A 144,179-nucleotide genomic window follows, 5' to 3' on the forward strand; every position below is an offset into this window, starting at 1 on the left:
CCCTGAGCCCAAATCTTCTTCTGCACAGCTTTCAAAGCCAGTGTCCTCTTTGTAAGGCTCTGCTCCTCCTGCCAGGGTGATTCATCACCTGTTACTCCTCTGCACCACCTGGCCTATGCTAATTCCATTTCTCATTTGCCATTATCTCTCTCCAGCGCCTCATTTCCCATCCTGCCCTTTGCAAAAGCCTTCCCTTAGCCTACACACGATGTAACTTTCTCAAATCCCCTCCCACAAAACATGGACCAACCCTCTTTACTCATAAAACAAAACCTTATTGGAGTATTCTTATTTTGGTCTGTATTTTGTATTTTTGTACTGGATAAGTATGTAAAGAAAAGCACCAATAAAAGGTTATGTAGAAAATAGTAAAGACTGGATGTAGCTGTAAAATGTATGAAAAAGTACTAATGCCTTTTAGCGCTGATACTGTGTAAAATATAGAATAACATGAATTTTCCACTTGGATGGAGCTGCAAGTTCCTGAGAGCTGTAGATACACTGACTCTGCAGGTACTGCTCCAGGGCTCCAGTGGAGTACTGGCAGTGTCCAGCACTGGACAAGGAACAGCTGTTACACCAGCAGTGTCGTGTGCTGGGTGATGGAGATCCCTCAAACAGCTCCAAGTGTGCTGCTGCAGGCACTAGAAGACTCCTAGCCACGGTATCTTGGACTTACTGCATGAGTTACATTTTCCTCAAGGGCTCTCTCCAGGCAAAGACACAGCAGGCACTTGCCTCTGGCAGCAGATTTTTGGGAACAGCAACATAGTTGTGGTTCTGTTGCCCGCTTTGTCTGTGCCAGAGCCCTGGAAAGGGAGAGCTGTTCCAGTATTGCAGGGTGGAGTCAGACATGTGGGGCAGCATTGCCAAGATGAAGCTGATTATTCAAGCAGCAGCAGTCACCATCTCACTCTCTCTGTGGGTGCCTGAACTACAAGCCCAAACCCTGCCAGGATGCCTAGCTCCACACCTTTTACTCCCCTTCCCAGGATAGGGCTGGACCAGCCCCAACTCCTTACCCTTGGGTTTGACTCTGATATTTCTTGTGCTGTCTGGAAGCTTGGAGGGTATCCTGCTTCTTATTCACAGGCAGTTTGGGTATCTCAGTATCAAATTAAGGTCCCAACAGTTGGGACACATCTGTATCAGGTTTACAAATAAGCACTTGAACCATCAGGGAGTCTTCCTTCACACATCTTTTCCAGCACAAACAGGATGAAACATTTGCTTTTATAAACATGTTTTGTGCTACTCGCATCAATTTCCTGAATGTTTATGGTTTAAGATGCTAATTCTCAGAAGAAAAACAGGTGGAAAAAGCAGCTGCAATCTTGTGCAATGTGTTGGTGAATGCAGCACTGCAGAGACTGTGCTGGGCAGCTGGGTGGTCTGTACTGTCACAGAAAAGGAATTGCAATTGCTCATCTCACTGCTCTTCGCTTCAGATTCTGCAAGTGAAGCTATAAATCCAGAGAGGCAGAAGAAGGATGTAGGCAGGCAAGTTTGGAGGTGTATGCCTAAAGGGAGAGAAGGAATAAAGGGAATCACCAGTGGAGTAGATGGAATAACAACAACCACCTGAGAAAACTGAAAAACAATAGTTCAGAAATATTGGGAGACACAGAGGTGAGCAGGCTGAGTGGCTTCAGGTACTGCCACCAGGATGGGGATTCTCTCCCTTTTGGGTCAGATGACTAGTGAGATCTGCAATTTGTCATTTAGTTTCATTGCACTTTTCATCCAGCGTTGGAAGAGGTGTCAGGAAGTGAATGAGCATACTGTGGCATGAACAAATGAATTTATTCTCTGTACCTTTCAATTACCAGATGAAAAAGACTCTGCAAAATATTTGGACTGGCCAGGTTACTACAGTTTTTGTAAGTGGAAAGGATAATTTCCTATCCAGTACCATAACAAGATTTTTGTTAGTGTGTGTATGTAAGTACCAGCTAAAAGAATGAAATCATATTTGTTATTAAAGATTTTGGGGGCAATTTCTGCTCTGAGCTAAACCCCCATAAATTCTAAGGAATTCCAGGGAAATTTGTCTTCATCTTATTATACTAAATCTCCATAGGGTCCCTTGATTTTTTTCCTTTTTCTGTGATCCACATACAATGACTTGACTTTAATTCTCCAAAGCTTTTAGCACACTGAGATCCAGCTACCTGTCTTGTTATTGGTGCTGAGTTTGTTCTCTGCTGCAGAGAATAAGACTTGAGATGCTCAGAACAATATGATTCTTGAGATGTCTTTTTATTCCAAGATATGTGGATTGATGCCAGACTAGCTGAGATTAGTTGGAAGAAGATGATCTTCCAGTTGACAGTCTGCTACTTTGTCCTCAAAACTGTGAGGAGGAAGAGGACAGAGACAATCTACTTGCACTTCTTGTTCCTTTAGCACAGCAGCATTGATGACTTAGTAAACCATAGTAGGCGAAGTCTGCAAGGATTCTTTCCACCCTTTTCAGCCATCACTGGCTGAAACCTGTGATAAATCACCTCCCTGATGTTTGCTTGACCTGGATGAAATATTTATGTGCCTCTGGCTCAGCTGGCATTGATTCAAGAACTGCTGTAATCCCCTGCCTTCACTTCACCTTCTGAACTTCACACCTAGTGTTGAGAAGAATCAGATGAACTCTCAGCCATTTTATCTAAGCCCATTCTTTATCTTTCTAATGTTAGCAGTTTTCTTGTTGCTGAGGACTTGCATGGATGAAAATAAAGAGTATGGAAGAGAAACAATATGTAAAGATTCATTGGTAGTAAGAATAAGCCACTGTTCTTTGGCTTCACATATATACAGAGGTCCCAGGATTTCCCTGAACTTTGGCATCAGAGCCAACAGCTATGGTTGAGCTAGAGCAAATCTTCTGGAAAAAGAGATTTTGAAATCATTAGTGATGGAAAATCCATTACAAGTCTTGCTAAGTTGTTCCGTGGTCAGGCTTGTCCTCGGCTTACAAGGTAGCATAAGCACAGGCTGTAAAAAAAAATGGCTTTCTCTGTTCTGAATTTTTCCAACTTCAGCTACTAGCAGTTTCATCTTGTGTCTTTCTTTACACATGGGACTAAAAGTTCATTATTTCTGCATATTCTTTTACAGCCTGTGCTTATGCTCTACCTTTTCCTTCATACACTTGGCAATGGCCCTTAAATATCAGGTGATTAAATAATCTTAAGAGTTGCTGGACTCCCCTTTGATTCCAAATTTTCAACATTTTTTGAATGGTGGACATCAAGAACCCAGGCTTCTCCAGCTCTACTAGAAATCAGGGGACATACACAGAGAACAGTTGACCTTGGAAGTCTCTATTTCAACTTATGGAGATCACACCAATATTTAATAATTTTGTCTCTTGCTGAGATGAAGCCCAAGATTTATTTAGGTTCTAGGTTAGACTCCCCATCCTCTCACACCTTGACCTGCAAACATTCTTGACTCCAGCATGCCACCTTACAGACAGGAACAGAGTGTGCAGAAACATGCTGTTTTCTTGAGCCAGGCTTACAAGCAAGTACTGGAATAACTTCCCCATTGCTGAGGGAGAAATTCTGCCTCTGAAGAGCAGATTAGGCAAAAAATCTGTCAGAACAGCTGGTTCTTTCATGGAAATGGGGAGGGATAGAATGACTTTGAGGTCCTCACCTGCACTACCGACAGTCTAATTACATATTCTCTTCAATTTTTTTGTCCTCCTTTTTCAACAATGCCATAATTTGTGTCATTGGCAAAGTTCTCAGTAACAACTTCATAGATTCTTCTGTGTCATTATTAAAAAGATAGTTAAATCCTGTTAGGTCGAGAAATTATCTCTTTGTGCCCTCATTAAAAATCCATCAAGCTGATAAAATTTTCCCCATTTATGGTGATGTTTTCAGACCTAGGAACTAGTCAGTTTTTAATCAATTTAAAATAATACAAATTCAATACAGCTTACATTAATTTCTTAATTAAAATGTCAGGTAGCGTGAAGCTGAATACCTCTGAAAAGTCTGTAATATCAAGCTCATTTCCTTTACCAGTTAATCTTTTAATTCAGTTTTAATTTCATCAGATGCATTTATTGAGTGGTGGTACATATGCCATCCTCCTGTCGTCCTCCCTTAATCCTTTAGCAACCATGACCTGTTTTAACTGTTTCATAGTTTTACCTGGAACTGTTTTTAAATCTGAGAGATCTCTAATCACCCCACATATTCCATATATCTCAAAATGCTAACATAATATTAGCTGTCTTCTGCTTTACTGTTCCTAACCTTTCCAAATCTGTTGAAGTAGCATGTGTTGGCCATAGAGCTCATTAGTGCTCACATTTAAAATCCTTGAGAACAAGGTGTTAGATGCTGAATTTTTAAGACCAGGGAACCCAGTAAGCATAACTTTTTACAAGAAGCTATTGAGCTGATGATTTCAAAATGTCTTAAGTCAGGGTTTGCTTTTTAACATCATCTTCAGTTATTGTTAAAATAGAAAATGTTATTACCTTGCAGTATAAGTAATTTAACTCCATTTTTCCCAGATAGTTTTGGAAATCTCTAATTTTATTCTCAGTTCTATAATTTTTACCTAGTACTGAACAAATAATTGTTTGAATTACTTTAATTTATCTGGAATACTTAACCCCTTTCTTACTGCTACTTTTGCCATCCATGGATTTATCCTCCTTTTTTCTCCATAATGATTTTTTTTCTAAAATCTCTATTTCTTTTTTGTCTTATATGTTTTATAGAACATATTTGCATTCATACTCATTTGGGGTCTGTCTGTTCTCTGTTAACCAGAATAGCCTCCATTCTCAGTTGGATTGTGGCTTTGAAAGTATCTCCTAGAATGTTTTAAGCAGTTCCTAATTATTATTTCCTTTCTATTTATTTTCTTTCTTTTCAGCTGATTTAGCTTCAAAATGCTTTCAGCTTCATAAGACTGAATTTCTGGTTTTGGTTTGTGGTTTTGTGTGTGTGTTTTGTTTTTTTTTAATTTATTTCCAAGAACACGTAGAGCTGTCCGAACTATCTCCTGATCACACACCACAAGTGCAATTGCAATACCTTGCAATTAAGCAATCTTTGTAAAGCAATCTCTCTATTTCAGTGATAGGCTTCTGTACCAGTCAAGACTTTGTCCAACACATATTATTTCCATGTTAGATACTAAATTTTTGAGGCCAGTGAAGCCATCCTTGATGAACAGAACTTTTCAGAAGAAACTATTGACCTGACAGGGTATCATTCCTGACCTTTTCTGGAAGCAGATTTAAAATGAGTCCATAGAGATAATTTTTTTCTCTTGGCCACATTGTCAATGAAGAAGAGGTATGAAGAAGATTGTGGAAATATTGAGTGGGGTCATCTTGATGTGTTAATTTCAGTTCTGATGTGCCTCCTTCTGTTTGAAACTCAGCTTGAACAATTCCGTCACTCTTTACAAGTGCCTGAAAGGAGGCTGTAGCAAGGTGGGGGTTGGCCTCTTCTCCCAGGCAAAACTAATGATAGAGTGGTGCTCCCCAGGAACAGGCTCCCCAGGCAATGGTGGAGTCAGTATCCCTGGAAGTGTTCAAAACCCAAGAAAGTGTGGCACACTGTCATATGACCTAGTGAACGTGGCGCTGTTCAGATGGAGGTTGAATTTGGTGGTCTTGGAGGTCTTTTCCAATCTAACTGGAAACTTTGTCTTATCTAGTGTAGCAGTTATCCCTAAAATGTCCTTGTGTGTTCTGTTTACTTAGAAGGTATGGTTGCTTGGATTTTCACGTGCTTATATGGTTTCTTCATATTCTTGCTCTAGGAAGGGAAAAGAATGCTCACAACAACAACAAGCCAGTAATTCCCCCCTCCTCCACCCTTTTTCTTTTTTATGGAGTTAAAAGCTCATTAACAAATTTTTCAAAACAGAGACTGCAAAGATGTGTTTCACTTATGGAGAAAGCCCATCTTGGAAGGTCATTTGAAACTCTTATCACTAAATGGTGTCCTCAGCCTTTCTTCTCCAGATGAAAACGTGTAAAGATGTTAAAAATTAATGTTGACTGTAAACATCTCCTTAATAATATTTTATTTTAAAACACTCCCACAGTTTAAAGAAAGACAGTATATGTGCCTGCCAGGGGAGAAAAAAGGACATCTTTATAAACTAGACTATTTAAAACTCAAAATATAAAAAGGAAAAAACCCTCAGTGATACATGACTATAACATTGTACTGATAAACATATCTTATTTGTTCAGTGTTGGCATTAAAGCAGGATGCAGCAATTAGAAGGGAAAATGCCATCTGTTCTAGAAAACTCAAAGTATTTTAATTAAAAACTTGATTTATATGGATCAGATTATCTGTATTTTATTATCTGGCAGAAAAAGAACCTCACAAATTTACAGTTGCTTCCAGCAATAGGGGTCATGCAGTGCATCATTTTACCCTGTGTCTTCTTTGAAACAAGTTGGGTACTGACTGAATATTTTGCTTAGGAGTTCCAAGAAGGAGACCACTGCACTCTAATCCACTCCTTGCAAACATGTTGTTGTCTTGGAGATCATGAAGTTATTGCCACTCCATAGGACAAGTAGGAACAGTCTGTTTGGAGATCTGTGCTTTTCACAGGGAGATGCATTTGGTAATTTATGCCCTGATTTAAAAGTTGACTGCAGTTCATAGGAACTAACATTAAGTTATAGATCAAGTAGTTATTAAATAAGGATTGCAAGACTAAGCATGTGATAAATTCACTCCCCTGGGAAACACCTGGCACCAAATACCAGACCTCATATTTAATCAAGTTATCAGAGAAGCTGAGATACATAAAGATCTGTTTTACTCAGCATCTGTTCAGGGACTATTAGACATCTGAAATGTACAAGTCCTGAAGAATGTTTTTATAGCTACAAATATTTTTAACTGACTCAATGCCTAGGATTAAATACTTTGAGATAGTTCATTAGTCTTACATTTTCTAGTCTTACCATAAAAAAACTCCCAAGCAAACCAAATGAGAAATAAGGAGAGAAGAAACTATTTCTTATGGAGGAAAGCAAATCAACATTTTAAGATTTGCCACTAAAGCATACCTGTAGGTATATCACTGTATGAACTTCAGACAGGAAAATCATAAATCAGCTTAAATCATAAAGCAGACATTTATTTTCTAGAGTCTTACCACATTTGAATTACAGAGATGATGTACAGTACACAAGGCATATGCTGTTGCCATTTCATGATGTCTCTTCATCCTTTTCCATGCTCAAGACTTTTTTTCCAGAAAAATTTCATCATTCCTTTCACAGAAACATCTGTCCAACTGTAAAACTAACCCCTTTTTTGTTGTTGTTTTGTGGCTTCCATCACAAGACTTGAAGGCACCATATTTTACAATGTAACACATTTAGATTCAGTGAAACTCTATGTTGCTGCACACTAATATAATAATGAGAAATGTAATTAAAGTCACTGCTATAATAACATCTTATCGGAATGCACAATGAAGATAAACTTGCTTATTCTAGAGACAGAGGGCTTATTGCATAGGAAGCAGTTTGTTCTGATGGGTTCTTTGATCCACAACCGGTATTTCTGTTAACTGGAGGGGTGAGGAAGGGCTCAGAATATATTGCCACATTTTCTTTTGGCTGCCAAAAGGGAGGATAATTAAAATAAAGGGGGCTTCAGGATCAAAGAAATGGAAAAAGTTACGCTAGTCAATAAGCTGAGGGAAAAAGTTTTTTTAAAAAGATCTTCATTAGTAAATATTTAGAAGGCACAGATGCTGAATAAACACCTCATTTAGCTATAGAGTTCAGCAGAACAATTACTGTATGAAAAAAATCAAAAGATTCAAAAGAAAAATAAAACTGGGTTGGTGGCTAGTATGTAAACTGTGTGTAGAAATACCACAACTATGCACGAGGTATCAGGTTTTCTTCATAAAGGGCGAGAAATTACTCTGACTCATCTCTCCATATTTTGTACACAAATGAGACTGGATGGCAACTAAAAGCCTCAGAGAAGGCTCAGAAGTCAATCCCTGGGAACTGGGTGAGATAGTTTCAGCAAACTGGCCCTTGGCACTCTGTATCTCAAAATGGGGTGCCCAACTAGCTGCAGTCTCCTCCAAAAGAGGCACTAACAAGCACAAGGAAAAGAGAGAAGAAAAGGAGTAATGTCTTTATTCTGCACAAGGCTTGCGAAAGCTGGGGCACAACATTAATTGTTTGTTCCAAATACTTAAACACTCAGTGCAAGGGTCCATGTTTGCAGAGTCCAAGTGGAAATGACTCAGCATGCTAAAAAGAAAAAGAGCAGGCTGTCCTGTTGTAATTCACATAATTAAAATATTCTGCCTAAATGCATTACATCTCCCCACACACATCAAAGGCTTGTGTTTCCTCAAATTCTCCATTTACATTTAGGGAAGCAGAGTTCTTAAGCTCTTATGAGAGAGAAAATATTATGTGGTCTGGGCATCTCTGCCTTACTGTGCATAACAAATCATAATACTGTGTAAAATACCAGGTCCCAGGCAAAGATGCCTGATTTTCAATACATACTGCAGCAGCACCACTGCTCTGTTACCCTGTGCTGTATGAAGGGCTGTGTGTCTAATTCAGTTGGTACATTAGTCTGTACTGACATGAGCCTGCCTGTGAGCCCACCAGCAGCCCAGCAGTGCTGGAAAACTAGGTTGCAGATCTTAAGGAGTCAGCAGGAATTGGTATCCTAGCTGGCATATTTTAAAAGGTTGTTTTGGTTGCTTTTTGAAGGTTCTGTGGGGAAGTCCTGGGAAGCAGAGGTCTGCCTAGAAGAATGGCACTTGCGATGTGAATGGGCAAGGGCCTGCTGTGCCACTGTTGGCATTTGGACAGGGCTGCTCTTTTCCTCTGTGGCTTTAGACAGCACTGAGGAAGGCTTCATCACCATATTTGCTCTCTGGCCTGACAGCCTCCAGGTGATGGAAAATGCAGGTGGAGAGGCAGCAGTTTAGGGAAATAAGGACTCAGCAATTCCCATGATGGAAAGAGCTGCAGCTGTGGGCTTTGGGCCAGTAAAAAAAGTGACAGTCATGGCAGGGGTGTCCTGAAAAGCAAGGAGGAGTCAGCAGTAATGTGGACTGCTGTGGACTGCTTGCACTGGGACAGACTGGACTGTGGGTGCAGCCTTGTGGGGCTTTGCTGGTAAGAAACATTGACAGGGAAAATGAGGGGCAGGCACTTAGTGCTTATTGTACCCTCTTGTATCATGCCCTGGAGACAAACTATGTAAGTTGAATGATGAAAAGTTTTAGAAGAAAAGGTGGTTGCTATTTTCCTTTTATAGCCCAGCTGGGCCTACAGCTGGCATGGTTTTAGGTCAAGGATGATAATGTGAAGAGAGTAAGGGTAGGGGCCAGGGCGTGGTGGTGTTGCCCTCTGGTCTCTGTATGTGAGGTCAGATCTTTTCCTTGGCTTAGGGGGCTGTGTTCTGGCTGACTATGTGATGGATGGTATTAGGACTCCTCTGGTGGGGGTAGCCCCCCCAAAAGCTGGAGCCTGTCACCTGGCCCACATTCCTCTTGGCTGAAGCAACATCTCCCTACACATTTCTTTAATGTAATTTGGTATTTCCAGTGGATTGGTGCTGTTTAGTGGGCTATTGTACTGTGTATCATTTGAAGACAAGTCTTAGGACTAACTACTATAAACAACTACCACATAATTCAGGAGATGAAGAAATGAGCATGTTTTAGAAAAATCTTCTTGTTTGGTATTTTCCCATGATACTCCCAATCTAGTTTTCTCTAGCAGCAGTAACCAACTATTCTGTGGCATTTAGTTTTATGCTACAAAACATCAGTTTCTCAATGAATTTTCCCTCTTAGTGAAGAGCTGAGGCACAGATCTCATTTCCATAACCTGGGTGTATAATCCCTTTTATTTTTTAGAGCTTTGAGGAATTAGAACAGTTCTCCTTACCTGCCTCAGCCCCTCAGCTGAAAGCTGTTGGGCATAAGAGGTGGGCTTGGTACTTGTTGGAGAGGGAGAACCAGACCATCATCTGAAGAAGGTAGGAAGTAGGGGCTGTGTCACCACAGCAATATAATGTCTACAACAAAATGGAGCAGACAGGTTTTGTATCCTACTTAGCTTAAAGGAATTTAATCTGTGATACCTCCTTTCTGAAACAGCTATGGAAAGGTCCAGCATGAGGCCATTGAAATCCTTTGGGCCACTGTTCAGCAAAGAGTGCAGGACTCCTGAGGACACAGACAAAGTGGAGAGGTACACACCCTCCCTTTTAACAGAAAAATGTGTTTGAGAATGGGAAGTCTTGGTTCTTGTCCATGTGCTGGAAACTGCTTCACAACACTTGCCCAAGAAGCAATTGAATAAAAAATGCCTCTGCAGCACTGGAAACAAGACAGAGGACTTCTTTCCCAAGGGGATATTTAAACTTTTCATTGGAAAAGATTTAAACTTGTCATTCAACATATTTTGTCAGCAATGATTTTATTACTCAGTGGCTATTAATCATGGGCCTTACTGTGGCATTCATATTTCAAGTCATTAGCCTTTTATTTTCTGGCAAAAATGTAGTAGATCTGTAAGAGTGACTGTTCCCTGCTGTTGAGAAAGCCATGGCATCATAAAACTTGAGAAGCCTTGCACTAATGTAATCAATCTACTAAGTGACAGCTATATTTGAAATACAGTGTACATGTACAATGCCTCACAATGGAAAGCAAAATACTGGTAGCACTGCCATGTTGTGACTCCACACCAGCAATTTGGGGAGTTTTCTTGTGTGAAACTACTTCCATGCTGCAAACCCTTGTTTTTCTTGAAGGTCTGTTACCTCAGGCTTGGTGGTGCTATCAAACACCAAATGGTGTGTTGGCCATAGAGCATTTTGATGTCAGGTTTGCATCCTAGCAAAATAACAACCACATCTTTTTTTGGTTGTTTTAATTACATTACCTTTTAGATATTAAAGATAATGTTTGCCACTAACTTGACATCCAGTGAATCTTTCCTGTAAGTTTTTTTACTGTGTTAAGCAAAGACCTGTGAAACCTCAATCAATTTATTTTGAAGTTCTTTACGGTGGTACTAACTACAAAGATAACAGCCATCTTAGGAGCATTGCATACTTTATCTGTCCTCTTCTCTGAGAATCAAGAATTAATCTCTACAGGACACAGTCCCATTTAGTTTGGGATTCAACCCTGAGTGAATGTAAATGCAGATTAAATTGGGGGAAAAACATTGTCGAGTCTGCAGCAGCAACATGGAAAAAACAAACCTTTTGTAGAGCTAGGAATTTCCTAAGAAACTTTTAAGGTCCTTGTAAATTATTATCTAGGCACAGCTGAGAACATCAGTCTACATTCCTGCTGAATTTTCCTAACTCTTAAATATCTGACTGAGTGCAGCAGTGCCTTTATGAATGACCATTCTGCAATTTTTTTTCCCTAAACATCAAACATCTTGCTTGATGGAAATAAAAGCTCTTGTACATTGCTTGAACTTGTGCAGTGATATTATCCATTAGATTTGCACTTAGTAGCAAAGACAGTATTCTCCCTAAAGTAATCACAGTGCATAATAAAGCTTCTTTAAAGTGGGGAGTGTAATTGCCTGCACTCCTACAGAACTATAAGCCTAATGCTTGCATTGATAGAGAACATCTCAGGAGAGGAGCTAAAACCCCAAGATTTTTCATGCAACCTGCAGGCAGGATAATTGGAATCCCAGGTAGTTGACAAAATGACTTCATATTCCCTGTGAATGCTTGCTGTTCACAGTGAGTAGCTTCTCTTCCGACATTAAAATCTTTTGTCTTACCATTGAAAAATTCAGTAGAGGTTTTTTGAGGGTAATTAAATTATCATGCCCATCTTCTAGATTAGGGGTAGACTGATTTACTGTATAATCTTGAGTAAATAAGGAGAAGCCAGGAATAGAAAGAATGCTTCATTATTTTACAACCCAGAGAAATCATTACATGTGAAATTAGATTCTTGTAACCATGCAGGTCTGTTCAAGGCACTCCTGAAATTCCTTTGTGATGGGCAAGGGTGCACACAGCAAGATCACTCTTCCCTCACTACTTTCTCCAAAACCTTTCAATATTGGAGGCAGAGCATTCATGGTTTCAGGGAATGGAGTGGGCCTTACACTGAATTTTCCTACCTTCAGTCTTCTCAATGTAAGATAAAACCCCATTCTCTTGCCTCTGAATGGCTGTTCAGGGGTACCTGAGCAGTGACCCTGCTTTATCATGATCCTCTTCTACTTTGTGGAAAGGGGAATGTCCAGTATATGAAGTTAGCTTTACCCTGGTTCTCATGAACCTTAGGAAGACACTGGCAAATATGTGAAAGACAAACATGACACATGTAGACAAGATGGTGAGTAACATCTCCACTCTGCAGTATTTCTGTATGATCTGACAAATCACAGCATTCCTTATTCTTTGTTTAATACTTAAAGATGAATGGCTCTATTAAGTTGTCTAGCTCTATTTATTCATTTTGGTAAACAGACTTTTCCAGTAATTAATTTGTTTGATAAGTGAACTGAAAAAGTCCAGATTTATTCTGCCATGGGATTACTATATGCAGATATGAGTGTGGGTGCAAGAATTTTAGAGGTGTCATGGCAATTGAGGCAATACATGAAAACATGAGTAATGCATGCCGAAGTTGCTTAAATCTAATATATTCTTGTGTAATCAACCATTCTCTTTTTCTAGCTTTCTAGCAAATACTCAAATGAAATTGCTTGCTGTCTCCTTTATGAGAATAATTTTTGTGTTTGTCCTTTCTCTAGTCCCCTTGCAGTACTCCTGCAGAAAATGGGCTATTTTTCATTCCGTTCCTGTTTTTATGAAGCATTTTATTGAGAAAATAAATTGTCAAGAATAGTTAAATTAAACATAACATCAGAAAACATTTTTGTGAGATCAGATTTTACTCTTTGATTGAAAACCAGTAAAGGTTGTCCTAATCTCATCTGTGTTTCATCTTTCATTATCACAAAACCTTCTACCAGGGCAGAACCTAGCCAGACTTGTAAAACAACCAAAGGGAGAGCTGACACAGTTGATTACCACTTCCAAAATGTATGACTTGGCTTAAAAACTGGAAGATGGCCATGGATATGGTTTTGGTTTTTTGGCAGCAAGATATGGAAGTTATCAGCAGTTCTGTTGTTGAGACCTTAAATGGCAGACCAAGTCAGCCAAAAGAGTTACAAATTCCTTGTGGTTTTGACCTTTTTTCTAGTTTGACAACAGATGACTCAGAATATGCAGTGGGTCGTTTATGACAGCCTATGCTGTGCAACTAAGGCTGTAGCGCGGCTAAAGGGTGAAGCCTGTCCTTGACACAATTAGCTAAACCTTTCTCTACTCTACAAAGATAGGAAGATAAAGATTAGTGCCACATGTGGAAGGCTGCTTTCCAGAGATGAGGCAAAGTAAATTTGCCAAAACTGTTTGCAGAACTCCAAGATTTTTCATCATCCTGTAGGTTCAAGTACCTCTTCTGATCTCCAGTCCAAAAGCTGACACTCAATATTTCTCTTTGTTTTGCAATGGGATCTTTATACAGCTCCAGAATAACCCCAGATGAAACACCAAAACATGGCAAAAACCAGACGGAACTGCCAGAATTCATGTCACCTCATTCTTCAAGAATATTGCATAGAATGTGCCAGCAACAAAGGCTTGGATTCAGTCTAGATATTGAAGTTCGTTCTGCTAAAACAATGGACTGATGAAAATACAATGGAGGAAAGTGACCTTGACAGCAGAGCATGAAGAACCAAGGAAAGCAGAGCCTGACTGGTGTGAAGGGATGTACCTGAGGGGGAAGTTAAGGTCATGTAGGTAAGAAGGATCACCTGTGGCTAAGCCATTTTGGAAGGATGTTTGTTTCATTTACAGCTGTTTCTTGAGCACCAAAGAGTGTTCTGGTACTTGGAAGACTAAGCCCAGCAAGCAGGCCTGGAAAGGTTTTATTTGTTTCTTTTTTACACCAGAGAAATATCTAATTATACAGCCAGGGCAGTTGAACAGATCCATGAACGGAAAGTTAAGTAGATTAAAAAACACTGAGGGAAATGGAGGCTAGTTAGCCCTCTCTTTTCTGATGGATCTCTTAAATGAAATCATATTCTAGCACACCCCTCTCAGCTATGATCTCACAACTATTACTAATGCTTGCTCATATGGAAATATAATTTCTTTCCTAGTAAGAAACAAAGGTTTGCTGGTAGCTTCTCCCTTGAGCCTCAATGACCCCTTGGGCTTGTGTGCTCAAGCCTCCCTTATGTGCTGTTGGATAAAGCAATAGGTATGACTTGGTATCATCCCATTCTTAACCTCTGAATCTCTATCCCAAAGAGGTAGATAACTTATGGTCCAGCTGGCAGGGTGCAGCCTCCAGCAGTGCTGGAATACTACTTTAATTCATGCCCCTTGAGCTATTACAGACATGCCACTGCATCCCTAAGAAACACACACAGATCATAAATAAGGTTAGATGTTATTTTAAGTAATAAACACTAAGATACAGAGATTTCATTGCAGCCTTCTGTCTTTGTCTGTCTCTTCGTTTTGACTATTTTTAGCTTGCAGTCAGCATTATGACTGTGAACTCAAGGAACACTTGGACAATAGGTACATAAATAATTATGGATAGGTCTCCAGAGCCTTAAACATTAGCAAAGAATTCAAGTTAAATACTGGCTGGTACTATTCTGTGGCTTGGAAATACAAACTGTACTTATACACATTGCTATAATTTTATTTCCCATGACCTGGACATTGGTGGTGGTGGGAGGGTCTGCACAGAAGCTTCAAGAATTTCAAATTGATGTATTACTGAACACAATTCTGCAGAACAACTGGTGCCATCTTCTATGTTTATCTGCTTATACTTCTCAGCAGTGAACTCTGAGCTGTCACAGAAAACATATTGCATATCCACAGACATGCCTAAGAGTAAAAAGAAAGATTTTTACTGTTTTCCAATTGATATTTAAAACGTGAGTTCAAAAAAATAGCTTGTAAGGATAAAAGCTAAGTGTGTATCAAAGGATATTGCATGGCTATTGCTTTGGGTTGTGATAAAAAACAGTAACAGTAAAGAAAACTCATGTTAAATACTGAACATTTTCTAGTAATTTTTTTTTTAATGTGTTTTTCAAAGAGGACTTTAAATTGCTGCCTTTTGAAAAAATCACTTGTTAGTAAAGTGGTGCAGAAAACTAAGGTTTTTATGCAGATATGTAATTTTTTTTTTTAAATTGAAATTTATATTTATAAAAGCGCTGCCTATGCAGACATCGATGTTGGTAAGAATGTTGCAGAATTACCATGTAGATTTTCTCTATTTGTTTTATTTTCTTTTCACAGTCTGTGAGAATACTTTGGATCTTTGGAGAGCTTTGGGTCAGGACAGTGAGTAATGTAGAAGACTTTCACCTCCTGCAGGTCACCCCTGCAAATGCAAGGCTAGGAAGAAATAGTAAAATTAGGACTCCACTGGAATACAAATAAATCTATCCCTGAAACTCTACAAAGAGAATCATGAGGACAAGTTAGGCAGAGCACTGGTCTGAATGACAGCCTTGGTGATCAGGGAGGTTCTTTGTTTATGTCTGAGGCACTTAGTTCTCTACACAGAGAAGGCCAGCATCAAGTGTGAATCAATCAACTCTTCTCCTACTAGGAATGACTGAAACATTTAACTCAAACTTCCCATTTCAAGTTGTACCACTTAGTAAAACCAAGTGGTGTCTCTGGAACACGTCAAGAGGCAGAGTCAAATCTTTCTTGATGGAACAGAGTAATTCAAGGTCTCATTTTGAGAGGGCAACAAGACCTCAGGTCTTGTATAGGTTTAAAAAAGGAGGAATTTTAATTTACTTTTCCTGCCCTTGAACAGTGAACTAGCCTCCAGGTGACAAGTCAGTCTACAAACTTGTGGTAAGTTCACAGCCACAAAAGGGGGCAGCTCTCCTTTTGCTGCTGCACCCTCTGCCTGATAGACCATGCAGGGAGTCATTTTAGATTACTGAAATGGTAGAAAACTATCTCAGAAGAAAGGAAAAAAAAAGCAGACATGTAGAAGATGGCATCCTGCCATTCTAGTGAGCTGAACTGGCTCCAGGGAGACCCTAAGCAGCCCCAGAACAGGTGTAGAGAGAGCAGGAATACTCCTCTTTATGCCTCTGTGCCATTAAACCAGTACATCTGCTTCTGAAATGGAACCCAGGAGAATCTTTCCCTGATTCTGGGATCTCTGTGCAACAATTGAGGTGTGCTGGGCCTGAAGGAACACGCAGGAGAGCAGAGCAAAACTCTAAATGCAAGTGTGAGTCTCAACCATGCTTTTTTAGAGCATGTGTGTGGTGACTCCTGGTACTGCCTGTGTGTCTTGTATTTCCTAATCTGCAAATAACTGCCTGGGAGATGAGTATGCTACCCAGAAGACTTCTGACTGCTACATGAGTGACAGAAGGCCAAGCCAACCATCTTTCTCAGCTAAAGTAAATCTTCCATTTCACTCTAGCTTTCAACCTCAGCCCTGCACCTTTTCTTTCTTCCCATTCTCCTTCCATCCCAGTTGGCTCATTCTTTTATTCCAGTTCAGCTCTTATCCCCACTGCAAGGGAATGCATCAGGCTGCACCTATAGAAGCAACCATTATAGGTCCCTTCCAACTCAAAATATTCTCTGATTCTGTGAATCCACACTGTAGCAGGTGTCCTGAGGAGCTGGTATTTTATTCTAGTAATGACAATGAGGAGTGGTGATTGATTCCGCAGAGGTGACAGACACGTATCTGGACAAGGTAAGAGAACAAAGCCTGTGAAGTCAAACTGAATATATTTTTTGAGAATTTATTCCAGCACTTTATAGAAAACTGAGGTAACCCTAACAAAGGCAAAACTCAAGTCAGTATTACAGAAAGAATAAGAAAAATCATCAGTGAATTTATATGTGAAAGTACAACCATACTATTCATTTTTTAAAATTCTTCAAATTTGTACAAGTTTCAGGAAGACAGATTGGCTTAGATTGTTGGCAATTCACAGCTACTTTGAAAGCACAAATGAAACTGTTTCTGTACTGTAATGCAGCGTGACATTAGTATGAAAGAGTCAAGACCCTCCCTCTGCCTCTGATCTCATTTGAAGCATGACAACATCAGACTGGCATTACTAATGCACAGGTCCCCAGTGTACACTGGGTCTCACTTCTGCATGCTCTGAGCTTTCCATACCCTTTTCACTACAGATCTGTAGATGTCAAGGACTCCTAGCCTTGAGCATGCACTACTATGTATGTATGAGCAAAACACATTTATAAAAGACATTTTTAAATTAAATGTGCTTTCTCTTGGACCTTCTACAGTCTGGAAAAGATCTGCAGTTGGATCTCAGGAAAACTATTTCAGCTTCAGACAAAAACATTTGGAATGTCAAAGGACTAATGGAAGTCCTGAGAACAACTTTATGAACATTACTGCTAGAACTCAGTAAAATCCATTAATGTTTCCCATAACATTGAATCTAAACATGCATCAGCATGAACCATGAATGATAATTCCAAGTTGCAATATGTCCTAACATTTCCAGATAAAATAGAAACAAATGGATGTGGTCATTCACAACAGAACATTGCACAATGTCGAACAGAGTGCCTCTTTTTATAAGGAGATTCCAGATGGATGATGAGACAAAAGCAGATATATTATTTGAATGAATTTATAAGCAATGTTAAAGCTGCTATTTAATAAAATAAAAACCTGATTACTACGTAAGAAAATCTTTTTGGAAATGCTTTCTTTTCTCAAAATGTAGAAATTCTCCACTGACAATCTTATAAAACACATACATGCTGCAAAAATGAAACATACAGAGGAGCAATGAAGAATTACCTCAGCTTTCACCACCACTTCACTTGATTGAAACTGTTCTTGTGTTCCATTAAGCATAATAATATATTTGGAAAATGTAAATAACCTAATTACATTTTTTTGCTTCAAGCTTCCAGGCACCAGTCATATATCGCAGTCGTATAAAAAGAAGATCCCTGCCCATCTGCAGCCAGCTCCAAAAGGGAACTAACTTAGAACCTGTGATTAATGAAGAAGAAAATCAGAATGACATTGTTAGGAAAAAAATGAGCACTGGCAAGACTCACATTTAAGCAGTCACAAACCCCTGCATTCTAAGCATACTCAGCCCCACAACCTAGATCTTAACATTAATAAAAAATATGTATTTTGAAAGGAATTGCTTTATAGTATTACATTATGCCATAGGTGAGACACTCTAGTTTGCAAGCAGCACAGTAATTCCATGTATGTGACAAGATGTGCACTGCTCCCCATGACAAGGCTTTGTTCAAGTAAATAGGAACCTGAGCACCAATAGCTAAGCAAGTAATTTATCTAGCAACTTTGGAGAAGAGGATCACCAGCTTGTCTTACAACAATAATATGAAGGTACCTATCTTGAGGCAAGGCAAGGAACCCACACTACAAAACCAAGCCTTCCACCATTTCTGTTAATATTTGTGTTGGGTTCAATGTACACATGGAACTGCACTGAAAGGAAACATTCCTAGTGAAGTTGGCTCAGGACATTCTCTACTTGCACCATTCATCATGACTACAGTTCATTATAATTTCTGTTGTCCAGGGGTTGTGCTGAAGAGATTTAAAAAAAGATAAAAACCTGAAAAGGGCAAAAAAATAGAGGAACCACATTTGATGGGGGGGAAGTGAGCCAAAGCAAGTAGAACCTCTTAAGCTGGCTCTGCACTGAAGAAATATGCATAGAGCTATACTTCCCAGTAACTTAGTGGCAGAGACCTCCCTACAGGTCTGAAACAATATCACATCTTAAGAAGACATGGTACTCTAGAGGAAGCCTTAGTAGCTGAGAATTTTGGAAAGCAAGATACAGTGAAATGGAATTTAATCAGTAAGCGATGATGGTCAGACTCCCTGCACAGTGTTTTAAAATTGCACTGATTTATTGACACATTACAGCAAGAAGACATGCCAAAACAGTGTTTTGTCCTAGAATTGTAATTTCTTACTTTTGTTTCCAGTGGGACTGCAGTTTCTCTGCCATGTTACCCCTTCACATACACTTTCTGTACCAAGCCATAGCAATAGGCTGGCAAGGACACGAAATTCAGTATGGAAAGAAGACTGTGTGCTATCACAATGAGGTAAATTGGGCAATAACCTTGGATCTATTATTCTGGATTGACACGTCAGGAATCTTGTAAGAACATGAGCTATCTCCCCACCTTCTATTTCAGTCCAGTTGACAGCCACTTCTGCTATAGGTATTTTCAAGCGCTGGGCTATATAAAGAAGTTCCACATCAAATGCCCTGAAGAAGAACAGGAAATACCAAATATAATCACACATACTCCCAGATGAAAGACAGTGGAAATGTTAATTAAATGACTGTTCAGTTATGCAGTTGATACCAATGCTCCATGGGTCAGATACACATGGATGGGAAATTAATTTTCTTGACTAAACATCTCACAACATAGCCAAAATACAGACAACAATAACAATACTTCACTGTGTTCTGTATTTGAAGGTATAGATCAATCTGTGTTCAGCCCACTTCTTGCTTTTCCTTCTGTCACAATCAAAATTTAAACATTTTTGAAGACCATAAGACCAAGCAGTCAAATGCACAGTGTCACTCCACATCTCTAGTAGTTTCATCAAAGAGGACATCTACTTGCTGTGGCTTTATGCTGATCGGATGGGTGCTCCTTTTATTTTCTCAGTCAAGGAACTCAAGGCAGCAGCATAGAAGTGAGAAATTATTTATGTTACCATGCACAACCAAATTCAAACAACAGTTTAGTGACCACTTAATGCACAATACAAAAACCCTCTTGAGAGAGACGTGGGTTTTTTGGCTCAATTTTTTGCAGGTTGTACGGCAAAATTAATGGGGGCAGTGATCCTGCTGTGTCAGGTGCTCCTTCCTATTCACTTTGTCCAGAATGCACCTTAATCGTCTCAGTTGTCTGCACAGAGAATTGTCTGTGTTTCATTCCTGTAAATGCAGTCTCAAGTAGGCCTTCTGGCTCTGAAACACCAGATTTTGACAAGCAACAAGTAGTTTGGCAGCTTTTAATGCCTGTTTAGAAATCAGCATATGAAACTGCCAGTAGCTACTACTGACAGGGTAGAACACAAATCACAATTAAGAAGATTCTGATAATTTGCCTTGAAGTCTCGTTGCTGAATCAAAGACAGTTTTCTTTCAAAGTGAAAGAAAATATTTTGCCACTGGAGGAAATGTATGCAATAAAAAACCCCCAAAATTATTCATTCGTGCTTAAAGAGTTGCTTGAATTCACGTCTTTGGTAATTCCATTTAACACTAGAGAAAAGATGGAAAGGGACAAAGTGATCAAGAGCAGGCAGAAGACACACTTTAGCAGGTTGTTTGCCAAGTTCAGATGTTACTTCCTTCTACTCCAAGCCACCTTCTCCTTTTAAGAGGTGCATTTCTGTAAAACTATTAATAAATGCAACAACAGCAGCAGTCCACTCTGAAATGTGCACGTAGGTCTGACACACACAGGTAGGTTCCCCCTGAAGTGCAGACCACAGCAGGCTGCCTTGCTGGTGGAATCACAGGCACAGACCTGGACTCATGCTCCCTGTGTACAGGACAGGAGAGCCACTGATTCCACATGGGACAGCACTAAATCAAGCAAAGGCAGCACAGACAGATGTCATCTACAGAGGCTACAGCTATTCTGTACAGGGAATTTAGAGCTCCTCTGCAAATCTGATTTTGATTAGGACACAGGCCTTCTTACTGTCACCAAAAAAGTTAGAAGAATAAATTATTTTTTTACCTCAGTGAACTAAATCTGCTCCAAGCCGCCCTGTCATTTCACTGCTGTCTTTACATGAGGGTTGAATATTATTTTATTAATCACTCCATGGTCTCTTCTACTGAAGAGGTAGTATTTAATTTTTTGCTGACATTTTACATTTGTAAGCCAAAAACCCAATGTATTCACCTTCGAATGTTTATGAATCATGTGTATTAAGACTAAATCTAATTTTGTAATACTTACTTAAATGACTAAAAATCTTAAGAGACGCAGAATAATTGTCTGATGAATTAGACTGCATGAGCTGCTCTAAAAGTATTACATGAACTATTAGCCTAGTGAACTAATAGTTATTTGCAGTTATTCCTGTGGACAACTGATTACTGGAATGTCAGCACATACATCACAGAACAACAACATTAAATAGTTCTGTGAACTACAGGGCTCAAAGTAAGAGATTAAAAGCACAGGAATTAATCAAGTTGAACACTAATATTGTTACATGTTGTTGCCATTTGGGTCACAGTGAACATATCCTGAAATTAAAAAAAACACAACCTATTCAAAGCTGAAAAAAGAATGACTTCAGTAGAATACCACTGGGTTGTCGTTTTTCATCCCTTTTCCCCGCCACCTTTCAGTATGCCAGAATGGTTAGTCAGGGAATACAGAGTGCAGCATGCTCAATACACTGACAGCAGTACAGGCACACTGCAGACCACCAGATCCACATGATACAGGAGAACCATACAGAAGCTTCCACAGCCAGGATTAAACTTGGGTGTGTTAAATAGAGCCTACACTAGAGGAGATCAAAGCCACACCCGTGGATGAGCTGTAAGTACAATTCATGGGCCATTTGTGAGCAGTTAACCCGTGACAGAACCGCTCCCAGAAACAGCAAGATATTATTCACACCATGTACTTCATTCTGCTGCCTCTTGGGAGAGGGACACACAGATTCCAATCTAAGTATACAGAGTTAGATAGCCAAAAATCTGTGGTGTGAACGATTTCCCCATCTATTTCTAATAGTAGCTCCATGACTTGCTAATTACCAGAAACATGTATTGTAAAGAAAAAATTCTCTATGTGGTTGTGTTTTGGTTAATTGTGTTACAATTTAAGACAATAATGCTGGCTAAAATTCATCTGAAAACCAAGCTGGTAGGTGTTTAATTGAATTCAATCTTTTTAAACTGAATCCTTAAGACGCTAGAGCTTATAAAATATCTATCCTTAAAAATTATTCTGTATTTTAAAATTGCACTAGGACTCTTTCTGGTCCAGTTTTATGTGTTTCAAAAACCAAAATCAGACCTTCAGCTATAGTGTTCTAACTGGAATTTATGAGTTTTGTACATCCAAGATATGTTTTTTCCAAGAAACTCTTAAAGGCAAAGAAAACAACAAATGGTCAAAGAGGTCTAACCATGAAACAAGATGCCAAATGGGCTAGACTGCCAGAACTGCCCTAGCTGAACTTGGGCTTTTGAAAGTCCACACCTCCGCCAAGAGCAGGACTTTTTAAAAGACAAAACATACAGAGGTAAAACAGCAAAAATATTTTTGCGTTGACTAGACACTCAGAAACAATTCTACTTGTCATGCACAAAAACAGGAAAAAACCAATTAATTCCACTGCTTGTGTTGGTCTACAATGGCACAAAAGCGGGAAAAAAAATCACTGCAGCAATATGAATGCTTATTTTTCTGTAACTTTTATATAGCAACTCATATTTAGAGATTAGTGACAAACTGGAGAACCATTTTTTTTACCAGTTTCTTTCCCAGTTTTAAATGTGAAACAAGTGCACAAGGCACAAGTTCAGTGCACAAGGCAATTTTATAGACAAAAGTAATAGCAACAATTTGATCTCTTCATTGATCTGCTGACTTGTACAATGCCATCATAAATTGCCACTTCACAAAAATACGTCCATCAAACCAGGATTAGAACTACATTTTGAATTTCCCCTCCTTTTATCATAAAGGTAGGACTGCAATTGCTTTGTCTAGTTCTCCTAAGGATAGACATTTTCTGGCTGGAAGAAAATGTATCTTTTTTTTTGTTGTCAGAAGAAATCAATGATCAAATTTAGGATAGGAAAACTCAGCCAGCGAGACCATTTAATTTTCCAGTATTTCTCCTGTGCATTAAAATTTAACATGAACAGTTACATCCTTTAGGACAAGACCATAAATGCAGAACTAGATCTTCTTTTATAGCCTGAAGTGACTAATTTCAACTGTCTCTGTTATGTTTTTATAATATCTCTTTTAATTTTCTTTTAAGTTTTAAATTAAAAAATCTGCTCCATCCATTTCTGAAAAACAGATTAGCTCTGTAATCAAATTCAGAATCTAAAACAGAAAGCATATGCTCTCTGTTCAAAAGGTTGCTTTCATTTCAAACTAATGTCAAAACTTTGCTATTTAGAAAGTAAATTTCAAGAATGCTTCGTTTATATTCATATATACACAGCCAAAGGATAGTTAAACAAAAAAGACAATGAGAACACTCCCCAAAAAAAGGCAGTTTAGGATGTAACTATCGAATGTATAAACAGTTTGTAGTATCTATTAATTTTCAAATGCCTTCTAAAATTTAGGGTTAGATTAAAAAATATTCTAGGAAATATCTTGGTCTCTCTTTAAGAAGCGTTACATGATCCTTATTGCCATAATAATAAAACTGCATTTTTCCTTGTATGCTTCAGTTTCAAGATTTCTTAAATGTAAGCATCTATAAATCATATTCAGTGCAGCAAGAAGAAAAATTCTGGTCTGTTTTCTAGTATTTTAAATATTAAAGAGGTGATATTCACATCAATGTGCACTGGAATGGAAAAAGCATGGGAAAAGTATTAAGAAGTGAGGGTCTAAGCAGGTGGGAATTATTAGATAGCTGATTTTATAGTACTTTTGTATTAACTTGATGACTGAACATGTTATGCATCAATTTTACTCTAAGTGTTTTTTATAAGCATTTCACCTAGCACTGTAGTCCCCCCACAAATCCAAGCCTGACTAAGCTTGAGCAGACAGCACAGACGATTTGGTTTGTGCAGAAGCCTGGTGTTCATTCCCTTCAGCAGCTCACCACACGTTCCAGCACAGCAGCTGGGGAGCCCTTGGCAGGCTCAAGGACCAGGGTGCTTAACTCAGATGGCTTTTATCCTTTTAAATCCAGCATCCTCCTCCATTATTCCCTGAACATCTGAGCACTGACCACACAGAACTGAACACCCCTTCAAGTACCTAACAGACCTGCACCCCACTTGTGAGATTTTAAGAGTCAATGAGAATCAAATGTCCAATTCCTTGGATGTCAAGTAGCCCCAGTGAAGTGACGTAGAAGCAGAAATAAATCCAGATTTCAGAGCCTGTTATCCAGTACCAAGAGAGTGGTTCCTCGCTACCCCTTGCTGACGGTTTCTGTAGGAACAAGTTGCTTTGTGAGCCAACTGGAGCCACATTGTTCCAGGTCAGCAGAAGTACAATTCCAACTACTATTTCTTATTCTTCTGTCTCCATATTCATGATATGTACAGAACCTCTATGGCACAATGTCTAATCAGTTTGTATTTTCCTTTTTACACGTTATGCAATAGAAAGACATCAGATTTGCTAAAAAAGAAGTTTCCAGCATTGAGCTATTTCAGATTCTTACACAATTACATACAAAGAAATCTAATGCTATGGGATGAATGTTTGATGTCCCTATATAATTTCCATAGCAATTATCCTAACTGTTTGTACAACATTGACATTTCACTTAGGACTATCATTTCCCTGAATATATGCACTCTCCCCACATACTTATACCTCCCCACCTCCCAGTTTATTTCCAGATCTTTTAATATTAACTGGGAAAGGAACAATACTTGATTTGTGCACTGACATGCTATCTTCCAGTTACAGAGGCTAAATGACTAGCTGTGGAGCAGAAAAGTAACTTTTGAGACCTTTGAGGTTTTTTTCTTCAACAGTGGCAATAATCTGAGTTTCACTCCTCTAAGAGGGTTTAATTTTCCACACACCTTGCCAAAGCTTTTGATCTTGAAATCTCTACTGTTCTGTCAGATTTGGTTTAAATCAGCCAATAAATATAAAAAAGAAGGCAGGTAAACAGAAAGAGTGTTGATTGAGAGATGAGCATGAAACCAGAAAATACATTGCCAGTTTGTACAGAAGTAAACCAAATTTTAAAATATCCAAAAAAATCTATAGCTGTTTTAGGCAATTTCTGACTTATAATTATCTGAAGAGCTTATTTCTTGGAAGAACTTGAGTTGCTCTTTTCTTGACACACAAAACAAGCATTCTTCATCACTAACTAGCACATTTCAGATAAATAATAAAACATACAAGGGATTAGTTTATGGATTACTGTAGATAAAAGAGCAAGAATAGAAGGCTCATCTTCTAGTGGCACACACAAGGCTCAATGAACTAAGACATGAAGATCTGCCTGTATGTTCCACACCAACGACCTAATTACTATAAAATGTTAGCAATATTCCTTTTTCATTGCTTCCATTCCTGGAAAACAGAGTACAGCACATTTTTTTTTACTCTTTCATTCTTTTGGTGCTAGATAATTGAAGTGGCAGAAGAAAGCTTGTTTTTACCTAGAAAACACTTCATATAACCAATAAATACTATTACAAAAAAATCCTTAATTTTAAAAATGAATAAAATTTAAGATTGAATTTTTACAGCTGAAACTGATTATCCTCATTTATTTCTTTCAGTTTTCTTCTTGAAATGTTTAATTTATAAAATGAAGTTAAATAAGACAATTTTGAGATGTGCACTTCTGGGCCTGGCATATGAGTTTAACCATTTATTACTAGTACTTAGAAAAATCCTGTATGTGAAATTTACAGAGCTTTATAGATCAAGACTGGGTTTGGAGGTAGCAGCACAAATCCTACTTCTGGCTCAGGCACAGTCTCCTTTAGTGCACTAGGCAACCCACTCAGGTGGGAAAATGATTTTCTGACTGTTGACTGCTCAGTTCAGTGCAACAATAGCTCTCTGTTCCACACGAGATCTGTGTGCCCAAACACCACCTTTGCAACTGCAGTCTGGAGGGGCAGTACAGCTGTCAGAGCTCAGCCCGAAACTATACACATTGGAATTGGCTAGGACTGTAGGATTGCACACAATCCTGTTTGTGTTCAGCAACACTGTTCAGCAGTTCTGCTCCCTGTCAAGCAAACAGAAGCCCATGAGAGATTTTCTTGAATGAAGAAAATAGTTTGAAGAAGTTTGATTACACCTAATTAAACTATCCTTCTTAGCAAGGCTTGTGGCATAGAAAATCTACAGAAATTATGGTATTTATGTGAAAATAGTGCTTCAGTCCCATAATAGCTGTCATGGCTGTATAACTCACATATGGGAACTGTTGTAGCTAAATTATAACTAAAGAAGCTCTAAAGTAATTAAAAAAACACACATAATTTTCAGTTTTCTGAAATTAAAGATATCTGTAAATGTTCCTCACATAAAATACTTTAGCAAGAAAATAGTAAAGAATAAGCATTTGCTTTCACTTTACAGTCCTGAGCAATTACAAACACCTTATCAGATATTGATTTTACATAAAATGCTTTGGATAGGCATTACTGAATTCTAATGTATAAAAAATAACACTGATAGGAGATTTGAATATGATTAATAACTCTTAACTTTCCTAATCATAATAACAGCTACTGTCTATTTCTTACTCTGCTTGCATGGCTTATATCTGTAAAAGGAGAGAGGACTCTCAGAAATTGGGAGTGAATTACAGCACCATGAAAAACTGTTTGAAATTTCTTCTGGAGAAAGAAGAGTTATTGGGATTTTCAGTTGTTTGAGGCCTTTTTGCCTCTTCTTCCCCTCTCCTCTTTCCTAACAAATTACCATTTCCTATGACAAGGCAAAACCAAAGTTTTTTATCCTACCTAGGGTTACAAACATCTTCTGAGAAAAGAGAAATTAAATAAAGAATAAAATTAAATAGCCAACTAGTTTGCTACAACGTATCTTAAAAAGAACATAGAATTTCTAGCAATTACCAGGATACTTTAACATAACACGAAATGAAAGCTGCCATGCAGGCAATACTATAATTGGCTGAGATGCATTACACAGACATCACATGCTTCATTGTAGCTGCAACACTAAAATTACTTTTTCAAACCCATGTTCAATTATAAAAAAACACCACCAAAAAAAAGGAACAATTTACCAGCGTTCTATGTGAAGATTTGAGAAAGTCTGCAAGGCAGCTTGTCTGGTAAGAAGTTTAAATCCGCACTGTGTGTCCCGGATCTCTTTGACACAGAGAAACCACACCAGGAAGTGGAACCCATACATGAGGAGAGTTCGAAAGTAAGAGCGCTGTGGACAAAAGGCAAGAAGTTATCTGGCTTTATTTGAGTGATGAGTGAATTGCATGAAGAGAGCTGTCTTACAGGACAGTAATCCTGTTTCATGACAGCTTTCAAAGTTTGTAAACTGGTTGTATTTTGCATTGGAATGAAAACAGAACTTAAAAATTGTTACAGTACAAACAAAATATTGGCTGAAAGAGAAATATTTTGATCTAGGGAAAGACTTGCCAGTCATGTGTATAGTCTAGGATAGGAGAAATCCAAATTCCTTTTTCTCCTCTCCCCAGTTCAGAGCAGTTTTTCACTCTGGATTATGCCTTATTAAGTAAAGCAGGAACCTGCACCTGAATTTCAAATAATTAGTGGAACAGCCATAGTATCTTCTGAATGATTCTTTGGAAGTATATAATGGACTGAGTGAAAACCAGGTCTAAAGTAAAGGCTGCTGTGCAAAATATTTTCTATTTCCAGCAATGTTACAGTCATCTCTTTTGTTCTTTTGCTTTCACAGATATATTTTATATTCCTGATATTTGTACCCAGCCTATTCATTGGTTACACTTGTGCTCCTGACATAATAATCATACAGATAAGTTTGGCCATGAACTCCAGAGGCTGGAGTCTGGATTTGCAGAGGTCCCTCTTAGTCTTTTATTCAAGACAGTTCCTAAACAACTAGAACTGTGATCTAAAAATTGCTTCTGAACTCACTGCTGTTCTCAAGCGAAATTTAAGTGATTGTATCTATGACTGCAAGCCATATACCATGTAAAATCATTAGGAGTCAATGATTCAAGTGTAAAGTGTCACTGGGTGATAAGAGATGCCTCCAAAGCCAACAATTTAGAATCTCACTTGAAAAATAGAGAAGATGCTTGGCTTGTTATGTAATAGCCTTTGGCTTAAGAAAAACCAAATTCATAGCTTGTGTCTTATGAAAAGTGCTCCTGCCCCAGGTTAATGGTGGATCTGGTGTGGCTTCTTTGGCACTTTGGGCTCTGTGACCAAGAACACCAGGCTCCCACCAGGGCCAGAAGGGAAGTGCTAGGAGGCTGCATGACTGTCAGACAGTGAAACTGTGCATTTACTTCACAAAGAGGAGGTCTTGGGTTATACTTATCACTCCTAAGACTATTTATGCAAGTCATAGTATATATTCATTAAAGGACATTAACAATTCTGGAGGCAGACCAGAATTCTTGATGTATTGACACTGAACACAAGGGTGAAATTCTGGTTTTAATAAATTCAACACAGCTGCTTATCACAGCTTCATTCTACTGTTTTAGATGCCAATAAGTCCAGAGAGAAATTCCAACATCTAAAAGCCTGCTCTGCAACTTTTTTATACCTATTGCACTATACAATAGGTATAAAAGACTATAGTCTTGTCCCACTATAGTAAAGGTAGTCTTTCTATTGCAGTCTAGGGACAACTGGGTGATGAAATGAAATGGACTACACATTTCAAGCAAATCAGTACTACCTAACCAGTTTGTTATTCCTCTATTAAAATTCAGAAATATGGGAAGAAGCAGGAAGCAAAGGATGGACATGTCCTAACAATTATACTTCTGTATTAAAAGACGGAAGTCCTGTTCCAATTCCTCTCCCTAATGTAGCAAGACCTTAAAGAAAAATGAATACACTGAGAAAAGTCTGTCCATATCCAGTACTTGACCATACAATGAAACACTTTTTCTGGGTTCCACTTTATCAGCTACATAATCTCCCCACAGCAGTTCCTAGTTTCTGAAAATGATGAAGGTTATTTTCTTGTTGAGTTGTTTTTTTGGTTTTGGTTTCTTTTTCTTTTTGAGGATGAGGATGCTTTGAGGATCCATTGAGGATGCAAATATACGCACAGCAATATTTACAAGAACTCAGGAAGAGTGAACCACTCCAATACTATCTGATAAACCAGAAGAAAAAGTACAGATCTACAAGAGGCTGAACATTGCCAGTGTAACTTCTTTTGAACTTCTGTAACTATTTCAGTAGTCGTGTATATATTTTAGAATAATTTCAAGTACTAAACATCAGTATAAACAAAGCTTACTCTTGAGAACATTCACCATGAAGAGCATGTCCAATGACGCTAAAAAATGAGCCCAGCAATGTGTCTGTTGCAATACAAGTTCCATGCCTGTGCTTTGTCAATTACTGTCTGCCAAGACATCAGAAAATCAGATGCAAGATAAAGCCATGTGCCTCTGCATCACTGTTTATTACACAAGAATCACACGTAGCACAGTACTGTCTGTGTGTTCAAAACTCAAAAATTTTACTATGAGTAATACAGAAGACTTAAAACCACTTTCCCATGAATAGAGGTACTCTTCAAACAGCTGGCTGCTAATTATCCCTAACTCATTTTCAACAGGTTTCAAAATCTGCAGTCCAAGTTCTGGCACTGGAAGGAAATCAATAATAATGAACTCATCAGCTGCCTTCCCTTCGAGCCCCACTACTGGTTACTGGCTACCAATTCTGTCAGGGTTTAGAAGCTCTGCTTGTGAAATACTCTCAACTATAAAAATTAAATCCATAAATTGGAACACTAACTGAAATAACTTCAAAGTGCTTAAAATCTAGAACACATCCTTTGTATGTGATGGAGGATATCCTGCATGTATGACAAGCTTCTCCTTATTTTTAGCTTCCATTCTTTAAAAAATATTGATTATCTACTTGCAAAACCTGTACAGCAGAAACAAATAATGGAAATATTTGGTTATTAGTACACAGCAGGAAATGGAAACAAACCTTTGCTATTGAGTCCTTCTCCAGATGAGCTCTAGAACCACAGGAAATAGCCATCCCTTCCTGTACAGGAATATAAATTAATGAGTTGTTTCTTAAATAGTTATTATTTGAATTGGTGGAATCTTGTGTTGAGAACCATAAAATTAAAAAAAAACAAACTTCAAAGCAGTACACTTTTCAGCTTCCTGTAGGTGCACTTCTTCTACTGCTAGGTTTTGAGGCTAAATCAGTCTTCTACAATTAAGAGACAATCTAAAGTTTATTACAATTTGCATAAGGTGCATGCAAATTGCCTCCATTTATTCAGGTCTTGTTTAGCTTTAAATTGTTTCCTTTATGCACACGGGCAAATGTTAGCAGCACAGATAAGTATGCAGCATTCCTAGGAACAAAGTGTTACAATGTACATTTTCCTTAAATATTGCATGATGGAAGCAATAACAGAATGAAGCACTTGTTGCACTGATGTATCTTCAAACAAATAAAATGCCACTATGTCAACAAAAAATATAATCTCAAATTAAATCAACATGATCAAAACAAATTCTCACACTACTTCTCACATAAAATCTCTCAAATCTACTCTATTTGAGGTCAGTGCTGGAGAATCAGCAGCTGCTGCAGCCCTGGTAGGGAAGAGCATCAGGGTCACATGCTGCCCGCTGGGTCCTGCACTTGTGGCTCCTGCACTGACAGGCTGTGACCCCTGCCACAGGTACATCCCCCACAGCTCTGTCTGTAAGGCTGCACATCTCTTCTAACACTCTGGGAAACCAGCTACAAGTACCTCACCCATCTGCATTTAAGCAGAAAATAAACCTCAATTCTTTCAAGTCAAGCTCCCAAAAGAGAATGACTGTGCAGGGAGGTGTTCTTGTTCCACAGGTTCTTGAATTTTTGTTTACAATAAAAGTTCTTCCAAATACTGTCATTAAACTAAGGATCCTGAGAAAAGAAAACCTATATAAAATATGGTAGAATTAAGATGCACCCTTAAAGGTATACAGGATGACATCAGATAAAATGAAAAAACAAAACAGCTCACAAAGAGGACTAAGTAGGCATCACATGGTATTTATACAGAACAGAACAACTTCAAACAATTTGCAGGAAGGATAAACAGCAAATAGAACATTCTGTACTGCCTTGGAGTAGGGACAATGGATGCAAAGGAGGTAAGAACTCAGTGAAAGCTCCTTCTGACAGCCCATTCTTGAGGCTTCTAACCTTACACTTAGACCTTCAGACTTACACCTAGATCTTCAAATAGATCTCAAAAAGTTTGAAGAGAGCTATAAAAGTCTATCTTGTGTATTAAAGTATGCATGTGTATTGCAGAAAAAGCATGAGAATTTATACCCACAGGCCATGGCTGGAGATTCTTCAGACCTTCTTCTACTTTTTCAATATCTGCAAATTTTGTAGCTCCATCTGCGTCAGCCATAAGAATTGTTTTCCCCCGAGAACTAAAGACACCCTGCAATGAAAATAGTCAATGCAAAAATCAACGCCTTTGTAATCAAGTATTTGTCATAAGCTAGGTGCACAACACTCCAAAAACCTATGTAGTAACGAGACAGTGATATCTCTCAGATTCCACACGGCAGGTGAGTCTTAATATTCTGCTAGTAACAGTAATTTACCTATTTATATGGTAGTAACATCTAGAGAATTCACACTCTGAGTGACAGACAAGGCATGAACATGAAAGGCTAACAGTCCTTCTCAGGAAAACCTAAATCTAAAAGGCAACAAGTTGCTACAGTCAGCTCTAGAGGGGAGCATGAAGAAGCAGTGATTAGCAGTTGCCACTGCAGAGGATGGCTTTTCTTGGTCACGTGCACTGCGGAAAGGAGGATGCAGTGCGAGTTTTTCCTAACACCGTTTCATGAAAATTCAAGAGCTATTTCTCAAAACTAATTTAAGACTAAGTCTCAAGTCATAGTATCACTGCAAAACACTTATGATGCACAGGTTTCACAGCTTAATTTGCTATATGCTTGGTCAGAAATATTTCATAATTTTTGAAGGGGGCCAGACAGGAAAACAATTAGCAGTGCATGCGACAGAAGTACTGTTGCAACCAAGCATGTGTGCATCTGGAAAAGCCTGTCAAGGAAGTAGCTGTACACACATCCACTCTACATCATGCATTGTAAAAGTATATCACACAGAAAACTGTTCTCTTTCTCTTGGAATAACTTCAAATTTGTATCTCTTACAACAGTTCCATATGTTCCAACATTATGTTGTCTCAATTTCCGACAGTTATTAATTATTCATAAAAAATAAATTGACATACTAAAGACAGAGCTGAAAATACAGATAAAGACACATCACTGACAATCCATAGATGATACCACCCTTTTTCAGAAAAGCAAGGTGTCATACATCGTAGGAATACAATGCTCCTTCTAAATGTGAAACAGCTATTTCATACTTAGAACATGCTCATTTTATGATAATATCTATGTGAAAGCATGAATTGTGCTGTTTTGACTATCGAATGTGGGTGATAGCAGTGGGCTTCAGTAAACAAACTGTGCTGAATGAGTTCTTGTTTATCAGCCATGTTAAAAACCACAGCCATGACCTGGACAGTGAAGTTTGCCAATTTGACTCTATTTTGTCTACAAAAGCTTAACTTTAATCTGTAACAATTTTGGGTTATTTTTTTTTTTTTGTTGGCTTTTATAAATGCAAGTATATTTCTAAGTAGAACTAACATGAATATGAGATTCCAGCAGTTTTTTCCACTTTGAATTATTGTATTATAAAAAAGTCCGTTATTGATCTTTCTGGAAAGACAACACTGCTACCAAGATCTAAAACAGTCTTATTTTGAAAAATATTTTTGCTTTAATTTACAGAATCTGTACTCAGTTTTCTCCTAATCATTTTGTTAATGCATTGAATTCAAAATGTCAATCAGTACAGCTCTATCTTCTGCATACTTGGGCACAGGTAGTTCAAACAGAGAAGGAGATGAAAGTATTAATTACCGTCCTGACTGCTCCCCCTTTCCCTCGATTTTTTTCCAAAGATATCACTCGCACTTTGTCACTTCCATATTTCTTGCAGTACTCCTTTGCAACCTGACAGATACACAAAAAGCCAGCATAAAACAAAACCAGGAACCAAAGGAGAAGTGTACATTTGCTCACCCTTCAAAAGAAAATAAATTAATAGCACAGAGCTATAACCACTTCAGTCAGCACAAATACATTGCCGGTGTTCACTGGAGTCTGTTTGGGGAAATAAAAAACAGTTCACAGTCAAAACAAGAAGACTGAAGAAATGAAGTAATGTCCAATAAGAACAGGATATTTCCCTAAGCAATCTCAACTCTCATCCTCCCACCTCTAAAAAACTCAATCCTAATTTAATTTATATCATACTACTACAGACCTTTTCAATTAACACCAATAGTTCATAAAAGAAATACAATTTTCTATGACAGCCACCTATTTCTCACTTGTCTTGCTGCTATTTGAGGTTTTGAAGAAAAATTCATATTGATCTAAAACCCCATTCACACTGCAAGGATCTGAACATTTTGGTACATGTGGGTGGGGAAGAGAAAGCTTGAGTTTTCTTCTAATTTTTTCTAAAGGTTGTCTTGAGTCCTTTTAAGTCCAGAGGCCTGCAGACATTGTATGTTCAGTTGAGAGAGATGGTAGAAAAAATGCACAGCAGTCAAAAACATATACCAGCAATCCTTAAAGCAATATGCATTTTAGTGTCTACCTCAAACATCTTCCAAGCAGTAGAAAAAAAACCCCACAAGCTGGCTAGCCTTCCTTGTCAGTGACATATATCAAAAGCAGAAGAAAACAGAACTATTTTGAAAATACTACTTACTGGCGCATGGATTTTTAAATTAACAATCACACAAAGGGTGCGGGAAAGAACTGTGTCACCTGTTCTGTCAATCACAGTATGAATTAGATCTTTTAAAAGACTTTTTAGCTTCCTCAAATTCATATTCACATCATCACTATGCACATGTAGAGTACTTCAAGTGAAATTTCTTGAAGTTAGGATTAGAATTCTTAGAACCTCAGCTGCAGGAAAATGGCTGTCACAGTTGCCGATCAAGAAAACTAGAATTTGCAAAACAATAATATGTGTATTCATCTGCAGATGCACCATCCATGATGCAACAACAGAGGCAATTCAGAAATGTGAACTTCAACTGTCAACCAAAATATAGTTATAAACCACTGGTATATTCCACAAATATACAAAAATCCGAACAAAATTCATGCCTCTGATTGCTTGGGAAGACATTACTTTTTCTTACCTTTGCAGTTTGATCTTTACTACCATCATTAACCACTATCACTTCATAAGTGAATGAAGGATCTTGTTTCTTGAAAATAAAAGCAGAAATAATGCATTTTGTTTCAATTTCATGCAATTTGTTAAGTAGGCAGTAGGCCTTTCAAATGTCATTATTCTTTTCTCCCTAGAAGTCATTCATAGGTGCCAACAGATACTAATATGAGGCAGTAAATTTGTTAAGAAGACATAATTACAAGAATTTTGCCATTTTTGATGCAGATACCTTTACACTGGCTTGTCATGCTACCATCTAGAACTGAAAAATCAATTTAGCTGTAGAAGATGGAAGCTTAGAAAAACATCACTTTTAAGAAAGCCCAAACAAAACAAAATCCACAAACTTTCACAACGAGCTTCTTACCCAGAGAACAAATCCTAATGAAGAACAGATGCTTATGAAACTTGCTGGAACAAACCAGGACTTAGCTTAGAAAGTTAAATGCATGGTTAATCCTTAGCTCTGTCTGGGGCAGATTTCATGCATATCAAGATTATTTCATCCTACAGTAGCACATTAAATTTTTACTTAATTTAAAAATACTTTCTGGCACTCGATCTAAAAATAACTGGTAAGATACAGAAGCATTATTTCTAAGTGGCCAAGTGCTACTGTTTTAAGGTACACCAACATAACAAAGTGACTAGATCACTGACTCGTTACGCATAATACACAGAAAAACAATAAATTTTGAATGCAAAAAGAAAATACCTGTCTTTTTTCTAGATAATCCAAAGCTTCATCCATCATAAGTGGTACTAGAGAAAAGGTGGAGGAAGTCAGGTTAGCAGCTTATAACACCAAAAGCACCTGCACAAGCAAGCTGAAAACAGCCACAAAGCAAGGCTCAGCAAATCAACTCTTTCACACAACACTACTTTCAGTGACCAAGCTTAGCAGCTGCAACTCTAAGTGCTGTCCTTTCTGAATGCAGAAAGAACACTGAAGAAAATCACATACATGATAAAAAGACAGGATAAAAATATTTTTTCTGAGGAACCAACTTTTCATTTTGAAGTATGTAATTCTCTACACAACATTAAAGGAAAAAAACATTCTTTATGACTGAGCCTGTAAAACAGCACTGACTTTTATCTATTTAAGCAAGCTGTCAGCTTGTGCACTGCCCCATCACTTTAGAGTTTGATTATGTCTATCACATCTAAATGCCTTCACTCAGTATCAGGTACTCCTATCTATGGCCAAATCAAACACAAACCAGTGAGATCATCACTTTTTCTGCTTGTCTGAAGCTGCTGTTGTCGTTTTAAAGAGTGGGAAGTTCTCAAATAAATGAAAAAAGTATTTTACTACTTCTTGCCTTGCAGCATTTGAAGGGGCAATGAACAGCCATTCTTCTGGGGTTCATTAAAATTAAGAGGATTCTTACAAGTGCCCCATGCTATTTTTAGCAGTAGAAATCAAGTTACACTATGCCTTAATTTTGAAATCCAACGTACTTGGACTGTTTTCTGGAAACTGTGCCCAAAATCTGGCCTGCCAGAATCTACTGCTAGCCCAACTGACCTCTGCATTATTACAGTAACAACTGACAGATTTTCTTCTTTTCCTCAAAACTAGAAAAATCTTACACCGGTTTTCCTCATTGTATGAAGGCACAACGACAGAGAGTTCTCTTGTAGCAGGATCATGTAAGATTGGTGCAGATCCTTTCCTGCACTCAGCATCTTCGTGGGGCATTGTTTTGGCAGTCACATGAGCGATTACACAAATCTGTGATGAAGAAGAAATGAAAAAAGTTGTCAGGCATTCTGTTAGAAGCTTACCTATCTGTTAAATGTGCTACCAGGGGCAACCAAGTATATTTCAGTAACGAGGTGGGTCACTGTTGTGGAATTTCACACAGGACCAAAACCCTCTCATGCTGTTTGGTTACTCCCACTGTGGTCACTGTCAGCATCATTGGCTTGCTGCTGTTTTTAACTGCAAAGCATGCAGGTGCCTCCAAAGACGTGGTCCAAGCTCCTTCCTCCTCCTTGAGCACAAAAGCAGGTGCCACCTCTGATCCCCACCAAGCCACTGAAATCAATGGTAAGGCTCACGACAGGCCAGTCATATGTGCTTGCAAAACTAAGGCTCTGATTGCTTTATGCACGGCTAAAAAAAGCGGTAGAACTAGGGTTCTGGAGCACTTTTACTTGGTGGCATCACACACAGAATCACTTAGGCTGAAAAAGAACTCTGAGATCACCGATGCCCCAACACCACCGTATCAATTAGACCACAGCACTGAGTGCCACGTCCAGTCTTTCCTTAAACACCTCCAGGACTGTGCCTCCGCCACCTGCCTGGGCAGGATGCATACGTGGCACTGCGGACAGGCAGCAGAATTTCGCTTTCCAGGGGGTCGATATTCTTAATCTCGCAGGGCATTTCAGATAGGCAGACACCACAGAGCCACTTCCCAAATGGTTAACGCGAAGGCGTTACCAGGACATTTCCCAACACGTACTCTAAGGCTGAAATGCTCTGTCTTGGTGCCCTTTGCCAGGCACGGCACCCCACGCCTTGCCGAAACACGCTGCCCGCACAACCCCCCGCACAAGCGCAGCCCTGCCGGCTTCTGCCGCCCGGCCCGGGCCGGCCCTGCCGCCTGCGGGACAGCGGATCCCCCGGACAGGGCCGGGACCCCGGGCAGCGCCCCCACCCCGCGCCGGGGGGCGGGCATCGGGCGGCCTCGCCCACCGCCCCCGCCACGGAGCCCCCCGGGCCCGCCATGCGCGGCTCTCACCAGGACGAGGAGGAAGGCGGCGAGGGCCACCAGCGCCAGCGCGGCTGCGGGCAGGGACAGGGGCAGGGACGGGAGCGGCGGCAGCGCCATCGCCCGCGGCAGCCGCGGGGCCCCAGCGCGCCGCGACAGCGACGCGGAAGCGGCCGCGCCGCCCGCCGGGTGCCGCTGGGAGCCGCCGGCGCCCCCCAGCGGTCAGGGCCCGGCAGCGCCGCCACCCCTGTGGCCGCCGCTGCCGCCGGTCCGCCCGCGGAGGCTGCCGGGAGGGCGGGCCGCCAGGGGGCGCCACATCCGGGGCGGAGACGGCACCGCCATGGCGGCGGCGTTCAAGTAAGTGCTGGGCGAGGGGGCCGCCGTCCCGCCGGAGCCGCACCGCGGGTCCCGCCCGCGCCTCCCAGCGCCCCCCGGCGCCCCCCGGCCGCGCGGGGACCCTCGAGGGCTTGATCCGGTCACCCCTCCGGCCGCGCGGGGACCCTTAAGGGCTTTATCCGGTCACTGCCCCGGCCGCACGCCGGGGGCGGGCTCGGCGCGTCTGGGAGGGATGGGGTCCGTGCTGCGGGGCTGTGGAGCCCCCGACGCGTGCGGGAAAGACTGAGCGAGCGGGGTTTGGCCAGCCGGGAAAACGCCCGGCAAAAAGCCGAGCTCAGTGAGGCCCGGAGCTACCTGGTATCAGAATTGCAGAGTATACCGAGGTGGATCCTTAATGATCAGCGAGTCCAGTTCCTGGCCCTGTGCAGGATACCCCCAGGAGTCACCATGCGCCTGAGGGCGTTATCCAGGCACTTCTTGGACTCGGGCAGTTTTGATGCTGTGACCTCTGCCCTGGGGAAATTCCAGTCCCAGCGCCCAATAATCCTCTAGGTGACAAACGTTTTCCTGCTCTCTGACCTACACCTCCCCTTACACAGCTGACCGAATTATAAGAAAGTTAAAATTGTAGGGAATTCAATGACTTCCCATTTATAACTACTTGTTTTAGAACAGGAAAATGGTTTGGGTCGCAGGGGATTTTCCCAGATGATCCAGTTCCAATCCCTGTGCCGTGGGCAGGGACACCTTTTGCTAGACCAGGTTGCTCAGAGCCCCATCCAGCCTGGCCGTGAACACTTCCAGGCATGGGGCATCCACAGCTTCTCTGGGTAGGCTGTCCCAGCATCCTTGATTCTATTGTGTGGCTTAAAAGCTTCAAACAAGGTTTAGCAAGTGCTGTTACATGAACTGTAAGACAACAGACCTTGTGTTGGGTTTCTAATCCAGTGGTACCCGACCAACACATGTGGAGCCAGCAGGAGCCAATTCATGCTGGCCGTTATGTTGGCGATACCTCTGTGTGTTAGTTTGCATTTGGAAAACTTGCCTATTCCATTTATCTTTTTTCCACCCCTGTCCCAGAAGCACTATTTTAACAAAACTGTGACTGCTTTGTTTAAATATTGGCAACAGTTTTTATAAAACTTTTTTTTACCTTAATGATCCCTGCTTAAAATACTAATACACAGGTACTGTTACTAGTGTATGATTAATAATAAGCATCAATTATTTTTCATCTGAAGCACTGCATGAAGCATATTTTGTAGTTGTACATTTTCTCAACGATTCTAAGAAAAACTGAATAATTAAACATTTTTATACAGATTTTTGCATTGGTTTGCAGTCCTTGAGCTAACAGATATTTCACACAGTGTAGTAAAATTTTCCTTTTTGCATTCCTTGAAAGATGAAAGCTAGCAGTTTTTGTTCAGTGTATGCGCAGGCAGGTTCATTGTGAAAACATATTTTTTTTTAGATTAGTTTAAAATTTCCTCATTGTTCTGTAACTGTATTGCAAAACAGTTTTGTCAGGCATCTTGATTCCCAGATTTTTTTTCCTTGTGTCTTGCCTACTCAGGAACTTGCATTTGAATTTCTCTTTCTATTTATTCTAGAACTGTGGAACCATTGGAATATTACAGGAGGTTTTTGGTAAGTGAAACATAAGATGCCGTATAAGTTCCTTGCAGTGAATTTTTTCTTTCTTGCTTCTGCTCTTCTAACTTGTCTCTATGGAAATCTGAAACTATGGAAATAGAAAGTGAAAAAAACCCAACCCAAAAACCTGTCTGAGCAGGTGAAAAACTTTTGTGCTCTTCAGAACATGCTTTTCTTTCCATCTTTCCATGGTGTTGATACTGTTCATCTTGATGGGTGAATGCTTCTGTTGGTCTTGAAAGCAGTTCAGGTTAAATTTGACCAAGATGGCGATGCAGGTTTTTGCCTAGTACAAAATGGTGTCAAACCAGGCTTTTAGATGCTACAAAAATTAGTAATAGAGACTATTGCTGCTAACCATGCACACTGTAACCGCGGGGGAAGAACACGGAACAGCTGAACCTTAAATTAGTTCAGCTGTTACTGAAGTTGTATTGACTTAGAAATGGATCCAGTATTATTGCAAATTTTGGTTCTCATAATTGAACCAAAAGAGTTTGCTTTTGAAAAGCTTGAAACTGCGGTGAGTAATCTAAAATGATGGAATATTGTTTCAGTTTCTAAAATAAGGGTTATGTGTTGTACTGATGGTATTTGAATGCTGCATTTTCTTTTGGTGCAGGGTTTTTCTTTTGTTTTCTTTAGTTCACTCTAATTTTAAGAGCTCCACTAAACAATGCAGGCAGTTAGAAACTCTCATTTTAAGTTTACCAGTGCGTGTTCATTCTTGGATGATGTTCTGAATCTAGTCTCCTGTAGTACCTACCCTTGAGACATCAGTCTATTGTTATAGTGTCTAAATAAATTTCATTTTAAAAAATCAGGAGTTTTCTTTTGTAGGCCTACAACCACAAACTACATATCAGTTGATGAAAAGCCAGCTATAGTCTGACTGAGTTTTCCCTAGCATTTTTGCTAGGGAAAACTCATATTTTTTATGAAACTCTGTAGCAAAAATATTACCGTGCTATTTGATAAAGTATGTTTTCTAATTTGAAGTTTGTAATTTTTCTTTAGAAGGAGAACTGTCGGCCTGATGGAAGAGAGTTAGGTGAATTTCGGACAACCACTGTCAACATAGGCAAGTGCTTATGTGGAATAATAATAATGGGGGAGGTATTATTAATATCAGGTTATAGAGGTGACCTGAATGACTTGCTAATTGGTTTTCTTGGTTCTTGTATTTGGAAACCAGGAAGAGGAAGGATTTTTCTTTACAGTTTCAACAAGCATGAAAGAGAATGTGGGGTACAGTGGTATCCTCAAACATTGTTTTCAGTCCTGTTCCTGGGCTAATGTGCTCAATGTGATTAGTCAGTTCCGCTCCTGCATGTGCAGCACAGTTTAGGTGCCCTCACAAGTTTGCAGATGACACTGAACTGGGAGTGTTATCTGATATGCCAGAGGGTTCTGCTGCCATGCAGAGGGGGCTCAGCAGGCTGGAGAACCTCAACCATTCTGTATGATTGACTGTTTAATACAGAGATTCTGTCCCACTCTGGATTCAAGACTTTGCTTAGGCTGTGTTTAGTACAAAATGATAGAAGGTAAATACTCCATGAAGGTTGGATGTTATTTAGCGCGCTTTAAAGGGAAAATAGATTTTATTGAACAGTACTTTTTCTCTTCAGGTTCAATTACAACTGCAGATGGTTCTGCCCTGGTGAAGTTAGGAAATACCACAGTGATTTGCGGAGTAAAAGCGGTATGGTTGGTTATCTTTATTTATCTGTTCGCTGATTTCGTGCATTTGTGTTTAGAATTGATCGCCCTTGGAGTTACGATAATGTGCCAGTCAGATGCAATTACAGTCTTTCACCTGAGTTACTTCCAGACCTGAAAGTTAATATATAATGTAATTGTGTAATCCTACCTATATAGTCTGAGAACGTGTATTTTTGTGATGCCCATCATGTACAAAACTAAAGTCCTTGTTATTTCTAGATAAAAGCTCTGTAATTGAAAAAAGTTCCTGAACATGGATCAGTAAGTGTACTGGGAATGAGCTGGCTGGACTATTGAATGCCTTGTAGCCTCATCTCTACTGCTGGCCTGCCATGACCTACAAGACAAATGACTGTTCATCCCTGTACTGAGTTCTTCCATAGGAAATTTACAGACAAGGAATGATTAAAAATGACTTTTGTAAATCTCATTGTAATAATGACTGGGAAGAAAACAACTGAAAAATATTTTGTACAAAATTCTTCATTTTTCTCTTTTGTATTTCTCCAGGAACTTGCTGCACCTGCAGTGGATTCTGTTAATAAGGGATATATTGGTAAGTGTTTCAGTATGGATCTGAGGTTTTGTATTACTTCGGCTAAAAGGTTGTGGAAATTGTGTTCTGTAGATTTCTTAAAAGAATTCATTTGGATCAAATTTTATTACAACTCTTCAAATTAATTTCAAAATTGACATCTAGGCATCTAGAATTCCCTTTGTTTTGCTTGTGAGTTTTCTGTATACAGCTACCTTTTTGTTGCAGTTTCCAGACTGGGCATGGAAGGAAACCTGCATCATTGTGTATATTAAGAGGGAGAAGGTACTCTATAAAAGACAGTGGCATGCATGGTTGTGCAAAGGCATGTTAACTTCTGTTTCAAAGTTCCAGTAGGCAAAAAATGTAACTGTTAAAAACTGTGAAATAAAAACTGTTTATTTCTCAGAGAACTGTAAGTCCCAGTGGTACCTCCTCACTCCTGTTTGGAGTTTCTTTGGAAATAAAATAATTTTGTGGAATTGAGAGACAAAGTCCCCTTTTTCTAAGGCATCTCCCAAGTATGTTGTTTTCAGTAAGCTTGACTATGCTTAGGTTTTTTCATGAATGTTTATGCATGTTTTTGCTTCAAGTCTAAAGCCTCAGGTTTTAATAGTTGATGGAAAGCAGACAGCATACCAGCAAAGTCAGGCAGTGGAATGGAAATGCTGCTGTTTCTTGATCTGCTGAAAAGTGCTTAACACTTAAAGAAGTGTTTGTGTGGGTCATGATAGAGAAGGATTATAAACAGACAGTGATAGCTAGGAGTATGTGCTTTTCCATGGAATATATAGTTTCTGAGTACAGAGAGTACAAGTTCTACAAGTTCTTTAATACAAACTCATGCATAACTTTATTTTTGAGGGGAGAATTAGGAAGGCTTGATTGAAAAATTCTTGGTCTTGCCTTTAATTTGAAGTACATAAAATAGTATTAATAGCATTTGTTATTTATTTTTTTATTTTTGATTACCCATTGCCTGTTTTCTTTGGTTTATGACTAATGATTCTTGCCACCTAGTTCCAAATGTGGAGCTGCCCCCCCTCTGTGCAGAGAGGTTTCGCTCTGGACCACCTGGTGAAGAGGCTCAAGCAGCAAGTCAGTTCATCGCAGATGTGATTGAAAAGTAAGAACCATCTTAGTGCTGTTAAAATACAACCAAATCTGTCTCGGTGCCCTTTCATTGCCTTGCTTACTCTCATTTTATTTTAGTTCACAGATGATAGTGAAAGAAGATCTGTGTATTGCCAATGGCAAGGTAAGTTCTGTCTCAGAATGAAGAGTTAGATAGTAACAAGATCACAGGACCTGTACACAAGTACAAATACAGAAGGTATTTGAAGTTATAGGGGGTTTAGTGTTGGTTTTGCTTTTCAGTCTTCATAGCTTAGTTTACTTCCTAAGTGCAAAAATCAAATGATAGAAATAAGTACCTGTATGTAGTGTGGCCAGAATTTTCTTACATATTAGACCACTTACTTAGCTGATGGAGTATCTCACATGTGCAAACCTTTTTTGATAGCTTGCGTGGGTGTTATACTGTGATATCATATGTCTGGACTATGATGGAAACCTTCTGGATGCCAGTGTCTTTGCTTTGTTGGCAGCATTAAAAAATGGTAAGCCTTATTTAGAACAAGAGAGACATTCTGGTAAGTGTTGCTTGGAGAAATGCATTCGTTTTGAACCCTGCTAAGTGGGTAACTAGTTCATGGGACTGTTTGTTTCCTGTCATTTGAATGCAAATACAAGGTGTAAGTGATGGTGGGATGCCATAGATGTGTAACACCTGAAAAATAGGATCTTTTTTGTACACTTATTATTGCTTTCTTAAAGGACTAACTGCTGTTCTGCCATGTGTTCTCTTGTGTCAGATACATGAGTCTTTCAGCAGTGACCATGAATGAATTTAACATCTACATCAGGGTATTACTTTGATAATGTATTTTGCATAGGCAGGAAGAGCTGTTGGAGGCTTTGCTTACAGAAGTACTTTGTCACAACAGAATATTCCTTTCCTAGCTTAATGAATTATAGTTTGTAAAAAAATGTGTGGCCTGACTGTTTGCAGGTGTGTGGCTTATAAATGCATGAAGGAGCAGTTTAAAGGGAAGCTTATGGCAAGGCCTCCCTTTCTAACTGTGAATTGCCAGCCTTGGAATTCCCCTAGCTACTTGGTTCTTGTCCTTGTCACTAGCAATGTATGGTGTCACAGTAAGAGGCAAGAGTTAGCTGAAGGTCAGGTTGCACTGTTTCTACAGATATATACAATTCACGACATGAGACTACATTACTACTTTTTATATGCCCAGTAGACTTGGGGGAAAAAACACTTTTGGTTAAATATTCTACTGTATTAGAATCTAAAGTACTAGAGTCTAAAGTATTTTAATTGTGTGGCATTTTGGAAGTAGAAAATATTTCTGTGTAAGGAGAAAAGGTTCTGTTACCCTCAATACAAAAATCAAACACTTCCTTGAAAAGGTCATTCTAAGCTAAATACTGTCCTTGAATTCAAGAATGATTTTTTTTTGTAGAGAGTATAAATAATGTAGGAAAACCTATTCTGATTGATTCTCAGCGGGTTAAGAGAACAGCTTAAATATTTCAGTAGTTGTTAACATTTCTAGGCCTGTTTCAAATTAGACCATTGTAATTTTTTCATCTCTTCAGTGCAATTGCCGTTGGTTACGATAAACGAAGAAACTGGTTTATCAGAAGTTAATTTAAAACAGAAGAATCCTTTGATTATCAGAAAGCATCCGGTTGCCACATCATTTGCTGTATTTGATGAGTAAGTTCCAAACTGTTTTGTACTTTATGGAAACAACAGTGTTTGTAAAACAAATGAAAGATGGAAGATGCCACCGATGATGTTTGTGCACTTCTGCCAGGGACCAGAGTGGAGCCTCAGGCAATGCTGCTCCACCCGTCTTAAATCCACAGCCTCTCTCATTGAAGGGGCCTCTAGTTCTGTGATGTAAGGAGTTCACAAGACAAAGTGCAGTAAAAATAAGCTTAAAAGTACATGGATGGGTACTGTTTGAGGTTTTTGAAGTATCTTTAAGATGAAAACGTTACTAGTGCAATTAATGTTTCAGAAGCCTGTGTAAGTAACTGATAGAAAAGATGGCAATGTTTGAACAGCTTATTCCAAGGATGTAGTCAACAAAGGAGGGAGGAAGTAACAGTCCAGTTAGAACAATAGAACCCCTGGATAACTGAAAACATAATTACTCAAGGTGAAGTGTAGCCAGCATGCTTAAGTCATTGTTCATGTAGGAAGAGAATCTGATTATGAGAATTCAAAGTAATCACATCTGGTAACTTGACTCCTCATCTGAAATTGTCTACTGGGTCTTCCTTAGTTCAAGAATGTTAAGAATGTGCCCTGCTGCTATTTATAAGAAATGCAGTCATTTCTGGTGACATCCATTTGCAAAGTAGAAAGTGACAGGATAGTGATCACTCTGCTATTCAAGATTTAGGTCTGTTTGGAGATCATGGGGGGTTATGGCACATTAATGTGTATTTACAGAAATTATTAGTAGGGGCCTTTCATCCAAATAACAAATGATGTGGGGAGAGCATTAATGTTAATTGTTGACCAAGTGATTACCAATGCATCAGAGCAGGACATTATTGGTTCTTTAGAATGCCTCTGTTAATTGCTTTAGTACCATTTCTGCTGGGTCTGAAGTTGGATGTACACTAAGTGTTTGAGTAACATACTAGGCAGACAGCTGTCAGTAAGGTATTATTTACACACAAGTCACACATACTTACACATAGACCAAAAAGCTGCCTGGGGAAGAAGGCTTTCCATGAGTGTCTGTTGGGCTTTGTTTCCTTCCCTGAAACCAACTGTTGCATCAAACAAGTTACTGAAGCCTCCTTTTAGCTTCTAAAACTAAGTACTGAAGGGGTGTCTGCCTGTGTTGTGTGGTTTGCGTTGGTTTTATTTTTTTTTTAATTCTGGTTAATAGCTCTTTCAATAAAATGCTTTACATACTCTGGCTTCCAGAGGCAGCTTTCTTCTGCATAAAAAGCCTCCTTGAATAAATGGAATGGAAATGCAAGTGGTAGGTTGCTGGTTAGTGTGGCCATGGCTGAGGAGCACTGCTGCAGGGCTGCTCCTGTGGCAGCAACCTGTACAGCAACAACAGCCATGCACTGAACTGCTCATGTGACAGCATGAAAGCCAAAATAAACTGTCTTAAGCAACCCAATGAATCTGGTTTTGAACTATTCCCAGTCTGAGTGATGTTAACAGTTCACTGACAACAAATTGAGAACCACTTTGGTGAACTTGCCAGTGGAAATCAGTTTTGCTTTAAGGTGTCTGGTAGAAATTAGTGCAGCCTACACCTAAAACCAATGCCAGTCTTCAGCATAACTACAAAATAACAACTGCAGTCTTTCATATTACATACTGCAAGTAGCAATTCAGTGGCATTTTCCTGCAATGTCACAGGTTTATGAAACCGCTTATATGCCTATTTTCCACAGTCACAAACACATGATTATGTGGACTCTCCCACATTTTTTGGCTTTTTTTTTTCTTTCTTTTAAAATTGGTGCATTTTGGTAGGAAAACAGAGAAGCTTGAGCACTAAATCCATCTACAAGTATTTTGTAAGACTACAGTAAAAATTGTATTTTGCTATAACATTAATGGAGCAATGTATACCAACATATGTGCATGCATTTCTTTCACAAGCACATTACTCATTGTTGATCCAACTGCTGAAGAAGAAGATTTAGCAACTGGAACAATAACCATTGTAACTGATGAAGAAGGCAGACTGTGTTCTGTCCATAAACCAGGTACTTCTAAATTTACTACAAAGAAGCCTATGAGAGACGATGATGTTAGGTCAAGAAAAGATTCTGTACCTGCTTGGCTTTGTGAGATGCAGGTGCTTTATGGTAACAGTGTCTGCCTGAATAGTCATTAAATTACCTGCTCTTGAAAAGTTTTAAGATGGTGAGTGGCATGACTAAAGTTCAAGAAGCAGTCACAGGAGAGGACTAATTGTGGGCATGTCTCCTGTTACAACTCTTGTTTGTTTTCATTATCTTTGCCTGAAGCTAGGGCTGGGAAAGCTGTATGCTCCTCAGTGAAAGGTGCTGGTAATAGTAATTAATGTATTAATACTTGCATTTGGAAAGCACAGTTAGATACACATAACTGAAGTTTAAATAGAAAATCAAATTGTTCCCTTCAATGTTTAGGTGGAAGTCCTCTTACAGGAGCCAAGCTTCAGGACTGTATCACCAGAGCAATTACAAGACACAAAGAAGTAAAGAAGCTCATAGACAAAGTAATAAAAAGTATAACACCCAAGTGAACAAAAAGAGAGCTCTTTTCAAAAATGGATTTGTAAAAATTGTATTTGTTACAGTGTTCACAAACCTTTTATACTAAATAAACAAGTATCAATACTACATTTACAAAGTTCATCTTTTCTAAAATGTTTTTCACCCTCATTCTATGTACAATGTTGTTGACTGGTAAAAAATACAAGATAAAACATTCTGTTAAAAAATTAAGTGACTAGAGGAAACCAGATCCTAGCCACTTTATAGATTAAATTTCTAAGTTCTGTAGGGTTGGCTTCCAAAATCAGTTCGTTTCTTTTAGTGTAATGTCAAAAGTTCATTTTCCCACCAGTAATATAAAACACTAATTTTATTTTAAGCCTTTTCCTTAACAATCTGAAAAAAAAATCCCCTTCCAATCAATTTTTTTATGGGGGGAGGCAAGTCTCATGATTTTGGAGGGGCTGATGTGCCTCTTTTCCTTTTACTTTTTGAGTGGCTGCCTGAATGTTGATGATGCAGGTGAGCTGCTTGTGCTGCTGCCGCTGCCATAGCCATTTGATGCTGCAAGAATCGCAACTGCTGCCATGGAGGAGAAGGGAGAAAAAGCTTGTTAGTGTTGACTATAAAGCTTTCACATCAGGAAGAATGAAGAGGGAGAGAGAAAGAAAAAATAAAGAAGCACCAGGTTGACAAAAGGAACACACCATGTACTGGGGCAGTTGGGTACAGTCAAGCAGCACCAGTGGCACAGAAGCCTGCTGAGGGCACAAGCTAACATTTTACATGTGAATGTGCACAGCTTTGTTTCTTTGCCCTTGCTCTTCATTGCAGTAACTGCAGTAACTCAGCAACTTCACTGAGTGTTTGGGTTACACAGTACCTTTTTAATGTGATAGCTTCTCAGTGTATGCATTGTATGAATTTTCTGTATATATTACAAACATGCGACTGTGTGCTAAAAGATGCTAAAATGTTTTCATGAAGCATCTGAATGGTAAAGGAGCTTTGCAAAGCTCTTGCTTTCATGTACTGACTGTAGCAGGGCTACATTTGAACTTCCAGGTGCTTACATCCATGCCATTTTGAAATCTATTGGCACCTGGTATAGTATTTAGATATGTGCCACAAGCACCCCTTGAATGTTTGCAAATCAGGAAGGTGGAGGGCTTAAATGAATAAAAATAAATTCAGTGCTCCAAGCTGAGAGAACCACAGATTTCAGGTCTTGCATGATAGTTTGCCAAATACATGTTGGTTTTTGTTGTTTGTTTTTCTTTAAATTTGCGAGACCATAACTGCATTAATTAAAAAGAGAGCCCAAGAGGGTAATATTTTGGATTTTGGAGCCAAGAATTGTATTTTTAATTTGATTTTTTTTTAACACAGTCAGAGTGAAGTTGCTGGATTACTTGTATCTGTTGCTGCTGCAAGGCTTGTTGTTGTTGCTGTTGCAAGGCAGAAGAGAGCTGGAGTCTCTGCTGAGGAAGGCTTTGCCCAGGTCTGTTCACAGCAGAGCCAAGCTGAGACAACACTGAGAAAGGAGAAGGGGAAAGCAGGCAGGTCAAAGAGGTCAGATTGAGTTGGTCAGGGGAGGAAGACATAGGAATACAGTGTAACAGGAAAGGGGGATCAATTGAATTAGTTTCAGAGTCAGATTTGGAACAGTGCAGAATAAAGTATACGTGATACACATACTGTTAGTTAATTAGATTATGAAGTGCTTGTGGAGACACAAAGGTTTCTCACACTAGATGTTAAGCACAGAGTTAAAGAAACATTCCTTAATGAAGTCTGGCATGAAGTTCGCTGCATTTTCATTTTGTCTTAAGTGTAACTTGCTTTCATGTGATACTATAAATTGATGGCACTTAACTGCCAAACAAAGCAGAGAAGTGCATGCTTTAGAAGTCGAGTATTTCTCATAGAATTCATGTCCTGATAACAAACAGTAAATCATTGTGATCTAACGTAAGACTTCCTTAAGACCAAACTTCATTTCAGTGTGAATTTATCAACATAAACACTTCACTACAAAAGGAGGCTCAGCAAGCACATACCTGTGGCTTGAGGTTGCATAAAATTCCCTACTCCAGTCAGGTTAATTACAGCAGCTTGTTGGGCAGATAATGCCTGATCTTGATTGGATGGACCTTGGTCAGACCCCTAGCAAAAATGAAAAGCTTGATCCTTACTACCAAACTTTCATATCAATGAATAAGCAAATAAAGCCAGTGTGAAGGCAAACTTCTGAAGTGCCATTTAAAAACATTTAATGCTACTTCATCCAGTGTGTGCCAGATACAGGCTAGTGTAGTCAGTAATAGCAGAACAAACAGATACTGAACACCCCAGAACAGCTTTGTTTTGGCAGAAATGGTAGTGCTCCTGTTACTCAGCAGAAGTCCACATAGTTTTCAATTTCTCTGCAGTCTAGCAGAGACTACACATCATGGTTGTAATCTTACAACAATTTCCTGTCCCACTCCCAGCCCCAAAGTCTTCAGGGGCCCCTGAAATACCCATGTGTAAAGGTCCTAATCCATCAAAGTGTGCAAAGGCTGATGCATTCCCATGTTCGTATTGTGCTACACATCTTAATTTCATAAAAATACAGACCCTGCTTTTAAAATCACATTATCAGAACACAGTAGTTTTCACAGTAATCACTTAAACCGAATTAATGGAGTCTGACCAATGTCTCCTGAAGTCAAAGGGTGCTGAATTATGACCTCTTCTAGAACTTAAATTACGCAATGATTTATAACAAAGGAAAATAAAGTATTATATGCACAATTCATTATATGTATGGCTTATGAGTCAGAAAAAAGATGGTTCAGTCCAGGAGTTGCAATGCTTCTTCGGCATTACATTATAATGCTACTAAGATCTAGGAAAACCAGACCAAAAGATTGCATGTTGAGACATCATCACCTCCATGATGACTAGGAGTCATAGAAACACCATGTGGGGAGAATCCCTAAGTATGACAGAAAATGCATGTTTATATTATATTAGTAGCACAGAAGATTGTTGTTGCTTTTGGGCCTAAGTTTTTTCACTAAGCACTGTGAGCACGTAACATTCCTATCCGTACCAAAGCTAAGGAATCTAGCATTCATAATATCTCATTTTAGCCAACAACCCCCTCCTCTATAATGCAAGGTATGAAAGAAGTTCCTTAGGGCAGTTTAACCAATGCAGAAATTGATTTTCTCCTGAACTTCCTGCCACAAGAACTATGCTTACGTCAGCCTTTTTATAAATGCCCTTGATGTTCAATATCTAGAAAATAAAACCCAACAGTACAAGGTCACATTACTTTTTTTTTTTTTTTTCAGTAGTTCAACGACTAGCTGACATTCAGAGATTCAGATGCTGTGAACAAATTGCAAAGTTTCCCATTAAACCTTCCCACAATCCAGAACAAGGCCTGTGGCACAGGAGGCTATATATCATAAAAAAACAGTCTACAGTATCACAGGTAAAATTATGACAAACTTGAGTACCCAGTAGAGAGTATTTGGTTAAGCAGAAGGCTTGTGTGTCTGAGAAATCAAAAGCAGAACAGCTAGTTTTCTCATACTGCTGCATCAATGTTGGTTAGGATTTTTAAGTACTAACCTGGTACTTGTACCTTAGGATTTTTAAGGTGCAACTGACCACTCAAAATTTGTCATTTAAAGATGGATTGGTGTCTATCAAGACTTCAGATTTCCTCAGTGATTAAAGCCTTTAACACTTATTACAAGCAGCAGCAGAGCAAATCTCTTAAGATTACAGCTTTAAAGACAACTTGTATTTCCTTTGGTGCAAAGAAAATTCTGCTGAACTACAGCAGTGAGGTTTGTAAGGCAGCTCACAGCAGTGTCAGTAACAAGTGTTTGTTTCTCTGTTATAAGGCTGACTGCATTTTTTCTCTGTTCATCTGTTAGTTATGATAAACAAAGCACTAAGCTGATTTTACACCACTCATACAATGGGGCTGGCTCTCTTCATGACAGAGTTAGACAATGCTCAGCAGTTGTTATAGCTTTTCTATACAGGATACAAATAAAGAAGTATAACCCAGCTCCAGCCATAGCAACAGAGCCACTGCACTCTTTGCTGTTTGAGAAAGTTTAGGAGGAAGAGTTTCCTTCCCCTCTGCTTCAGATCCATGGGGTAATGGCTCATTTACTTGTGGAGATGGGGAGAATAGGCGGAACTGTTTCATCCATGCACCCCAGACTGAGGGCTGTTAGCACACACCTGTTCTCCCTGCTGCTGAGGACTACAGGTTGTAGGCTGCTGAGATTGCTGCTTTGGAGAAAACTGTGACAGCTGCTGCTGGAGTGGGTTAAAAATAAATGAACCACCTGGAAGCTGTTGAAGATTAAAAACAAAAGGCATAATTCAATCAAACTGCTGAGTTTCCTACTGTTCTAGGATGAAGATTGTATTGATAGTGGTGTACTTCCCAGAGGCTTGATTTTTTGTTTTGTAATGCCTTTAAAACCAATCAATTTACAATTGTTGCTGTTTCTGGAAAAGGCTCATGCTCTGAAAACAAACTTGAATGAACTGACAGAAAGGTATTTCCATAGGAAAATATATTGTAATTATTTTAATTGAAATGGCAGATACTGTACTGATACTGGAAAAATAAATGCCAGTCTTCAACAGCACTGTACATAATTTCCACTTTCAGAATATTCCACTGAATTTTAATAGATAGTGAAACGGCCTTGATTCCTCTCCCTTACCCCAGCTTTAATTGCACTTATTTCAGCTGAATTGTTCTTGGTTTATATGAGTGGCAGAGCTAGCTTGAAAGAATGTCCTTCATGGAATCATTCATATGCAAGCATTTAATTCTATAGAAGAGCTCCACTCTGACATAACTGCCTCCTGTGCCTGCCCTTTTCCATCTTTCTGGAGTGTACAGGAGTGGGAAGAGGAAGTAGCAAAGCTGGTAGTAATTTTTTGAAGCATGGTGCAATGTATGTGGAACACTGAAGCTGCAATTCTGCACCTGCATCTGGCAGCTGACTGCAAGGTCTGGGAACTCTGCCCAGTTCCACAAACAACCCCTGCTCTGCTTTTAAATGCAACTCTGACATAACAAATATCTGCTCATGTTTGTATTTGTGTGTATGCTTAGTGCAAATAAAGCATTTACAGACCTTCCAAACTCCCTATCTTACATGAACTTGCATTTCTAAAACCTCTTGAAACCTATTACTGCACCTACTTGTGCATGCTGAGCTTGGCTTTTAGGCATTCTATGTGTAACCTCTGAGTGATTCTACTACACTGTTTTGTACACTATAATTGTAACTTTAGTCTGTGATCTGCAATGAAACCTTAGGCAAATCCCGAAAGATTGTATTTTAGGGTTAATCTTTTGAATTCAGATGTCTGCATCTTTATATTGTTACTGAGAATTATCTGCTTTTTTTTGAGCTGGGAATATAACTTCCACCTTGTATGTCTATTCTAAGCCTTTTAAATAAGCAATTAAGATTTGCAGTAAATGGTCTGACCAACTGGCTCCAAAGATCTGTGTGGGGCAGTGCAGTAAGCAGCACTAAGCAGGTCTCTACAGAAAGATAAGAAATTATCATTATTATTGTGTCCAAGTATATAAATTACCTGTAGAAGATTTAAGGGCCGAAGATTTGATGTATTTTTCAAACCAAATGGGCTGCCTGTTAAAGAAAACATCTTTTTATTAGTAGTGAGTCTTTACTCAGTTCTATTTGTGTTTTGCAGTGCACCTTTCCACTGGGACTATTTCTAAACATACGAAAGTTGGAAAACTGGCAAGTGTAAATTGAGTGTAAACTTAATACTCAGTGTATAATAATACAAGTATAATAAAAATGTAATACTGGCAAGTGTAAATAAGGTGTAAACTTAATACAATGCTGTATTTTCCATAATGCAGCTCATAGTTATTCAGACTCAAAGTGCACAAGAGCTGACTAAATGGAAAGAAACCTGTATCTCTACATTAACATTATACCCTGTGACCTATAACCTGTTGGTGCATTTACACAAAGGTGATTGTGGAGAACACCACAGCAGTTATTTTTCAGTGATCCTTCTTCTGCCTTTAAAAAGCTTTACTGTTTGTACAGTAAATCTAAAAAAGTCCAAGGGCTCAATGAAGTAATACACTCTTACCAATCTTTAACAGAAAATAATCCCACCCCAAATCTGAGTGACACTCCACTAAAACAGCAGCTCTCAAACAGAAGCCCTGGAGGTCTTGCACAGACCTAGCTCAGCTCATTACCTGCATCTGTTGTGTGTGAGTGACAGCACAGCATGTACAAAAATGTGACACCTAACTGGTAGAAGCTGATAGTGCTTGAAAGGACAGAAGTAGACTAAAAGCAATCCTCATGAACTGAAGAAATGGTCCAAAACTCAGTAACACTGATTTAAAAAAAGACAAATGAGCAAGTACAAAATTGTAACTATCTTTGCGTCTATACAGCAAGAAAGGACATGTGAAGTTACAGGAGGTCACAAACATATCCAAATAATCCAAATACAAACTACAGAGCACACAAAAGAAAAGAACCTCTCCACACAGTTTACATTTATAAAATTCACTGTCACAAGATGCTGTAGAGATTCCGAAAATATACATGGGTTCAAAAACCAATTAGATAAATCCACAGACTAGAAATCTAGCACAGGATATTAAGCACAAAGATCCATGTGGATATTCTTCAGCTGAGAAAGTCTCAAAGCTGTAGATTGCCAGAAGAGGTACAGTTGTAGACAAGGGATGTTTCATTTCACATTTTTGTCTCATCTCAAACACTCTCCTCAGTATCCTCTAATGGCAACTGTCAGAGACAGAATATAAACTGGATGGATTTTTGGCCTAAACCAGTAAAGCCATTCTTATGTCAAGGTAATGCTGTTGCAAAAAATACAGATAAAAAATAGGCAGACCTCATTTGGGGAAATGTTAACAGGAATGTTGTGAAAGAGATGAGATGCATTTATTCTGCTGTGCTCCACAGTGGTAAATCAGCCAAGCTCAGGCTTGTGTCCCGTTTTGGTTATCACATTTTAAGAAGGATGTAAGCAAATTGGACAGTCTAGAAAAGAGTGACAGGATTATGAAAGGTTTGAAAAATACGATCTATCAGAAAAAGACAAATGTGGGACATGACAGCATGTTTGATACTTAGAAGGTAAAGAGTGAACAACTATTTTTCACATCTGAAGGATATAGGAGGAAAAAAAATTGCAATTCAGGAGATGCATTGTAATTAGAAGGAAACATTTTGCATGGATAATGAGCCACTCCAGACAGCTACTGAGGAAGACTGGAATCTTCTTCAGTGACGACATTTAAATACAGTTTATATAAACATTGGCTCAGTATGGTTTAGACAGATTTAACTCTTAGTATAAGGGATGGATATCTTGAAGTCTTCTACTGTTCTCATTCCATAACCATACATTAGACTCTTTTTTATTATATGTTCAGAAAAAATAAACTGATAATTTAAATTGTGCTTTTAAGATTTATATAGTTGCATTTGAAGGCAATAAGGAACTACTTAATTGTTGTACAAGAATAAAGTAGTACCAGGGCTAGAATAAAATACCCCACACATTTAGAAAGTGAGGCCTCTTTCTAATTTCAATCATGCCTTTTTTCTGGCAGTCATCATTATCAAAATTTCATTTAAATTTGGAGTTTCTTCTGAACTTCTTACTGAGTGCACCAAACAATCCAGGTTTTGACTGTGTACCCCCAGCCCAGCTCACCAAAAACCAGCTTAAAACAATCTCCAACACAGCCTACGCCTTGAATACAAAAAGATTTATGTTGTTCCTGTGCTCCAGTCATCAAATACACAACCTCTTCACACAAAGGCCACTTCAGTGCACTTTTCTCACAGAATGTTTTCAAACTGTCCCTGTCTGAAGGGTGGCTTTTCCACTCAGTCACACTGACCTGCTTGGGAGGCAGATTGCATTGCAGCGGGCAGCGCACTTGGTACCAGACCTCCTGGGGGTAAAATGCCACTCAGATTTATACCTGCAGGGGCTATGGCACCAGTGTTGCACCCCAACATAGGGTTTGAACCACTCATCAGTGACTGTGCTCCACTGTAGAAGAGGAAAGACAACACATGAAACCCAATTGGCACAAGTAAGTCTGAATAACTAAATTGTTGCCCTTTGTCTCATGGCAAGTAAATCAGTAGCTTGCTGTAAATTATGGAACTATGGATAAAGCATCAATGCAGCTTAAAAAAAAATCATTTTGCCTAGAGCATAAGATATATTTGATATTATGAGCACATACTGGTTTTTTCTTCTTTGATATGAACTGTTAAAAATAAACCACAAGTGGTCCTTTCATTCTAGAAATACTAAAAGGCCAACAGTCTGCAAAATGGTTGTACTATTGTAAAAAGAACAGGTTTGCTTTTTCTTTTTTCTCCTATTAAAAAAAGTCTAATTTATCAACAGTGACCAGCTGCTGAACACCTTAGCTGGGTAATTTGAATGTCTGATACCTGCATTGAAGCACACTATGTGTCTTACACTGACCATCATAATTGCAGAATTTTCTATAGTCTAAAAAGCAGTTCATGTTATACCGTACCATCTATTCTTGACAGTATTTATTTTCTTCAAACCACAAAATGAGTTTTAAGGATCAAAGAGTATTTCACATCAATGCTTTTTCAAATTGATAGAAACAAATCTGTTCCCATTTTTCGTTTAGATTGGTCTGCATATGATATCTACTTCCCCTCTAATAAAAAGTTTTCAAACTTACAGAGCAAAACCTCAGAAATCACTTAAACTGAGATAAAGCCTTCAGAAATGGACCTATACGACTCCACAAAGATGAAAGCAATAAAAGCCTTTTTTAATAGATCATCCTGAAAAATATTTACCCTAATGGATGGTGGACAGTCCTGGATCACATCCCCTCCCACCAACCAACCCCCATGGCAAATTAAGAAACCATCATAACAAAAGACTTACCACACAGAGCCCACTACATTGATGAAGTTAAGTCCTGCAGGGTTTGCCATGACCTGGGTGGAGGTTGTTCCTGTAGTAATGGATGTTACCATGGTGGAAAGAGGAATGGTCATTACAGGCAGTGCCTGGCTCAGAGACATTTGCTGCTGAGCAAATGGGGTTAACAAAGTGGGCTGAGGGGTGAAGCCTGAATCTTGGGGAGTAGGGGTGGCAGAAAGGGTAATAGGAGTTGAGCTCTGAGCATCAGGAGGGTGTGGGGTCGATGAAGGGGTGTTGGTTGGAGTAGGAGTAGATGGTTTAGGAGTTCCAGACCCTGCTCATTGAGAAAAATAAAAAGTGCTAGTTTGTTATAAAAGGCCAGTCCTTTTTGTATAAGGTTAATGGAATCTTAGCATTGACAATTTCTTCCATTTTTTAGATTGCAAGTGTTAATTTGTACATGACAAGTGTAGCAGCTCACACTCGTTGTTAAGGATGCAGTATAATCACAAAGAAAATCCAATCTCCATGCTTCATTCCTTGTAGCATACACCAATTTCTATTTTCCTTTAAGGCTTCCATAATCTATCATACATCAAGTCATAATTCTATTCAAGAATACTTAAAATAATTTCTTAGTGACCATTTTAATCTAATTAATGTTTGTCCTAAACAAATAGTATCCATGTACTGCCTGCACAATAGGTTGTGTTAAAAACTTATAATGGAAAACAAGAGTCAGCAAGATCATGTACAGTTTCAATGATCATGGGGCTGATCTAAATTTCATCATAGTCAAACTGCAATTTTCCAAGTAATGATCAAATAAAAAGCAACTATCTAATATTTAAGAACCACAGAAGAGGACAATACTGCATCTTTAAAAGCTACTGTGTAATTCTCTCTACTTAAATGTAACACACACAGCTGTATTTGCTGTGGATGCAATAGGCAAAGCCTATCAATAGAAAAACAAAACAAAACCAAACCCCCAAAAAACTTGAGCTGTTTTTTTTGTTTTTCTTTTTTTTTTTAAGCTTTTATGTCCTGCAGAAAGAAAGGAAATAAATATGAATGGTGACCAGAGCCTTAAGGTTACTGTGTGCAGCAGATTTACACAATTCATAACACTAACATAAATCCAGACTCAGTATTTTGGAAGTAAACTTAAGTTTTCTTTTTTATCTTGTGCAAAACAAGAAGGCAGAAAAGTTACACCTTTTGAGCTACCCAGATTTTAAATTATTTAATGCAAAAAGCACATTATAATACCATGCAGGATACTGGAATGTGCAGTATACAAGTATTCATTAAAAAATTTGAGAAGCTGCAGCTATGGTTTCCTCTTTGTACAGATCTGTTCATGAAATGGCTCAAGACACATACATGTTTTAGAAAACATTTATGATCTACAGCTAAGATTACAACGATTCTGTCAGTGTTAATATAAATACTTTAACTAGGATGTCGCTTCTGATTGAAATTTGCATTTTTACACCTGAGAATATGGTGCTATCATCAGCAGCATCACCACCACACTTGCAATCAGCAATGATTTGTAAAACAGTGTAGGAGTGTTTTTAAAAAATCATCTTATCGTTTATTGTATCATCACCTCGGGACTGATCAGATTATATACATACACAGATACACAACTGCACCAGCTCCTATAACATTTAAAAAACCAGATGCTTAAATAATGTAAAGGCAAATTGATCTAACATACTGTTTTTACACCGGAGGAAAAAAATCTACACTTTGGAATTTATCTCATCACATCATCTACCAGCCTTTCATATATGAGGAGATCATGCTAATTGCAGAAAATGTATTAAAACGTATACACAGAGGGTGCATACATATATATATACAGAAAACGAACACAGTTACAATAAACATAAAATACATACAGTGAACAAGAGACCTGCCTAAAGCTGCACAACTTATACAATTTAGGGTACACTGTACACTTAAGTTTCATCATTCCACAGGTTAAGAAGTTTATCTCAGGAAGCATTTATGCAAAAGCCTAAGATTTAATGGAGAATTTAGGTCGTGACTCACTTTGTGAAGAGCTCGCAGGAGACATGGCAGCTGGAGAGAGCATGCTAACTTGATTAAGATCCATAGATTGTTTCCGAGAAAGACCAGGAGGCTTAGAAGGAGGAGGCGGAGTTGGGGATTTTAGATGGCCACTTGACTGTTGTGAACTAAAAATATTACCTGAAAAAGCATAATTAAAATACATTACTATTCTGTAAGTACACACGTTACCTTGAATGTTAAGATAGAATTTTGTGAACTATATAATCAGAAACTAAAAAAAACCAACAAAACAAAACAAAAAAACCCCAAAACAAACAAACAAAAACCAACAAAAAACCCCATGCTCTTCTCACAGATAAGATTCTGGTATTTTTTAATTAAATCTTAACTAAAGGGATATACTTTCATTTTACAACAGGCAGATCATGTTAAAATTAGATGTTTGAGTCAAAAAATAATTACCTGAAGAGCTACTTCCTGAACTTGAAGGTAATTTGATAGGAGGAGGTCGGTGTTTTACACCTTTCCCCAGTACTGAAGACTGAACAGAGCCTGATACACTTTCCGGCTGCTGGGAGGAAAGAGCAATTAACACTACCAAAGCAATGACAAAAGTTTTCACACAGCTGACAGAAAAGACAATTGATTGTATGAAATCAACTGATTTGTATGAAGGCTTCTAAGAACTATGATAATATTCCTTTCAGCCATTTCAAATGCATATGCATTTATTTTTAAAAAATAACCTATGATGAACTCTCTTTACATGAATTCTTTACCATCAAGAAGCAGCACGAAAGTGCTCGTAAAAATTTAAACTGAGCAAAAAAAAAAGTTATATAATTAAAGAGCCTCACTTTTCTCCATAATTCTGGAATTTCTCATAGTAATTTTCACAAACACAAAAGTGATGAATACACTTGAAATAATAAAACATTTAGGTTTTACTTGAAAAATGACATCATTTAATTCACTCATTCTCTATATACCTGCCATTTTCAACCAGGACAGACTTAAAGAACAGGATCAGAATTCTTTGTTCTGGGAGCAGGATTTCAAATAAATTTAGGAAAATCTTGAATACAGAGAAATCAAGACATATTTCCCCACTGGTTTCAGTGGGACCAGAACTTCATACTCTTAGAGGGAACATCCAGCCTTTTTGTTTGCTTTTGTATCCTCATCATAAGGTTATCTGAACATGTATCTGCTTCACCTGTTTGAGTCTGTAGTTCTCAGTCACTCACAACAGACCCTACATCCATAATTCCAATAGCTGACACTGTCTAAAGACTCAACAGTGAAATGCGTTCAGTTATATTCTATGTGGTTTTACCTTATAGCAGATGTCCATAAATGACAGTACTGTTTAAACAAACATACAGTGTGCAAACTGCTGAAACTGGGAAATGAGGCTGGCAATTCAGTGAACATATTATGTCAATACTGGAGCCTCAATTAAATGTGCATGAACTAAGAAATCAGAGCATTGTGCAGAATCACCCTTTTTGGTGAGCTTAACTTCCAATGATTCTCAGTGATAAGAGACAGTCCCTCTATATGTTTCTAATTGCTTGCTTATAAAAAAGAATCCTTTGAGGAAAATTCTGAGGTCTTTCTGTTCTTGTATTGAAATCTGCTTTCTTGATTTTGAAAATAAAGACCAATGCTCCATTCCAATGGTAACTAGATAATTAAATACAGTAACCTGAGTAACTCTAGTCCAGCTTTTGGCAGGGGCTTGGACAGGCAGACAAGCTGACATTGGCAAGCACCCTTCCACCCATTTATTATATGATTTTAATGTATATATACACACATGCATGTTGTACGTGTCTGTATGCCTGCACACATACACAGAAACACCCATATTCCTTTCTGCAACTGCTGGCCTTGGAATGCTGCTGGTCTGCCTGACACCAGGAACTACCTCCTTCAGAAAAACATTGCTGGAGTTTTAAAGTAGATGTTTAGGGGAAAGATGTCAAGGAAACACCCCAGGGGATACCAATCTCATTTACTAGCTGGAGTATAACACACAGCTCACTGCTGAAGTACTGACTCTGACCAAACATAGCCAGAAGCAGCAAGTAAAACACAAGGCAATGCCAACAGGCAGGGAAATTTAGGAATGCAAGAGTTTATACTGGAAATGTAGAAATGTGTGTGCATGTAAACATACACACTTTAAAGTTGTTGGGGTTTGTGTTTTGGAGGTTTTTTTTATATGTTTGAGCTTTTTTTGCCTTTGGCTTTTTGTTTCTATTGGTTTTTGTTTGGATGTTTTTGTAAGTTTTCCTCTTCAAATTGAAGAGAAAGTAATTTGAATTTCTAAAGGTAAAAGTAGTTCAGCTACTCCATCTGCTTCTGTGTTTACTGACCTGCAAAACAAGACACACAGCTGCATTTTACTATACTGCTCTATGAAAGTTTCACCTGAACAGGGGAAAATGCTAAAACAAAACTTTGGAGCTAACTACATGATACAGAGCCAACCTCCCACCCCTTAAAACAGCTAAAAGACAACATTTGAACATTGAAAACATAAAAGTTTTCCACTAACTTTTCCAATATACTCACATTGAATGATCATGACCCATTTAAAAATTCATTCAGGATAACATTTTTAGGTTATTTTACTGTTAAATGTGGATAGCAAAATTTATTCTAATATTTCAATAATTAAGCGCAAATAGAAGAAATTTGTAGCTTGATAAACTCACTTCCATTTCCTTCCCTGGAGAAAGATGACTGACTGATCCACTTGAATTATGAAACATTTTCACAGTACATTTAGCTTCATTTTGCACTAACTCCTGGTACTGGTTCACCACCCTGAAACAAACAATAACGACATAAAAAGATTAACAAGTTTGAACTTCCAGAGTATACGTATAGATAAACACATAATTGTATATGTTATAGTCATATATTTTATATATTGTGTAAGCATATCTCTACATAACATAGAGATGCACATATATAAAACATACTTATACCTCTTTGTATCTTTCTACATTATATTCCTGGGCTCTCAGATTTATTAAATTTTAACTTTTAATCTCTTTTTTTTTTTTTTCTAATACAAAATACAGTGTGAGAAACACTCTACTGGAGGAATACAGAACACAACAGAACAGTTCCATTCCCAAAAGCAACTGCAGATCTTTGGGATGTCAGTCAACAGGGATCCCATTCTCCCTTTATTACAGAGGTCCAGAATATTTTATAAAAGTGTCTCTTCTGGTTATGCTGCCTGTGAAACAGTCAACCTTCCTTCAGCTGGAGGTCCATGTCAGATGAGGAGTCTAAATGCAAGGGCTGAACAATCACTCCCCTGTGAGCATTATGACACACATTTCCTAAAGCATTAGGGATACAAGTTTAAAATATTGTTTTATCAAATTGAATCAGATACTACATCTCTACTCATCTAAGACAACCAAGCTGAGGGAACACTGTTTCACAAACATGAGTGGAATATACAAAATGACTTTGAAATATACTCCTTTATTGTTTCTTCTTGTCCTTGTCCCTGAAACCCTGTTGCTTATTCTGATGAAAGGACTTGTGCAACTCAGTGATATGATCAGGAAATCAATCCCAGTTAAAACTAGGCTCTTGTAATATTGTTGTTTTATTTTTCAGCCAGCCAATCTCCCCACTTCAGCTAACAGAACAAACAGCAAAAGTATCAGCACAAAGGAGGCAGGAGAGAATATAAGCAAAGAGTTTCTTGATCAAAATTATCTATTTAAAAAAAGAATATTATGGTTGATTTTTGATCAAATCAAAGACCCATTTCCCTGTCAGGCACATGTGTGAAGATAAGAGCTATGGCATGTACATAGCCAGCAGTGTCCTGTGGAGGCTTAAAACCACAACTGGATCTGACAGAGGTTGCTTTTTAAAGGTTCTGTGCTTATATGCACTGGCAATCTAATGCGATGTACTCTGACAAACAGTTAAAAACCACTTATTTTGCTGCCTCAGTTATCCCTGAATTAGCTACTCCTACTCATTCTACAACTAAAATATCCTGAAAAACTGGTTTATGACTTGCTTCTCTAGGAAAGCTGAATCAAGGCATGCACAATAAAACAAATGAAGGTGTATAAATCTTAAATCCTAGATTACACTTCAAATAACAAGTTTAAATCAACCATTTCCATGATTGCTAATTTACCATGCCAAATGTTAGGATGAAATTACTACTAAGTGGTCTCAGAGTTCAGGTGTACTCACGTATTTGAGGTCCTCTATTCTTCCTTGCTTGTTAAATAGAGAAGCTACACACTATTCTACTTCTTGATATGATGACTAATTCCTCTTATTTTTTTTCATTTGTTCTGCATCTGCTTCCATAACCACAGCACTGGCAGTCATAACTGCCAAAAAGGAACAAAATTTATTATTTGTCATCAAGCCAAATAGCTGTACAAACTATATTAATTTACCTTTCAGCATCAGTCTTCGAACCAATAAGGAACCTAAAATATAAAGTATATTTTCAGTCATGAATTGGACTAAAAGAACATATTTTTATAATCACAAGGCTTCAAACAAATGGCAGTGCTGTGTTTTTCTCATACCTGCTTGAAATACAAATGATAATGTATCCATTCAATGGACTGAGTATCATTCAGTATTTGAAATACACACTTGACTTCCTAACTATATGTACAATATACACACATGATCTAATATGGTCTCCTTTAACAGCAAATTACCTACAAAGCAAAAGGCAGAATATAGAAGTTTTGGATTTTATATTTTTTAAAAAAATGTAACTGCTACAGAATTACTTATGTAAAAAGTACAAGGGAAAAGATATGTATAAATCAACACCATACCAGTACACTCAGACTGAAATACAAGTGTGGTGAGGGGAGGTCAAAAACAGTCCTATGCATAATATTTTAACAAACATTTTGTTTCCATTGTTTGATTTAACTTATGCCAATTCCAATTCCCTATGATTTTCCACACCTCCTAAATAAGTATCTCTCTTTTGCATAACACTTACAGCTCGAAAACTTATTACTATGTTTCTTTAACTTTAGAGAAGTTTCTCCAGCTCCAAAAAGAATAAATTATACAAGCATTTTATTTTACTGAACAACAAAAATGTTTACTTCACCTTTCATTCCATATGTCAGTTTGCCAAGGATGAGTTATCTAAGTTTTAATGAACTTTAATTGTTAGTGTCTTAGCAATGATTTCCAAAACCCTCCAGGCATTTAATACCTCTATATTGATTTAATTCCCAGCCTTATTACACAACTCTAAGCTAGCACTATTGTTCCAAAAAGATCAGCACTAAGTATGTGTGCTGATTTTGGCTAGGGTAGAGTTAATTTTCTCCATAAGAGCTGACACAGGGCTGTTTTGGATTTGTGCTAAAGTGTTGGTAATACAAGGGTGTTTTAGCTATTCTTAAGCAGTACTGACAAAGGTCTCTCACAAGCAAAAGGGCTAGGGGTGTTCAAGAAGTGGGGAAGTAACATTGCAAGGACAGCTGACACCAAGTGACCAAAGGAAAGGATATTCCATACATACCACGTGGCAAATAAAGCCAGGGCAAAAAGGAAGAGAGGGGTAGGGAAAGCATTTAAAGAGAAGGCATTTGTCTTTCTCAGTAACCATCAGGTATGATGGGGCCGTGCCCTCCTGGAGACAGGCAAACACGTGCCTGCCCATAGGAAGTGGTGAATGAATTCCTTGTTTTGCTTTGCTTGCATGTGTAGGTTTTCCTTGACCTATTAAACTGTTCTTATCTCAAGCCACATGGTTGCTCACTTTTACCCTTGCTATTTTTTTCCCTCATTCCACCAGGGAGGTCAGGGGAGGAGAGAGTGAGTGCTTGCATGTTGCTTAGTTGCCAGCTGGGGTTAAACCACAACAGTACGGAAACAAACAGTGAATAGCTCAAGTCTAGGGATAAAATACTCTTAAAACTCAGGATGTTTTAAGATTTTCATAAAAAACTAAAAGAATGATTACATACTAGAAGATAAAAATAACTTTCATTAGCAGAACTAAAAGGTTTGCTCAGTCTCACTGCTCCTTGCCTTAGTGAAATTTATAGGCTCTACTCTGCTGCATGGGTTCCTCCACACAAATTATCTGGTATACACAACAAAAACAGCCGAGAGCAGAGAATCTTTGTAGAACCCAGCCAAAGCCAGCATATTCCAAACAATTCAAAATTATGAAGCTTTGCAGAAGCTCACGTTTTTCTTCATTTATTTAGTTCAACTGGATCTAAGAGTAAACAGAATATAGTCACATCTTTCACTTTCATGGCATCAAGCCAATTTTGAGAACAATCAAGATTCTGAGTATCACCAAAAAGGAGTGCAACAACATCTCACAGTGTCTCCACAATTTTCATGACTGGATTTGCTGGTGGGCTTACTTCTCCCCCAATGTATCTTTAATGTAAAAAAAATGTACTAATTTAAAATAAAAGTACATTTGAAATATGATGGTGGCATGTACATGCTTTGGTTTGGGTTGTTTTTTTGGTTAAAAAAAATCTTAAGTCAGACTTCTAGCTCTAGAGTATTTTTGTGCCTGAAAATGACAAGTAATGCTTGTTTTCCTCCACTTACTTATCACAGTATAGTTTAAAAAAAGAACATGTAACTTACTGTGACGGAGTTAATAGGTTGTCATTTTCCTCATCACCTTTGAGCGTCTGAATTTTACCATAGTACAAGGGATTGCCAAGAGACTGAAAAATGGTCAGTTTTGTTTTTTGAACCTGATTACCAACTTCACATTCAAACACATAATCATCCTTCATTTCCTAAAAAGACAGAATGATCTAGTAAGTCTTGAACAAGCCTTAGCTGAAACAGCAAGTAAAGCAGACCACCTCTATATACAATACCGAGTAAGAAACATTCTATAAGTAACTTTAAATAACACTCTATAGGAAGGGCTGCATTATCTAAAATCAAAGTGATTCCAGAAGTTACATTAACAGGACAAGAGGAAAAGGATTTATACCTCTTAAAAATACAAAGTTATTGCAAACCCCAAACGATCATGCTAGACATAGAAATGCAGACTGGGTAAACATATATAGAAACAGTTTTATATGAATTATGACAATGCAAAAATGTTGAGAATAAAATGCTGGAGCTGAACATTAAATTCTATGGGGAAGTATTACTTTTTTCCAACAGGCAACTACGAAGATATCGTGACACATGCTGTTAGTAAAGCTAGTACCTTGCCTCTGAAATGATAAAAAAATAATCAATTATGTGATTTAATCACATAACTAATCAGTGAATTAATTATTATTAATGTGAACTAATCAATGATTATATTAAATTACTACTTCTGATCAAGTCACATCGTTTGTGCCAAAAATCTTAAGGTTCAACTTAAACATTCCAGGAGTTTTTTGTAAGAGGCATTTAATATTACTCTACCTCAAAATGTTACATTTTGATTTCAATAAAGTTCTTTTTAATCAGCCTTTGAATGTCTGAGTAAAGAAAGCAATTTGTTGTGCAGAGGTCTCTGTAAATAATGATAATTTCTTTAGTACAAGCTTCTTATCCTTGTACTTCTGGAAAATCTGAGGAAATCAGACTGATCACATGCTTGCTTTACTGTATAAAATTACAAGTATCTCTGGTAATCTTCCCATGTCTCTGTAACACATGGAAGATTAATTAAATTGGGGGATGGAAGATTATTCCACATTACATTGATTTTGTTGAAATAAGAGGCATTTTAACTAGAGACAGTGAAGTTTGGCCAAAGGTCTAAATAACTCACGTGTGCTGGCCAGACAGTTGGTTGTGAGTCATCAGACTTGATAGACTTTTCCACTTTGGCATATTTTTCCACCTTAAACAAAACAGAGAGATCAGAAAAGAAAGAATCCCCTATGTTACCTCCTACGTTTCTTCAAGGAAACTTAATTGAGGAATCCTCAGAACTATACATTTATAGGGTTATAGCACATTTCCTGTGTTAAACTTTACAGAAGAGTGAAACATGGTTTCAGACTACAGATTGAAATCATTGCCTGCAATGTGGAACGGTTAAGTAATTTCACCATAACAGTAATTCCTAAAGCCTCTGATTAAGTCAGGTACAACACAGTTGAAGTGAAAAGAGAGGTTTGTTTTGTAGAAACTTACACTGTCATTCCACTGTCATTTGCACTCTTGGCAGCCCTATAACGTCCAGAGCTACAGTCTTGTCTAGTCTACAGCCTCTTAGAAAATCTCAGCATAGTAGAGAAAACTTGTGGAAAGGGACCTGGACATCCTGGTTGGTGGCAAGTAAAATATGAGTCAGCAGTGCCCTGGCATCCTGGCACAGCATCACCAGGTGGGCAAGGGAGGGGATTGTCCCGCTCTGCTCTGAGCTGGGGCTGCCTCACCTCAAGTGCAGGGCGCAGTTTTGGGTGCCACAGTGTAAGAAGGATATAAAGCTACTAGAGAGAACTCAAAGGAGAGCCACAAGGATGGTGAAGGCCCTTGAGGGAAAGCTGCATGAGGAGTGGCTGAGCTCACTTGGTCTGTTCAGCAGGGAGGAGACTGAGGACAGAGCTCATAGCAGTAATAACTTCCTTGTAAGGGGAAGAGGAGGGGCAGGCACTGATCTAAACTCTCAGTGGCCAGTGACAGGACCCCAGGGAGGTACCTGAGGTTGTGTCAGGGGAGGTTTAGGTTGGATATTAGGAAAAGGCTCTTCACCCAGAGGGTGGCTGGGCATTGGAACAGGCTCACCAGGGTAGTGGTCACACCATCAAGCCTGACAGAGTTCAAGAAGCATTTCGACAAGACACCTTATATGATTTTGGGGCTTGTCCTGTCCTGTAGGACTAGGAGTTGGATCTGATGATCCCTGTAGGTCCCTTCCAACTCAGGATTTTCTATGAGTACCTTCTGTACACTAATAGTATGTGTTCTGGTAGTGCCAGAAACTAAGAATATGAATTCCCCCAAGAGAAAAATGCACACAGAGTGAAAAAAACCAACTCTCAATTAGAATTCTCTGCATAAAATCTAAAACTTTTCAAAATATTAATGTCCCATGGTATAACATATCAAAAGGCAGAAATTTCTGCCAAGATGAAAAGTGATTAATATTTAAACAATCTACAAACCTCATTTGCTTTTTGGGTTTTCATACTATCAAAGAACTTCAAATAGACATGTGCTCATTAAGCCCACAGAAGAACAATGCTAACAATTTGTTTGTACTGATTACTTCATCCAAACTATTCTGATACAACTGCAATGTATTACAGTGTGGCTTAACTTGGGTTTATACCTTATGGTACAAAAAAGTAACTGTAAATGTTAAAGGCACTTCCATTTTTTAAAGGTCATTCTTTGATACAGGTTGCTTCTTAGACACTTCTTCATATAATACAATTTCTAATAATTGCTAATTATACATAACAATTGGTGGTCTTACATCTACTTCAGAAGGAGCAGTCAAGTAGCAAGGGTTCTGTTTCCACATATCTACGCACTGGAAAATGAAAAACAGGATTAATATATGAAATCCTTTAATTAAATAGTTAGAAGCACATTACATTACTTTTCAGAACACTCACATTTCCAGCTTTTGAAATTTTGAGGTCATACTGCTGGGCTGCTTTCCGCTCCTTCCTTTTCTGTAAGTAGTCAAGTAGTCTGAGCTGAGGTGGAGTTGAGTAGTGAGCTACTTCTTGCTGTCTGTTCAGAGAGGACCTTGAGTACCTTCTGAAGCACCTATGGCAAAATGACACCTAAGCTTGTAAAACCATCAACATTAACTTCTCCACTGCCCTTGTACAAAACCAAAAATATGCACAGAACTGCTACTTACATGGAGACTAATAGGTTTGTAAATACTAATTTAAAATTGCTTCTGAATTGTAATTGGATTACACTGTACAACTTTAAATTATGATTTTGTATTTATAAAATATACCAGTATTCTGTTCATCTGTTTCAGCACTAAGAATGTGGTTATTTTTTAAATGCCTAATTTAAGTACATCATCAAAATGAGTAATTAAAAAGCTGCCAAGCTGAAAATATTTATGTATTATCCTAATTTCAGTTCCATTAAATGATTCTTGTCCTACTTATGTAACTATAAAGTTATAATGACAGTAACTACCCTCTAGTCTTTGTTTCATGACTCAAATTCATAGACTCAGTAATGCTGTTCTGGACATACAAATAATCTCTTTTCCTATTTTTCTAGTGGAGTATTTGTTGACCATCAAGGTTTAATTTCAAGGACAGCTTGATCAAATTCATTATTTATATTTTTTTCAGAAATTACCGCTGATTTGGTACTAGCATAGTATTTCCATGCAAATTAATTTCAAAATATTTCAGTAATTGTGACAGACCATTAATGCATTTCGTATTTACAGAGTGAATGCAACTCTTGTGATAGAACAAACATGTTGAACAAAGGTTTCAAGCTTCTGTGGAAATAAAAAAGGGCCCAACATGCACAAAAGTGAAATAATTTCAATATTTTGTAGACAGTGCATATCACATTATTTTCAATTTTTCCAATATTCTTATACACTTACACTTCTGTTTAACCTGAATGTCAAACAGAAAAATAATTCTTTTCATTTACTCATTCAGGATGAAACTTATGTGTAACTTTTAACAAATTAGAGATCAGTATACAACATATCTGTTTATATATTTTACATTACTGAGCTGCCATCAGACTCTGCGTACACAAAACCTATGCAAAGAAAACCTCAAATCCAAACTGCAATAAAACTGATTATGTTAACATGTTTACACTTTCCTTTGATATACAAAAATGAGCCCACTACAGTATCTACTAGTAACCAAAATAAAATACAGTATTGAACACTTAAAAATATGATATAATTTCTTGACTGTTTCTCACATATTCCTATTTAAGTAGGTATTACATAGGAGAGCTAAATTTTTACATAGAGCATTACTTATATTTTCTTTGAAAACATATTTCCTACTGAAAACTACCGTTTCATGGGGCGAGTGTTCATCTTCTGCTTGTTGTACAGGAGTCTGTTTGTAGTACAGGTCACTGCTATTGAAGGATCAAGACACAAAGGCTCTGCTGTAGCCAAAATAAGTTGGCTCTCAAGTAGCAGCTTGTCCTCCTGTAATATACACAGCTATTAATAAGTATAAAAATTTTTACAGTAGTCAAGTTCCTATATACCTATGCATGTAGACATTATCTTAGAAAAGAAACCGAAAAAAATTATTAAACAAATAAAAACTGTTAATGAATTTTTGGTTTGTTGCGTATTTATAACATCACTGTAAAGTTTTTAAATGACCTATAACCTACCTGTGTCCATTTGTGGTTGTCACTTGTTATAGAATGCACATCACAAATTAAAGTCTGAGGAAAAAGACATAAAGGTAATTATGAATAATAGGATTTGATAATATATGTTCAGTAACTGTGCATATTCATTCTTTGAACTACCGTAACACTGACAAATTACTTAAGGCTCTTCTTTACCTGCATTGTAGGTCGCAAAAGAATGTGCTTGCTTTGGTAGGTTGGAGATTTCATGTTACCAGACTGCCTGTAGTCCCGTATTTCTGCTATGACACATCCACAATGGAAAATATTAACCTAGTTGAAAGAAAAACACCAACTTTTGAATAAACGAATATTTACCAATCTTCCCCTGCCTCTATAAAGAAGTTTGCTATATAACATATAAAATTCAGTGAAACTAGGAATAAAACTCATGACTACGTTTTTCAGACCAGCAGTCTTTTCTATGTACACAGATATGTTTGTCCTAGACACACCTAAAGTACAAGCTTCAAATGCAGTGTTTTCATATGCCAGCAATGCAGCTGTAAGAAATTCCCATGCCAAACATTCCTTAATGACAAGGAACAAAGGAAATTTTGCTAGAGTTGAAGATGTTTCACAGCTGTAATCATAGCAATCTCTCTTATCTCCTTCTCCTCAGTAGTAAGTACTGTCTTTTTCAATATATCAATAAAATATTTAGTTGGGGCATTAAATACTACAATTTCATATGCACAAGTGTCTTGTGCTTGTAATCATCTATGCGAAGCACTCAAAAAAATGAAGGTTTATCTGGGTGCAATATGTAAGTTCTTTGTGAAAACAGAAATTTCAAACCTGAGATTTTTCTAAAAGATCAACCAGAATAGGTGGTAGTTCCTCTGCATCCAAATATTCAAGCAGTTCTCCTTCTTCATAAGGCAGACGAATGGTCTCAGAGTCTGAATTTAAACAAAACATATTACCTTTGTGTTTCAAAAAAACACATGAAGAAATCTAAAACAAAGTTGTCACAGGAAAAAGCAAGGCTGGCAGAAACCTATCCACACATACCATTTTTTCAGATACTATTATTTTTTACATCCATTTCTGTACTTAGAGTTTTGGTTTACTCATACTGTGCTAGCTTTTGCTCCCAAGTGACCTAATGTATGCTCTTATCTCCCATGGCAGTACAAATGGCATGAAAATGACACCAAAGTGGAACACAAATGCCTCTGGGCAGATCTAGACATGGGAAGCAGTGAAAGAAAGAGTTTGACAGAAGGAACCTGAAGTGAATGAAACTTGCATATGCAGCTGCAGAAGCTAAGGGAAAATAAGAGACTGGAAAGCTATCAAAAAGACTCCTATCTACAGATTTTGTCTGTAGATAAACAGCTCAGAGCTGTATGTAAATTTTTAGCTCAAGTACAATTGGTTCTTCTCCCACCTCCCACTGCAATTATGTTGCAATTATGTAACAGATAAATGTAAACAACAACACATTCTAAAAATTTATACAGCATTATGAGTATTTTTTAAAATTCAAGAGAAGAATATTACCTGAACCATTTTTCCCCCTGAGCATCAGCGAATAACCCTCATTTCCTGGATAGAGGTTTACTACCAGACATGACAACGTCTCCTGCATAACCAGCTTCTCAAGTAAGTTCACATTTCGTCTCAGCTTCTGCTTTAAAAGTAAACATTGCTCATGAACATAATACTATGAAATAATTAGCAGAAATAAAAACAAAAGCAATTGTTTTTATTAGACTGTTGCTTAGATTAATGACAAATTACACATCTAAACAAGCCCAGTTAAATTTAACTGTACTGTAGTCAGCAGAGTAAGCGTATTATGTATCATCATGCATGTTTATAGACACAGATTTTTGTAAAAAATCCCACTCATTTAAAATTACAAACCCTAGGATTGGAAGTTCACATACAGAGTTAATAAGAATAATATTATGCTAAAATGTTGTAAATCTACAGTGCACTATTATTTGTATCATTCTACAAACATCATGAATCCAGTACAACTTGCTTGATAACAACAAAATATTTAGTACTTTCAGATATTCCTAATAGAAGGCAGCATTTCTCTCCAGGGTTAAAATAATGTGCATTTGGTAGCTTTCTTAATTGCGTTTTCTTGTCTTTATTTGCTGAAATTTAATCCAGCAGACACAGACACTATTCCCGTATTGAACTGTAAAACTATCTTTTCGATGTATAACAGATTTTTATAATTATTTGATGTGTTTCAGAGAGCACATAAACGTCCTACAAATGTAAACATTTGAAATCCCCTTAGAACTTAAGACAATGAATTCTGAACCTCAGATAATTTTACAGCCTCTGGCTGGAGACCATATTTCATCTCTGAATACGAGTTCTGGGTACAATCATCAGCTGGGAGTTAACCTGAGTGCTCATTTGTCTTCTCATTAGTTTTACTTCCTCGAAAGCAGCAATACAGCAGGTTCCACAGCTTTATCTTGTTCAATTTGACATTCAGAGTTTAGCAAAGATAAGCCTCTTTGAGTGTCTTTGCTAACATTGTGAAAATTTTCCACAAAACTTCTTAGCTTACCAACAACTGGAGAAATTAATCAGAATTTTCAACAAAATTACAGGGTCTGAAAATGTTCCACATTTTTCCACGGCAGTCATGCTAAGCAATTGACTGTGAAACAGCAATACACATGGCACAGCTCACTAAAGCAATCTAGGCCTTACTATTTACATTATATAGTCTTATCTTTAAGTGACTACCACAGTAAGAAGAGTTTATACTTGATTTAACAAAGAAATTAAGTGGAATTAAAACCAAAGTATTTTCTCAACCTGCCTGTTTAGACAGAAATGAAAAGCTTTTCAGCAATTTCCACTTACCTTTATCTCAGGCTCTTTTTCACATTCTTCAATATATAAATCATAAAGTTTTTGAAATACAGATTTTCTGAAATTAAAAAGACTCAACATGTAACCAAAATTAAATCAAAGAAATGCTATTAAAAAACTAAATACTGAAACTCTTGGTACCTTCCACTGGATAAATATTTTCTTTTGGGAGGTCTCTGACGGGCACTTTCAATGATATACTAAAAGAGAAAAGTAAACAAGAAACCAGCATGCATTACAAAGAAATTTAATTCTAGCTACCACACAACTAGAGATCCTTACCAGACTGTGTTCCACGTATACAGAAAGTAATTAACAATTATAGTACAAGACTGTTCCAAAAGTGCAGTAAATACAATGTTATGTTACAGTCATCAGCAAGAACACAACTCAATTTAGCTGTCAAAGACAGCATTTCATGCCCATGGCATCAGTTCCATGCAAGGTCTTGATCCTACACTCACATCTTTTAATTACAGTAGTAACTAACACTACAACACTACTGTACTTAGCTACCACTACTGAAGTTCATGTGGTTAACACGCTAAAGTACAACCAAGTTTATGCATACTGGCTTGACAACATTTACAAAGCAAATAATCTTCAACATGATAATTTCAGGAAGTTCATCATTTGCCTTTTCCATTTAATTATTTTTCTCTATAGAGCTATGCCTTGTAAATACAATTCATGTACACTGAACATTTGAATTAAAAAAAGAATAAAAGAGATAGCATCCTCCAGAAAATGTGATTTATGTTCTAACAAGGTTTTTCCAAATCTCTGTTGTTTGAAGTACTTAAATTAACAGCTTTTTTCAGAATTTATGTTCTCTCACAGGAACATGTATTTCCTGTAACAGGGCTCAAGGTAATTGTTATATCAGATGACAGCATTAAGGAACATGAATGTGAAGACACTTGCCTCTTCATTCTCACTAGGCTATCCTTAAAAACACAAACAGGATTTTACCACATATTTCTGCCTGCTTATTTCACAGCACACAGATTTGCTGGTTTAGAAGGGGAAAGCTCAAGTCTTGCACAGTCTATCACCATTGCACTTGATGATGCTCTCAGTACAATGGGTAAGAGACAAATACATGACAGCAATTTCAGTTAGAATTCTGCAATCTCAGTGTTGCATGTATAGGTGATTACACATGTATATATTTACATAACATGGTTTTCTACTCTTCAGGAGAAATAAAAAAATAGCTGTTGTATTTTTATAACTCTAAGACCAATAAATTATGTACAAACAAACAATTTAGCTTCTTACCTCAGCACGATCCAATGCCAGTTCTAAAGCTTGTTGCTGCAAGAATGACAAAGGAGTTTTTAGAAATTATATGACCTTTTTTTAACATCCTCATACATTAAAACCACCCCAACAACCCTACTATAACTGATGCAAATTTATTATTAGAAAATGGACTCAAAAATTCTTTGGCACATACTAAACTTAGCTAAAACCTCATGTAACATGCATCACAAGGCTTGGGTAAATTATGAAGCCTTAGAACAATGAAAGGCAATTAGAATCAAAAGCAGGAATGGAAAGTATACCTAATAAAAGCATTAACAAATACTACCCAAAACAATTAGAGATGGCAACTAGAAAACCAGATCTTTGTTAAGCTGGTCACCAACTCAACAGAAAGGACAGGCCAAAATATCCCTGAACAGATGTCCAGGAAGAAAACATTTATCTTTTAGATACCAGTGCCCAAGTATCAGCACAGTTATTCTTCACACAGTGGAAACAAAGATCTTGTGCTCAGAACTTTACTTCTGCATATAATACAATTTAAGGAGTGCTCCTTATTATATACTGTTAGGTGGCTAGGAAACAAAACCAACTTCCACTAGACTTTTTCCAAGGTGGGCTAAAAGTCTGCTCAACCCCATGAAACACAACAAAATCTGCAAAAGCCTCTCAATATCCCATAGCACGGTATATTCAATATCATTTATTTTAATGAATTTAGCTCTTTTGGAATGTTCTTTACTTCAGTACATCTGTACCTGATATAGTTTTATTTAAAAAAGAGCCCGCAACTTCATAGATCAGAATTATGAGTTCTTGGACTAAAATTTGACAAGTATTTCAAACCAGAATAAAAAAAACCACGAGTGTCAAAAAAACAAACAAACAAACAAGAAAGTCTTCCTTAGTTTCTAATGTTCTTTCTCTGGCACTCACTTAAGCTCTGACATCCTTTGTGAAGGAATAATGTGCAGCTGCTAAATGAACCAGACAACAAAAGTGACTTGGGGCAGGGAGGAAAAAAAGAGGACACTATTAAGAACCAAAGCATTGTAGGAGAATGCCAGGAGCTTGATTTGTCTGCAGGTAAGTCCAGAGAAGCAATGCATTCACTTCAGTGGCAGCTGGAAAATGTCCTTAGCAATGTACTCCTGACAAGCTCTAATATTCAGTGAAGCTTAGGAACATTTGCAATGGGTACCTCTTCCCAAACATGCATTTGTCCTATTCCCTCAGTTTAAACCATCCCTTATCAGCTGCTCCTAAAAGAAAACACCTCCACTTGAGCCTCAAGGAACAGAAGACACACAAGCATGTCCAATCCAAGGTAGCACCAGTGATTACATAGATAATATTTTATTAGAATAGAATCCAGTGAAGAAAACCACACTACACAACAACAAAAGAACAACAAAGAAATATACAACAAAAACACTCATAACTAAAACAAAATTTCTTACCTGTTCATGAAAATCCCCCCCACCTACTTACCATGCTACTGTGTGGTAGAACCTGCCATGACAGAACATTATGATTTTCAAGTGCCTAGGTGTTTTTATGAAAATGTCAAATACTGATCTTTCTATATAAGAGAATCTATCTAGTAGATACTTCAACAATACCTATGTCCAGGTATGATTTCAAATATTCAATTCACTGACTGTTTGACATTAGGTAAAAATCCATGTCAATATTAGCATCTGTGAATAAAAGACTACTATGTAGAAGTAGGATTTATATACACCAAATTTCCTGCTACCATTCCTGACTGAAAACACCACTAGCTTGATATGGCAATTCCTACGCTGCACTGGCCAGTAAGTGTTTAGAAGTATCCAAAAGCTATGAAGACACTCCTAAAAAGGGAAATATCAGAATTCAGCAGTAACAAGCAAAACAATTTTTTAAAAAGAAAATATCAAATATTAGTGGAATTCTCCTCATCAGCCAGACAGTTAGCAGACTAGAGCAAAAAGATCTGAAAATATATGATCAAAATCCTAACTTACCATTGTAGTTGAAGCCATGTGGCCAAATGGCAAAAGGAGTACTTAAGGAGTTTCGTGTAGCAGGCAAAGAATCATATTTGATGGTCAGACTTGGGGTACTAAAAACAAAAAATTCAAGGAGAAAAAAAAAAACCATTGAGAAACGAAATGGGTATTTCATTTAAATACAACACTTCTGGTGGTTGATTCTACTTTAATTTCATTAGCAGAGTTTCCTCCAAGAGTAGAAACAAGTGTTCCACCCGCTGCTAGTGCAGAGGCTCTCACTGCAGTTAATACTACTACTTTTCACAATCATTTTACATTAGTTTTATTGAACAGTAAAGCGACAAGCACGTAAATGTACATACACTTTTCTCTATCACAGCAGTCCACCTAGTTTGCTAGGTGTCACAACCTCAGAGGCACAGGAGGCTAAAACACTTAATAAAAAGCAGAGAGTTTAGCACACCGCATCAGCTCTTTTGTTTTGCTTTTGAAAAGGTGTTATTAGCCAACACCATAGCCAACACCTCCACTAGCGGTGTCTTCTAGCACTGTTTGGTTTAAAACTGACTCACAGCAAGCTGTCAATCAAGAAACAAAAAAAATTTGCTGCCACCGCCGGGGCGGAGATCGAACGGCGCAGCCCCCGACGGCAGCAGCCGGCCGGGAAGGGCCGGGCCGGCGCAAGCCAAGGGCGCAGGCCGGGCCCCGCTTCTCTTCCCGCCCGACCCGGCCCGTCCCGCCGCCCCCTCCCCGGCTGTGGGTGCCCCGTGCCCGCCGGTACCTGGCGGCCTCTCCCGCGGAGCCCCCGGCACAGCGGCCCCGCCGCCCGCCCGCGCATCCGCCCCCGCCGCGGCGCCCCGGCCGCTTCCGCCCCGCCGCTTCCGAGCCGCGGCCGGAAGGGGCGGGCGGGTCGCCGTGGAGACCGCGAGGGGCGGGCGAGGGCGGGGAGCGCCGCCGGGGCCGCGATGGAGGTGGCGGTGTGGGTAGGTGAGGGTCCCGGATGGGCGCCGAGGAGTTCGAGGGGTTTAGTGGTAGTAAAGAGCCTGGACTGCACTGCGAGTCACAGCTTTAATGCCGTTGTGAAGATCAGGATGGGCTGCTGTGTGTCTCAGGGATGCTGTAAGGATATTTGGTGTGTCCATCTCTTGGCCCTGCCCGTCCCCAAGAGTCACACCGTGTGCGTGAGAGCAGTGTCCAAACACTTCTCAAGCTTGATGCTTCAGTCCCTTCCCTGGGGAGCTCATGGGCCGATGGAGCCCAGGAACATCCACACTCAAGCTCTGCCAGGCACATCTACACCACGCATTGTACATATGTCCTTGAGCACAGCACTTTTATGACTTGTAGCACGTTTTTCCCAGACCTTTCTAGCACTTCTGGCTGAGCCATAATTTATTTTTTCACAGCAATGAGTGAACGTGCTACCCTGTGATCCAGCTGCCAGTCCTATAGGAAAAACCACACCTAACACCGCCCCTCAATGCCTTTGTTAAATTAACCTTGCCATGCTGACATGTCCTAGCTAGGGAGGACTTGAAAACTCAAGAAAATGTAGACACTGGGAGCCCTAGGTAGCTCTGGATAGAGTGAAGTGCTTCTTGTAGGACTACCCAGGTACTCTGTCTTGGTGCTGACACTGTTTTGCTTTCAGAACTGGATTCTTAGGAGCCCTTCTGTGTCTCACAGCATAGCCAAAACATTGGGAATCAATTACTGGCTGTGTCTAGAGTATCTCAGAGGTTCTCAGTGCATAGAATAAAAACATCTGATGAGATCACTGTACTTCAGCTGTGAGCATAAATTAGTTGGACACATATTTTCAGCAACAGGAAGGCTAGTTTATTGATTCTTTTAGGAGCCCATGTTGTTCCTGAGCAACAGAGAAAAGATGGCCGGAATCCTGTCCTGGAGCAGGAACAGGTGGCAGTTCTTCCTTGACTCATCTAGGCACTAAATAGATGTATGGTCCAACAGTTCAGCAACTGCATTTCATCCAATTTTGAATCTCTTTTGAGGATGCAGTTGTGCCATCCTTTCACCTAATTTTTTCTGAATTTATGTGCTGTATGCCTGGGAGTACCAGAGTTCTGTAGCCATACTCATGGACCCATCCCAGTACAAAATTGCAAAGCTGTTCTTCATTTTACTGTGCTCTTTCAAAATTAAATGGATTACAGGCCTATGAATCTGAGTCAGATTTATATGCTGAGGCTGAGACAGTGATTCAAGTAGGGTTGCTCTTATTTGAGTATAAACATTAAAAAGAAATGACAGCATGCTGTAAGTAGAAATTGCTTCATTCAAGTCAGACAGACTGTAGGCATGGGGATGAAACTTAGGGCAAACAGCCATGAACTCCTGAATTCTAAATCAGTTATGTCACTGGCTTTCTGTGTGGGCAGTTATAAATCCCTGTGGTAACATTTCCTACCCTGATTATGTACATCTGTATTCAGGACTTAAATGATTTGCAGACGTGAAGAAACCCCACAGCTTCCATTTACTTTTAAAGTCAGATACACTTTGTCAGGTATAGCCGTCCATTCTTTTGTAGGCAGATATTTCTAACATGACTGTTTAAATAGAATTTTAGAGGTCTGGCAAGTGTGGCACAAAGCTTGAGAGATCTGTGTTCTTCAGCTGGGGACATTACCCGTCTTAGCCTCCTGCTGGTCAAACAAGTCACTCCCTTGGGATTTGGCTGCCTTGAAGAGTTCCTCTGACTGTGGGAGCAGTAACACATAGAGACACCTAGAATTATCTGTCTCCATCTCAAACTGAGCCTTTCTGCAAGTTCATACCTCAGCTCTGAGATGCTTTGTAGAGACACCTTAAAAACAGCCTTGATTTTCTGAATTTTCTGACTTACACTTTGTGACATAAGCATGTCTAATTCCATTCTTTCCCTATTGCTCCCCACTTGACAGTTTGAACTTGACAGTTCCTATTAGGAACAGCAAAAACTGTTCAGTAGGAGATAAAGTGGGTAAAGGCTTGCTTGCATTTCTGTACACAGAAATGTGGCTATCAGAGAATTAATTCAGGAGCTAACAATCCTTTTCAGGATAGCAAATAAAGCAAGGAGATTTAATAGAGGTGGTAAGTCTGAAACGTTGTGAGCCACAGGGAGTAAGCCAGATGCTGAGGTTACTAGGACTGATTTTTGGATACAGTTTTTTCTGTTTTCTTGAGAAAGGCAGAGAGAAGAAAGTAAAAACTGAGGACATGTACAGTGGTCAGAATAGACTGGCTTCCTGATGGTCTGGAGGCAGGCAAGGCAACATTAGCTTGGGCCTGAGGAGGTTATGCAGTCCAGGCTGTACTTTAGATAGGAAAGCTGCTCTGGCTGGTCCTTTTCTTGACATGGGCTGACATAGAAACCCTTATGAGAATGCCAAAGCATGCTTATAGTAATTAATGTCTCATGATGCTAGCTCAGTCTGGTATTTGGATTTGGGATAGGTGTCATATTCTTTCCAAGAGCCAAGGAACCTGTGGTTGGAGGAGTTTGGCACTGAAGGCATTTCAAGGAGAACTTAGGGCAATACAGGCATAGCCAAAAAATTCGAGTCTATGATGCCAAACATACGCTAGCTTGCTAGCACATAAAGGGAGGCTTATAAAGAAACCATTATATTTAGAGTATTTCTGGGAAGATAATTTTGTCCAGTACCAGTTGATCCAATATGACCAATCAAAGCAGTGAACTAAACAGTGAGGTTGCCATGGCAAACCATAGTGGAACAATAAGACGAGGCCCTCTAATTAAGGCAATGATGTCTGAGTGCAAGAATCACAGCGTAGCAAAGTTAAGGGCAGCCTCAGGATCCCTAGAAATTTTTGTCAAATTATTCTTATTTGTCAAAGTCTAATATATGTGTTTGGATTATGAAAATTAATGTAGATATTTAATTAATAAATCTGTAATAAGGATAGAAATAGGATGTTTTCTTCTCCTTAAAGGATTAAAAATCACATCTTTTATTGAGCATTTTCTCTAATGAATAAGCAAAGAAATGTACTATTTCTACATAATTAATTTTTGGATGGGCTGCTCTGACTGAGTAGTCCAAACTTCATAAGTAACAGATTTGTTGACCTTCTCTTGCAGAACTCAGAATCTGGATAACATATCTGCATATTTGCATTTTAAACTTTTACAGATGATGTTAAAGTGCAGTGCATTTGTCACTCTTTGGAAGAGGTACCTTTTTTTAAAATAACAATAACAATAATGCCTATTATTATATATATATATATTTTTTTTTTTTTTCTGTAGTGTCACCTTGTTATGTTCTGTCTGTCTAGTTTGGCCCGATTCCCATTTGCTTAGTTTACAGCAAACCAGAACAACATTATATTCATTAATGCAGGTATATATAATGTGACATAAAGAGAATCAGCTTTCACAAGTGCTTTCACAAAACTTCTGTGCCGGAGACTGTAGGGCATGTAGGAAGGAGTATGGCAGAGTATCTATGGCTATCCTGTTAAGGCTGTCCATGCATCATTTATCCTGTGTCAGGAATTTGAAAGAGGCAGACCACATTCCCATCGCTTTGTGTCTTTTGTTGGCCTTCTAGATGAAGGCAGCTGAATTTAATTGTTTTATGTTTTAATGTTGTCTCTTGCATATTTTCTGCTGTCTTTATGTGGAAGCCTCCCATACTTAATTGGAAAATTATTTCAGTAATCTTGTCAGAGCTCTGGATTTAATTTTCACAGTGGGATAAAAATAACAGGAAACCTAAGATCCTCAGTCTTTGGGTAACTGGAGTGTATCATGCAAGTGTTAAATTTTTATTGAATGTAATAGAGGTTCATAAACCTTTGCAGCAATCAGGTCTTAATCTAATTCTTAGATTACAGAAAAATAGGAATGTACTTATCCCTAACCTTTCTTGTTTTTCTGAATCCAGTCATAGGTATCTTTCTTTTGGTCTGAAGGTAAGTTAGCAAAAAAAAAGATAAGTCAAGCAAACTTTGCAGATAACTAAGAGTTACAGAATACAGAGCTCCCAATGGGAATGAACAGTCATCTGCTGAGAATCAAAACACCTCATCAATCAGATGGATTTTGGCTTAAGGCAAAACCAGTACTGCTGTTAGCCTGCAATTAATTTTCATCTGTTTAATAAAACAGCTATTCCTTGGCTGATTGCATGGCTTTGCTTTCTACATTTTCCAGGTTTAAATGATATTGTTTATGAAACCAACTTAGCATGTTATCCTGCCTGCAATATTGTTTCACTAGAATCCACTAGAGGTCAGGGCTGTACTGCTAAGGTAACTGGTTAAAAATCACCTAGGGAGAAATCTCTTAAGAGGTTGCCAGAAGTGAGAGTTATGTGCGAGACTTCTAAATTATGGAAATTTAGAATATGTTACATAATGCAGCTAATATTAATTAATCCATTGTATTTACTACTGCTGAAGTAGGTTACTTTGGCAGATCCACAGTTATAAAATTATAGAACAGTGAGAAAAATATCTAATCTGTTTTTTTAATTATTATATCTCTAAATTTCTATTAAATTGCTATTGCAGTTTTAGTTTCAGCTTTGTGATTGCATCTTATACACTGGTTATCTAAGTATCTACTTGAAGAGGAGCAGAGACAGGTATAAGGAATTTTTCTTATTTCTGTAGAACAAGGGTAATTCAAGTCGCATAACTTTCTCAGCAACATTTTAAAGGAAGAGGTTGCAATATTAATGGTTGGTAATCCAAAGCAGGGGCAAGGTCTTCAACATCACATTTCACACACAGTTCTGGGACTTCTGTGCTTTACTTGCTGATAATAGGAACTGATTTAATCTCGTTATGAGTAACTAAAATGCAGCACATGATCTGTACTTTGTTCATCCTTTATTCTGCTCTTTTGTAGTGTTCCTTTTGTAAAATCCATGCATGCTAAAGCAGGGAGAGCCACAAGACTCATGGAAAACCTATAAAAAGGCTTAAAACTCCTACTACTTCAGTGTATGACAGAGCCAAGGGAAGGCAGATGAGGAGCTTCATACTGGTTCTGGTGTAAGAAAGAAAACAGTCTTTTTTCACCTGTTGACTGTATGCCTGACAAGACCAGGTCCTTCTGACAAGAACAGGCAACCTGAAGAGATGACAAATTAATATTCATCCAGATGAATGGCAGTGATGCTCATTTCTTTGAAATTGTTTGTTATGAGGTCAGCATCTAAAATATCTGAGACATCTCTCTCAAGTGACCAGTGTGTGTTTAAACACACAGCACGCATTTCTCATTTTGATGTCTACATGCACTATGGATGTGTGCCCGCAGGTGGGGGTGAGAACAGCAACACCAGCTCCTTGATGTGCCTGTGGCTTTGCAGGAGGGATGTGTGCCTGCCTGTGGAGAAGGTGTGCTCCAGGTCAGTGCTGGGGGTGCTGCAGGGAAGGGCTGTGGCTGCAACAGGGCCACATACAGTGGGATTGTGCTCCTGGCTTTGCTGGCGTTCTGCCAGCCCAGTAGCCATGTTGCCTGACCAGTAGTCAACAAATCCCAGATCAGGCTGACATGTGACATCTGCCAGGTGTGGCTCTGGAGTAGTGAAGCTGCAAAACCACAGATGGAAGGGACTGTGGGAGAGCCAGAAGACTGAACATTAAACTGAGAGCAAGATGTTTGAAAGGTCTGATAGCGTTTATTTTTATCATTTTATTTTATTATTTTCAAGGGTGAGACCTCCCTCCTTCCCTAAATTTTTGAAGAAGTCAACAATTTAAAATTTCACACATGCAATTGTGGTTCTATTGAGAAGAACTAAGATTCTTTCCATGATAATTGGCTCAATTATTCTTTTGAGATCTCATACTTACAGAATTTCATTGAATTTGAACAATGGAAGTTGTTATATTTCTGAGCAGGTCTGCTATCAGTATCTGCAGGAGAATGCCATGTGATGGGTTTGGACGTTTATTAATACTCCCTAGCAAAGAAAGTACTTTTGGCTGTGTGCTGGGATTTATTTTCAACTTGTCTCAGTGAACCAAAATTAGGAAAACCAATGTGGACTCTTCTAAATTTTTCACAATATTGTAAGATGGTGCAGAACAAACTTACCTATCTCTGTCAGCAGGAAGTGTGATATATGTTGTGATTATTTGTTACTGTAAGCTTTATTGAACTTTTGCTGTAGCACATTGACAATCCAGGATAATTAAATCTGTTTTTTTTTTGCCAGGCCTGGCTGAGGTACCCAATGTCACATCATGAACGAACTGTGGTGTTGAAGCCCCAGTTGTTTAAGCCTTTTGACTCTCACATTTTCCTTTTCCCATGATACTGTCTTTCAGGACACTCAGTTTAAGAAGAGTTACTTGCATCTCTGCCCTACTACTTATGCCAAAAATAATAATCAAGCATTGCTGCTAAGTACTAGTCATGTGTAGATGGTGTAGTTGGTAGCCTCAGCAATCTCATACACCTTCCTGCATGTCAAAAGCTTTCTGAAACTTATTTGGTTACCCAGTATTTGGCAAAAGTTGGGGTAATGAAGTGAAGGGTAACAAATGTCAATCTTTTTCTCCACTGAGATGGGCTGGTGGCTTATGATGGACTCAGGGTGGATATCCAGGGCCAATTCTCCACAGAGAACTCCAAAGGTGGCCCTCTGTATGGGGAAATTCTTCGTCCATTGTTAGTCATCCTACTCATAGCATAGCAGTAGTCTTATCAAGGGTTTTAGTTTTTGAGGCCTTTCCTCTCTTAAGAGGTAATGCATAGCAGACTTGGACCCTCCTTATTGCAATTGGCCTTGCCAAGGAACTGTGGGCCTCGATAGCACTTTTCTTTGTTCCTTTGAGTCCCAAGACAAGGCGTAGGTTATGTGTGTCATGGATCCTTTGCTGATCAATAATTTTGTCTCCAGCCAAGAAGGCAAGCCTAAGAAAGCATGCAAAGCTGTCTGATATGAATAAAAGTAATTAAAAAAATCAAAGCAATTGGAGCTTTGTGAGTATGAGCATCCAGAGGCAGCATGTACCCAGAAGGTTTAGCAACTGCCCACGTGAGAGCATCTGTGGGTCTGAAGTTATTCAGTGCGTGTGTCCTATCGGACATGCAGCGGGGTGTGTGGGCCACTTCAAAACTCTGGGAGATGGATCCCATGCACCAGTTTCTGCCATCTAACTGGCATCTGGCCCAAGATCACTGTTTTGGAAGATAGTGAGTTTACCAGCCTGCATGAACACCATGCCATATCAGCTTGCTGAAGGGGCAGAGCAAGTAAGTGCTTTGGCATGCTCATTTTTGTAGTGGAAACATATTGTGATTTTGTTAGGCAGAGCTAAGTACCTATGGATGTTTCATGAGTGCCAACATGCTGATTGGGAAATCATAGACACTGCAGTGTTGAAATTGTTGTAAACAGCAGTGTTGTTAATCATAACATTTCTCAGCTTTCCTTTGAAGATAAAGCCATAGTAACAAAATTAAGGCAACATCACTCCTTGCTCTCAAAAGATTATCAAAGATTAGACTCACATTTATCAGTCCTTTCTCTGGGGTTTTTCCTCACTGTCTTTCTTGTTCTTTCTCCCTATCTAGTTTGTAGAACTGTTGCTTTAGGACATGAAATAAAATGACACGGACACTAGAATCTCCAAGGTAAAAAGGAGAGTAGTTTAATTTCTAACTTCAACATTTATAGATTTCTAAAAGTGACATTGGATTGGAGGATGACAGTGTCACCTCTCCAATGACACTGGACAAATTAACAGTCCATCAAATTTCTTCTCCTCCATAAAAGAATGCAAAACAATTATTTACATAAAGTCTGTGAGAAAGTTCATTACAAAAATGTAAGCATCAGAAGGCTTAGAAGAACTTTAAAAAACAGGGTGACAAAGAACCTTTTCTTAATAATGAAAATTGGCCCAGTTTGAATGGAGCTAATGAAAACAACTCCCATTTTCTCCATTCTCCCCTCATGCTGTCTTTTGCTAGAAACATACATTTTTCTGAATATCCTAGAGCTGTGGGGATGGGATTCCCTGGGACAGCAGCAACAGTATCTTTAATCCCCCAAGAAAAGAGTGGACTTAAATGGCAATCATACAAATCTTTGCTAATCACTCTAATCATTGTGCAGTGATGGAAAGAGGGACACTTCAATCTCCCTTGTGGAGAGATTGGTACACTTCATGTACTCTGGACATATCTCAAGAATTGAGCTGTTAAGGTGACAGGCCTGGGCCTGGAGGAACATTTTACTTGCTTTATTATGCGTGGAAAAGGTGCAATGAAATTGAGTTTTCCGAGCTATCAGCAACACATTTCTTCTGACAAGTCCCAGGAGCAGCATTCTAGATGTCAGGTGAGCTCTGGTATCAGAAACTTAGCCAGCTGCAGAGCTTCCCTACAGACTGAACAGATACCAACTGGTGATTGTCCTGAGCTATACTTCCAGTTAATGCCTGAAATGGCAGTTGGAACTCCTCTGAGGTGAGACTTTTACAGGAAGTCTGGATTAAGCTATTTAATACTAGTTTTAACTGTAGTAAAATTAGTAACTGATAAATGCAATAGCTGAACCAGGGCCCTTCATTTTTTTCCCTCAAGCCTAGAAAGAATGTTATTGTGTTGCAATTATCTTTATGTATCTGAAAATTTAAAATTTTTCAGTATGTTTTAAGTCAATTTTAAGTAGTGTTCATCATAAATAATAGTCTTTCTTATGAATAAGTAGTTCTGAAAAAAAATCAGATTAAATATTGCTCAACTGACAGAGCATGGAAAAAAATCACATGGTGAGAAGGCCAAGTATCCTTATGATGTAACTTTGTCTTATATATCAGGTCATAATTTTGTTTGAGAATATATGTTTATTTCCAACTGTTGGCAGCCTCTGCTTTTCATCTTTATGACCTTTAAGAGTGTCTGTTAAGCCATTTTCCTTTAGTTGCTTTCCAGACAGAATCACTGTATCTCCTTTTTGTTTAGAGAATCCAGAAAACTGTTGCATGAGAATTTGCTTTCTTTTTGGTTTGGCTTTTAATTTTCTTTCTTTCATGTATTATTATGTGTTTATATATGCTGTAAATGACAAATAAATCCAAAACTTTGAACTGATGCTGAAATCTTAAGTCTTTAGGCTTTTCTTACATGAGCACAGCCAATTTATTCCGTATGTTACCTAAAAGCTGGCTTGTAAATTCTGTTTATGTGCTAAAAATAAATGTCTTATCAAAAATAACAGCTACTCCTTATGATTTTAAGGAACTTTTGTCTGTGGATTTCATTTCAGTCTTGGAAGAAGGTGTAGGAAGGTAGGCCTACAGAAGGGACTGACCAGCCTAAAACCTATGGCTTTCAAAGAAGCGTAGTGCATTTTCACTAACCCAGGTCCCTCCACAATCTGAGGTCTTTTTTGTTTTGTTTTGTTTTGCTCAAAGTGTTAATACTATGCCCAGGACAAACTGCTGCCTTGGAAACAACACACTTTTTGACTTTGCAGGTCACACATATTTGCACATTCTCAAATCAATGCTACTTTTAGTTATTGTCTAAACTCTTGCTGTGCCAAGGGCTATTTTTTGGTGCTACTGGTTTTTTTGTATTAATAATACCACATTTGGTATGGGAAATAAAGTGCATCATGGCTTCTGGTGAAGGCGAGGAAAGGATGTGTCTTACTTTGGATATGTCATTCTACAGCTGTGGAAAAGTGGACTTATACTTGAGGGTATCCTATCTATTTCTATTTGTTTCTATACATTTGTAATCACTAAAGAACTCCAGACAGGCTATGCTATTTCTGGTTTAAATTCTGATATATATATATATGGAGGTATCATTCAAGTATGTGTATCTTCAAGAAGACAAGGTGGGAGTCGTGCCCAGACTACAGTCACCTAAGCTTCTGCATCTCAAAAGAAGTTTCCACATTCACGTGAGGTGCCTCAGATGCCGATATAATAATGAGATCAGTATGGGGAACAGAGTGGGATTCAGTTGCATTAATTTAGCTCAACACTTTTAAAAGATTATTCAGCTGATCATCTGTAAGTGTCTCTTTTAGGATAAACTGGATCAATTGATTATATAGGTGGGAAGATGATTTTGTTTCCCATGCATGTGAACTTAATGCTCTTTATAATGGTAGAAGTACATTCCTGGAATTTGGCTCCACATTTTCCCCTGTGAACCCTCTGACATCGCTGTCAGCTCTGTGCAGGTGTTCTGGATTGTCCACGATGCTGGAAATCTCTAAGGTCACTGAATTCCACTCTAGCTCTGGTGACATCAAAATTTTATCTTCAAAGTCTGACACTGATTCAAGCCTTTTTCCTTTACTGTTCTGCTAATCATGTCTCTGTTGATCTACTTTAGATTTTTGTTTCATGCCTAAGTGTTGGACACTGGTTCTACATTTGTGTTATAAACTTTACATCATATAAGTAATCCAATCCTGATTTTAAGCTCACAGTATTACTCAGACAATAAAAAAAATACTGATACATTTTTTAATTAGAAATTTGAATCAAAATTGTGTAGCTCTTTTGTCTTTACGAAAGGCCTTCTGAACAGTATAATGTAATTTTTCAAGTATTGCTGAATTTCAGTTATTTGGGAAGTAATTCTTAATTGCAATTTTGGGATCCTTCAGAATTTATATAGTTGGTGTAATTGTTATTTTCTTTCATTATGAGTTTTACCACAAATTTAATGATGTGGGTTATAAATACTGGATGTTCTTTCTCTTGACTTCATAACTTTGTCTTTTAAGCAGCTCAAGCATTATTCTGATGTAGACAGCAACTCTCCAGTTCTGCAGATGCTATGAACAGGCTTAATTAAAAAACCTTACTCTTCTATTCTGAGTGGCAAGACAAAAAAAACAGATTTTGAAGTTGATCCAGCTGTAAGCTGGAGAAGTCTCTGGCATTGCTTTTTGCTATTTTTGTCTGAAACTAATGCTTTCTACAATAACTACCTTGTATATCATTTCAGACAGCTACCTCTTTCAAATGCACCATTTACTCTACCATATATCAAAAAGTAGATAACGTTTCATGACAATAAATGAGTAAGAATTCATAGTAAGGAATAAATAGAAATGCCTCAAATAGAGTTTTTTCAGGTATTAGGGTTGCCTTCCTGAACTTCAGAGAATTACAGAGTGGTCATTCACTAGGTTTATTCACTAGCTGTGAGAATTTACATGCTGCACACCCCTCACCTTCCAGTGCTTTCCTGCCCTGCTGGGCCATAAGGTGCCCAGCAAGCTTTTCTATCACTCTCTCTCTTTATCAAAAGGACAGGGGAAGAAAATGCAATGAAAAGCTTGCAAGTGGGCTAAGGAGAGAAGGATCACTTTTCAATTGCCATGATGGGCAAACAGACTCAACTTGGCAAAATTAATTTAATTTAGTTTATTATTTGACAATAATGAGAAATAAGAATTAATCTTAAAATACCTTCCTCCAACCCCTCCCTTCTTCCTGGGCTCAGCTTCACTATCAACTTCTCCATCTCCTCCTACCCTCATCAGCACAGAGGGTTGAGGAATGGGGAATCAGTTCATCACGTTGTCTCTGCCACTCCTTATTCCCTGGTTCTCATGTTCCAGTGTGCGATCCTTAAACATAGGCTACAGTCCTTCATGACCTTCTCCAATGAGAGTCCTTCCCATGGGCTGCGATTCTTCACAAACTTGCTCCTCCTTCCACAGGGTAGAAGAGTCCCTTAGGAATGAATTGCTTCAGTGTGGGTTCCTCACGAGCTCCCAAATCCCACCAGAAAACTTGCATCAGTGTGGTCTCCTCCTGCGGCTCCTGCCAGGAGCTGTGTGGGATATCCATGGGCTGCAGCTTTGTTTGGGGCACATCCATCTGCTCCAGCATGGGGCCCACCATGGGCTGCAGGTGGATACCTGATCCACTGTGATCCTCAAGGCTTCAGCAGAACAACCTGGCTCACCGTGGTCTGCGTCACAGGCTGCAGGGGAATCTTTGCTCTGGTGCCTGGACCGCCTCCTCCCTCAGCTTCTCCAGGGTCCTTGGTGTCTGCAGACTTGTTTCTCTCATATTTTCTCACTCCTCTCTCACAGATACTGCTGTGTAGCATTTTTCACCCTTTAAAAAATATGTTACCACAGAGACATTACCTGTGTGTCTGATGGGCTCAGCTTTGGCCAATGGTGCATTCATCATGAAGCTGGGTGGAAACTGGCCCAGTCCATTGTGGGGGCAGCTTCTCACAGAAGACAGAAATCTTCTCTCCAGATATCAGCAAGCCAGCATCACTTAGGCACCAGGTTTCTCTTGTGTAACCATAAAATACAGAAGTAAATTTACTAGTAAGCTTCACCACTTAATTATATTGCTTCAGAGTTTTTCTAATTATCCAAAGAAAAAACAGCTGATAATGCATCCAGTGAGACATAATTGTTTCATATTTCCTGTTATGATTTTAGAAAAAATCCCACTCTTCAATCAGTCCCACTTTGAGAAAAAGAGCAACCTCTGTAAAGTTATCCAAGCGCTCAAATAGAAACCTCAGAATTGCATGAAAAGATGTGAGATGTATCAGTAAAAAACAGATTATGTCATTCCCTCATTATATGTCTGATTTGTCACTGATGGATTTTCCTTTTCTGCAGCCACACCATGCCCCCAGCATGGTGCAAATAACTTGTGGCTTTCATAGCAGATATTGTAGATATTCTTTGGACAGATAAATGTTAAAACCACACAGCTTGGAATATAGTCTAGCTAAGGTTTCCAGCTGGAGTCTTTTTGCAAACGCAGCAAGAGTTGGACTAAATGGTTTGGGTCTTTTTTTCACAACTGCTCTTTCCTTGTTTCTTTTCCTCTTAGAATATATTAGAGTAACATTTAAGATTTGTTCTATATTTTTTATTTTTTCCCCTCTTATTGTAAGTTTATTGCCTCTTCATTGAAAAAAAAAAAAAAAAGATAAAACGGCAAAAAAGAAAAGGAAGAAAAATATGTCCACATATGGGGGAAGCTTCTGAACTTTACTTACTCATTTGTATTTAGTGATATAAAGGGGAAAAGGCATTTCCAGGAATTAATTTTCATACTTTCTGAATACGTTTTGGTTGAGAGGTTGAGTAAGAGAATGACTTTATACAGCCTCTCATGATACGAATACAGAAAAAAAGGGTATTTCTGGTAAGATGTTCTGCATAACTCAGTAATGGTGGTCACTGGATTGGAAATTGTGGAAAATGAAGAAAATATATTAAAATAATATCTCTCCATACTTATATTTTTCTTCTCTTTTCCTTTAATCAAGTGTTAGAGGGCACTGTTCAAACAAATTAACCTCTTTTTGTAGCTGGAAAGGCAGTTCTTATGTTCTTAAGTTCTAATATTGTCCTTATTTTTTGAGAATTTTACATGCTAAAACACTTTTCAAATCCAAAAGATTGCCATATGAATGAAGGGTTGTTGTTCATTTTAGATTTTCTGTTTTGAGAGCTAGATGTTTCAGAGTCTGTTGTTTGACATCTCCCTCCCAGGGAGATGCACAGCAGTCAATAAACTCTGTGTCTCTGACTCACATTCTATCTATGTCCTACATGTTTCCTGCTGAGTCACTGTATGACTTTCTCACTGACCTTTAGTGTTCTCGTCTTTGAGTGGGAAATTATTTTGGCTGAAGGCCGTATTTTTCTGTATTTCTATTAATTATTTACAACAAAGAAATTTGATGTGAAAAGCTGGGGAAAACAGCCATGGGGTGATCATAATAAAGCATTTTTTGAATGAAACGGGTCATTAATTTAAAAGTTAAGAGAAAACTGTAAACTAGTCTTCTTTCTATTGACTAGCCACATCTTTTTGTAGCCGCTGGAAGCAAGCAACCAAGGAAGTCAATCTGCAAATTTTCATTTGGACAGAGGGGATCTTCATGCTCACCACAGATTTACAGAGAAGAAACTGAGCTGTTGCTCTGTACTTGTAATTCTACTGCTCCCATATCACCAAGACTACCTCAAGAAATCTGAAAACCTGAAGAGTGAAGCAGGTGTAGTTGAGATGAAGAACTTTATATAAAAACTATGGATTATGCTTAGAAAAAAAGGTTTTTCTTGGTGGTTTTCATCTTCCACCTTGTTCACAGTTGCACATCTAAAATAATCTGCTGCCAAAACTCAGCCACATTAAGCGGAGAAATTAAATCAGTTTTAAACTTATATAGCAGTTATAAATTTATAAGAGCATCTTAATGTTAATGTGGATGACAGCATATATTTGCACCTTTAGAATAATAGTTAGAGGCTAATAATTAATAAAAATTAAATAGGTTTAAAACTGGGGCCTAATTTTCTATTGGTCTCCTGTGGCAAGAGAAACATTATGGATTTACAGAACAATGCATCGTTCCTTATTTCTGTCCCTTCCAGGCTTTCCACTTCATTACCTGTGTTCTTCTATTTTTTTTCCATTTTTTTTTTTGTTCAAGGAGAAGTTTTAGCAAATGAAAAGGTTTTGTATTCTTAGTGAAGCATTTAAAAATTGTGGCTTACCCTGCTACTGAAAATCCCATTTGACAGTCTTTCTGCAGGCCTTTTTCTGTATGCACTACTTCAGATTATCTGGGTAGCTCTGAACTGTCCAAGTCTCTCAGGTCCCAGTACTTAAATTATCATTACTACTTTGGCTTTGAGGCAGAATAAAATAGAGAGGTAGGGAAACTGTCTGCATGGAGGTGATGTAGCAATGATTGCTTTGTCGTTAAGTAAGCTGGAGACACCAAACTCCATAATTGATAACAAAGGTTGAGAACAACACCAAATATTGTAACAAATTGGTGATTTCAGTATGCAGAAAGTTAATGCATAACTTCTGCAGCTTTCTTCACTCATATGAATGAAAATGTTTATATCTCCAGCAGATGAGTGTTAACATTTCTGGTAGGATTGTTTTAAGCTCACTTTTTGCCTGCTCTTTGAACAGGAATGAACTTTTGATAGAAAGTTTTCAGAACTTGGAGATGCTTAGTTTTCCATGTCCCCTGGATTAGACTGTGTATGTGTAACAGATTTGCACATGTGCCTTTGGCACTTCTCAAGGACTTCTGGACATGCAACAGTCAGTAGATGATTGCTTGGAGCAGTAGGATGGCAGGGTATTGCTGTGTAACACTTCAGGCAAAGCCTGAGAAGTAGCCTGAATAGTCACAGTCTCACAGTCTGTTTCTCCTTTGAGTCATAGCTCCAGAGGTTCCAACTTCAGCTATGTTGCTTTAATCCCATATGGGAGCGTTTATGGGATTGTGTCAGACAAACTAGACTGAAAGCAACAGACAGATGTCCAGTGAGTTAAATATGCAAATCTTGAATATAAATGATGAATTGGATTAATGAACAGATGACAAATGATCATATTAAAAATGACCGGAGTCTGATCTCATTCCTTTGGGGATAGTTTTGTGTATCACATTATTATCATAGACAAAGCATGTTTCACTTTTAGTGTTATTCTGGATAACTGGCACATTCTTTGTTAATATCATGCTATGCTTGAATGTGTTCTTCTGTGCCTAAGCGGAGCTTCTCAGTAGGTACTTTCTGATTATTTGTCATTCACGCTCACTTTTATCACATAGCGCTAGATAGTAACAGGAGTACTGATTAATCCTCTCAGTAAGTTTAAAATTCTAACAATCGATGTAAAGGTGTCTGATCAAAGTAACAAAAATAAAATTCTACCTTTTTTTTCTTTCATGTTTTTCATCACTGAGCACTGTGTGCAGACACGCAAGACTTAATTTTGAACCACTAGACATTGTAGGATTTTTCTGGAACACAGCTGAACTGATCAGATTTAATATGAAATACATTTAATTACAACAGAAGAGATTAATTTCTTTCTAGCACACAGCCTAGTATGAGCTGTTTTTAAAGCCATTGGAGAAAAGTAGACTGAGGTCATGGCCAGAGGCTCACTCTAAGTCAGCATGCCTCTGGCTCCATTCATGCCATTGCTCCTTCTGTGCCTCTTTTAGCAGCTGCTGGAATAAGCAGAATCAGGTTCCAGTGTACGGTTTCCCTGGAGGGATGCAGGAGCATGGGGAATGTGGAAACCTCCCTTTTGGTGACAGTTCAGGTTTCTGTTGCATAAAAATGCCCATTTAGCACAGTTAACAATGCCTGTAATGAGCTGTACTGCTTGCAGCAGAAGCCCAGACAAACAAGTTACTTAGATAAACAGAATTAAGGAAAATAAATCCTGGTCTTACATACTAAACATTTACAGTCAACAAAAAGTGAAGTGTTTACATGACAGGCTGTGTAAGGGTGTGGTGCAATAAGCTTCTTCTGCATTTCATTCTTTACAGCTAATTTAAAAAATGTGAAATAAGAAAAAAAAAAGAAATTAAATAAGTTAAAGATGAGCATGCAGTTGTAAATATTGATATAACTGCTTATTGTCACAGAAACACAAAATAATTGATTGGAAGTGACATCTGGCAATTGTCTGGGCCAATATCCCTGCGTAAGCAGGGCCACCCAAAGCCAGTTGATCAGGGCTGTGCCCAGTTGGGTTTTGAGTATCTCCAAGGATGGGGGCTTCACAAGCTCCCTGGGCCAGGTGTGCCAGTGCTTGGTCATCCTCACAGCAAGAAAATATATTTCCTGGTGTTCAGATGACATCTCTGTGTTTGAGTTTGTGCCCATTTTCTGATGTCCTTTCACTGGGCACCACTGAAGAGGCCAGCTCTGTCCTCTTTGGACCTTCTCTTCAGGTGTTTTTAGACATGAATAAGGTCTGCCTGAGCCTTCTTTTCTGAAGTCGGAACAGTCCCAGTTCTCTCAACCTCTCTTTACAGGAGAGATGCTCCAGTACCTGTGTCATCTTTTTGGCCATTTATTGCCCTCCCTACTGTATGTCCATGTCTTTGTTGCATTCACAATCCCCACATGGACACAACTGTCCAGGGGCAACCTCACCAGTGTCAGAGGGGCAGGATCACCCCTTTTGACCTGCTGGCAATGCTGTGCCTAATGCACGGCAGGTTAACCTTGGTTTCTTTGCAACGTGGGCATACTGTTGTCTCATGTTCAACTTGGTGTTCACCAGAACCCCCAGGTCGTTTTCTGTCAAGCTGCTTTTCACCTGGTATATGTGGGTGCTTTTCACATATACCTCTGCATGATGTTGTTCATCCCCACATGTAGGACTTTGCACTTCATCTTGTTGAACAAAGAAATTACTAAAATTATTTAGAAAGAAAAAAATCTCTTAAAATGTTGTAACCACAGGGACGTTCCTTCTTGAGGTACAGAGCTTTTTTTATCTAGTCAGGTTTTCTCCTACTGGTCTTGTTTAGTTTGTCTGTGGGGTTTTTGTACAGAATTTAGTTAAAAGTATTTTGTGGTCAGCCCTGAGATGTCACTCTTAAAATCTGGGTTCAGAATATGGTTTCCAACCATTGTGAGTCTGCAAGAAAACCACTTTCCCTCACATTCTCATTACTATATTCTGCCTTAAGCCTCAACTTGTGAATAAAAGGAGAAAGTAAGGTTAATGCCTTCCCAATCATTTCACCCCTCTCATGTGAGGGCAGCTGAACTTGCTATTTATCAACTAATGAGGTAGCAAATTGTAGTGTCATGATTTAAACTAAAGTGTCACTGGCTTTCATCTCCTTACATTCCACAGTTTCTACTGGAGTAGTTTTGAGGGTGATTTGTAAGTGGTTTAGTGCATTTATTTCCTTCCACTGAAGACAATTTAGACTTCTGGGGTTGAGGTTTGATCAACAATCCTCTTTTGTTTTGTCTCTATTCAGGAATCAGAGCATTTTAATCCTAAATTAGCTCTTCAGAGGAACTGAAGAGTACATTTTAGTGTGTCATTTGCCATAACAGTCCCTCCATGTCACCTGAGACTTCCAGTCACTATGACAACACAAATCATAACCAATTGGTGAATATCTGAAAGAGATTATGAAAAGGCAATATGTAGCTGGGTAGTTTTTTAAAAGAAATTTCATTAACCTATTTTCAGAACAAGCAGAAGTGCAGGACTTGGGAGTGTCCCTGCTCTGTGAAGCTGAGTCATACGTGAGTACTTTCACTGTCAAAATGTGAGCTGGGTTTATGACCCCATGGTGGGATGTCTTCCTGCAGCGATGACTGGCCGGAGACCCTGTGACCTGGCTAGCTGAGAAGGTGGCCAACAGTCCCACTGCAGCAGGGGGTGTCAGCCCCGGTGGCAAGGCCCCAGGGCTGGCAGCTTCAAGCACCCCTCGGCAGTAATAGCCTTGGGCTGTGCCTGCAGGACGAGGTCTCGGGGTAGAGCTGCTGAATAGGGCGGAGCAGAAAAGAGCCGGACACTCTCTGGGGTCAAACGAGTTTAATGTCCCGGGGGGCGACCAGCAGGGAGTGACCGCGCGAGAAAAAAAAGTTGGGCATGGGATTATAAAGGGAGGTGGTAACTGGAGGTGGGATTTACAAAAAACCAATCAGGGGAAGTCAGGGGACGTGCTTAACATAATAGACTGTAAGGGAGAACTAATCGATACATTATAAAGGAGGGGCCCCGGGACCTCAGCCAATCACTACTCCCACTGAGAGGAACATTCTGGAAGACTGGGAGTGGTGGGGAGTGATTGACTGGGCCCAGGGAGGAGGGAAAATAATACATATTAGGAGATACAGGGTGGGGAAATTACATGACATGGGGGCAACCATAGCAACTAAGTAATAGACAGAAACTAGGGTGGGGAAAACTGGGAGGACAGAACCATCGTAACAAAGGGGGGGAAGAAACAGAACATACCAACACACCACAACATCTCCCCGTTTTTTGTTAAATAAAATTGAAAAGAACGGAAAAATCTGTACTAAAAGGTTCAAAAGGCTGGATTCCGGGGCTGATCAGTCCAGGCGTCTTCTTCTTCGAAACACAGCTCCTGGTGGTATAAGGGAGGCGCAGCGAGCTCTTCTTCATCTGCGGTTTCCTCTGCCTCCGAAGGATAGGTGTCTCCCTCTGCAGATTCTCCCGCTACCACCTGGTTGACACTTGGAGCTGTGATCTTATTAACGAGTCTTTGGACCAGCCCACGGACCAGCGAAAAGCAAATCAAAAGTAAAAATAAAACTAAAACAACTTTCATAACCGATTCTAGAACAGAACTGGCCCAACTGCCCAAGCCCCAGCCCTTAAAGATGTCCCTCAGCCAATCTGATGTTTCTTGCTCCATCCGATGGACTTGGTCTTTCATCTTCAGGATGGTGTGTCTGACGTTCTCAGCTCTTGATGACAAATTCATGCAGCAGAGGCCCTCAAACTCCTCACATTGATGATGATGGAGCAGCAATAGGAAATCTATTGCTGCCCTGTTCTGGAGTGTCGCCTTCCTTGTTATTTCCTCGTCTGTGAGGAGGTCGTATATAGCAGCCGAAGTCAAATTGGCTTGCTTGACCACCCAACACTCTAGGCGGCCCAATTCACCTAGAGACTTCGCCACTGATACCCACGGCAACAGAATGGTAAAAGCGACGGTTTTGGAATGGGACCAATGTCTAATTTCATCATCACAGTCTTCTGGGAGATCTTTAAGATCTCTTTTGGACCTGGCCAATTCTGCTGTGATGTTAGTCTTCTTCCAATTCACAATTTGAGTCATGTTGGGGGTAAACAGCGTCAGCTTGCCTAATGTGCACGGCCCTCCGATCAGACCAGAGGGGATGCCTGCCCACGCTCGGTCGCCACAAATTAAGAATGCTCCCCTGGGAAGGGCGTATGGGGTGCGGCCCGTGGTGGTGGGGCCGCTGATCTTTAAAATGGCCTTGCACCACTGGTAGGCTTGATATTCAGCTTTATTCTGTTGCACCACCTCACTGCCCTTCTCAATAGAGGAAAAGGTATACTCAAATTGAAAACAAATAGAGGAATTGGCGGAACCGAGCAGGTGGAGTTCAGTGGGCTCGGAGGGCAAAGGATCCAGCTTTACCACTCCGTCTCTCCAAGCGTTGCTGGAATCAAAACTAGGAAGGATAGTAAGACTCCGTGCCAAAATCGGGGAAAGGGCTGACTGAAAAGCGGAGGGGAATTCACCTGGAGAGAAAGGGATCCCCACAAGGCACGACGACATCGGGTCCTCTGCTGATGCTGCGTCGAGGCAGATATGATCTTGCCCTAACGCCTGAGCCAAGGTATGCCAGACATTCACCTTTGGCCGAGGGACGATCCACGCTGCCCAGGGTGGAAGGAGGAGGCAGAAGATCAGGAGATGTAAAGGAGCGCTTGGGCGCTGCCACAGTTGAGGGCTGAGCTGGGCCATTCTGGCGTGGTGTGGGCCAGGCAAAGGGAGACAAACTGAAAAAAAAAAACAAGCATGGTTATAACTTAACTATTTTCTTAAAGAGATGGTTCTGTCTCAAAAAGTAAATTAAGTTCGGGGGAAGAATCTGAGACAGGGGAGGAAGGTCGGGAATCAAGAACGACTCGAAAAGGGGCGCGAATCAATGGTGGAGAGGAAGGGGACCCGGTCGGAGGGAACCTGTGGAGAAAATAAAGGTGAGAGAAAGTGAGAGGTTTCCTCCTCCGCCGCCAACATGCCTCCTGCACCTGTGGCACAGTCTCGGATGTTTTTGCCTGCTTGGGGAGGAAGGGCTTGACCCATTTTGATGGTATCCATTTCGGCCCTGAGGGAGTGGACACGCAAGCGTATCCCCTCCCCCAGGTAACCAGGTCATATGGCCCTTCCATCCGCCAGGTCTCCGGATCCCTTATCAGAACCGGAGGCCTGGCCTTCGGCTGCAGCTGTTGGTGACTGCCGAAGTGCCGGACAACTGGAGGATTCAGGTTGTCAAAAGAACAGTTTAGGAAGTTTAAGGTGTACAAAGCTCTCGACAACCGGACGTGGGGGGTCTCCACCTTCACTGCCGCACGTTGTTTCTCCAAGATCCTTTTCAGGCTCTGGTGGGCCCTCTCCACCATGGCTTGGCCTGTCGGGGAATAGGGGATGCCGGTCTTATGCTCTATTCCCCATTGTTGCAGGAAGCTCCGCAGCTCCTTGGAGGTATACGCTGGGCCGTTGTCAGTTTTTAAAGCCCTAGGGATGCCCAGGACAGCGAATGCCAGAAGCAAGTGCTTCTGGACATCCGCCGCCCTCTCACCTGTGTGGGCAGAGGCATAGATAGCTCCTGAGAAGGTATCGATGGAGACATGGACGTAACACAACCTCCCAAAGGATGGGATGTGTGTCACGTCCATCTGCCACACTTCACAGCTCGCCAAGCCCCTGGGGTTTGCCCCAGCTGCGATGGTAGGCATTTGATGGGCTTGGCATTGGGGACATGTGGCCACGATCGCCTTGGCCTGGTCCTGCGTAAGATGGAATTGCCTGACCAGGCCTGGTGCATTTTGGTGAAAGAGCTGATGGCTGATCTTAGCCTGGCCAAACACATCTGGGAGCGGGCCCACCGTGACAGCAGCCGCAGCCAAAGAATCAGCCCGACGGTTGCCCTCAGCGATGAACCCTGGCAGATCAGTGTGTGATCTTACATGCATTATAAAAAACGGATGCTCTCGGTGGGAGACTAATTCTACGAGTTTTGAGAGCAAATTAAACAATTTTTGGTTAGAGACCTCCTGCAGAACTGCTGATTCCGCTCTAGATACTACACCAGCCACATATGCGGAATCTGTGACCAAATTGAAGGGACCAGGAAACCTCTCAAATGCTCGGACGACTGCGTCTAATTCAGCTACTTGTGGAGAGGCCTCCACAATGGCAACATCAGCCTTCCACCGCTGAGTCTGAGGATCCCTCCAAGTCATTACAGACTTGTGGGATGCCCCGGACGCGTCGGTAAATATTGTCAGAGCATCTAGAGGCTTCTTACTCTGAATTCCCTTGATTGATAATTTAAACTCCGAATTAAAAAGTTTATGGGCCGGCCGATCGACCGCAACGCGGCCAGTGTAGCTGTCTAATGCGAATTGAAGCATTTCATTGGTTTCCAGCAGTTCATTAAAGGTCTTTAATTTGAGTTGGCCCGAAACCAATTGAATTGGAAGGTGAATGCATGCAAAATCACAGCCTGCCAGCTCCCTGATCCGAGATCTTGCCTTTCGGATCAGTTCGGCCATCAGCTCTTGTGGCCTTGTCATCCTTTTGGACCTGTGGTGGCTGAGGAACACCCACTCTATGATTAAGAGGGGGTCGCCCAGACCCTGGTCCTTTAAACTCTTGTCCCACTGATGGATCAAGCCGTGAAGATGTGGCAGCTTCCCCAGAATAATGAATTTAAATGGCAGGCCCGGATGGTAGCGGTGGGCCTGCCTGGCCGAAATGATTTTCTGAACCTTCTCCAGGGCTACCTGAGCCTCTGGGGTGAGTTCCCTAGGAGAACTCAGCTCCTCTCCCCCTTTCAATAAATTGAAAAGGGGGGCTAGGTCTTCTGTTGGTATACCTAACCAGGGTCTCACCCAATTTAAAGACCCACACAGTTGGTGAACATCCGCTAGGGTCTGGACTTTCGTCCGGATGGCCAATTTCTGCGGAACAATGGTCCGCTTGGTGATTTCAAGGCCCAGGTACCTCCAAGGTGGCATCCTTTGAATTTTTTCTGCTTGGAGCTCGAACCCTGCAGCAACCAACGCACTGGTTGTCAGGTCAAGCGCATGGGCAAGTAGATCATCTGTTGGGGCACAGATGAGGATGTCATCCATATAGTGATGTAATAGGACGACATCCCCGAGGGCTGTACGGACAGGAGACAGCAGCGAAGCAACATACCACTGGCAGATCACAGGACTATTCTTTAATCCTTGCGGAAGAACTCTCCAGTGATAGCGCTTGGCCGGGGACTCACGGTTGATGGAGGGAACCGTGAACGCAAAACGCGGGGCATCATCAGGATGCAGAGGAATTTGGAAAAAACAATCTTTTATGTCGATTATAGCCAAATTCCAATTTTGGGGGAGCATTGTAGGGGATGGCATCCCTGGTTGGAGGGGACCCATGTCAATTATTTGTTCATTAATTTGGCGGAGATCGGTCAGGAGCCGCCACTTGTCTTTATTAGGTTTTTTGATAACAAACACTGGGGAGTTCCAAGGTGACATGGTCTCCACCAGGTTGCCTTTGAGCAGCTGCTCCTGAACGAGCTCATTGAGCACCTTCAATTTTTGTTTATTAAGTGGCCACTGCACTACCTGTACTGGCTCATCTGATCGCCAGTCCAGCTTCCAGGTAGGGCGCTCCTCAGTGGCCACTGCCCGAAAAACCTGGGGAGCCTTTGGGAGGTCAATTCTGGCTCCCCATTGGGCTAGCAGGTCCCTTCCCCACAGGGGCTCGGTGTAATCTAAAACAAATGGGCGTACAGAAGCCAATTGCCCATCTGGCCCCGTAATTTGTACAATGCTCTTTGACTGCTTCGCCAATTTTAGACCCCCTACACCTTGTATGTGTCCGGCTGCGTTTTGCAAATCCCAATGTGACGGCCAATCCCTAGAGGGAATGATCGTCACATCTGCCCCTGTGTCCAGTAACCCCCGCACGATTTTACGGTCTGAGCCCAGGGACAGTTGACATGTCAGCCTGGGCTTTTCTCTTCCCACAACTTGGGCCCAAGCAACCGTTGGAGGTGAGGACCCCTTAGATGACTGGGAATCCTGTACCTCCTCCGGCACTGGAATGGCTTGGGCGATGATTTGGCCCTTGGGGAGAGAAAGCGGGGGCTGGACGCAGTACAGCCCTAATGCAAATCTGTCCCGGTCAGTTGTTACTAACCCCGGGACTATGTGAAGATTGAATGGTGTGTGTTTGGTGTCCCCAACAATGATCCACCTGCTACGTCCAAGTCTCCTCCAGCTGCCGGGATGTTGAATGTCGGCAGTCACCAGGTGGAAATCAGTGTCCGGGAGATGTATTTCGCGGGTCAGCTGCAGCCTAAAGGGAGAAAACGAAGAGGTGGTGGTTAAAGCAGGTTGAGGCTGAAGCCAACAGGTACAGTAAGTCAAGTCCGGTAAGGAAAAGTCAAGTCCAGTAGAGGCATGTGGCGGGCTTCTCCCTGTTCCCTCCTCCCTGCCTGGTGCAACCTTGCCCGCCTTATTTGTATCATGGCGCAGGGAGGGGCTGCGCTCGCTTTCTAGTTTTTTTGTTGTTTTACTTCCTGCTTCCCAGCAGGACACTCCTTCCTTTTAAATGTTAAAAATTCTTGCCGCAGTGGGCAGTCAGGCATCCAGTGCCCCGTTTTTCCACATAGATGACACGGGTGGGTCTCTGGATGTCTCCTTGCAGCTCCTGGGGTAGACGTTCCAGCTGCTGCCGCGCTGTAATCCTCCTCATCGGCGCTGGAGGTCGACGCGAACGCCACTGAGTTCCTCTTGTTCTTCAGCTTGGAGTCAGGCGCTCCTGGCAGTGGGACTTCTCGTGCCACGACCTCCATCATTTGCTCGATGGTAGGTCGTGGACTACGGGGGAGGGTTCGGATGGCTCTCCGGCATTCAGAGTTTGCGTTCTTGAACGCCATCCGCCGCAACAGGTTTTCTCTTTCTCCCTCCTCGGAAGCTTGAGTCTCCACGTATCTGTAAAGTCTTTCTAAAAAACGTAAATAGGACTCGTGTGGCCCCTGCTGGGGCTCTTCCTCGTCTTGCTGAGAGAAGACCGCTGGGAGCTTGAAAAAGGCCCTCTCTGCAGCCCGACAGGACTCGGTGATCTGCGTCGGGAAGAGCACCCGCGCCTGAATCGCCCCACTGGCCCATGCCCCTGTACCCACCAGATGATTCGTGGATATCAGTTGGCCATCTGCGTCATGTGCAGTCGCTTGGTTCTCCCAGAGAGCTGGGAGAACTTCCGCGACTTCCCTCCCCCACTCTACCGCCCAGGCCCTAAACTCCATAGGTCCTAAAAGGCTGGAAAAGAGAGCTCTCAGGTCAGCAGGGATCAGATCTCCCGGTGCAAGGGCCGAACAGAGAAGTCCCCGGAAATACTCCGATTCCCGGGAGTACTCTCTCTGGGCCTTGCACAGATCTTTGATCCGATCTTGTGCAATTGGCACCCACTGAGCCTGGGAGCTCCCCTCCCCGCTCAGGCGGTAGGTAACCGGGGCAGCTTCAAAAACAGGGGCTCGCCCTGGCTTCCAGTTACCCACACCCCCCCCCCCCGGAACACAAAGCGTGGGAACCGGAAGGGAAGGCGTGGGAACCGGAAAGGAGGGAGGCAGAGGCGGGGCCTGGCATCTGGGAGGGGCCAGCTGATGGGCATGGTGGAACTGGAGGTGGCAGCTGGGTTTTCTCCGCCTCCAAAGTGGAGTCCGGAGGCGGGGCGGAGACAGGAGGCAGGGTGAAGGAGGAGCTATTGAGGGGTGGAGCGCAGGGAGGAACAGAGGGTGGAGGCAGGGGAGGAAAGGGTGGATCTTGGGATAGGAAAGGATTTGACTGAGGGGTGAAGGGATTATGGGAAGGAGAAGAAAAATCGGCGGGAAAATGCACGTGGCCGCCCCCATCTTGGGCTCCATAGGAGCCATCTTGTGGAGGCGGTGGGACATTAACCGGGGGGACATTAAACAGAACACTCTTGGGAACGTCAACCGGGTACTGGGGAGGTTGGGAAAAGGGGTAGGAAAACTTGCTCCGAGGAGTCTGGCCAGGATCTCCTCGGAGTCCTCCTTTTGGAGGGCCAGGTCGGACCGATCGAGAGGGGGCAGAGGGAAGATGGAGCCTCTGCTGTGGGTTGGCCTTGAGGACCCCCCTCAAGGGCTCCGACCGAGGGACACGAGGTGAGGTAGACGGGGTAGGGACAACAGAACCGGGGGAACTGGGATTCAACCGTGACACTGATGAATTTTTTCGCAGTTCCCTCTGCTGAGACAACAATTGCAAAACTTTACCCGCCCAGTAAGCGGCCGGGTAAAGCTTTGCCTCCCCAGAGCTGACCTCTTGATCTAATTTTGCTAAAACAGCTTTCCAATAGAGAGGGTCTCTAATTTGCTCTGGGGTAGTGTTGGGGAACTGAGAAAAAATCCACTTTACTAAACTCTTTAAAGCAACCTTCGGGGGATCTAAACCTCCCCCAAGCAACAAACTTCTAACCTGGTGAAAGGCTCTTTTTAGAGGGGAGCTCTGACGCGCACCCATCGCGTAAATTAAAAGAAAACGACAGAGAAAGTAAAGAAAAGAGCACTCCTCTGATGACACTGACTGCCTAAACCGAAGTAAAAAAAACAACTAAAACAAGAACTGCTCGTCCGCCCGCTCCCACGCTGCCGCTTGCCTAGAAGACTGGTCCCAGAGCAGGCATGAGCCCCCAACAGCAAGACAGCAGGAAAGTGAAGGAAAAGAGGGGTTGGGAGCTGTCCCCAAAGCAGGGCTCAGGTCCCGGGAAGATTAAAAAGGTGGGAGGGAAGACCCCCAAGGCAGGGGCTTACCAATCAGACGAACGGCGAAAAGAAGATCCGGTAGAGGCAGAACTCCGCCCTCGGAGCTCTCCTTGGGTGAGAGGAGTTGTAGCTCCGGGTCCACCGGGAGCGCTGCTCCTATAATGGAGCCTGCTGCGACCGGTGGTAGATTAGTGTCCAGAGGTCCGATGACCTCGTCCACGGGGTCCGAGCAAGGGCCCCACGTTGGGCGCCAATCTGCAGCGATGACTGGCCGGAGACCCTGTGACCTGGCTAGCTGAGAAGGTGGCCAACAGTCCCACTGCAGCAGGGGGTGTCAGCCCCGGTGGCAAGGCCCCAGGGCTGGCAGCTTCAAGCACCCCTCGGCAGTAATAGCCTTGGGCTGTGCCTGCAGGACGAGGTCTCGGGGTAGAGCTGCTGAATAGGGCGGAGCAGAAAAGAGCCGGACACTCTCTGGGGTCAAACGAGTTTAATGTCCCGGGGGGCGACCAGCAGGGAGTGACCGCGCGAGAAAAAAAAGTTGGGCATGGGATTATAAAGGGAGGTGGTAACTGGAGGTGGGATTTACAAAAAACCAATCAGGGGAAGTCAGGGGACGTGCTTAACATAATAGACTGTAAGGGAGAACTAATCGATACATTATAAAGGAGGGGCCCCGGGACCTCAGCCAATCACTACTCCCACTGAGAGGAACATTCTGGAAGACTGGGAGTGGTGGGGAGTGATTGACTGGGCCCAGGGAGGAGGGAAAATAATACATATTAGGAGATACAGGGTGGGGAAATTACATGACATGGGGGCAACCATAGCAACTAAGTAATAGACAGAAACTAGGGTAGGGAAAACTGGGAGGACAGAACCATCGTAACAAAGGGGGGGAAGAAACAGAACATACCAACGCACCACAACATCTTCCAATTGCTCAACTTCCACTTGTGGATGAGGTGGAAGGATGTGGTTTTGGATATGGCCTGTTGTAGACAATGTCACCTGGTTTTGGCCATTCCCAGAGGACCCATTGGGAGGTCCTGATCTACTTTGGTGGGAACAGTGGTGCTAAAGAGGCAGAGAATACAGCTACCTATATGTCAGGACCCAGGACATTCCTCTGGCTGCCCTGGCTGATTCGAGACCCTGGCAAGGGGCTCAGAGGCCTTGGCACAGAGTCAAAAACACCTGTGCCTTCCATTTTAGCCCATGGAAAAAACTACCAACTTTGTGTGAAGATTTACAAGCCACAAGAGTTTGAGTAGAATGATAGTTAATTTGTCACAGGGTGAAAAAGTAGAATTTTGGGTTTTAGAATGGGGGTTCAAGAGGCAAGATGGAAGAATCTGGGCATGTCCTGTCTTTCTTCTTCTTCTTGTCCTCCATCTTCTGCTGTGATGGTGACAGTTCTGGACTGGTTTAGAGTAGAGACAGACTGTCTAACATAGGTGATAGGTATTGGAAAATTATTGTAAATAAAGTATATATAGTTTGTATAAATATAAAAAGAATGTAATAGATAAGAGAAAATAAACAACCTTGAAAAGCAGAACCAACAAATCTCGACTTCTTCTTCAGTCATGGGGCTGGGAAAAAAAAGACTTTCTAATACCTCAGGGGTCATCTCAACCACAGAAACCTGAGACATATTATGTGTATTGAACATTGGGAGCTACTTTCCAGCTGTAAGCATCCATAGAAATAGGTGCTTTGATTTAGACACTTCCTATTCCAGCTTGCTTTCATTGTGTAAGCAAAGGTTGTGTACATGCTGTAATCTGCTTTTTTCTGACAGTCTGCTGGTATGTGCTTCTGTTTGAAGTGTTTATGTTTATTTTCTCAGCAGAGAAGAAAATATTAGTTTTGTGTAAATTTAACAGACATTTTTAGCAAGTAATTAGTCTCCGAGTATTTCCAGGTTAAATATGATGTAACTAAGAAATACTTGTGGCTCACGGAGATAATACTTTGACTTTATTATTGCAGACAAGTGAAGTATGCTACAAAATATTTAGCTGTGGGAACAGTGAGGTTTGATGACTTCCCAGGCATTTACAAATTAATGTGAGTCATCCTTACGATGTGTTTGTTTCCTTGCATGGGGAAATATAATCAATGCCTCTCATTAGAAATGTTCTTTTTTACAGCTAAAAAACTGCTTATTTGTGGTGGTGAGATATCAGTCTGACTAAATGACTAATTCAGGCAATAAAGAAGGTCCTGTGGGGAAGGTGGGAGTGAACTACTTACACGAGAATTGGTCATTGTTTGTTAGATGTCAGAATCAATCCAGATTCCAATTCCTATGAACAGAAGCCCACATTTTCCAGTAGAACATGAAGTTCTGACTAAGAAGTTTGATTCGTAATTGTGAAGTTATTGTCTCTCTCCTTTGGTATTACAGAAACTTCTTTCGGGCCTACCCAGATGATCGCAGTGAATCCAGAAGTAGTTAGCCTTTTACTAAGGCATCTGGACTACCACTGCTTAAGACATGTAAAATATCATTAAGGTAGACTATTAGAAAGCCTTAGAAAATATCCAGAGAGAATCTGCAATAGTAAAATTTCATATTCCTTTAAAATCCTTTACTAACTCATTTAGGTAAGTTTTTAACAATATTTTATTGTGTGGAGCAAATGAAATAAGGAGAAACTAGAACCTTTTTTGTGCTAGAATTTGAGTGAGTCTTTAAGTGGGTGGCCAAATTTCACCTTCCTTGGAAATGAAGGTAGGTATGTGCGTCTCAGTGAATAGGTTTAAATACCTTGTTTTGAGGTCAAAGATAGTCAGAAGCAGAAGATTTAATTTCCTGTCCCACATGTCAGGCATAGGCATCACTATGAAATTTGATTTATGTGCTTCCTTTTCCAGTTTGCTTTCATTTTGTGAGCAAAGGCTGTAAATACACTGATCTGCTTTTTCTGACAGTCTAGCAGCATGTGCTTCTGTTTGAAGGATTTATGTTTATTTTCTCAACAGAGAAGAAAATAATGGTTTCATATAAATTTAAGGGAATTTGTAGCAAGTAATTTGTCTCTCTTATTTCTACTATCTTCTGTGTATTCTATGTAAAGTTTTAGCTGTATTATAAAAAACTTACTTCCCTAGCTTTTTTTTTTTTTGTGCATACTGTGTATGGGTGCTCATGTGATGAAGAGCTTGTATTGCTGTATTCACCTTATATCACTAGGACAGCTATTACAGCTCAGCATACTCTATCTCACTTGCACACAAAATTCCTCCTGGGTACTTATTTCTAGTTTATCTACTTTGGACTTATGAGAGTTATAAGTTAAATTCTGTTAATGACAAGTTTTCCAACAGAAAATCACCCTTAAATTTAGGAAATCTTTCTTTTATTTCAAATATCCAGGAGCTGTACATACTTCACTAAGTCTAACTGGAAAATTATAGTCTGTAGCTTCTTAAATTATACCTGGTTCAGAATTAAGGCAAGAATTCATGGAGAGAGATTTCAGTTTCCACAAGCATAAAGAATTTGTAAAGGGAGAAGCAGGGTAAAAAGCAAACAAGTAATAAAAGTCAAATAAAAATGCTAAAGATATCTGCACACTTGATCTGTCTACAGCTACTGGCTTAGAATGATTATGAGTTGTGCCAGGGACAAATATAAAACAAATTCATTGCTTGCACATGAATCTTTAAAGGCCATGTGTTAAGTTAATGGGCTACTGATAATTTATCACATTTTATGTCTAGACATCCAAGCTAATGTGAACAGGAATACTTTCATGTGTTTTTTCCCTCTGGTGGTATTCTCCCCACAACTGTGCTCTTTTTCTGCTTCAGTGCTGATAAGAATAATAATGGAGACTTTTGTCAAAAAAGACAGGCAGACAGACACACACTCCCCCATACCCCCTCTTACCTTTTCATGATACAATGTGGAATATGGAGCTTTGGCCTTTGCAAAGATGTGTTTCAATCTGAATGTGGTCATTTCTTCCTTACCTAGAATAGCTGATGCACTGTTTACCTCTAGAGTTATCCTTGAGGGGTTTAGAATATTTAGGTCTTGTTTTGTATCTGCTGTAGTATACTTGGATTTTAGATGGGTTACCAGGTAAGAAAGACAATTCCCCTGGTCATACAGTAGATTTTTACACTATTGTAGAGCTATTCACTTAGACAAAGTTTTAAACCAGGAGGAAGATTCTTGAATTCATGGTGTTTTGGCTACTCTTGCAAGTGGTTTTCCATTAACTTTGCATAAAAACTCCTTTGAAAGCTCTTCAATTAGCAACGTTCTGTTATAGGTAAAAGTTAATTTATGTTAAATTAGGGTATAGTTCAATTATATTGTACTAATGACGTTATATTAATTGTATTATGCTAAGGGGTCGGGGCCTGATTAGAATGTTCTAGGAGAAGGGTCCAGGCTTTAGTGGAAGGGCGGTCTGGCGGGACAAGGTGAGGTCGAAGAGGGATTGGATGGAAGATCTGACCAATCATTTGAAGTCCTGCAGAAACAATTGGTCCAGAATGAACGGCGTTAAAGACCAATGAGAGGCCTGGAAATGGACCAATCATCATGTGGATCCAAAATGGACCAAGCCTGGACTCAAAGCAGGCTGTAAATGGGGGGAGTTCGGTTTGGTGGGGGTTCTTCTTTTTGGAGACTTGTTTTTTTGGGTGGAACCCAGTGCACTTGGGCTTAGTGCACTGTTCTGGTGTTGGCTCGCTGTGTGGGTGCCTGGGCTTATCATGGGTACTCCGTTCCTTGCAGCTGTTTTAATAAATTAGAACCTCTTTCTCTGGAGAAAGTTTGGCCTCATTCATATTCATAATAGTTCCCCTACTGAAAGACTAAAGAATGACAAGACTGGGAATTGCCTTAAAAACACTATGGAAGCATACCTAATTTATCTAAGTTCTAGCCATCTGACAATCTTTATAACATCCTTTGTTCTTCTGTAGATTTGTAGATCTGCCTAAATACCATTTACATGTCCATGTAATATTTGCTTATATTTTACCTCATCATCCATTGGGCTCACAGAATTGATTCTGTCTTATTGTCATTAAAATTAGAATAAATTTCCCTAACAATGAGCAATGTATAATTAACCATGCTTATCTGTTAGGTCACTTAGAAGCTTTCAACAGTACTGATGATGAGATGTCTTGCCTTAAGGAGAAGTAATATCCAGGTCAGTTTACTGAAACAATTCCTTGAGGATTGTATCTTCTGAGTGGTGAAAGAGGCTTGTATGTCCAGCATAGTGTCTTTTGACATTTTCAGGCCTGTCAGGATGCAGTGGATGCTGGGCTGCTCTGCAAAGAACACAGAGCCTGTAGAGACCCTTGGACAGGAGCCCTGTGCCATGGTACCCAAACAAGAGGAGCAGAGCAGGTCGAGGGGGTTATCAGGGCAGTAAATAACTCTCACTTCTAGACCAGGATGTGATGACAGACTTGGTCTGAAGCCACGCTGGGAAGGCAAGGTCGCAGGTGGTCACAGCCACAGGCATCCCTCAGTGCTGCTCAGACAAGGACTGTGGGCCAGGATTCAGGCCAAAAGCAGATCCCAAGCCGGGAAGAGGTCCCCAGCGAGGCATTCTCTTGGTTCTTCCTCACACATCTCTTTCCCAGCAGCTTCACCCGAGGTTCAGCCACACTGTGCCTGAATTGGTCACAAGCACCAAAGCGTTGGCAGTGGGAAGAGGCTGCAGAACATGTTGATACACTCAGCAGGTTAAAGCTGAAGAGAAATAAGTCTAATTGGGATAATTTGGTAACAATCTGCAAAAGACTGTTAAACAGAAGGTAAACAAAAGACGATTCTTAAAAACTTGGAACCATTAATTTCAATCATGAGCTCTTTTTTTTTTTTTTTCTTTTAAAGAGATAGTTAAAGAGATAAACTGAAGATAAACAAAAGGAAGTATTTTCTCCATAGTGATTTGCTATATCATGAAAAATATAGCAGAAGTCTATAGACTTCTAGGAGTGGCTGCAGAAGTCTAATTCAGAAGTAGGCAAAAATACTTCATCTCTTTTGTGGAATATAGATCCCTAGACGACAAGTAGACTTCATACTCAGGATGTGACTTTTGGTTCAGGGACACCCTAAGCCATTGGTTGTGAGGAGTTTGGAAGATGTGCCAGGGAAAAAATGTCTCTGCGTCAGGCATACTTGTTACATAAAGTAATTATGCTGAGATAGTTAATCATGCCTTCATAATATTAGCATTCACTGTGAGAATATAACTTAGCTGGACATGAGTCCTTTAGCTCTCAGGATGTTAGAAACAGTGCCGTTTGCTATTGCATATCTTCTCAGTTTTACAGGTGCTAACATCAAACTTGTCCTTCAAACAAACTATGGGTTCCTATGGTACCTTTATTTAGTTTCAAAAGCTCATCAAAATATTTTGTGTCTCAGGCCAAGGGTATCTAAAAGCCATCCTGAATCTCCTGGTTGATGATTTTCATCTCTGCACAATGCAATACTCATGAAGCTTTCCTGGCAATGTTGGAGGATTTGGAAAGAAGTCACTGGGGAACTAAGGATCATTACAAATGTCAGCATATTTTTTTTTCTTTCAATCTGGCTTTTTATAAGAAAAAATATATGTGACTCTGTATTTTAATACAGTGTGGAAATAACTCCTTCAGAAAACCCAAACTTCAAATCTAATAAACCCTGAAAAACAGCAGAACAAAGCTGTCCTATTTCTGTCTCTTTTGCTTGCCTGTTCCTGGGGAACTGGTGGGGAAAATCCACAGCATTTCATAGTCTTCTGTTCCCTTTTGTTTCCAAATTAAAGTAGCTCAGATTGTACTGTAATAATGACAGAGAAGAATAAATATAAAATAGGACAAATGTCCCAGTTTATGCCCAAACTAGTCACATTCCACCATGTTCAATCAGTGAAACAAACTAGTAGCTTTTTTCCCTTTCCTTCCATGCAAGAATATGCAGAGAAATTTGGAAGTCCACTGTAGACTGAAAATGCAAATAGGGTATTAAATTATGCCTTTTAATTTTTATATATAGTAACTCCTAAGATGTCTTTACATTCTTACTATGTTTTCCATTAGTATAGATCTCAAGACTTTGTATTGGGAAATTTATACAGCAACCCCCCATTTTACTCTTACAGTCTTCTTTGCAGAAATAGGGTTTTTAATATTATCTGCCAGACAGTCAAGGAAGATGACATGATGTGATGCCAAATGACCCTACTCTGAAGATATAAGTAAATAGTCCACTGCTGGTATATGAAAAGAAAAGCAGCAAACCACATAATTTCATCTTCTTCTGAGGATAAATTTTCCTTAGATTTGACTCATTCTAGCAGAAAACACCTGACATCTTTTGGAGGGAGAACTGGAGCCTTTAGAAACTCCTGAATTAGTTGCAGAATTCTCAAATTCTACTTACCCTCGTAATTTCTAGCCATGCGACATGAACCTGAATCAATCACACAGTTGTTTGCATTTGTGATAGGAAAAAAAATAATTATATATATTCAGTGTGCACTCAGTGTGCTTAGCCCAGTGTGCATGAACCATGTGATTCTGTTTTACAATAACTATCCCAGAGGAGTCATAGTAAATTGCCAGCTGGAGCTCATTTTACCACCTCATGGATAGTCTATAATGGGGAGAGTTCCTGCTGAGGAAATACTGTGGCAGTGTTTCTCCCCTTTCTTCATTTCCATCTTTCAAATGAAGTCCTGTGATCCTTAATGGTGTCTTTTATCATATACTTTCTTATGAATCTAAATTCAGATGTGCATCCACTGTGGGTGTAATGTCTTTTGTCCCAGTTTGAGTTTTCTCCAGCTCTCATATTGCTGTGTTGGCAACTCACAGTCTCCTAATACTGGTGTGCCATCACAATGTCTCTCCTGCTCCTTCTATGGTGGAAAGTTCTGAGGAGCAGATGGAAAATGTTTACTTGTCTCTAGGTTCAACCTAAGCTCATAGGCATAGTGTCAGACTTGGTTTGGGGAAGCCAATATGAACCCATTTCCTGGATGTGACCTGATCTGGGGATATGAGATGTGGACATTCACATCACATCTCTTCCCCATTTGGTGGGTTAATGAAGTAATGTTAAGGGTTTGGGTCTTCGAATGCTTAATTCGGAATCTGCTGATGCTGGTGAACCCATTTTGATATGAGTGCAATAGGCATTCTTGCTATGAGACATTGGATTTGGGGTTAACCCTGTGCTCTATATTGATACTTAGATCAAATTCCATTGATACTGTTTACATCTTGGCTTTCATTTTCACATCTTTAAGTGGTCAATAAAATTTTTATTGTTGAGTGTCAATGAGATCCACTTTTGAAATATAGGTTTTACCTGGGGAATTTTACTGTCTACTTCTCTGTATGTATTTTAGGTAGAAAGAACTTATTAAAATTGTCATTAATACGGAAAAAGAAATTATGTATTATGTAACGTTTGAAATCCTGCTTTATGTTGAAAAAATCTGAGACACAATAATTAAAATAAACACCTTGCTCTAAATATCTGCCTCGCGTGGGGGTTCAGACTTTTAACATTTTGGTTAAAATGTATAGATATTTTGCTAAGGCATTATGTACTCCCAAAGGCGTAAATAATCAACAGCAAGGACTGACTGAAGACCTCATGCTCTGACAGTATGTCTGTAACCTCACTGCACACATTGTGTCAGACCCCAATTAGTAACATTTGAATGAAGTGATCTAGTGCAGCTAATTAACAGCTAAGACAATTTTTGATCTCTTTGTGTCAGAAGAGTAGCAGAATGACTGCGAGGTTAATTTTTGAAGTTAGCTCCATTCATGCACACAACTCTGAAAAATGAGAAGTCTGCCTTGCTGTAAAATTGGAATTTTACTCATTGTAGATGCTGTGCTTTATTTATGTCTCACCATGTTTAAGCTGGTCAATGATGCTCAGTCACTTTGGGCATGAGTAAATGTGATACTCGATGCTTTGCTCTTTTTGCATGTGGAGCTGAATATGAAGAGCTGATGGGCCTTAACTTTGCTTTTTTACAGAGATATTAATAGGTATTTATGGACTTAATGAATGAAAGCAAAAAGAAGTGTGTTTATTATACATTACATGCACATTAGTTGTGGTAAAGTGCAGGAAAAAAATATTATTGGTGAGTTTGAGATATGGTTGCTGGTGAAACCAAGAAAAAGTTTTCGGAGAAAATCAGGCTAGAGGTAATAAACTACTTCTGCACTTGCTGTCTGTTTTGCAAATACTTCATCTAGCCTTTAAAAAAACCTAAGATCGTATTTCTCTTCCTTCAGTTATATAACTCTGAGAGACTTAGTTGGGGTTTCTGGAAATGTGTTGGAGGCCTTAATGTAGGCTCTCTGGGCTCCAGCAGCTTTTATTTAGGCACATGGGTCATCCACAGCTTATTGTCACACCTGCCAGCTCTGTGTCTTCAACACTGTAAGAAATTGCAGAATGACTCTAGGTACCAGGGTCCAGACAACTGAATCAGCTTGTCTTGCTTTTCCCTGCATCTCAGAAATGGGATTTTTTCAACCTGGATCCTGGCCACATCATCTGTCCTCAAAGTCCTGCCCTCTCAGTCTTGCATCTTCAGCAGCTGGTGGAGGCTTCATGGAGCCTGTCCAGGGTAGGAATGTGGATTTCCTCTGCAAGAAAAAACAGGGCATGTGGGAGGATGAGGTGTATAGGCAGGGAACACACCCACTAGGATGAGAAGCTGGGATATGGACATCTGGGCCTGAGAACTGGGATGTGTACCTATCTGAGGGGACTGGATATGGTCTAGACTATGTCTAGACATGATCTAACAAAAAGTACTAGATTTTTAGCTACAGGGAGCTTGAAAAGTTCCCAGGTTGAGCAGGAGGGATGCTGAATCCCTCATCCAGCTGCTTCAGGACAAATTAATAATGGAAAATTCTCAAGTATGGTATTTTTCACAGCTCTGCTGGTAATCTGGCAGTCTTACGCCTGCTAGAGGTAGGTAGCTTTGAACTGGATTTGTGGACATGAAATGAACTCTTATTATTTGTCATATTTAATTGCTGAATTTGGGAAGAAAACTATAGCTCTAAAAATATTGTAGGAGAAAAAAGTTATTTGTACACTTAGCAAAATAATATATTCATACATATGCAAGAACATTTCTATTCAGAAATACATTTTTCAAAATAAAAAGAATGCATTCCTTCTCATTCCTCCTCACACTTCCCAACCCACCAATTCCTGTTTATGTTCAAGTTTCAGATGATGTAATTCAACCTCTTTGTGAACAGAAGTTGGGCTGAAAAAGAGAAAACTTTTTTTTCAATTCAACAAATCTTTTTTAGATCCTGGGACTCCTACAGACAGAGTATCAGGCTCTTCATTCAGTTATACAAATATAAACCACAGGACTGTTGAAGCATGTATTGATAGACATAACTATTCTTCAGAAAACCAGAGAGAAGTTCCAGAGTTTACTGGAATACTGGAAGATTGTCATGTCCTTAAATATTAGAAATCTTATCTTTGTCATGAAGTATTGTACTCAGTGACATCCTTGGTGACTCTTCAGTGAGCAGCATTGGTAAATAGGTCTGGATATGCTGTGAGAAAACCACTTTAAGTTAAATCTGCTGTGAATCTCTTCTCTGAAAGTGCATGCATCTTCAATCAAACATTCAAACAGAACATCTCTTGTTGGTAGGAAGAGTTTTATGACTCTATATCAACAAGATAGTTGATGGCTTCCAAGAAAAGGATGTTACCCTGAGATTTGTTTACCAATCTACAGAGAGAAACCTGTGATTGAAAAGATAAAGAAAAAAGGGGAAACCTGATCCAGAGTTCTGTTGCTGACTTTCAGGAAGGTTTTCCATACTTACTATGTCCCAGCTGAGTTGGTAGCCTCTAATCCCAATTCCCTGTAGCTGTGCTCTCCTTCTGATCTGATGACTCTTGCATGCCTGATCCCACAGCACAAAAATCATGTCTCCTGAGTGACCTGCTATCCTGAATCCCAGGGCTGTCTTGTGGAAGATGTGGATTTGAACCTCTTCTGACTGAAGGAAGCCACATCATTGAAAGTGCTCTTGCACCTTTGTGGAAGGTAGGAGATGTGGCCAGGAAGTCCCAAGTCCTTCAGTGGGAAAGAGAGGTAGCTGATCCAAAATGGTTCTAGATATCACTTTGACTATAGAACAAAGAAACAGGATCTCCCTTCAGAGGGTTTTAGACACTGTTGTTTCACTCCCTGATGTTCCAGCATAACTGGGGGCTAATTTTAGGAGGTCTAACTTATATCCCTCAGGCAACCACTGAATGTAAGAAAGCTGGATGCACAAGATGGACAATGAAGATGTGCATTGTGAATTACATATAAGATTAATATAGGCTTTTAATAGAAATTCTTTCCAAATAGTTTTCTTTAATGGGATACATGCAGGCCAGAATGAATAAATTTGCCCAATTTTCCCTCTTTCATTTGAACTGAGAAATTCCTAATATTTCAGCTTCACTTGTCTCTTTGAAATTGCACATTGAACCCATTTTACAGCCTGATACATACTGCAGAAACTAGGCTAGATTAGGCTAATCTATCTCTAATTAGATTAGGCTAATCTATCTCTTTTTTTTTTCAGTTTCCTTTTATTTTATTTGGCTATCATTTTGTATAGGCTCTTTCCAGATCATGGTAGATTTTGCAAGACTGGATTTAGTTAGTAGTGGCACCAAAGGAAATATTTCATTTAATAATTTTTGATCACAAAACTGCTTCCTTTGCTGTGGTATCTAAACTTAATTAGGTTTATTGTCAGCTAGATCACTTGCAGTAGCACTGTTTCCTTTTGAAATTCATCACATTCAAACCCTCTAGATAATGTCAGCTATTTGACTGAAGACATCAAAATTGTGATAATGACTGATAGATCTCTTGTACTATCTTTATCAGTGACTTGTGATTACAGTTCAATTTGTGAATGAATTGACAGTGAACCTCTTCATCCTTCCAATCCACTGTGGACTGCTTAATAAAATGAAGCTGAGTATTCATTTTTCCCTTTAAAAAGCGTCCACAAATATTTTTGCAGCTTCATATGTATATGTTTCAAAGGTAATGATAGAACAAGGGGTAATGGCTTTAAACTGAATGAGAGTATGCTTTGCTTAGATATTAAAAAGAATTCATCTGCTATGGGAGTGATGGCCCAAAGAAGTGGTGGATGCCCCATCCTTGGAAGAGTTCAAGACCAGCTTGGATGGGGCTTTGAGCAATCTGGCCTGTGGAAGGTGTCCCTGCTCCATCCAACCTGGCTTACTATAGCTTCTCTCAGGGGAATTTTTAATTATACTTTCCCTTCTTCCATAAACTTTTGCCAGTTCCAAGAGTGAATTTTCCCTCTGAGGCAGACTGTGATGCAAAATGTCTGACCACCTCGTCCAGGCAGCAAGCAGAGAGGCTGCCAAGGGCCTCAGCAGTCAGCCCATAATTAGCATTTGTTTAACCTACACGTTATTTACACACTTGTTATGGACAGCTTCTCTGGAAAAGCTGTCCTTTGACCTTCCCAGCTGGGACTGGAAGCAGGGAGTTCAGTGTCAGGGCTGATGCAGGGTGGGAGCTCCCTGCAGAGGTGTGGCTTGCCTTGTGCAGACTTTCTGCAGCAAAATGAGGGAAAGGGCTGCTTTTTTGCTGTGTTTCACAACTACTCACAGACTTTGGAAAGGTTGTACATTAAAATACTAGAAAATCCAAGCTCTGTAGTATCAATTCATTCTTGGAAATCACTGAAAGACTTTGTTTCTGTTTTTTTGGTGGTTTTTTGGTTTTTTGTGGGGTTTTTTTTTTTGTCAGGGAGGCAAGGGGTTTTGGCAGATTGAAATTTTTCTTTATGGAACCTCACCTTTCTCATAGCATCTAATCCAAGAACCACAAAAAGCAATTGGAAAATGATAATAGAGTTTTGTCAGGCTTCTGACTGGGCCCTTTACCTTGAGCTGGGAGTGTCTATACACAACATCAATAACAGGGTCTGGTACTGGTAGCATATGCAGAAGGGTTCACAGAAATTAAATCTAACCTCTGTTCTGGGTCCGAAAATCTTGTGCTACACAACTTTGGTCAGGGGATAAAGCAAAGGATCCCCTGCACAACAGGTAGCAGTAGTAGCACTTTCCTACCCCAACGAGGTGCTCTGAGGATGCACAGATGCACAGGTCTGTCTGTGAGCAGGGCTGTAAGCATCACTGTCAGCACTGAAAGACTGAGGTAGAGGGACTAGAGCTCCATAACCCCATCCATGGACACAGGGAGATCAGCCCTGATGTATTAAATTTGTGGCACGCAAACTTCAAAATCAGATTTCTCACTCTCAAATTTTTCCAAAAGTAGTTGGTTTAAGTAAACTTACATTTTTTACATTATATCTAGTTTCACTAATTACATGTGGTAAAGGTTTATTCTAGAGGCAGGTTTGCAAGACTGTCTGTAGTATAGTAAATATAATAATCTGCCTGCTTTGTTAATATGTAACAATTAAGTAAAAGCTGCAAGAAATTGCTCTTATTTATGATCAAGTCTCTCTTGCCTGTACAGGTTTGGAGGCTTTGTTTTGTTTATTTAATTTTTAAATGATATAATATGGCAATTCTTGCTCTTGCTATTTACATTCTGAAATTGCTGTTGTGATAAAAAATCTCAAACTAACAAACTCAACCCAATCACCCAAGTGTTTTACCCTTATGCATTGGGTTGTCAAGACTGAATATGTTTCTCTCCCTTGACTGCATTCCTTTGAAAAGGACAAGTCAGCACAAGGTGGTGCTAAATAGCACACCATTAATCTTTTTCTAATATACAGCCCTGAAGGGAGCTTTGGGAAAAGGCAGTTAAAGGATCTTTTTTTAACAACCTGATAAAAGATTTTTCTTTTTTTATTAGTTAATTTATTTACTTGTCTGTCATGACTGGGAGACTTTTCCCAGTAAAGCCTGCTTGCTTTGGCTATCAAGGATGACAGCCAAAACCTCTGAGAGGTGTGGGCCCCCAGTCTTTGGATAAATGAAGTAATGTCATTTTTAGCTTTCCTTACAGGAAAGTGTAGCCATTACTGACTTATTTTTAAGTGGATGGTGGTACTTTTCACCTCTGTTCCACAGATCTTTGGGTTTTGTGAGTTATTTCTGAGAAAATCTGTACATCGTGTGCTGTGGGCTTAAGTTACAGGGTTCTGTATTTCATTTGGACAAATTGCTAAGGAGAGGTTGAAAATACAAAATGGGTGGAGAAAACTGGAATGCCTGAGCAGATTCAGGACTGGCAGCTCCAGGGAGGATGGGTGCCCCTTCACCCAAGAGCTGCTCTGTTCTGTGTGCTGCTGCGCTGCCAGAAGAGAGGAGGGATGCAGTGTTTGACAGGCTGCTCATCTTTTTGCTTTGTCTGCAAGCAGAAGCACTAAGTAGATATTTTGTTTTCTTGGCACCAAATAACCTCTTCTGAGAAAATGCTCCTGAGATGCAAACTGAAAGGGATGGACATCATTAAATACTCTATATTTTAGGGCAAGGCAAAATGAAAAAATCTCTCTAAAAAACACCCAAAACAAAATTGTGTTTTTACAAGTAAACACAAATCAGATCAGCTGGACTAAATTAGCCAGTCGTGCACTTGTTGATGCTGTGTTCCTCAAAGAATTTTGACTCCACAGATATTTGGCAGCACTTTGACATTGTATCTGCACCTCAGAGACTTCCTTTCATGTCTTTTGCCCTTTAAAATATGTGTTATAGGTAGGAAAGGTCTCTAGGAAAGCCTGAAACATTATTTCTTTTGCAAGACAACATAAGTTTCAGAGGGGTCCTATTTTTTTCCCATCATTTAAATCCCATTGTCAGAGAAAGCTTCCTAAGAAACGAGGGGAGCCATTATTAAGCTTCCTAGAGAGGTGGTCAATGCCCCAAGCCTGTCAGTGTTTGAGAGGAATTGGAGAATGCCCTTAACAACATACTCTGACTTGTGGTCAGGCAGTTTGAGAGGATGATTGCTGTAGGTCCCTCCCAACTGAAATATTCCATTCCATTCCATTCCATTCCATTCCATTCCATTCCATTCCATTCCATTCCATTCCATTCCATTCCATATAATGAATAGCTAACTTTCTCTCTTAATTTCTTTGGACTAATGAGCCAGAGGAGGTTGGCTCTATTCTCTTATATGGACATATATTAGTTAATATACACTAATATAATAATATTACCAGAACTGAGGTTTGAAATCCAGTCTGAGTAGCTCCCTAGTTCTTATAAACTAATTTTCCCCCAGTAGCACCAGATCTCTAAAACACATTTGTAACTGTAGTAGCACATTTTCTGTTGGGAACAAAGTGCAGATCATGACTTGTTCTTCCTGCATGCCATTGACACTCCATTTCATTAGGAGACATTCATTTTATCGAGAATTAATGCTTTATCTATTGACTCTTTACCAAGTTTGGAAATGCTGTTCTATGTTAGCATTCTAAATCATGTTGTATAACTATTCATAGGCATTTTCATCAGAAGATGAGTCTGGACAACTCATCAGGATCTGAAACATCCAAATTTATGGTGAAGTTCTTTAGGTGATTGTGGTATGAGCTGTTGGAACAAAATTTGGCAGGCATCGAGAGATTAGACATGTTTATATAGTGGGAGCATTGAATTAGTTTTGGATAAGTACCTAGACTTCAGAATATAGTTCAGCGACTGTCTGGAGTAAGCAAGACATTCCTTCTTCAGATAGGTTATCCCACAAGTTTTTACTGGATAGGTGGATCAGAAGTCTGCTCTGATATGGCAATCCCTGCTTTGTATGTTTTAAGCATCAAGTGCAGAAAAGAACTGGAAACACAAAGTGGCATTTTCAAGGGTGAGATCTGATACTCCTCATCTGTGTTTTTAGTTCCAGCCAGGAGTCTGAGTGGCTGAAACTCAGACACTATTAGACAATATAGCGGAGTTTGGGGGGGGGGGGGGGGGGGGTGCTGGTGTTGGCATTTTTTGTTTGTTTGTTTGTTTGTTTTGTTGCTGTTGGTTTTGGTTTTTTGGATTATTTTTTCTTGTGAAGAACATGAATTCATATATCAATAATCTTCCCATTTCTTATGATCTGTCTAGTTTTTCAGATGTGAGTCTGTAGATTCTGTAGCTTTGCAAATCCTGGACTGGTGACTTTTTATTTGTCCTCCATCCCCTACCTCAATTTATTTATCTCCCATTTTGACCATTAGCAGTAAATTGCTTTCTGGTTCACCTAAGTCTCAGGTAGCAAAGAGATCTACTTTGAGTCCATTCAGCACCAAATAATTAACGTGATGTAGAAAGTAGGTACATTTACATTCAGGAAGGCAAGAGGGAACACATGAGGAACCAGCTCAGTTTCTTGGTTAGAGGGCATGTTTCTAGGAGCTATTTCATAAGGCAGCTTTGCAGTTACTGAATTGGCACTGAAAGCAAGTAAAAAAGACTAAACAAATCAAACCCCAGAAAACTAACAGCTTTATAGATAATGATTCTCCAACTATCAGGAGAGGCTCAACAGAGAAAAAGAAAATGGTGAAGTAGAAATCAAATTGATTTCTACTAATGTCATTGCTCCTGTTGATACTATTGCACTGCTACTTGTTTGTGCCAGTGGGAGACAGAAATTTGTGATGCTGAGCACCACAGCAGGGTGAAGAGTTTCAGAAGAGCTCTGTATAAATTGAGAATGAGTTTACTTTGTTCCCTAACCTGGTCCTTCAAACTGACTAGTGAGAGATTTTGCTTGATGTTGTAACTGTTCTCATATAGCACAGCTGAGTCATTGGTCTCTTTCATCTGCTTTATGTCTTGTAATTATAGGTCTGCATACAAAGGTGTGAGCCTTTGGCATCTACATTGCCTCAAGTGATTAAAGTGCTGAAAGAGGAGACATTTTCCTCATTTTGTAAAAACACTGCCTTCGATGAATGTTATAAATCACTTGGTCCTTATGCTGATTTTCCTTTGGCCTTCTGGTGTTGTCCCTCCTGCTGTCTGGAATGATTGCTGCTATGAAGCACAGTTTGTTTCTGGGAAAATCATGTTGGCATTTGTAGCTTGAGCTCCTCTGGAGGATACAGCCTATTCATGTACAGAGAGGCCTAGTGCTTCACTTGCTGGAAAACTGTCAGTACTCTCTGGAGTGTTAGTAGCTTAAGTTACAAGTGACTGCATCTTTCAGGCTTCCAGCCTCTTATTCCACTAGGATATAAGAATTTGACATTTTGATTTTTTGTTTAATGAAAGCATTCTCTTACCTATAGCTCAGCAGTTCTGATATTTAAAAAAGAAAAGAAAATATATATTTTGGAAACCAGAGATCTTGACAATATGGGAATGTTGTTTTCCATCCATCGCACAGCGTGACTCCAAGCAATTAGAAAGAAGAGTAGCATTGGCCTTCACACTGGGTTACAGTGAAGAAAACATGACCAAATATTAAGCATAAATTATGCCCATAATCTTTCATTCAGATCCCAATCTGAAAACAATTTCCACTATTAGAGGTGCTTACAGCTGAGTCTTGGGTTCAGTCTAGGGTAAAGGGATGGATTGTTTGCACATGTGGTTTGCAAATGGGCTTGGGTTTGGGTCCATTTCCTCAAGATGGACATGGCCCTTTGCATATGATTGTTCTGGCGTACTGCTGCTCTGCATCATGCTTTGGTGTCCATCGGATCTCGAGAAGCTGTTCTGGGTGGCTGCGCAGTTCAGTTCTGTCTGAGCAGGGCTGCAGACACTGCTCTGCTGAGTGCTCCCCTCTGAGGCCTTAGAGGAGAAATGGGCTGAGCTCTTGCAGGCTGAACTCATAACAGCTGGTGCAACTCTGTGTTGTGGACCCCACACTGGAGTCTCCAGGGTCGGCTGACAGCAAGAGAAATCCTTGGAAGCACGAGGTCTTCAGGAGCCACGGGGTCGGGTGTGGTGCATGAGTAATGGTATGTAATGCATGTGCAAGGGGGCTCTGGAAAATACCTGAGAACACCAGAGATAACAGCAGGAGCTCTGTATTTATCTCTGAGCTGGAAAGAGTTGCTCATTCAGTTCATTATCTGACCCTAGCAGAGCCAACATCTGAGAAAGATATATGGAAGGTCAGACAGATAGCTAACCTGCCTTTCAGGAAGTTCTTCCTCCTCCTGGCTGTTTCATTAGTTTGTGAGCTAAGGTAAGAATAATATATATCTTTAAACTTTTCAAAAAGAGCTTTGGATGTTCTTATTATCTGCATGAATGTCTAATTCTGCTTTTATTGCTGGCCAGTGCTTGAATGCATCACACAGCAATGACTCACACTGGGTAATGGTATGTCATGTAAAAGGCACCTCTGTAAAATGTATTTCTTTTCTGCTGCACTACTTGTGGCTTTTCTTCTTTTGTTTATGGAAGACTTGTTTTCATGAGACTTCTTTCAAAACTTATCTCTCAGAGAGACCAGTTTCACATGAAGGTCCAGATTCTTATTCTACAGCCATGCAGTTTAGAATCACTAGCCTTACACGAGAATGACACAAAGTCTACAGAAATCCATGCATTATGGATTTCTGCCACAGCTGCAGGAAGAAGGAAAAAAAATACAGGGAGTTGCAAAAAGTTCCTTTAAATAATGCATGGTCTCTTGATTTGGGAATATATTTGATTTTTTTTCACTAAGTTTTTAGGCTAAGTTTGTTTTTTTTAATGTTTAATGTTGACAAAGCTGTAGTAGTCTTTGAACCAGCCAGAGTAGCTGGGAAGCTGACATTCCTTTTCAGTAACTACTGGGCATTGCTCATGTGCTCAGGTATTCCATGTTAACTAGTCTTGCCTCTGTCCTCTTGGGCTCCATGGTGGTGTGTGTGAGTGTGTTAACCAAGAAAACTCATAAGAAATGTCACAACAAAAGTTTGTTAACCGGGAAAACTTACAAGAACAGCTGAGCAAGACAGTGATTTCTATTTTTCATCAGAGGAGTGGCTTTTCTCTGGTTTTGTTCCATGCAAAATATTTCTCTCATTCTTTGGGGAAGATTGCATTCTTCAAATTCCTCAGAAATCCCTTCAAATGACTCTGCTTCTGCCTGGTAGCAGTCATCTTCACAGGAGCTTCAGCTTTGTTGGTTGGCAAAGAGACTGGTACACGCAAAGGAGCCTACTCAAGTTTCCTGAACTCAACAGAAAGTTTCTTCATATACAGCAGCAGATTCTGGACATGATTAGTCTTGTCTGATGGACTTTTCAGAATGGAAGAAGATCCATTAAGATGTTTTTTCAAGAGTTTGTTAAAATATTATATTAAGACTAATTTAGTTTGCAGCAAGGTGTCAGAAAGTGAAAATGTCCCTGAGGTAAGGTCACAAAAGGGCTTGCAAGTCTAACACAATAAATGGAAGTAGCGGGTTATATTGACAGATACAGTTGCTAGCAGATTAAATACTATGGAAAACTCGGAAACTGCTTAAAAAATTTAATGTGCTATTTTGAACTTCTCTCATTAATTTGTTATAGAATTAATTTACTTCAGTGAAACTCATTTAGACCAGCTGGGGATGGGGTATACTATATACTGTTGGGGAGAAGCAGGAACACATTTGAAGACGTTTGGCAAAAGTTTTCAAGTTATTCTTGTTGCAAGTGTGAGAAAATGTCTGTGCCTAAAGAAAGCAAGCAAGTTACCTTCATCCGTGGCACTTATTTATTTAATGTGTATTTAATAACTATGTATTTAATGCATGACTTTCACCACATTTAAACCCCAAAACAATATGAAGGATTTATGTTGAACTTAAAAGTGAACTGCACGTTTTCTGTTTCCAGTGCCTTTGAATAATTTTTACATGTTTTCTGTCTGTACAAGTTCAGTTGACTGAAGGATACGATTATGCTGGAACAGTGTGAACTGAGGCAAAAAAGGCACCCCAATATTGACAAAAATTCATAGTTTTCTCTAGCAGTTCAATGAGGGTGAATTTAGTTCGCTGAGTTTAAACTGAAGTCTGTGTGGGTTTTCTGCTGACAGGGTTTGAAGGCCAGATTGACAATATGGTGCATTTTTTACTTCCTTTCCAATTACTAATGGAAACCATTATGAATTTGTATGGAACCATAATTGAAACCACATGATTTCAAATCACTGTAATACTTAAATTTTGTCTTCATAAAGCCTTCATATAATCTATTATTTCTTCTCTCAGTATTACTATATAGGAGTATTAATACTTGCTTCAATAGTATGAAAATACAGACAGGTCCCTGTATGTAGTGGGATGATTCTTTTCTATCCTCCAACAGCCTTCTCTTTCCATGCTTCAGGATCCCTAACTCAGCAATTTTCTTTCAGTACATTTTCATCTCTTCCAGTGAGCATTAATTCCTACCACAATATCCTCCCAAATTAATTCCCATCACATTATCCTCCCAAATTCTTTCCCTTAATAGTATGTTCTTCATTGCTGAATGCCACTACTGCACCTGAGCTATTCAGCAGGCTGCCATACCAGGTGGATAGAAGAACTAGGAAAGGGATGGGTTTGTGCTACAGGCTGAATATAGGACTGCAGTAGTCTGTTGATTTAGACAGAGAAAGGAACATACTTTCTGTGTATCACACAAAACCCCCATTTTTTAGTGTGCCATGACAAACCCAATATAAAAACCAAGAAGTCATAAAAATGTCTTGAATGGGTCTCAAGGACACAGCAGCCAAAGGCATTTAAAAAGGAAAGAATTCTTAGACAATTGAATTTAAGGTGTGAACTGGGTTGCCCAATAATGAGTTTTATGTAAATATCAAAAAATTTAAGAGAAACTAAATGGCTTTACTTGTACATCCTTGCTTCTTTTCTTGTTTAAAATAATGAGAATACTCCTGGTAGCAGTGAAATTATTTAACTCCACTATATGAAATGTAATGTGGTTTATGATTTATTCTTCTGGCTGCCTTCTATGGACAGCTTTGCCTAAATTCTGTAGAGCTGAAGGCAGTGGATAGTGGCATGAAGCCATGGAACATTAGTTAATGCAGCAAAACAGAAATGCAGGAGTTATTGTAAGTACTGAAAATCCTGAAGAGCAAGGAAAGTAGCTGAAATAGGCAGTATAATAACTTGATAAGCCTAATGTGAAATAATGTGTGGATTGGCCTGACCAACAGCAGGAAGGGGAGATCTCTAAGTTTGGCCATACACCCAACTGTGATTTGTGCCACATGATTGTGTGTATATGAAGGGATTTCTGGAAGAGCTGGTAAGTTAAAACTGATTGTGCAAGTCCCCCTGGTGCAGATCACCTGATCAGCCATGAAAATGCCAGGGAAAGACCTCCTCTGTTTTCCCTAGTCCCACATAACTTTTTTTGGTATTTCAAAATTAATTGATAATAGAGGGCTCTCATAATTATCATCTTTCCCCACTGCTCCCTGGAATGTCCCTCCCTCTTTAGATTTTGGCTCTTGTCCAAACTACTACCATCTCTTTTCGCCCACCACAGGAAGAAGTGCAGTTACACCACCTTTATCCGCTGGAATTATTCAAAAACGGGCTGCCTCTGAAAACATCTGGCTGTGTTTTAGCATGCTGTTTATCAAACTTGCATGCTATTAGGCAAATACAGAATTATGAGTAAGCCATACCAAAAATGAGCAAAATAATCATGCTCATAGACTGAAAAAAGAAACAAGTAAAAATGTATTTCATTGGAAGCTCATAATTTTTCCTTGAAGAGTCATTATGTAGAAGTATGTTTGGCTTTATATGTATGCCCCTGTGCTCAATGTAGGTTTGATTTAGGGGAAGAAGAGAGGGAGAATGGACAACACAGGCGCTCTCACTTCTGCTGCTCTGATGATCTCAGTTTCAGTGATTGAGTAATTCCTAATTTGTGCAGATGGCAGATGTAGGCTCTGGGGTCTTCTGGTTTATCAGTTTCCAAGAACTGGCTTAAGAAACTTTTTTTAAAAGTTCAAAGAGCAATGTTTTGAATCTCTGGGATACATTGTATTCTAAAGGAAATAATTTCCATGTCCTTTGAGATTTGGTGCTTAATTCTGTTTCACTCTGGATGAATTACAGTGTAGGAAGGAAAAAAGGAAGGTGTTAGTATTAAATCCTACTCCTATTTAAAAAAAGTTGTTTAGAAGGGATCAAAGTTCTTTTCGTGCTCTACTGAAGACTAGCTAAAGACTGTTTTTGACTCTATGATTACGGATGCATTATGGATGTTCATACTGCAAATGCAGCTGCCATTGAAAGTTCTGATGTGAGCACAATATGGGCTCCTAGGTGTTTACATTCAGAGCAGTACAGGGTCTATCTTGCTTCTTGGTTATGACAGCTGGTTCCAATTTTTGAAGTGTGTTCACTGTTTCCAATGAACAGTACATTGCATTAACTAGGTACATCATGTCTTCAGATAGCTGAGGACCTGCCAGACTGTGAGATAGATTCATTGCTCAGACCTTCTATCATGAGTAGTCATTTTTCATTAGTTGCCCTGAAATTTGGTGAAAATAGATGAAGATATAGCCATAGGTGAATTTTGGTCGTTTTTGAGGAGACTTGACTGTGCTTTTAATTGACTTTTCCTTTTTACATTGCAGATTTTATTAAATGAAGGCAGGTTATAAAATATTTGGTAGTGAAAGATCTATCCAGTCTGCACTTCAAGGTTGTTTTTTTGTTTTTGTTTGTTTGGTTGGTTTGTTTGATTTAGTTTCTTCCTCTGTCATGTATACTCACATCCATTATGTTGAAGAATATTCCTGCTGTCCACTGAACCACATCAGACCTGACATTAAAGTGTGTTCTCTGCAGCTTCCTTAGGCTGAAATCAGACCTAGATCTAGATACAGCTTCTCTGTAGCATCCTTCCAGTCAGAGCACAAACAGCACACATCACTGCCGGACGCCGAGCAGAGGAGAACAGAGCACAGTTCACACCCACACTCATCTCTTGGATGACCTTGCAGCTCTCACTGGGGAATATATCCAAGTTTCTTATCACCACACGGAGAGCTGGAAGGAGAACAGGAAGAGAAGCATCTGTTTCTCCCCTCTTAGAGCACTGGCTCTAGGGTTAGGGGCACAGCTAGAGAGCTTGAGAGCTTATTAGCACTTCCAAATGTTTCATTTCCAAGTCTTACAGCTAATGACACATGCATGTCCCATCCTTTGCTGCTTATGGAAAAAGACAGGCTTGAATAAATGCTCTGTAATAATCTGGGAAATAGGAAGAGGGGAAAGAAGTACATAGAGAAAACTTGTTATCCCAATTAATGTGTCATTAGACTGACTACTGGCTTTAATATTGCCCTAGTAATGTTTGAGATGAAAATTTATTACTTCCTATCATTTACTGATTATACTATAATTTACTGATCACATCCAAGACCCAGTTAGCAGAAGCCTTCTCACCTGGGGAAGTGATAGCTCTGTCTTTGCTGTTTTCTTGAAATCCAGGTAGAAGATGGAAAGTGCAAATATCCCCATGTGTACTGGTTAATTTGGTCTCCAATTTTATAACAATTTTATAATTACAGAACTCTGAGGAGAACTATTTTAACCTCTCCTAAATCATTAAGTGTGCAGCTCTCTGGTGCAGGGCATGTCCTATCTTGGCTCCTTATTGTGAGCTTTCAACAGCTTTTATACTCAAATTACTTTTCTTTACTTTGAGGGTCCTCTCAAGTTGTTCCCTTTTCAGTCAAGCACTCAGCCAGAATGACACTGTTCCTATTCCTTTATAAGAATCTCAAGACAACACAAATTGTATTTTAAATCGGAAGTGTTCCTCACACTGCCCTATTTTTCACTACTTCACTGCGTTCAAATACTATAGAGATGTGTCAATTGACATGTTTTCTAATGAAAAGCAGCCTAACCTTTCTTAAAAGAATTCTGCCAAGTGTCTTGTACAATATACTGCCTTTAATTCACAACCAGATGAAAAAAAAGTATTTTTAGTAAAAATTTAATAGACCTATGAGTTTCCACTTTATACTTTTGTATGGTGAGAATATGTATTCTTTTGATGCATTTATTTCACAGAGCAATCATATCACTCTCATATCTTACACGCCACTTCAGATCTTCATCTGAGCAATACTGGTCTCAAGCAATGGTTTCCAATCCACAGAATGTGGGCAATGAGCCCAACATTACTCATGGTACATTTGTTCCTATAGATTTTAATTTATTTAACATGACATGAGATCAGAGTGGCACGTGTCCTCTGAAAGCAGCACAGACACTTTTAGTCATACTTTTATATACCTCTCATAGTTTACAGATACTTTCCTATCTACTCTGGAATGTTGATTATATTTTGAGGGAAACTTTTTGAGTGCTCAGATACAGTCTAAAGAAAGAGTGTACATCAAAGGGTATTCTGCACAAAAAGATCTGTATTTTTATGGGTACCTCCTATCTCCTCTTTGATTCATTAGGCATACAAATATTTCCTATAAAGAAAAAAAATCAAGTATTAAAACATAAATTCCTTCACTTGAAAACACTTTGGAAAAAAAAGTCTTTATATATACATATGTATGTATATATGGTCTATAATATCTGATAGAGTTTATAAATTTATTTCCTACAGTGATTATGGGTGAATACAAACCCTATGGTGGCATTTGCTTGGGTACAATTTCTGGAAGAATCATTTTATTTAACTCTTCTTTTAGTACTTGCTTTTCCTCTTGTCATTACCTAGTATTATTCTATGCTGTATCTATACCTATATTTGTGTCTATCTATCTATCTATCTATCTATCTATCTATCTATCTATCTATCTATCTATCTATCTATATCTATCTATCTATCTATCTATCTATCTATCTATCTATCTATCTATCTATATCATCTATATCTATATCTATAGCTATATCTCTCTAGATTTATCCATATATCTATCAGCTGTGATTTTTTTAGCACTAAGAAAGAAAGATTTTCCACTTTTTTCTTGTGTTTCCTTTATCATCTTTATCTGTGTTACTCTCATCATGATGGCATTGTCAAGTTCTTGCAAGCAGTGTAATCAGTTGTTATTTTTCCTTCTGTTTTCACAGAGTCTGGTTTCTGCTATTTGTCACAGCATGCGGAGTTTTTTTGTTCAACTTTGTTGTTTTTTCTCTGCACTATAAATCTGAGCTCCTTGTATTTTTCCGTCTCAAGTCTCTTTCATTTTAGCATGCTGGGTTTTTTTTGTCACGTGCCCATAAACCAGTCCACCATAAAACACCTTCCATGGAGGAGATTGAGAGGGCACCTCATCAATGTCCATAAGTATCTGAAGGGAAGATATCAAGGGGATGGAGCCAGGCTCTTGATGGCGCCAAGCAACAGGACAAGAGGCAACAGGCAGAAACTGATTCACAGGAAATTTCACCTGAACATGAGGAAGAGCTTCTATACTATACAGTGTATGTGACCATGCGCTGGCACAGATTGCCCAGAGAGGGTGTGGAGTCTCCCTCACTGGAGGTATTAAAGAATTGTCTGGACACAATCCTGTGACGTGCTTTAGGATGGCCCTGCTTGAGCAGGGAGGTTGGACTAGATGCCCCACTGTGGTCTCTTCCAACCTGATTCATTTTGTGATCCTGTGATTCTGTGATTTTGTGGTTCTATGTTTTCCTTAGGTTAGCATCTCCAATTTGCTGCCTGGTTGTCAGGTAAAAACTTTTCTTTCCCAGTTATTATTTGCAGATGGCAAGTGTCCAGACTGGGCAGTCTGAGACATGTTCAGTATTAATTTTTAGGGATAGAATTAATTTTTTTAGTTTTACCTCTAGAGCCATAGGCCATTTCTAAATCCCAGGGAGCCTGGTAGAGGCTGGATAAAGTCAGATCTGCCTTCTGACTGTCTCTCTGACCCCATGACACAGCAACATCCAAGTGCCAAAGCCGTGCAGGACAACTGGATTTAGCTGGGCCAAGTTACAGGTACAGTTTCCCCAGATACACCAGGAAAACAGCAAACACAACGTGTTTCTGGTTGTGTGACCAGAAACAGATTTTTTCCATAGTCCAATTTAGGCTTTTTGACTGTTTCGAGTATTTACTAGCAACAGGGTATGTGAATTCTTTCTGGAACTGACTCTGATGAAGCTTGACTCTTTGTTCCTCCTGGCCTCCTTTTGACTTTTTCAGCTATGATGAATGAGTCAGGGTCTGAAGGTGGTGATTTGGGTGCAGCCTTTTCTTGTGTTGCTGCCAGAGAACGTTTTCAAAAGGAGAACCAAACACACCATCATTTAGGAGTTTCCTTCTTGCCCTCCTTTTCATCCCTTTAATAATGTTCAAATATTACAACACAAAAGACTGTCATATGTCTGAGCTTGTCTTGTTGCTTGCCAGCATTCAGGCAACAGATTATAATAAATTATAGAGAAATAAGCCTCTTTCTTAAAAGAGAAAAGAAAGCTAGAATAGATCTGCCCTGTGCTGTTGTGTCCTGATGTGTGTAAACTGTCTGTTACACACCTCTGGAAGTGTTCAGAAGATTAATGCTCTAAAATAGCTCTACCCAGAAATAAAATTGTGATTATATCCTGTTGTCTACAAAGTGGGTCTAAAAAGTCCTCAAAGCTTTCCCTCAGCTGATGGAAATAAAGGTTACCAAAACAGAGAAAGAAAAAAAGTGTTTCTTTGGGTCATGTGCTCATCATCAAAGGGGGAGGGAGATAGAGACTCTAAAGAAAGGCCTTCAGGTTTTGTAATCATCTTCCTGACCCTTCAACTAGAGGCACTTAACATCTGCTGGGATAGATGGCTATAAAACCAGGAAGAAATTAGTGAAAAAAAAAAATTAAATTGTCCTATTTTATTCCCAGGATGACTTTCTGATGTTGTGGAGTGATCTGTACAACCTCCAGTAGCACTTGAAAGTATGTCAAAGCCAATAAAGCTTTATGATTTCAGCTAAACCCCAGATTTTTGAATGAAAAACTGAGAATTCAGGGATTGTTTCCATCTGCACCTGCCAAATCTTTTGGCATGATGCTGAGGTGGGCAGAAAGAGGCAGCATTTTCTTGAGCTACCACAACCTAAACCTGTTCAGCTGAGCTTCTTGAGCCCTTATGCTTCTCTCTCTTCTCTGCGTTCATGGTTCATGAGGTAGTTACATCTGAACTTCACCCTACTTCTCCTTGTTCCTCCTCTTCCACAGGACAGTGGGACAGAGCCAGAAGTGATGCTGACATGACAAAATGGGGAAGTCTTTCATACATGGATGAGGAGAAATGGACGAGGAAAAAATCTTCTTCTTTAAGTTTTGAATATAAGAGTCTTTCAAGATGTGGCCATGGGAAAAGCCAAGGCAGTCCAAAAGAATGTGAATTTGTGGGTGGTAAGAAAATATTGTATGATGCTTTCTGCCTAACTTGAGTTACAAGCTTGTGTTCACTTTTTAGCACATAGCAAAGCAGTCATAAGTGCTTACACTGAGTATTTATTGATTTAGAGAAGTGGATAATGTTAAAAACCTCTGTAGTATACTTCCTTTCTTTCTTAACTTTAATAAAAAACCCTATTTAAAATCATACTTTATAGAGCTTGAGTGACTTTCTTACCAAGATAATATTGGACCAGCTGGTGTAAGAAGAATGCCCCTTAGGATCAAAAAAATGACAGGTGCTTAAAACAATGGACTGTGTCTGAGGAATAAAGATTAATCCAAATTTTGTCTTCCCTTTCATAGAAAACATTTTTTTTCTGATTCAGACAGAGCATTGCAACACAGAGTCTTAATCTATTATAATCAGCATAGTTAAAAATGTTTGGTCAATAGACTCACTTTTGCTATAAAATTCAGATAAGGTAGATCAGCTCCTGATATAGAAAGAAATAGAGTAGAAAGAAATTATATAGCCAGGCTGAGCACTGTTTGCCTGGCTCATTTCTGTACCTCCTTAGTTGCATGAAAACATAAATCACAGTTTCTCTCCCACTGGCATCCTCTGCTCACAGAGGGCACTCGGGAGTTTGCTGTTATTGCTGACTTCCAGAACATTTATACTTCAATAACAAAATTACTGGGAGAGTTAGGGGAGGAAATTCAGCAGCTTGTTTCCACAGCTGTGATTCAAAACCTCAAAGACATTCATACCCAGTGAATGAGGCTGCTGCAGACCAGCACTCTTTTCGTATCCTGTCTGCTTTCTATCACCTCATTAGGTTTTTTGGTTTTTTAGTCAGAGGTCAGCTGTGTCCCTCTCCCATTTGTACACCTATGGAGGGAACCACTTGGTGAATTTTCCCAACAGTGTGAGATTTCCTCTTGTGTTATGTAAGTTGTATAACTCTTTTGAAAATCTCAGTTTTACTCTGCTTATTTTATTTCTCATATTTCCTCTTTGTCAGGCCTGTTCCTCTGTGGGCACCTACTGGATACTTTTCTTCATGAAACTGATCCTATGGAATAGGTGGGGTGCTTTTTCTGTTTTAAAGCATCTGCAACTGGCGTATTGCTGCTCTGTATGGCTGTGCTATGTTGTATTTCAACAAGCTAGGGAAATGGGCCTGAAAAGATGTGCTTTATCTGTAAATAGTACTTAGGGATACATTTTTCTTAAGCACATGACTATTCCCATCAAAGCTGTCTGTGTAAGTGCTTTATTAGATCCTTGTAGCAATAGTACAATTTTTTTGATATAAGGGCAAATGAGTACTAATGAAAAATTGTGCTGAATTCATAATATTTACTGTACCCTAAATGCTGGAAATAAATTTCCCATTTTTGGAAATGTATTTCCGAGGAGATGTTAGGTAAATTATTAATATTTTTGGAACCTGGAAGTCAGTTTTAAATATTGAAGACTAGTGGGAGTGAAACCTTTGATAGTTCTTCCAGTGCTATGAGTAATCTCCACTTCCACAGATTAAGAAAGATTTCCTTAGAAATTTTAGTTGCTCAGAGGATGTTTTCTTTTGACCTATTATTATTAGTTCTGTGGAAACAGCATTTTTTGTCTGTTAACTTGGAAAGTTTTATGACAGAGAGCACTAAGCAGCAGATATCTGCTTACTGCTCCTTGCTTAGTGGTTGCATGCATAAACCCACAAGTAAAGAGAATGCATTTGCCATGGCACGATGAGTAAATTTAGCAGTTTTGACAGAATGTATTTTAATATTTAGGAATGTCAGTAATAGTGGAGAGGATCAATTTTGACATACCTCTTACTTGTCTTGAGGCGTGTTAATCCCTACCATTATAAATAGGGATTTCTAAGAGTGGTGTTTATGCCTTCTTGTTTTCAGCTATGAAATGTAGAAAGCAAGTGATATCTCAGCATGCTGTGGGAAAGCAGGCTGGAGGTGCTTGGGGCAGGATTATCCTCCTGACTAAGCCCAGCAGATATTTAAAGGTCAAGTTGTGCAACCACAGGATGCTGAAGGGAAGGTTCACAGTGCCAGGGGTCAGCCAGGAAAGTGCTGTTGGAGCAGAATGCTTTCTGTTCCTGGATTTGGTTCTGGGATGAGGAGGGAAGATGCCATGACCTCACTAGCTGCCAGCCAGGTCATGGCAGTGACAAGATAGGCTTCTGGGTCCCAGTGTGAAACAGTGTTCAGGAGCACTGGTGAGGAACTACACCTTCAGTGTATGGTTCTGTTGAGTCATAGCTGCAGAAAAATCCATACAATGGTTCGCTGAGGTTGTGTGCATGGAGAACATGAAGAATAACCTGACTACAGTTTCCACCCTTTAGAAATGTGCCCAAATTTTAGGCTGCAGAGCTGCCTCCTGTAGAAGGGAAGACAATGCCACCAGCACTCCCATGAGTCTGCTGCTACTGTGTGCATGCTGCTGCTCACCTGCACGTGTCAGGTATAACACTTGTCCTGTATCACCTACAGTTGGATGCCCTGGAGGGGCACAGCATACACACAGCATGAATATGGTCAGGGCACTGACATCCCTCTTCCTATCCCCTGTGGAGATCCCTGGGAAAAGGGATATTATTATTATTGTTATCATTGTTATAATTATATTAATAATATACAATAGTATGTTACTATTTATAATATAATATTATATTATATATAATAATAGTAATATAAAATCATTGCTTCATTGAGGGAGGCAATTTCTCATGGCAAGTGTTGATTTGAAATTATATGACGGGGATTATTTGTTGGTGATATTTCTGAGGATGAAAAGGATTCTTTCGTATTGTGGGTTTTGATAACTCTCTATTGTCAAGTGGTGTCAGGGCCAATGTAAGACAAACAAGTTATTTTTTTCATTTGGGAAGGATTTCTCTTTCTTTACAGGATTAGTCTTTTTCCACTTCCTAATGATTATATTGTAGATGTTGTGAGTGGAACGTAAATTTATTTCCCCACATCTTCACCAAGAAACAAAATAGGAAAATATGGGGAAAAAATCCTCAAGTGTGCTGCTTGGTGTTTTCATGGTTTTATTTATCCTGTTGGCTTGAACTCTGTTAATTTTGTTGTTTTCAGGGGGTTGTTGGTTTCAGGGGGTTCAAGGTGATAAATCATGAGAAAGCAGAAGTAGTATCTTTTGGCTCACAGACAGGCTGATTCATGGTTGGGGTATGGAGTAGGTCAGGTCTTTCCCAACAAAACATAAACTGCCCATTACTGTAAACCTTAAATTTAAAAAAATATCTTGGATACCTCAGGTGTGGCCCTGTACTGTAGCTAATGACCGGTATGCAACAAATACAACTTTTTCAAAAGTTTTTTCACATGGGACTGGGATCTTAAAATCTGGGATGTATAGCATTCATAAAATAATAAGAATAAGAAGTGCTAATTACTTGTTCTGATGGTGTGATTACTCTTATTCCTGTGAGGGTTTCCTTTCCCCAGATGTGTCAGTTCTTTTTGTTGCTGGAGCTGGGGAAGTTGGATGTGTGTCTTATTGGTTTGAGTGCTTTCCTTCTGCCACTCCTGCTGACCTTCCTCAGTTTGGATCCCCGACACCTCTGGGTCCCTCTCACAGTACTGAGGTGATGCTGAAGGCACCATTTCATCATGAAGGAGTATAGACCAAGGAGGAGTTTGGACACAGATGTTTTTAAGCTGTCTAGTACAGTTTAGAGTAGAGAATGTGAGGGATAAGTGATAATCCATGAGTGCTGTAAGAAACATCTCTCACCACATTCTGTAAGGTATAGAGAAAGGAATGGGATGTCCTCAGCATGACCTTGTTTTACAAATCTCTGGAGGATGGATCGTGGCTATTCCAGAGAAATCAAAAAAGTACATGGTGCTTTTTCCAAGAACTACTAGACCCTGGGACCAAAGGCTGCAGCACATAACTTTTCTTGTCATATTCATTTTCATGCTGTAAGGAAATCATGTGGTCCTCTGGTCCAACACTACCACTAGCCACATGACTGGGTGGATGAAATCAGTATCTATGTTACCATCTTACTGTACATCCTTATTGGCACTATTTGTTAGGTTTTTTCTTTACAACAGCTTTAGAAAAATTTCAATTTTCATTGTTTGAAAAAAGCAAGCTCACTTTTTATCTTCTACTTACTATTTCACTATTCATCTTTTGGCTCTGAAAACCTGAAATTTCTTAATATTATTGGGTATTTTCCCTCCAAAATAAATTGACTGAGTCTACTGTTTGAATACATAGACTGGCATTGGATAGAGCAGCTTGGAAATAAAGTCTAGAGGAGACCTATGAAGAGTCCTGCATGGTCAAAAAGCTCACACAGCTGTGTATGTGGCCAGCAGGAGCTGTTGCCAGCTTTGCTGGCTGATGTGATAACACAGAGGTAACTGGGCTGAAGACTTGAAGACAATGCAAATTGTCACTCTGAATAAAGGTGAATTCTAGAAAGAAACCATCAAGTTGTTTTTAGAGTATTGCCCAAGTCTCCAATACTCTTCTTTTGCTCTCCACTGTACTAAGACTAAATACTATCAGAGAATAAACTCAAGGGTCCCCTTCACAGTCCACAGGGCTCACGCATGGGCTTAACAAAAGGCTTTGACAAAAGAACACATGTCCTATGCCTCTGCTGAATACCAACAAACCCTGAGAATGTTTAAACTTCCTAGTAAACTTGATGTTAATCAGAGATCTGTTTCTCTGGTCCCTGTGGCTTTGGGATCAGTGCCTGTGCCTGATGGACTTCAGCTTGGCTTCTAATCCAAGCCAAGTCCTGCCTTGGGCCTTTCTCTGCTGAGGCCCAGTGACAAACCTGTCCCATGAGACATGGCCTGCACATGGCTTGGTCCAAGCAAGGTGTTGTGTTCATGGGATTGCCTGATGTGTCTGACAGGCTCATGGCCTGCCAGGGCCATGTCACTTTGTCATGTCTCCGTGCTATTCCCAGTGCTTGAGCATCACCAGATCAGTGTCTCACAAAGTGTAGCCACACCTGGTCTCATCTTCAGGACCTTCAAACTGTGTTTTCCACTTTCCATAGCTGTACTGAAACCAGAAATCTCTGGGCTCTCCTTGGTGAGCAGAGGTAAACAGCAGCGCATAGATTTGTGGTATCTTGGTTGGAGCACTGAACTAGGAAGGAGGTTAACTTTTGGACATCTAAGCCTACACATTTTATCTTTTAATTGCTTCATGTGAAATGCACTTTAGAGGCAGGGAAGAAGGGAGTGCAGGTCAGGAGTCTCTTTTTTCCTCTGACCAGTGAAGTAGCAGTCAACTAAGTCTAGCTCTATTTTTTATTCCTATAACTGTACAAAAAATAAAGTATTTTCTTTGTAAAATTTCCCAGATTACCTGTCACTGTTAGTCCAAATGAGTTTTGAAAGAAATTGTATATTGTATTTCAGGTATTTTTTACCCAATTTGGACATAAAAATAATTAATGTAATTATTTAAGGGTACTGAGAAATGTTACTATAGCTAGACAAAATTCAGCTCTTAGCCACTTTGTGGCAGAGGAAATAACCCAAATAGTTGGACTGCATTGCCTTGCTGGCTTATAGGAGAAAGCTTTTCCTGGGTTCACTAACAGTATTTCACTTGCCAACATTCATCTGTAGTAAATTCCTTGTGGTGAGACACAAGCTCAGCCCGTGATATTTCAGGTACCCTACACCATGCAGCACAGAAAGGCACAGAGATGCTTCAGTTCATATTGCTGGGGCTTTCTCACTGTGTAGTGGCAGATCTGCTGGGCCAGCACAGTGTTGCAGCCAAGATGAAAAGTGTTTGTGAAAGCCCTCATTTGCTCATGTGCCGGTGCTGCTGTGCTGCTCTGGGATCTGGGAGATTATCTCCATTAAGTCCTAGTAGTGTTTCATAGATATTTCTACTCTTTCAGTGCTAGTTTCAGCATCAGCATGCTGTCTTGTGCAGTATGAAGACACTGAGACAGGAGATACTCCAAAGGGGGCACAGACACCACAGGGCTGCCTAGTGGAGCTGGGCAGCAAGGAAACAGAGGTCACTCCCCTCTGCTACCTGCCAGGGTGATTCCACAGGCTGAGCTATTAATGGGAAAAGAACATGTAGATTAAAATATAACAGCAAGCTAATTCTTGCAAGCCATTCCTGTGTTAAGAGGTAGAATCTGGTATAGAGAGTGATTTAATTTTGCAATGTTCCATTTTCCTGTGCCTAACATGTACAACACTTGGCACACTGCTCGACAGTTCTGTGTTAGAAAACACCATCCATGTCTGTTTCCTCACTAGACTCCTTGTGTTCTGCCTGAACACAAAGAGTTTGCATCCAGCAGGCATTTCTTGATGGCTAGACACAGAGACTCCAAAATTCAGTAAATATTTGGGTCAGATTCTGATCTTTGTTCTGCTGATGTGAACTTGGAATAACTCACTGGATTTCAGTGATCCAGACTTGCACTTTCAGTGACAGAAAATTTCTTGGGCTGGATTTCTGGCTGAGGCAAATGGGTGTGCCTTTCTTGGACATGAGCAGCTACAGAGCTTCATATAGATGTAGTTAAGAATTTACTGAATATGCTGCTTTTACATTAGTATGTATTAAAACCATGAAGTGGTGTGTTTGTTTTTTGTAATTTGATTTGAAAGTCACAGCTGTGGAGTAGATTTCCATTGTCGTTGCAGCCACTGAGCAGCTTTTAATTCACTGTCTGTAATGCAGCTGGCTGAGTAGCCAAGAAAACATAAAGCTCCAGATGGAATGAAAGATCCACTTGAGAGAAGAGGAAAGGAACCTGCTCTGAGATCTGCATTTCTTCAAGCAATGTCAGATATTCCTGAGTTACAGGCCTTGTGCTGCTGTCCCAGAGTGCACTGAAAGGCTGTTGAAATTTTATTTCTTTGCCCCTGGCATCCCCTGTTCTTGTGAACAAGCAGTGGTTTCCTAGTGTACATATACATTTTTGCATAACATGAAAAATGTCCCAGTCCGTACTTTCCATTGCTGAAGGTATTTCTGTTATCTTTACCACATACAAAAGGGAATGTGTTTTACATCCTTCTCTACATGTAAGACATATTAGCCCAAGGAAAGAGAGCTGTGGGCTGGGAGGGCTTTTTTTCCTGTCTCTGACATTAGGCAAGTCAATCAGAGCTAGATTTTCAAACAGATACTTTATACTTCTTGTGGTTACTAAGATCAACAGGTACAGGTAGTTCCTTGCTATCCATCAAGTATTCTCCACCATTTTGATGTGAAAGGAGAGCTTTCCTGGCTAGCAGTGGTTATGAAGGAGTGAATCATTTGCATCAGTTAACACCTGCTGCCAAAGGATATGCAATAGGATTAACAGAGAAGAAACAACTCTCGGAGAAGTAGGTTACTTAATTATTCTATTTTTGAGATATTTTTCATAATTGCAAATAATTTCAAAACATTTATAAATGCTCTCTCTGACTTTGGACTAAGGACTTCACTGTACATTTGAGAAGCAAATGTCAGCATGAGAAATGGTGTCCTAAGTCTGAGGACATGGAAGTTTATCCTCTAATCATTAGCAGCGTAGTCATTAATCATTTAAACCATCCATCAGGGCTTTTTTATCCTCCAGGATATAAAAGAACACTACTCCACCAAGTCATACAGAAATTCTATGGCAATTGTAGACCTACCAACCTTCATTATGACATCTTACTCTGGTCATATCAGGCATCTTATCTGGGTAATTTAGTGGAGTTCACTGCACTCAGACAAAACTACGTGAATAAATGGCTTTATTGGGTAAGGAATTCTCTGATGGGTTGGGCTCAAACAGTTATATTAAAGGGGTTCACAGTCACAGAATCACAAGGGGAACAAGGTTAGAAAAGACCTTTAACATCACCCAGTCCAACCTATGACCTAACTTAACACCTCCTCATCAACTAAACCATGGCACTGAGTGCCACTTCCAGTCCTTTTTTAAACATGTCCAGGAACGGTGACTCCAGCATCTCCCTGGGCAGGCAATTCCATTTCCCAGTCACTCTTTGAAGAATTTTTTCTAAAATTTAACCTGAACTTTCCATGGCACAGCTTCAGACTGCATCATCTTACTCTGTCAGTTGTTGCCTGGATGAAGAGACTTTCATGCAGCCCTTTGCTATTTGATGTGCATACACCTCATTCAATCCAGGAAGGGGACATAGCTCAGTGATCCTTGATCATTACTTTCCTCCCAGCATCCTAGTTATTAATATTCTCCCTATTAATAGTAACAATACTTAATTTTTCTTTTTTTGTTTGTGTGATATCAGAGGAAGAAAACTCCGGGTCTCACTAATTGTTGAGATATTTAGTGGTCTTCTTCTCAACAACTCAAATCTTGTAACAAAGAGAAAAAATTTAAGCAATGTGGTTTATCATATACCTTAGAAACTATTGATTTCACTGGTGGCTCTTGTTCTCCCTGATCTAAGAATCAATTTTTTTCAGTAATTTTTCAATGGGACTTAGTATATAGAAATCATGCTATTGATTTCTTTTTGTCCCCCAGGGGAGGTATTTCCCTCTATCATAAATTTCAGTGAATCAATTTAAAGGTAGATTTTATAGTCATACATTCAAAAGTGGTCTCTGTGAAGCATTTGAAAAGTTTGTAACAGTGGAAAGGCAGTTGCTACCTACCTAAGTGAAATAATGATAAAATCAAGGAAGGAAAGAAAATTTTGCAGTACATTTGCTATTCAATTGCTGTTGAAGTGGGTATCAACTTGTCAGCTTCATGGGGAGGTGTGAGAGTTTTCATCTGCTTTACAGCAGCAGTGACTTCTTGCAGGCTATTATGATTTATTTATTGAAATCTTCTTGTTTTGGAAAAAGAATTTTAGGAATCACTTCAGTTAGAAAAAAATCTGATGAAAGAAGTAAAAAATTTTACTCTGGGAAATGGTCTTTTCAGGAGCAAAGGGAGGAGAGGCTCAATGCGAGGCGAAATATTTTGCTTTTATTTTGCTGTTTTTCACCATCCAAACCCACCAATTTGTTTTTAAAAGCTGCATGTGAAATACTGGTTTTTGTGTCACTTATATATACACCGCATGAAATTTTTTTCTGGGGTCATACTCATAATGGCTGGAGTAAACTCACTCATAATTGACTTACATGAATTAACAAAAAAAATGCAGTGTTTCTGAGCAGTCCAGCAGTATTTTGCTCTGCAGCTACATCGTGCTGAAGTCAGGGGTTCAATTGGCAGAGTTCAGTTGCAGGGACTGATATTTCCATCTCGTCATCACCACATTAATTTTTTTCACTGTGAGTAGCAGTGCATAGAAGCCAAACAAAGAAATGAGGATCAGGGGATTAAAAGGAAAACTGACATTAAGAATAGAGAAATAATTTAAAAATTCTTTAGATTGATTAATACTGGTTGCCTACAATTCAGTCTCAACTGACCATTTAAATAAACCTCAAGGATTTACTAACCCTTTTTCAAGTTATTCTGGTTTCTGTCCAGCTTCAGTCTCAGAGAACAAGGAAAGAATAACAGTGTCTCCCTTGTCTCAAAGAGGCAGCATACCAGTAATTATTTTCTTCCTTATCTTTCTATGCAAAGTTCATCCTGTATATGCTGAAAGTTTAATGACTGAATGGGAAATTTGCCTCACTTTTGGGTTATAGAATCACAGAGTAGTTTGAAGGGACCTTTGAAAGTCACACAGTGTAAACCCCTGCAATGAACAAGGACACCTTCAATTAGGTCAGGCAGCTCAGACTTCCATCCAACCCAGCCTTGAACACTTCCTGTGCCTGGCACAACTGAGGCCTTAGTTACTTGAAAGGGCCAATGTAACTTTTTCAGGTGCAGCACTTAACCTGGGTGTCATTGCTGCTGCACTTCAGCCCAGAATGAATGAGGAATAAGGGAAGCTGGCAGTTGTAACCAAAAAGGAATTTCTTTAGGTTAGCTTGTGGCTGAAGTACATTGATTAATGAATAAACCTTGAGTCTTAAGTCTTGCAAGGTATGCTGATACCACACATTAATTTTTTTTCTCATGATTTTGAGAAAAGTAGATATACATTTATATCTAAAGATATATAAAGATACAAATCTGTTACAAAGATACAAAGGTCTTATAAAGATAAAAATCTGATTTTTTTAATTTTGAAGCATAAGTAGGTCCTAGTATTTTGGATCACCAGATGCAAAGTTTTTTTTTCAAACTGTCTCTAATGGGTAAGAATAATACAGTAGGTGTTGATACCTATCTACCAGCTGAGGCACAAAGAGGCTCAGAATCAATCGCTGCAAGGATAAAAGTTGGCCAAAGAACCACTGCTCAAGGTAAAAGGTATAGTCATCATCACAGAAAATGCTTATAGTCTTCACCAAAAAAGGAAAGAGAATTATAAATCATCTCCCAGGTGAAACTTAGCTACATATGGAAAAACTCTGAACTCAAGCAGACAGCTCAGTGAGAGAATGTATCAATGAGCAGACATCTGAAATGATTGGTGAAGTGGAAGAAAATCAAGCTGATTTTCCATCAATCAAGCTGAGAAGAGGTATCTCAGAGAGATATCCAGAGGTTGGGGTTTTTAAAAACATTTATTTTTAAAAATACTTTGGAAATATCTACTTAAGAAGCTAAGCCAATTAAGTATTACTGAACTCAGATTTCGCTGGAAAAATGAAATGGAATCAGTGCCTCAGAGTCCTTGCCAAGTGAAGAATGGAAATTGTGGAGTATAGGTCTGACAAGGAGCAGAGGCACTGGAGGAGACCAAAGGGTTGTGTCTGGAAGCTTTGCACAATGACATCTGACATCTGAGGCTTAAACTGCAGCAGGGTGTGCCAGCTGCTGCTGGAAGCTGGGAACAAGAACTAATGAGACACCTCATGTCTGGCACGCTCTAACGCTGCTGGAGAGGAGGTTTGCACATGAACTGTTGGGAGGGGTGACCAGGCTGCTGGAAATGCAGTTGTAACAGTTCAATGGCTTGGTTCATCGGTGGGGACAAATGCAGACGCAAGCAAAGCAAAAGCATGAGCTGTGAACAGTGTGATGGGTTGTGTCCTGTCTCTGAGGACAGCAACATCAAAGTATATCAGGTAAAGATTAGAAAAGAATATGGGTGGACATTTGTCTCTGACATCTGCAATCTCCCTGCATCATGACCATAACTCCTATACAGATAGTGGCAACATGACAGCCACTGAATCTGAGAACACTGAAGGACAGGTACAAAATAGGTGCAAAATCTGATGTAATGCGGTCTGCATTGGCTTTCAGAGAGACCACTCTAGTAAAGCACCCCCAGAGCCATACTAGGACATTGTCTGGGTGACAGCTGGGTGGATGTCGTGGTTTGACCGGAAATGGGACATCTGGGATATGTTGTTTTTGCTGTGGTTACCAATGGGTGTTCAGATTTTAAGATGAGCACCTGGTTTGATCAGTGGGGCATTGGATCCGCCTCTTGAGACTACAAGCCCAAGGAGTTAAAAGCAGGGCTCTTGTCCTTCAGAGCCCTCTTGGGATTTCCGGCGTGGATGGTTGGGCCTCCCTCCCCCGGCCCAGTTGCTGGCTGGGCTGGGGTAGGGGAAAGCCACGTGGCCCATCTATGGTAGGCCCGGATTCGGTGGAAGGGTGGGGGAGCATCGAGCGACCTGTTTACCTCCCCCCTCCCTTTTTGGAGACGAAGAGAATGCAGCCTGTGCTGTTATCTTGAAACTTGATATCATGTGCCGGCAGCACAGCTGGGAAGAGAAGGGTGGGGGGGCTGTGAGCAGCCCAGTGGCTTGGGAGAGCTTTTAACTCTTGTGGATAGTGAGAACCTCACGGAACATTACCTTTCCTAGGAAAGGGATAAGAGTGGAAGATGAAGGAAGAAACAGGCCAGTAAGGGGGTCTGGCAAAGAGAAAGAGAGATGTTGAAGGAATGGGGGAAGATGGAGTGGCAATTTTGCTGGACTCTTCTGTTGTATATCCATGGACTGTTTCCTGGTGATACAGAGGCTGCATTGCAGGGGGAAGCGGAGGCTTGGAGCCAGGAGAGTTTGGTGTTGAGACCCCTCGGCCCCAGGGGGTATAGAAGAAATGGGGGGGACAAAGGTCCCAGAGATGAGACTGTGCTCTGCTTGGAACGAGACCAGGCATCCTTAAAAAGGCCCACCTGAAAGCAGGCCTCTGCCCCATCCCATGCCTGGTGGTGAGAGGACCTTGGCATGGAAAGGAGATGTCACGGGATAGCAGGACTCCGGGCGGTGCTAATTGTGACAAGAAGTCCGTGGTACAAGGAAGGACTCCGTCTACTCTTCATAAGCTGAAGATTTGATTTTCTAAAGCGTGGTGCCAGACCGAGTGTGGATAATTTTGGGAGATGAATTGTACTGGGATCTGGAGGAGGAGGGGGAAGTGTTTCTGTGTAGTTTTCATTCTCCTTGTGATTTTCTTTTTTTTTTGTGTTTGTGTAGTTTAGTAATTGTGTGTAGTTTAGTTAATAAACTTTTCTTTATGTTTAAGCTGGAGCCTGCTTTGCTTATTCCTGCTCACATCTCACAGCAGATATTAGGTAGAAGGTATACTCATGGGGGCTCTAGCTTTCCCAGGCCCAAACCATAACAGTGGAACACACCAAGACTGAACCATGGAGCAAGGTAAAATGACAGCAGAGTGGAGTGGCTGAGCTGGCTTCCCAGCCTCTTCTCATTTAACAGGGCAGGTATGTATGCTTCCTGCTGGCTTCCCCATCTGAGCAGCCTCCAACTCCCAGAGATGGCATGTAGAAAAGGTACAGCAGAGAGAGGTGGAGTGTACCTTCAAATTTTAAAATGTTTTGTTTGCTTGAATTCCAGAAATACCATAATGGGATTTCCCATCTGCAAAATCCTTCAGGGAAAATTATTGATCTACAGTGGTATACCTGGCTGCTGCCTGCCAAGGGACTGCCTGTACAGGAGTGCAGCAGTCTGCCAGGGAAAAGCAAGCAAGACATACCTGACAGGTCTTGCTGAAATGGGACTGTTTCCATCAGATCATGATAAACAAGTAAACTCCAATAAAAAATGTCTTGGAAACCTCCCAATGGGAAACACCCGTTAGTGACACCACATCAAACCATGCAGACCCCATTCAATCATCAGCAATAAGTTCAGTTTGCTGAAGCATGGAGAACATGAAGTTGTTAAATTATATTTATGAGATACAGTCTATGGAAAATGCTTTGCAAAGCAAGAGTGTGTGATTGTATAAGGCCCCAGTTCTCATCAAATGTTTCCTTTTGCCGAAACATGTCGACAGATGCATGTATTCATGTAATCCTCTCATTTGCCTGAAGAATAGAGCTGCTTACTGCTAATTAAATCATTTAGGAGTTTTGTGGAAGCTCACTGGTAAAGGTTGTGGGGTCAATGTTCCATGAGCATTAGTCATGATCAATCTTTTTGAGAAAGTGCAGTTATGCTATGCTGTCTTTTGGATATTGAACAAGCTAGGGAAATGCCAGCGCTTCTTTGTGAGAGAAATACTTCTTGTTGCACTACTGGTGACAGGTATAGCAAAATAACTAATAAAAAAGAGGTGGCTGTATGTTTCAGATATCAATGAACATGTATGAAAAATACATCTATCTATAAATATAGATAGATATTATCTATATTTATATAGACAGATGTATAAACAAAAGGAAAGGCAAGATAGCCACCATCAAAAAGCTAGGACTGAAAGCTGGTTAAAGAAATGCATGGAAGAGGGAGATCTATTGGTTGGTGTAGGCATCTCAGATAGATCTTCCTATCTTAGCATCATTCAGGTTGGAAGAGATCTCTAAGATCATCATTAATTCCGGTCATTAACCCAGCACTGTTACACACTTACTACTAAACCATTTCCCCAGGTACCACATCCATACATTTTTTAAACTCAACCACTTCTCTGGGCAGCCCAGTCCCATGTCTGACCACCCTTTCAGTAGAGAAATTCTCCATTGTATCCAATCTAAACCTCTCCAGCCCAATTTGAGGCCACTTCCTCTCATTCTACCACTTGTTACTTGGGAGGAGACTGAACCCACCTCACTCCACCTTCATTTCAGGAAGTTGCAGAGAGTCATAAGGATTCCCCCTGAGCCTCCTTTCCTCTGGGCTAAACAACCCCAGTTCCCTCTGACACTCCTCATAGAACTTGTGCTCCAGACCCCAGCTCCTTCTCCCCAGAGCCACTTTCCAGCAGGTCAGCCCCCAACCTGTACCAGTGTTTTAGGTTAT

At 39.7% G+C, this 144,179-nt stretch overlaps 3 protein-coding genes and 1 long non-coding RNA gene across 11 annotated transcripts; 2 read left to right on the forward strand and 2 right to left on the reverse strand.

Moving 5' to 3' along the window:
- The first annotated feature begins 9,046 nt into the window (after positions 1-9,046).
- On the forward strand, positions 9,047-15,735 carry LOC132087391 (uncharacterized). The gene is made up of 3 exons (XR_009420509.1): positions 9,047-9,172; positions 13,588-13,865; positions 15,396-15,735. It is a non-coding gene; the product is annotated as an uncharacterized LOC132087391 (long non-coding RNA).
- Positions 15,736-16,854: 1,119 nt separating this feature from the next.
- Positions 16,855-37,304, reverse strand: ALG5 (ALG5 dolichyl-phosphate beta-glucosyltransferase). Of its 2 annotated transcripts, XM_059493542.1 has the most exons (10): positions 37,132-37,304; positions 35,972-36,113; positions 35,091-35,137; positions 34,341-34,409; positions 33,040-33,132; positions 31,401-31,514; positions 30,038-30,097; positions 27,127-27,278; positions 19,311-19,396; positions 16,855-18,123 (listed from the first exon to the last, which is right to left on the reverse strand). In XM_059493542.1, the coding sequence occupies exons 1-10, from the start codon at positions 37,219-37,221 to the stop codon at positions 18,011-18,013; spliced, it is 966 nt and encodes a 321-aa protein (XP_059349525.1). In that variant the 5' UTR covers positions 37,222-37,304; the 3' UTR covers positions 16,855-18,010. The 2 variants fall into 2 exon arrangements, with proteins under 2 accessions (XP_059349525.1, XP_059349526.1); XM_059493543.1 differs by lacking the exon at positions 34,341-34,409.
- A 24-nt stretch (positions 37,305-37,328) lies between these two features.
- On the forward strand, positions 37,329-64,210 carry EXOSC8 (exosome component 8). Of its 3 annotated transcripts, XM_059493544.1 has the most exons (11): positions 37,330-37,458; positions 39,054-39,090; positions 40,114-40,177; positions 40,728-40,801; positions 41,332-41,377; positions 42,377-42,482; positions 42,569-42,614; positions 42,879-42,975; positions 44,030-44,150; positions 46,077-46,183; positions 46,592-46,817. In XM_059493544.1, exons 1-11 carry the CDS (start codon positions 37,442-37,444, stop codon positions 46,705-46,707), a joined length of 831 nt encoding a protein of 276 aa, XP_059349527.1. In that variant the 5' UTR covers positions 37,330-37,441; the 3' UTR covers positions 46,708-46,817. The 3 variants fall into 3 exon arrangements, with proteins under 3 accessions (XP_059349528.1, XP_059349529.1, XP_059349527.1); XM_059493545.1 differs by lacking the exons at positions 46,077-46,183; positions 46,592-46,817 and adding an exon at positions 60,814-64,210 and having other exon boundaries at positions 37,329-37,458; XM_059493546.1 differs by lacking the exon at positions 46,077-46,183 and having other exon boundaries at positions 37,329-37,458.
- On the reverse strand, positions 46,733-76,088 carry SUPT20H (SPT20 homolog, SAGA complex component). 5 transcript variants are annotated; one of them, XM_059493541.1, is made up of 25 exons: positions 75,980-76,088; positions 75,211-75,308; positions 74,693-74,713; positions 73,214-73,249; positions 72,074-72,132; positions 71,924-71,990; positions 70,586-70,712; positions 69,878-69,981; positions 69,236-69,352; positions 69,059-69,112; positions 68,725-68,864; positions 67,315-67,471; positions 67,173-67,229; positions 65,517-65,588; positions 64,373-64,530; positions 62,176-62,208; positions 60,442-60,553; positions 58,181-58,289; positions 57,737-57,895; positions 55,694-56,006; positions 54,648-54,802; positions 52,313-52,368; positions 50,930-51,043; positions 48,739-48,844; positions 46,733-47,260 (listed from the first exon to the last, which is right to left on the reverse strand). In XM_059493541.1, the coding sequence occupies exons 2-25, from the start codon at positions 75,226-75,228 to the stop codon at positions 47,163-47,165; spliced, it is 2,442 nt and encodes an 813-aa protein (XP_059349524.1). In that variant the 5' UTR covers positions 75,229-75,308; positions 75,980-76,088; the 3' UTR covers positions 46,733-47,162. The 5 variants fall into 5 exon arrangements, with proteins under 5 accessions (XP_059349524.1, XP_059349522.1, XP_059349523.1 ...); XM_059493539.1 differs by lacking the exon at positions 50,930-51,043 and having other exon boundaries at positions 55,694-55,763; positions 70,586-70,715; positions 75,980-76,080; XM_059493540.1 differs by lacking the exon at positions 50,930-51,043 and having other exon boundaries at positions 55,694-55,763; positions 58,181-58,286; positions 75,980-76,078.
- Between the last annotated feature and the right edge of the window lie 68,091 nt (positions 76,089-144,179).

This window comes from Ammospiza nelsoni, chromosome 2 (genome assembly GCF_027579445.1).
Source record: "Ammospiza nelsoni isolate bAmmNel1 chromosome 2, bAmmNel1.pri, whole genome shotgun sequence".
NCBI lineage: Eukaryota > Metazoa > Chordata > Aves > Passeriformes > Passerellidae > Ammospiza > Ammospiza nelsoni.

Excerpts from the sequence above, each read along its gene's own strand:
- ALG5 (XM_059493542.1), bottom strand. The coding sequence starts at position 37,221 with ATGGCGCTGCCGCCGCTCCCGTCCCTGCCCCTGTCCCTGCCCGCAGCC. Across the intron at positions 36,114-37,131 it reads CCGCCTTCCTCCTCGTCCTG|ATTTGTGTAATCGCTCATGT; the intron begins GTGAGAGCCGCG and ends TCTTCATCACAG. Across the intron at positions 27,279-30,037 it reads AGAAGGACTCAATAGCAAAG|CGCTCTTACTTTCGAACTCT; the intron begins GTTTGTTTCCAT and ends TTTTGTCCACAG.
- EXOSC8 (XM_059493544.1), top strand. Across the intron at positions 42,483-42,568 it reads ATCGCAGATGTGATTGAAAA|TTCACAGATGATAGTGAAAG; the intron begins GTAAGAACCATC and ends ATTTTATTTTAG. Across the intron at positions 44,151-46,076 it reads TCATTTGCTGTATTTGATGA|CACATTACTCATTGTTGATC; the intron begins GTAAGTTCCAAA and ends TTCTTTCACAAG.
- SUPT20H (XM_059493541.1), bottom strand. Across the intron at positions 67,230-67,314 it reads AAATTTCAAAAGCTGGAAAT|TGCGTAGATATGTGGAAACA; the intron begins GTGAGTGTTCTG and ends TTCATTTTCCAG. Across the intron at positions 51,044-52,312 it reads GGCCCTTAAATCTTCTACAG|CTTCCAGGTGGTTCATTTAT; the intron begins GTAATTTATATA and ends AATCTTCAACAG.